This window comes from Colletotrichum acutatum, assembly GCF_030867785.1.
Source record: "Colletotrichum acutatum strain CBS 112980 chromosome Unknown BDZ83scaffold_126, whole genome shotgun sequence".
NCBI classification, from domain to species: Eukaryota; Fungi; Ascomycota; class Sordariomycetes; order Glomerellales; family Glomerellaceae; genus Colletotrichum; species Colletotrichum acutatum.
The window spans coordinates 1-117,569 of NW_026849120.1; the positions used below are offsets into that span (position 1 = coordinate 1).

General features: G+C 53.9%; 37 protein-coding genes across 37 annotated transcripts; 21 read left to right on the forward strand and 16 right to left on the reverse strand.

Moving 5' to 3' along the window:
* Positions 1-1,437: 1,437 nt before the first annotated feature.
* Positions 1,438-1,935, forward strand: BDZ83DRAFT_588367 (DinB family protein; the record flags this gene model as incomplete). Its single annotated transcript, XM_060506131.1, has 1 exon — positions 1,438-1,935. The coding sequence occupies one exon, from the start codon at positions 1,438-1,440 to the stop codon at positions 1,933-1,935; it is 498 nt and encodes a 165-aa protein (XP_060360125.1).
* Positions 1,936-2,217: 282 nt separating this feature from the next.
* On the reverse strand, positions 2,218-2,987 carry BDZ83DRAFT_60883 (uncharacterized protein). The gene has a single exon (XM_060507497.1). The coding sequence runs from the start codon at positions 2,844-2,846 to the stop codon at positions 2,445-2,447; it is 402 nt and encodes a 133-aa protein (XP_060360126.1). The 5' UTR covers positions 2,847-2,987; the 3' UTR covers positions 2,218-2,444.
* Positions 2,988-3,916: 929 nt separating this feature from the next.
* On the forward strand, positions 3,917-4,458 carry BDZ83DRAFT_636108 (uncharacterized protein). Its single transcript, XM_060509230.1, has one exon. It carries the CDS (start codon positions 4,064-4,066, stop codon positions 4,427-4,429), a length of 366 nt encoding a protein of 121 aa, XP_060360127.1. The 5' UTR covers positions 3,917-4,063; the 3' UTR covers positions 4,430-4,458.
* Positions 4,459-5,206: 748 nt separating this feature from the next.
* Positions 5,207-6,524, reverse strand: BDZ83DRAFT_588398 (branched-chain amino acid aminotransferase; the record flags this gene model as incomplete). The annotated part of the gene is made up of 2 exons (XM_060506136.1): positions 5,207-5,380; positions 5,436-6,524. The coding sequence occupies 2 exons, from the start codon at positions 6,522-6,524 to the stop codon at positions 5,207-5,209; spliced, it is 1,263 nt and encodes a 420-aa protein (XP_060360128.1).
* A 3,709-nt stretch (positions 6,525-10,233) lies between these two features.
* Positions 10,234-11,771, reverse strand: BDZ83DRAFT_756398 (cytidylyltransferase; the record flags this gene model as incomplete). Its single annotated transcript, XM_060514736.1, has 4 exons — positions 10,234-10,587; positions 10,670-11,453; positions 11,503-11,620; positions 11,672-11,771. The coding sequence occupies 4 exons, from the start codon at positions 11,769-11,771 to the stop codon at positions 10,234-10,236; spliced, it is 1,356 nt and encodes a 451-aa protein (XP_060360129.1).
* Positions 11,772-13,009: 1,238 nt separating this feature from the next.
* Positions 13,010-14,237, forward strand: BDZ83DRAFT_756399 (phosphoglycerate mutase; the record flags this gene model as incomplete). Its single annotated transcript, XM_060514737.1, has 3 exons — positions 13,010-13,162; positions 13,225-13,449; positions 13,512-14,237. 3 exons carry the CDS (start codon positions 13,010-13,012, stop codon positions 14,235-14,237), a joined length of 1,104 nt encoding a protein of 367 aa, XP_060360130.1.
* A 4,128-nt stretch (positions 14,238-18,365) lies between these two features.
* Positions 18,366-19,346, forward strand: BDZ83DRAFT_588377 (uncharacterized protein; the record flags this gene model as incomplete). The annotated part of the gene is made up of 2 exons (XM_060506133.1): positions 18,366-18,544; positions 18,602-19,346. 2 exons carry the CDS (start codon positions 18,366-18,368, stop codon positions 19,344-19,346), a joined length of 924 nt encoding a protein of 307 aa, XP_060360131.1.
* Positions 19,347-20,675: 1,329 nt separating this feature from the next.
* On the forward strand, positions 20,676-22,415 carry BDZ83DRAFT_680754 (WD domain-containing protein). The gene is made up of 3 exons (XM_060511206.1): positions 20,676-21,144; positions 21,207-21,658; positions 21,723-22,415. The coding sequence occupies exons 1-3, from the start codon at positions 20,878-20,880 to the stop codon at positions 22,078-22,080; spliced, it is 1,077 nt and encodes a 358-aa protein (XP_060360132.1). The 5' UTR covers positions 20,676-20,877; the 3' UTR covers positions 22,081-22,415.
* On the reverse strand, positions 22,397-23,636 carry BDZ83DRAFT_61015 (uncharacterized protein). The gene is made up of 2 exons (XM_060507575.1): positions 23,299-23,636; positions 22,397-23,189 (listed from the first exon to the last, which is right to left on the reverse strand). The coding sequence occupies exons 1-2, from the start codon at positions 23,467-23,469 to the stop codon at positions 22,695-22,697; spliced, it is 666 nt and encodes a 221-aa protein (XP_060360133.1). The 5' UTR covers positions 23,470-23,636; the 3' UTR covers positions 22,397-22,694.
* A 549-nt stretch (positions 23,637-24,185) lies between these two features.
* BDZ83DRAFT_655924 (uncharacterized protein) lies at positions 24,186-25,921 on the forward strand (the record flags this gene model as incomplete). Its single annotated transcript, XM_060510830.1, has 5 exons — positions 24,186-24,254; positions 24,599-24,632; positions 24,910-25,331; positions 25,600-25,670; positions 25,786-25,921. The coding sequence occupies 5 exons, from the start codon at positions 24,186-24,188 to the stop codon at positions 25,919-25,921; spliced, it is 732 nt and encodes a 243-aa protein (XP_060360134.1).
* Positions 25,922-30,113: 4,192 nt separating this feature from the next.
* BDZ83DRAFT_588375 (PfkB family carbohydrate kinase) lies at positions 30,114-31,410 on the forward strand (the record flags this gene model as incomplete). Its single annotated transcript, XM_060506132.1, has 3 exons — positions 30,114-30,261; positions 30,380-30,574; positions 30,635-31,410. 3 exons carry the CDS (start codon positions 30,114-30,116, stop codon positions 31,408-31,410), a joined length of 1,119 nt encoding a protein of 372 aa, XP_060360135.1.
* A 167-nt stretch (positions 31,411-31,577) lies between these two features.
* Positions 31,578-32,799, reverse strand: BDZ83DRAFT_588413 (homoserine kinase; the record flags this gene model as incomplete). The annotated part of the gene is made up of 3 exons (XM_060506137.1): positions 31,578-31,928; positions 31,999-32,297; positions 32,370-32,799. 3 exons carry the CDS (start codon positions 32,797-32,799, stop codon positions 31,578-31,580), a joined length of 1,080 nt encoding a protein of 359 aa, XP_060360136.1.
* Positions 32,800-35,946: 3,147 nt separating this feature from the next.
* Positions 35,947-36,423, forward strand: BDZ83DRAFT_723117 (EC5 protein; the record flags this gene model as incomplete). Its single annotated transcript, XM_060512526.1, has 2 exons — positions 35,947-36,177; positions 36,238-36,423. The coding sequence occupies 2 exons, from the start codon at positions 35,947-35,949 to the stop codon at positions 36,421-36,423; spliced, it is 417 nt and encodes a 138-aa protein (XP_060360137.1).
* Positions 36,424-38,073: 1,650 nt separating this feature from the next.
* On the forward strand, positions 38,074-42,288 carry BDZ83DRAFT_636142 (armadillo-type protein). The gene is made up of 3 exons (XM_060509231.1): positions 38,074-38,490; positions 38,704-41,002; positions 41,198-42,288. The coding sequence occupies exons 1-3, from the start codon at positions 38,445-38,447 to the stop codon at positions 42,069-42,071; spliced, it is 3,219 nt and encodes a 1,072-aa protein (XP_060360138.1). The 5' UTR covers positions 38,074-38,444; the 3' UTR covers positions 42,072-42,288.
* Positions 42,289-45,605, reverse strand: BDZ83DRAFT_636146 (uncharacterized protein). The gene is made up of 5 exons (XM_060509232.1): positions 45,224-45,605; positions 44,641-44,753; positions 43,642-44,580; positions 43,245-43,569; positions 42,289-43,179 (listed from the first exon to the last, which is right to left on the reverse strand). The coding sequence occupies exons 1-5, from the start codon at positions 45,446-45,448 to the stop codon at positions 42,553-42,555; spliced, it is 2,229 nt and encodes a 742-aa protein (XP_060360139.1). The 5' UTR covers positions 45,449-45,605; the 3' UTR covers positions 42,289-42,552.
* Positions 45,606-45,782: 177 nt separating this feature from the next.
* Positions 45,783-46,984, forward strand: BDZ83DRAFT_680772 (uncharacterized protein). Its single transcript, XM_060511207.1, has 2 exons — positions 45,783-46,555; positions 46,637-46,984. Exons 1-2 carry the CDS (start codon positions 45,996-45,998, stop codon positions 46,926-46,928), a joined length of 852 nt encoding a protein of 283 aa, XP_060360140.1. The 5' UTR covers positions 45,783-45,995; the 3' UTR covers positions 46,929-46,984.
* A 449-nt stretch (positions 46,985-47,433) lies between these two features.
* On the forward strand, positions 47,434-47,974 carry BDZ83DRAFT_655931 (uncharacterized protein; the record flags this gene model as incomplete). Its single annotated transcript, XM_060510831.1, has 2 exons — positions 47,434-47,640; positions 47,693-47,974. 2 exons carry the CDS (start codon positions 47,434-47,436, stop codon positions 47,972-47,974), a joined length of 489 nt encoding a protein of 162 aa, XP_060360141.1.
* Positions 47,975-49,602: 1,628 nt separating this feature from the next.
* BDZ83DRAFT_655932 (uncharacterized protein) lies at positions 49,603-50,457 on the forward strand (the record flags this gene model as incomplete). Its single annotated transcript, XM_060510832.1, has 1 exon — positions 49,603-50,457. The coding sequence occupies one exon, from the start codon at positions 49,603-49,605 to the stop codon at positions 50,455-50,457; it is 855 nt and encodes a 284-aa protein (XP_060360142.1).
* Positions 50,458-50,698: 241 nt separating this feature from the next.
* On the reverse strand, positions 50,699-52,581 carry BDZ83DRAFT_655933 (alpha amylase; the record flags this gene model as incomplete). The annotated part of the gene is made up of 2 exons (XM_060510833.1): positions 50,699-50,730; positions 50,973-52,581. 2 exons carry the CDS (start codon positions 52,579-52,581, stop codon positions 50,699-50,701), a joined length of 1,641 nt encoding a protein of 546 aa, XP_060360143.1.
* A 2,642-nt stretch (positions 52,582-55,223) lies between these two features.
* Positions 55,224-57,102, forward strand: BDZ83DRAFT_756411 (sugar porter family MFS transporter; the record flags this gene model as incomplete). Its single annotated transcript, XM_060514739.1, has 4 exons — positions 55,224-55,770; positions 55,825-55,928; positions 55,994-56,130; positions 56,214-57,102. The coding sequence occupies 4 exons, from the start codon at positions 55,224-55,226 to the stop codon at positions 57,100-57,102; spliced, it is 1,677 nt and encodes a 558-aa protein (XP_060360144.1).
* A 229-nt stretch (positions 57,103-57,331) lies between these two features.
* Positions 57,332-58,954, reverse strand: BDZ83DRAFT_756412 (uncharacterized protein; the record flags this gene model as incomplete). The annotated part of the gene is made up of 1 exon (XM_060514740.1): positions 57,332-58,954. One exon carries the CDS (start codon positions 58,952-58,954, stop codon positions 57,332-57,334), a length of 1,623 nt encoding a protein of 540 aa, XP_060360145.1.
* A 437-nt stretch (positions 58,955-59,391) lies between these two features.
* BDZ83DRAFT_636152 (uncharacterized protein) lies at positions 59,392-60,702 on the reverse strand. Its single transcript, XM_060509233.1, has one exon. The coding sequence runs from the start codon at positions 60,506-60,508 to the stop codon at positions 59,609-59,611; it is 900 nt and encodes a 299-aa protein (XP_060360146.1). The 5' UTR covers positions 60,509-60,702; the 3' UTR covers positions 59,392-59,608.
* A 401-nt stretch (positions 60,703-61,103) lies between these two features.
* On the reverse strand, positions 61,104-62,112 carry BDZ83DRAFT_588354 (uncharacterized protein; the record flags this gene model as incomplete). Its single annotated transcript, XM_060506129.1, has 2 exons — positions 61,104-61,895; positions 61,951-62,112. 2 exons carry the CDS (start codon positions 62,110-62,112, stop codon positions 61,104-61,106), a joined length of 954 nt encoding a protein of 317 aa, XP_060360147.1.
* Positions 62,113-64,801: 2,689 nt separating this feature from the next.
* Positions 64,802-65,632, forward strand: BDZ83DRAFT_636157 (uncharacterized protein). The gene has a single exon (XM_060509234.1). It carries the CDS (start codon positions 64,943-64,945, stop codon positions 65,327-65,329), a length of 387 nt encoding a protein of 128 aa, XP_060360148.1. The 5' UTR covers positions 64,802-64,942; the 3' UTR covers positions 65,330-65,632.
* Positions 65,633-65,663: 31 nt separating this feature from the next.
* BDZ83DRAFT_636158 (uncharacterized protein) lies at positions 65,664-66,455 on the reverse strand. Its single transcript, XM_060509235.1, has one exon. The coding sequence runs from the start codon at positions 66,179-66,181 to the stop codon at positions 65,972-65,974; it is 210 nt and encodes a 69-aa protein (XP_060360149.1). The 5' UTR covers positions 66,182-66,455; the 3' UTR covers positions 65,664-65,971.
* Positions 66,456-69,522: 3,067 nt separating this feature from the next.
* On the reverse strand, positions 69,523-70,820 carry BDZ83DRAFT_756415 (uncharacterized protein; the record flags this gene model as incomplete). Its single annotated transcript, XM_060514741.1, has 3 exons — positions 69,523-69,861; positions 69,913-70,482; positions 70,551-70,820. 3 exons carry the CDS (start codon positions 70,818-70,820, stop codon positions 69,523-69,525), a joined length of 1,179 nt encoding a protein of 392 aa, XP_060360150.1.
* An 853-nt stretch (positions 70,821-71,673) lies between these two features.
* On the reverse strand, positions 71,674-73,818 carry BDZ83DRAFT_636164 (nucleotidyl transferase). Its single transcript, XM_060509236.1, has 3 exons — positions 73,532-73,818; positions 72,125-73,363; positions 71,674-72,072 (listed from the first exon to the last, which is right to left on the reverse strand). The coding sequence occupies exons 1-3, from the start codon at positions 73,595-73,597 to the stop codon at positions 72,046-72,048; spliced, it is 1,332 nt and encodes a 443-aa protein (XP_060360151.1). The 5' UTR covers positions 73,598-73,818; the 3' UTR covers positions 71,674-72,045.
* A 1,522-nt stretch (positions 73,819-75,340) lies between these two features.
* On the forward strand, positions 75,341-78,312 carry BDZ83DRAFT_756417 (dynamin family protein; the record flags this gene model as incomplete). The annotated part of the gene is made up of 3 exons (XM_060514742.1): positions 75,341-75,527; positions 75,591-76,833; positions 76,893-78,312. 3 exons carry the CDS (start codon positions 75,341-75,343, stop codon positions 78,310-78,312), a joined length of 2,850 nt encoding a protein of 949 aa, XP_060360152.1.
* Positions 78,313-82,369: 4,057 nt separating this feature from the next.
* Positions 82,370-84,873, forward strand: BDZ83DRAFT_680792 (general substrate transporter). The gene is made up of 4 exons (XM_060511208.1): positions 82,370-83,112; positions 83,174-83,286; positions 83,368-84,188; positions 84,246-84,873. Exons 1-4 carry the CDS (start codon positions 82,707-82,709, stop codon positions 84,514-84,516), a joined length of 1,611 nt encoding a protein of 536 aa, XP_060360153.1. The 5' UTR covers positions 82,370-82,706; the 3' UTR covers positions 84,517-84,873.
* Positions 84,874-86,099: 1,226 nt separating this feature from the next.
* BDZ83DRAFT_756420 (endosomal peripheral membrane protein) lies at positions 86,100-91,584 on the reverse strand (the record flags this gene model as incomplete). Its single annotated transcript, XM_060514743.1, has 6 exons — positions 86,100-88,202; positions 88,251-90,752; positions 90,802-90,890; positions 90,941-91,321; positions 91,384-91,450; positions 91,507-91,584. The coding sequence occupies 6 exons, from the start codon at positions 91,582-91,584 to the stop codon at positions 86,100-86,102; spliced, it is 5,220 nt and encodes a 1,739-aa protein (XP_060360154.1).
* A 691-nt stretch (positions 91,585-92,275) lies between these two features.
* On the forward strand, positions 92,276-92,927 carry BDZ83DRAFT_588388 (ubiquitin-conjugating enzyme; the record flags this gene model as incomplete). Its single annotated transcript, XM_060506135.1, has 4 exons — positions 92,276-92,348; positions 92,433-92,512; positions 92,581-92,786; positions 92,867-92,927. 4 exons carry the CDS (start codon positions 92,276-92,278, stop codon positions 92,925-92,927), a joined length of 420 nt encoding a protein of 139 aa, XP_060360155.1.
* An 858-nt stretch (positions 92,928-93,785) lies between these two features.
* On the forward strand, positions 93,786-95,017 carry BDZ83DRAFT_588363 (SPFH domain/Band 7 family protein; the record flags this gene model as incomplete). Its single annotated transcript, XM_060506130.1, has 2 exons — positions 93,786-94,198; positions 94,258-95,017. The coding sequence occupies 2 exons, from the start codon at positions 93,786-93,788 to the stop codon at positions 95,015-95,017; spliced, it is 1,173 nt and encodes a 390-aa protein (XP_060360156.1).
* Positions 95,018-104,662: 9,645 nt separating this feature from the next.
* BDZ83DRAFT_588379 (uncharacterized protein) lies at positions 104,663-107,458 on the forward strand (the record flags this gene model as incomplete). The annotated part of the gene is made up of 1 exon (XM_060506134.1): positions 104,663-107,458. One exon carries the CDS (start codon positions 104,663-104,665, stop codon positions 107,456-107,458), a length of 2,796 nt encoding a protein of 931 aa, XP_060360157.1.
* A 1,432-nt stretch (positions 107,459-108,890) lies between these two features.
* Positions 108,891-111,540, forward strand: BDZ83DRAFT_61584 (glycosyl hydrolase family 3 N terminal domain-containing protein). Its single transcript, XM_060507924.1, has 2 exons — positions 108,891-109,455; positions 109,517-111,540. Exons 1-2 carry the CDS (start codon positions 108,928-108,930, stop codon positions 111,395-111,397), a joined length of 2,409 nt encoding a protein of 802 aa, XP_060360158.1. The 5' UTR covers positions 108,891-108,927; the 3' UTR covers positions 111,398-111,540.
* A 398-nt stretch (positions 111,541-111,938) lies between these two features.
* Positions 111,939-112,378, reverse strand: BDZ83DRAFT_756425 (uncharacterized protein; the record flags this gene model as incomplete). The annotated part of the gene is made up of 2 exons (XM_060514744.1): positions 111,939-112,045; positions 112,114-112,378. 2 exons carry the CDS (start codon positions 112,376-112,378, stop codon positions 111,939-111,941), a joined length of 372 nt encoding a protein of 123 aa, XP_060360159.1.
* Positions 112,379-113,505: 1,127 nt separating this feature from the next.
* BDZ83DRAFT_762616 (regulator of chromosome condensation 1/beta-lactamase-inhibitor protein II) lies at positions 113,506-114,922 on the forward strand (the record flags this gene model as incomplete). The annotated part of the gene is made up of 2 exons (XM_060515207.1): positions 113,506-113,988; positions 114,044-114,922. 2 exons carry the CDS (start codon positions 113,506-113,508, stop codon positions 114,920-114,922), a joined length of 1,362 nt encoding a protein of 453 aa, XP_060360160.1.
* Positions 114,719-117,014, reverse strand: BDZ83DRAFT_61594 (fungal-specific transcription factor domain-containing protein). Its single transcript, XM_060507934.1, has 3 exons — positions 116,248-117,014; positions 115,735-116,179; positions 114,719-115,668 (listed from the first exon to the last, which is right to left on the reverse strand). Exons 1-3 carry the CDS (start codon positions 116,720-116,722, stop codon positions 114,960-114,962), a joined length of 1,629 nt encoding a protein of 542 aa, XP_060360161.1. The 5' UTR covers positions 116,723-117,014; the 3' UTR covers positions 114,719-114,959.
* Between the last annotated feature and the right edge of the window lie 555 nt (positions 117,015-117,569).

Below are 117,569 nucleotides of genomic sequence, written 5' to 3' on the forward strand. Positions count from 1 at the left end.
CTTTTGGCTCTATCAAGCGCCCTGGTTATGGCTTTCCTATTGACCTCGGGGTCGAATAAATCGTCAAGAATCGAGTATCCTTCAACTCCAGTGTAGGAAATGCCAATCACCTGAACTTTACTACGGTTTAATATGTCGACCTTGAATCCGTTGTACAACGGCTGTGGAATCAATATAGCATCTCCTTCATCGCAGAAAGTCCAAGCCAGCGCATCAATAGCACTAGCCAGGCCTGGGGTGATGAGAATGTTACCAATACCAAGAGATTTTTGTGGCTTGAATTCGTCGGTTAAAAAGTTCGCGGCTGCAAGACGTAGGCGATGCGATCCTCGTGGTCCAGTACTATAGGTCAAGTGATTCACTGGAAGAACGGTGACCTACACATTTCGATCTCAGAGATGAATCATCTTGGCAAGGTTCAGGTTTTACCTCTTGTTTAATGAAATTTCCGATCTCATCGTGCATCAGACTATTCTCAGCTAGGCGGAGGATGACACTACGAGTGTAAGTTATGAAGAATGGAGTGCGATCATGGGTAACTTGCGTCCCATTGGGGTTATCTGGAGTCCACGGATTGCCCATGGACTTCTCTCGGGGGCCCCAAACATCGCGTAAAACCAAGCCTTCAGCGCCGCGTGCAGAGATGTGATGTTCTGCCGCCGTCGCCGTGATTTTGTCAGAATCTTCGATTGAACTCATGATTCATGGGCTGTTAAACCAGCATTCGTTAGTATGCAGTTCAAAAACTGTATGTACCGTCTCACTCGTCTGAAACTATCAAGCTAGATTCTATCCCTGGGCCTAGAAGGGGTCATGTGCCGTGTCACTTACGTTGAGTTGCTTCTAAAATGGAGGGCTAAACTCTAAGGTTGATCGAGTCCTGAACGTACCGATCGTTCGATAAAAGTGAAGCCGATGATTCACAAGTCATCCCGCTTTAAGTACCTCATGAACGAGTTGGCCGGCGGCTGCCGAGGCGTAACAAGCCACCATAGTCAAGCCGCCGGCCCATTCAGCGGACAGATTTGGAATGGAACCGACCAACCCATTGAAAGTCTCCTCGCCGCCGGCACATGGGTGATTTCCACGTCATGCTTCGCAGTCCATCCACGTAAAGTTTACATTTAGGCGCCATATCTTTTTACGTCATTAGAAGAGCAAGTCTGACAAAGCAAACAAGAGTGAGCAGGTGAAAGCTGGAAAGTGAGCAAAATTCCTAGACTCCCTCCCACCGGGCCCATGCGTTCAAGGCAATCCAATTTGTATCGTTCACAATTTATCGGCTGGGTCAAATACTTTCATGAGGTCGGTCTAGCACTATAAAGCTACACCGCCCCGCCTCCCTACAGGCAAGTTAAGATCACATCATCTACCACCAACAGTCAACTTGTTCCCTGCCAACCTCGCTGCAAATCTCGCAGCAGACCAACGCGCAAAATGCTCACGAAGGAGACGGCTGTTATGCTTGCCAAGTATAATAACTGGGCCGACCAAGTACTTTTCGCAGCGATCCAAAAACAGCTGCCGCCTGGGGCGGTCTACCAGCCGCGCACAACTCTCTTCAAGTCCATGATGGGCACACTCAACCATAATCATCAGGTCGACCTGATCTGGCGTGCGCATCTACTCGAAGAGGACCACGGCTTCTCGACCCGCCGTGATCTGTTATACCCCAAATTTGACGAGTTGGTCGAAAAGCAGTTGGAGGTCAACCAGTGGTACATCGATTGGGCGAGCAGGCAAGATGGGGAAAGCTTCAGCAAGCGATCCAAGTTCAACTACGTCAACGGCACACCTGCAGAGATGACCTTGGGTGGTATGTTTCTGCATATTATCAACCATAAGACCTACCATCGAGGTTGGGTTAGTGAGATGTTCTTTGAACACAGCACCAATCCGCCCGAGACCGATCTCTGTGTTTACTTGTGCCAATAATGGCATGGATCTGGACTCTGGGCTACTATGTCCTGGGCACGTCAGCGGGCCGGAATGCTTCTACCGAAAATCTGGAAAATTCAATGAATAACGATTCGTTTAGCACGGAAATGTTAGTATAAACCTGACGGTAGAAGAGAAGGTGAAATTGATGACGGTCAACCCAGACCATTTTGAATGGAGGGAAAGCTGCTATTGTGTCCAATCGTATTGGGGCTTTTACAAGATGACTGCACGTGTTATCAGTGAGAAATCCAGGATGAGTGCATTTCATATGTTCGTAATTGGCGATTTATATAAGCAACTGCCGGTCGCACCTAAGTGGGCGCCGGGTAAGTACGCACCGGAAGACCCGCTCTGATCGGCCGGTATTGAAACCAAGTGGACCAACCTCCCGGATAGCAAAACTTTCTAGTCCCAACTCACAACACCGTTCCAGCCCCTCTACCATCGCTGCAGCTAGGTTCAAACGAGAAAGACAGCAATACTGCATGAGAACGACCCTCTCATCACCCCCACATGTTCTGAATCCCCGAACAAAAGTCATCCGGGACCCTACACTGCGGCGCCCCCGCCCCCGGCGCCGAAAAGCACTTGTGGCCCCCGCTCTCGAGCTGGATACACACGTGGCCCACGGGCGTGGCGTTGGGAAAAGTCTGCCGCAGGAAGCAGTCCGGCTGAAGTTTGACCTGCGTGCCTTTATCACGCGAGAACCACTGCCAGGATTCGCATGTCCCCGAGAACCTGAAGCCGGTGATGGCGTCGTCTGTGGGACCGTTCTCGACACAGTTTTGGGCTTGGGCGCGGCCGGCGGCTAAGAGAGTGGTTGAGAGGATCGAAGGGAGACGCATCTGGGAGGGTGGGATGTCAGTCGATGGATTCGAAGTGGCATAGGGCTCAAGACTTACCATGAGAGAAGAGCAGTCTGTGGATGAGTAACGATTGTTGCCGTATAAGTGCTGGGAAGGAGTTGATCGTGAAGGAGACTGATAGCAAGAATTTGGAAGGAAGTGAAAAGAGTGACTATTCCGCGGAAATTGGAGCGGGGGGGGGGAGGGGGGTGCGCAATGACTGGCAAAAGTGAGAGCTACGAGTCTTGATAAGTATCCCTCTCAAACATTCCATTCAAACTGATTCAGTCTCTTCAATGAGAGCGTTCCGTACCTCTATACGTGTATGAGCTGACCGCAATGATTAAGTCAATTTTTGATCAGTGATGGACATATAGAGTTATAGACTTCTAAGGCTTGAATTAACCTGATGGAAATGAGCACTATGGTTGTTCTGATTGATAGGAATAGAAGCACTTGTTTAGAGTTGTCTTGGCTCAATCGAAAACGATGATGATCTTTCCTCCGTCGTGAGTCGTGAATGACGAGTGATGTGAGAAAGTGTAAGGTACTTTAGCTACACACTTGGCATAAGCTTAGTCAAACTGTTGGTCCTCCGACATCCCCTGTCAAACCTCTCGGTTCTCGGAGTCATGGGACGAACACTGACACAAGCGACATGTGCTTCAACCCGAGTGCTTGGAAACTGCAAGTCAAGGCAAAGTCCAAAGTCTGGTACATATATTCCGCCTAATCATTTGTGGTTTTATGCCCGACGTTCTTTGGTCCCCGCGATTCACAATAAGTGGAATGAAATGATGATATTTCTACATAGGTTGATCTTCGTGCATATGCATCTATCTGAACTCGCCAGCGTTCTTGGCAGAGTCCGGACGCTCCGAATATCTCGCACAGCCTAAGAGATCACGTTTGAGGGCAATTTTCAGCGGATATAGTAGTCAACCTCTTAGAGTTCTATATTTGCAATGAAATGTGAGTCAGCCTGAACAGTTGATACTATATTCAAAGCATAGTTGATTGAGGTCATTCGAGAGGATGAAGATCACTTCATGTAAGAAGACATAATGATTATTAGTATCTGTTTTCCAGATTTCATCATGTTTGCTATCCGCCTTCAGCTCCTTGTTGAATCTCTTCAAAAACCTTGGTCTTAGTCACGCGCTCAGAAATCAACCCCAGCCATTCTGTACTTGCAAAACACCTCGCATCACTCACTACATCAAGCGACCCAGTCAAGCCGTCACACTCACTCCTTTGAAGACAAAAAGCAACAAACAATGAAGAGCCAACACATCGCCTTACCGGGCCTCCAAGCCGCAGCCCTCGCCTTCCTTGGCGCCCGCAGCGCCTCAGCAGCAGCAGCAGCAGCAGCAGCAGCAAAAGTCTTTTGCGCCGGCGCCAACAATAAGGTCGTCGCCGACACCAACTGCGCCATCAGCCAGGCGCCAGCCCCAAACACCTTCATGTTCAACAGCAAAGCGGAACACCCCGTCGGGAGCACTGTCGACGAGAGCAAGGTCGACCTGTATGATGCCGCCGACATGATTGGGCGCCAGAACGCGCGGTTCCCGCCGGATTACGAGATGGAGACGGAAAGTTTTGGAAAGAGGCAGGAGTGTGCTGGTGGAAATAGGGGAGGTTGAGAAGTTGGGGAAGAAAAGGGAGATGGGAATGATGGAAGATGCAAGTTGCAAGTTGTGTTCTTCAGGCTCGGAGGAACCCTGGATATGTTTTAGACTTATTTTACGTTCTTGAGCGAGACTCAGAGCAGCTGATGGTTGTTAATGGTTGTGCATCTTCCGACATGAACTCAAGCAATATAGTTACATACAGCCTCAAATTATAGGACTACGAGGCTGGGCAAACAATACAGTATGCTGGGCCCCAAACGTTGCGACGCATTTTCCAAAAGAAATCGCCATCATAGAGAAGGAGAATTTGCTAAGCTAGTGAAAGGCGGCTTCGTGGTTGCGCTTATGATTCTCTCGTACATGTAGTGTTCAATCACCATTGGGGCGGCAATGTATTGGGAAAGTTGAGAAGTATGAGTGATGAAGCCTTCGTGCGAGCCCAGATTGAATGTTATCCAAGTAAAACCAGAACACTCATCAAAACGAGACTTCGGCACCTCGTCAGCAAGAAAACGCGAGAGCGTCTCCAATGATCATATTAATGATGTGAATTTTGATGCCAAGGTAGTAAGAGGTACTCTAATTTTACCAGCTCATACACCACCTCTGGTACTTGTAAAAACCCCAATGCAAACGCCGATTTTTGGTGTGCAAAATGCCATACAACGCCCCAGCCATGACTGAATCTCATAACCCAAACCTCGATCGTTATCAGACCAAGGCCGATGCCGTTTCCTTGCCGGTGTTTCTCATCTCTTTTCTTCCTCTTCTTGGTCTAAGCAGATCCGTCTACTGCTCCTCCTGGACGACAACGCCCCACTCATGCTGCTCGCCACCGTACATGATGTCCTTCATCCAATTCTTGATCTGGAGAGTGTACTCGCCACCGACGCCTTCGCCGCCCATGCCCATGTTGACGTCCTTGCCACGGTGGTGGATCAGAGAGATGGGGCAGATGAAGAACTGAGATATGGTTAGTAAGTCGTTTGGACGAGAAAATGCACTGGTCAAAACTTACAGCAGTACCAGCGGCAAAGGACTCGACAATGCGGCCCTCCTCGTGAGCCTGGATGACCTCATCGATAGTGTACCTGCGCTCAACAATGTCGACGCTGTCGCCAAGGCGCTCGCGGGCGAGCTGGAGGACACTGCGTCTCGTGACACCGTCGAGAATCAATCTGTCGTCAAGGGGCGCGGTAATAATCTCCGTCCTGCCAGTCTCCTTGTTCTTCCACACAACGAAGAAGTTGCTGGCACCGGCCTCGGTGCAGTATTGCTCCTGTCCGTACAGCCAGAGAATCTGACCGAAACCACGGCTGCGAGCCTCGACGGTAGCCAGCAGAGACGGGCCGTAATTGGCACCGACCTTGGCGTAGCCGAATCCACCAACCCAGGCGCGAACCATATCCTCGGGACTCGTGTGGAGCTTCATACCGCCGACGGGAGAGTCCATGACGGGCATGTAGGTGCAGATAATGTAGAGCATGGCCTCGGAAGGTGCCTGAACGCCGAGCTGGGGCTGGGTTCCGATCATGGTAGGACGGAGGTAGAGGAAAGATCCAGGGCGCTCGCGGGGCAGCCACTTGGGGCCGTCAACGGCCATGAGGGCGATGATGAGCTTCTCGAGTTCGGCGGGAGGGAAGGAGGGCAGGGCAATGCGGGTGGAAGACATGAGCATACGCTCGCAGTTGCGGTCGGGGCGGAACAGGCGAAGCTTGCCGTCGAATCCGCGGAAGACCTTGAGACCCTCGAAGCATTCGGTGGCGTAGTGCAGGACGGAGGCAGTCGGCATGAGGGAGATGGGGCCGTAGGGCTTCAGCTCCGGGGTAGACCAGCCAGTGCCGACCTTCCAGGTGGCAGCGACCATGTGGTCGGTGGCGATGGTCTCGGAGCCAGCATTGGCGGAGGCAGGATCGGGGACGGCGCGCGGGTTCTGTGTACGGGTGTAAATGAGCTTGGAGGCGTCGAGCTCCTGGTAGGCGGGCTTGGTGCCGTTGGAAGCCTTGCCATTGGGAATGGCCTCGAGCTTGTGCTCAATGGCGGAGGAAGTCAGGTCGATGTCCTGGTTGCCATGGTGCAGACCGGGGGATATGGTGCCGGGAGCCATTGCGATTGTTGATGTGAGTCTGATTCGTGTGAGAGACGGTGTGGTGAATATATAAAGAATCTCGGAATTGGCGGGGTCGAGGGGTCGATTTGCCGTTGCTTGAACGAAGTAACAGGTAGCACTGGTTAGAGGAAACACACAAGCAATATGTGTGTATGTGAGAGGATAGACACAAGGAGGAAGAGATTTGGCTTAAGATGGAGAAGGAAGAGAACAAAGCCACGGGGTCAAGTTGTAGGAGTGACGGCAAGAGCTTAAGTAGGACGGGTTTGTCACAGTTTGGCTTGGCTTAAGGTTCTAGTGACAGATGGAGCAGGTGACTCAAGGGCCAATGCAGAGGGGCAGCGGGTCCGGTCTTGGAAAGGGCGTTTTCAGATAACAGGGAACATCATGGAGAATTTGACCTGTGCAGTGCATGGAGCATGGATGTGGATGGGGTGGGAAGGGTAAAGGGAGGACGATACCTCGCAGAGTACCTGAAGGTGTGTGATGTAAGGCAAGGTAGTACGAATACATACACACGGAAAGAAAAGAGGAACAAGCAAACCCGTCCGTCTGAAGTGGTTGCTGGGTACGGATACTCCGTGTGGTTGGCTCCATGGGTGGTTGGCAGAGGGCACGAAGTAGACCAGATGCGTGTAAGAAAAGAGACCAGCAGACGCCAACGGTTCAGAAATTGCTCCATGCCCTAGTCAAGTCATGGATGGATCATGGATGGATGGTGGACCACGGGAAGATGGTTGACTGGAACTTTCAAGCCAAGACAGCCGATATGCTGCATGGCTTTTTGTCGTTGGTATGCCGTCGCTTGCCCGGGGGATCCACATGCGGAAAGGTCGCCAGATGGAGGCAACGCCGTAAGCCCCTTGAGGTTCCCCTTCCGCCATTGTCTTGTTGTGATGTACCATACGGAGTACAGGATAGCAATTCTGGACTCTGGAGAGCGTTATGCCGGTGTTCAACGTCGAGGGATGGCAATGCCGAGCCCGAGTACTTTTTTTTTTTCTTCGATGGAGTGGAGCCGGGCCGGGACCCACCAGCGCGTGAGCAAATGTGAAGCGTCGGTGGCAGCGATTTGAACTTTGGGGGATCCGGGATGGGATGGGCCTGTTTCTCTCACATCTCATCTCATCTCTCGCTTTTCCAACATTTGCCAGTGCGTCGGGCGATGATCGAATCGAAGCCCGTCCTTTGATCGAGGAAGGATTGTCTTGCTGCTCGAGTCCCCACACAGACATGCCGTTCTTCAGAGATAAGCCAGTTGCCAGACTACCAATCCGAGTCTGAGGATGGCCAAAAAGAAGGAAAAAAAGACGAGTGAAAGAAAATTCGGATCCCACAGTTATCCGCTAGAGCCGGGGCCATCCCACCTCGAGATGGCTACAGATAATCCTGCCGTGACTGCGCAGCGTCTGAAGACCAGCAAAGATGCGACTTGTTGCAAGGGACATGATCAGAAAAGATTCTGTGACGAAACAAGAGGTCAAGCCGCGGCCGCCCATTCGTCGGGTGATGGTTTTTTAGTCAATGGCGCGTCAGGTACATGCCGTCGTACACCGCAACGCAATGCAGCAAGTAGCAGCAGCAGTAGCAGCGCCGGTCCAAGGTGTCGCAGGGAACTGCCTGACGGGAGGGAATGCTGTACGAGAAGGCGATGCACCCCCAGTTTGTCCCACCACAAGCCGTCGGCCGGGCACGGCTCCAGTCGGTCGACGTCCTTGTGCCCCATTGCGGCTTTGGTGCGCGCGGTCCGAAGCCGAACGGTGTTGCACCCCCAAGGTCATTGGTAGTGTAGTGTATGTACCGTGGGTGCGTGGCTTCAGCATCGGACTTGGAGTTCGGCTAGTGTAGATGTTGTTTTTGATGTCTCATTCCGACCTTGCTCGAACGCAGCAAACGATGACTCCGAATAGATTGGCTGCCCGATAAGCATCATTCCGGGTGCAGCGATCCGCAAGTTGTCATGTTCAGGGGATGAACATGGGCGAGGTCCGACATCGCAATGATCAAGCGCGCCCTACTTGTCCAGTCCGCACTTTTTGCCCTTTTTGCCCTTTGGGTCGACAACTATTGACATGGCCAGACAGGGTTTTGATGCGGCCGATCGAGTCAATTGAGGTCATCCCCGGTGATGATGGCGTCGTCTTTCCGGGCGGATGAGTCGTAAGTGCACACTTATTGCCTCGCGACCTCGCGATTCGCGAACATGACGGAATAGAAAGTGCGGAATTCATCGTCAAGTTCGTTGCCAAGATGTCAAGGTCGGTGTTGTTGAGATGCGTGCAGCTGAGGTACTTTACTGATGTACCTTACCTCACTTACTTGCCGTGGAGGAAGGCGTCAGGTAGTCAACCAAAGAGCGGAATTGGAAGCAAGTGTTATCGCTATCTGGTTCTTCCTTCCATGTCAATTGTCCCTTCCATTCTCGGTTTCCCATGTTACCCCTCCCGATGATAGCCGAGTGTAGGCGATGACGTGGGGAAACAAGTCCGAGCAACCACAATGGAAGGCACCACCACCTGCCTCCCTTCCTTCCCTTCTCTTTCTGTCCCAATGGTCAGGGAGGTAGCAACCCCCCGTGCTCCCCGCCTCGTGCCTCCCCCTCCATCGTTTAAATCTCTTCAACAGATCCAATCCGAATTTCCTTCTCGAACATTGGATCGTATCGGTTCGGTTGGGTTGGCGGAGGCGAGATCCCTCAAGGTGCCGAGTGTAACCATTGGCGTAGGTGCTGCGTCTACTGGCACTGGACATCTTCTCTCACACGATGCACCACCAATGCGCACCTCCTGCATCCAAATGCACACTTCTAGGTAGGCTGGTTGCCGGAGGCCCGGATCTTCTTCCACGGTTCCCTTCACATCACACACTTTCCATCTTCTCCCCGGTCAGCTCGGAGAGACAATGGGGATCATCTTACCTACATATGACGAGATGGATGCCCAGATCTGGCAGCTGCTTATCCCCAACCGATTTCTAATCCAATACAAAACATCAAAGTACCTCACCTTACCGTTACGAACCTCAACTTGCCCGGTCTGCTCTCGACAAGTGCAGAGGCAACAACACAAACAGCCCAAACGTCTCAGCCCTGCAACGCAACCTGGACGGACATCTGCGTTTGAACCAACAAGACGGGCGCAGACGCCCGGTTCACTGACCTTTGGTCACTTGACCTGCAAATCGCGGGGTACCTTGCCTACACTCTTCCTAGGTACGTGGCTTGGCACCGGTCGTGTCTCGTCTCTTCACCTTAGATCGCGGCGCCAATCTTTTCGTTCGCACTTGTTGGCATAGTGTGTGTGTGTCTATCTGGGCTACGGTATCTCATTCACACAGAGGCGGTCTGGAAAGTACTCTGAAAAAGACGCTGTTTATCCTTCTGAGACAACCCTCACGCACACGCAGACTCACCTACACATACTCAACCGAGACATCCCAAGCAATGGCACGCGGAAACTAGCAGACGCGTCGAGGCAAGTATACTAAAGTAACATTCTACTGTTTGTGGTTTCCAGTACGTTCTCCAGGTATCATTTCGTAGTTCCCTTTCTTCAGTCCGTGGCCTGTTGAAGGCCAATCCATTCTGCCCTTCAACCTAAAGAATGCTGCTACTTGAGGTATCCAAATGTAAACATGCTGCCGGCCTCATAATGGTGCTCCTTTCCAGAGATTCCAACGATGCATGCACACAAACACACACACAATCTCACTGACGCGCCCTATCCGCCTCCCGCGCCGCCTGCTCCTCCTCGAGAATCTCCCTCCCGCGCGCCGCAGACTCCCCCTCGGCCTTGATGCCCTTCTTGCGCTGCCGCTCCTCGTACATGTCGCGGCTCCTCATGATGCGCTGCACAATCGTCCCCGCGTTGACGCTCGCAAACTCGTGCTCCCCCACGGCCCGCATGATGCCCATCTCCTTGGGCGCCGTGTACGGGTCGTACGTCAGCGGCATGAAGGCCGTGGGACCGTGGTACACGGCGTCCGGCGTGCCCCACGGCAGCGACGTGAGGTAGGCCTTTGTCGGGGCGAAGGGGGCGCCGAATACGACGGCGTCGACGTACTGTTCCACCCCCATTTGTTAGCAATTCGTTCCTTGAATAGTCATACTCGAAGCCGTTACTAATGGCTGTTGAAAGACTTACCCGACACTGTAGCACGCAGAGACCGCGCTCATAAATGTTCATGATGGGGTAGTTGATGCCCTTCCAGTGGTTAATCTCCTCGTCAGAGTGAATGCCCGCCACGACGTACGCAGGCGGGTAATCGCCGCCCTTGCTGACGCGCTCGTTGACGGCCTGCTCGGTATACCACCCCTCCCCGCGCGCCAGCTCCTCCTCGGCCTCGACCACCCGGCGGAGGAACTCAATGTGCCCGCTGGAAAACAAATCGAAGCCGCCGTCGACGTAAACGACGCGCTGGCCGATTCGCGGTCCCTTGCCCGGCAAGAACCGCGAAAACACGCCCTTCTCCTCGACCGTGGCCTCGGCTTTTGCCTCCCCCGAAGCAGCCCAGAACCACACCTCGACACCGGGGTTCTTCCCCGTCTCGTCGGTAGCATACAGCTTCATCCGCTCCGTCAGGGCCTGCGCCTCGGCCTTGACCTCGTCCCGGGACGCAGCACCCTGGCCCTGGCCCTCATCGCCAGACAAGAGATTCTCCAGGGATTTGATAAAGTGCGTCTTTGTGCAGAGGAGCATGCGGCCGACGAGGTCGGTGGTGGAGATGCTGGGCGTGCGCTTGACGACCTTGAAGCGGCCGGCCTCCTTGACGAAGCGGTAGCAGTCGTAGCCGTCGGCGTCCGAAGTGATGTCGTCGCCGTGAACGACGTACTTGCAGCCGTAGTGGCTGATCCAGTCGAGCTGCGTCACGTAGGGGGCCTGGCCGACGGATTTTGTGACCCAGCGGCAGGCGTCCACGGCAGCGAGACTTTTGTGAATGTTAGTCAAGTGCTTTGAATTGGAGTAGAGAGATATACCGCTCTTGGAGGGTCATGACTGTTGGGCCCTTGTTCTCGAGGATGGACTCATCGGAGTGAACGCCGATGTAGAGTTCGCTGCCTAGTTGGCGGGCTTGCACGATGGCTCCAGCATGGCCTGTGATGATCAGTCCTTGCAGCTATGAGGCATTGGTGACAGTACGCTTACCGTGGTGGAAAAAGTCGAAGCAGCCATCGATCCAGATGCGCTCCTCCAGAATCTCAGGGGCTGGCTCGCCGGGTGGGTATTCAGGGTCGGAGTTGACCATGATGGTTTATGATGTGGTAGATTGATGAGGAAGGATCTAGTTTGTAAGAAGCTATCAAGAATTCCCGAGTCCTTAATACTGCTAGGTAATGAATGCACAAAAAGGGCTTGTGATAATGACCTGCTGGTGTTGCGTCAACAAAGTTTCACCGACTGGATGAATTTCACATGAGGTTTGATTGAGCCTTGAAGGGACGGCATGTCAATGGCTCAGGTCGCGATGTCCCGCTCCCGTAGCGGCGCCGCATGATTGGCGAGGTTCCAGCGCCACTGCGATAGCCGAGACCCACCAGAGCTTTCCAGCGGCCGGACCGGCCACGTAACGGCGCTCACGGGGCCTTTTCCTGGTGAATCAGGTCCTAGGTTCACTGTAAGCTCCCCGCCAGCCTTCCAGGTTCACATGTTTGGCTGTCAAGTCGCCCGCTGTCATTCATCCCGTCCCAACGGTTCTTCCCCTGTTCCCATCTACGTACCTGCCTAGTAGCACCAACAAAAACATCAGATGGACGGATTGGCACGTGTTTTTGACAAACGTTTCGATAAACGCTTCTGCCGCAGCATTTGATGGCTTATTGTCGTGGAGCCTCCTTTCATTCAATGGATTCCTGCCCCATATCTACAAAGAACCATCTTCTAGGGACCTTGATCATGCGACAATGCGCAAGAAATGCGCCCCAGAAGCTATGGCTGGGGATGGCAGGGTGTCTACCAAGACCTGACCACTCTGGCTGATAACTCTGGCTGGCCCAGCCATCTACCAATACCGGCAATATCCCATGGATGAGCCTCATTTAAATCTCTGTTGCCTCCATCAAAGTTGATAAAATCACCCAGGAACAAGAACAAAAACGTGGTAGGGTCTCATCCGCTGCCAGGGACCCAGACCATCAAAAGGCGCCCACGTGCAACAAGTAATCCATCCATTGGTCACCGCCAGGGATCACCATCTTTGACCACCCGCAACTTTCCAGTCCCCCGGATGCCAATTTTCTTCGGACGACATCTCGAATCTGAGCCTGACGAGTCACCGGCACTCCATCTAGGCAATCTGCCCCGGCACGGCGCGTCAATGGTTCATGAAGAAATGACTGGGGTCTTGGAGCGGGGATCGTCGGTCTACTCCATCTCGGTGCTATTTATCCAGAGCTCTCTCCCTCCCCGCATGCGACTCTGTGATGTAGCTCTCCTCCCCAGCTCCCAGCCCTCTTGCGCATTTTCTCGACAACCGCCTCCGGCAAGATGAAGGGTCTCGTGCTGTCTTCCGTCCTCGCTCTCGCGCCTCTCGCGCTCGCCGCCTGGCCAGAGGCAGAGGGAAAGGATATCAGGTACACGTCTGTTCCTGGGTACTTTTTGCAGGACGACAACAGTACTGATCCGACCGGCTTCGACTATGTACGTTTTGCCGGCCCTGCCAAACAGTGAGATGGGAGCTCTTACTAACAAACTTGCCATAGGCGTCGGCCAACTTTGGTCTCATCAACCGGACGTACCCAACGGACAAGCACTTCGACCCCGAGGGCGTCAAGACCCAGTGGCAGCGTTTCGACCACTGGGTTCAGTATCTGAACTCTGGCTGCCGCAAGAGCGACAGCGTCCAGTACAAGCTGCTGTTCATGGGCCGCCATGGTGAGGGCTGGCACAATGCCGCCGAGTCATTCTACGGCACCCCCGCCTGGAACGTGAGGACATAACCTCAACGCCATCGAGAACAGCAAGGCAACCGCAGCTAACATGACGACAGTGCTACTGGGCCGAACAAGACGGCAACGCCACCGCCCGCTGGGCCGATCCCCTCTTGACCCCGGCCGGTGAAAATGAAGCCCTCAAGGCAAACGCCTACTTCAAGGACCGCTACGCGACCCAGAAGATGCCCTACTTCGAGTCCTATTACACCAGCCCCCTGATCCGCTGCGGCTACACCGCCAACATCACCTTTGGCGACATCCCCATCCCCGCGGACGAGCACCCCTTCGTCCCCGTCGTCAAGGAAGGTTTCCGCGAGGGCATGACGGTACACACCTGCAACTGGCGCTCCAACAAGACCTACATCGCCTCGACCTTCCCTTCTTTCGAATTCGAGCCTGGCTTCGCAGAATACGATCCCCTCTGGCGCCGCAACGAGAGCGAGACGAGCGACGCCCAGGACGCGCGATCGAAAGCCGTGCTGGACGACGTCTTCCGCGCCGACGACAAGACGTGGTTGAGCATCACGAGCCACTCGGGCGAGATCACGAAGCTTCTAAAGGCGTTGAATCACCGTGCGTTCCGGTTGTCTACAGGCCAGATTATCCCCGTGTTTGTGAAAGCCGAGGTCGTGGAGCCGGTGCCGGTGCCGACGTTTACGGCGCATGAGCCGTATTCGACGTGTACGAGCCCGCCTGTGACGAGTATTGCTGGCCAGGGGTGTGTTTGTGCGACGACGGCTTCGTCGGCGTTGATCCCGGCGGCTACGCTTATGACGGCGTGAGGTTTCACGGGGAGGCTTTGTCTCGTGGTAGTTACGAAACATAGAACCTGGCGGTCGTAATGTAATGACGATTGTGAATAATAGAGAACGTGACGAGTTCATTCGAATGCGCCTCGGGGGAGCTAACGCCAGGTTTCCCATCTGAAGCAGGCTTGTGATAGCGTAGAATCATATTCGAAGCAGCCGCCAACTGTTCTTTTTCATCCAGAGCGGACGAACCCACGGTTGAGGTTTGCGGGAGCGCATGGTGCGGGAAAGCGGCTGATCGACGTTGAGCTCATCCTTTTCTTCCGTCTCATCTAACCCGGGCTGCGGGTACAAACCCTGTATCAGTGTGTGATCAGTACTCCCTAGCGTGGCTATCTCGGAGTGTAACATTACTCCTTCTTGAACGAAGAAGATGGCGTTTTTCCCTGACTTGGGTAGCTGAGGTAGCTATTCGGATAACAAGCCCAGTCGCGTGGGTGAAATGGTGCGGGTGGTGGGATTCAAGGGTGGAATGTTCCTTGGCCGAGAGTCCGTTCACCACGTGGGACTCGAGCTTCTGGAATGTTTCAGGGTCTACGCGGGGAGACCAAGCTGCCTAGGTATGGGATTGAGACTGAGAGGGAGGCACAGAGGCTTCCGGGAGGAGGAAGAGGAGGAGGAGGATCAAGTGAGGGTATGTGCTGTGTTGTGTGTGTGCCGTGCTCTTGTTGTCAACCTTGCGCTTTGGGCGCTGCGCGGTGGTAGACTCTGGTATTTAGAACAACGGCTCGGTGTCTGTGGGCGCTCGGGAGCAGATGATCTGCTTGACCCCAAGGAGATTGGCCAATGGTTCACAATGTCATGCTCAATGTTTAGTATGTAGCAATTGCTATTGCTGATGATGGATGTTGTTGTTATCGATGCCCACTGGTGTTGTTGATAGTGGAGAGGTGGGCAAGGGGGTTGAAGAGAGAGGGGAAGAAGTTTCACGATGGAATCAGACTTATTTAGCACCTCGGTGAAGGAGCGGCGGGAACTGGAGCAGAACCACCAGGACAGGAAAGCTTCCATGCTTTTGTGGTTAGCATGGCTGAGGAATAATTCGGATAGCTGACCCTAGAACATTTCCCGTGTAGCCATTCAGCCAATGGATGAGGTGGCTGAGATGGCTCTACGGGCCCTTTTTCCGAAGCCATTTCGTTGTCGAATATCTATGTCTCAAAGTTGGAGGGTGGCTTGCAGATACTTTTACTCCGGTGTGCAACTCGGACGTGATGATGGGGTATCAAGTTAAGCTGCGAGTTGCTTGCTGTTTGAATCCTGTCGGAGGCGCATTCTTTGCAGGTGTATGGTCCTTTTATGAAGCTGAATGTCGAGGTAGAAGCTGCATTCGCATCTATCAATGCCTTCCTTTCCAAGATGTTCGGAATACTGCTTGAGAAAACACCGTACAGGCAAACACGAGATAACCCGACAGAAGATTACCAGTCTATCTAAAGACCACGAACGGTGATCAGCATACGGTAACAATCACAGGGATAAACGCAGCTTGGACACAGAGCTGGTGTGTTGAAAATTGTTAGTAGATCACTGATCAGTCCCTGGACGGCGGTAGGACCTTCAATCCTCCAGGTTTCTGTAGTGGCACCAGCTATTTGTATCTTCTTACCATGTTTGGGATTATTTTCTGCCCAAGTTCATTCCAGACACAACTCTTTTTTTAATTCACTCATGTCATGATTTTTGTTGGATTTCGCGTACTCTTTTTTAGCCTTTTTCTAAACCTCCGAACCCCGCCAAAAACAGGTCTCAGAAAGCACCCGACCGCCAAGTTACCCTCCCCAGTCCCAAGCACCAGCGATATCTTGGTTTAGGTGCTTTGGTGGTGCCCTGAGATCGTCGGCTACACAAAGAAAGGAGCCACAGCTGCGAACGGACGGAGCAGCATTTTCCGCGGATAATCGCTACTACGAGTTCGCATACGTCAGGTGGATTGTTTGTTTCTGTCTGTACGAATAGCTCTGTGCTACATGAACCATCCCCTCACCTAACCCACACCGGCAAGGAGACAATTCCCTACATGTTCTCTGAGAGGGGTTGTAGAGAAGAGAACAAAACACGCACGACATCCCATTTCCCTGGACACTTTTTCCCTTGCTCACTACTCCGTACCTTACTCCGTACTCACAGCTTTTGCGACTTTGCTTGGAAAATCAAACCCCCCGTCCGTCTCCGAACATCATCCTGGACCTTTTTGACATCCACTTTCCCACTCCGAAGCAGCATCAAAACAAAAACAAATACAACAAACCCATAATAAAATCAATACGTCCCGGATAACCTGACGATCCTCTCTCTTCCTCTCTCTCTCTGCCCGTCCCACCAATCTGTATCACTCACCGTCGCGAACCCCCGTCCAACATCAAGCACACACCAAAGACTGAAGCAACATCAACTCAAATTCCCCGTCTCCAAATCGAAACCCGCCCGCGACGCAACGTCCTTTACACTTTGGAACCAAGCAACCTCCAAGCTCCGCGTTTCTCCAGTCTTCATTAAACTCAACCTGCAGGCTGACGACTAGCCCCAATCTGTCCGAATCGCATTCTGCGTCAAGTGCCGCAACCCAGGGGCCTTGAGCTAATCTTAACCTGCGGTTCCTACAGGCTGCGTGTGCCATTCGTCTAGGTATCCTGCCTAGTACCTAGGTATTGGAAGGGGAGTGAGATCAACAAGATCCCGTCGGCGTCCAGTGAACCGGTCCTATTTCCGCCTTGCAGCACCACCATCAGCAGCACACCACCACATCTGCTTAGCAGCAAACCCGTGGGCCGTGGCAAAGGGGGGAAAAGTGGTCTCGTGGCCTGCGATCGACCAACCGGAGACTTGAGACTGGGCAGACGAAAGCCCATAAGCTGCTGCAAAAGCAAGTCATAGTGTCAAGCAAGGGGTGGGCAATTGAGCAAGTTCGCGCATCTGGTCCAACGAGGATTCAAGCGAAGCAGCACGACACAACCACCAACCACCAACCACCAACCACGCAAACCAAGCACCTACGCACCCAAACCAAGTCAACTTTGTATTCGTACCTTACCTTAGGCAAGGGGAGGGCAGCAGTAACTCCATTGTATCCATCCTTGGCTTGCAGACTTTATTCAGCAAAGTACCGTACCGTACCGTACCGTACCTTACCTTACTTGCGCAAGGTACCCGAGAGAGAGAGAGCAAAGCAAGGCAAACAATTCGTTCAGCTGCACTCGACACACCAACGCAGGTACGCCCACACTTCATATCCCTCATCGGCATCTACCACTCTATTCGGTCTTGGATCACCGCACCCACGCACATCGCAACGCAGCTGTCGCAGCCGCACGCCGCACGCCGCACGCCTCGGGATCCAATACCACCTCGAACCTGGCCTGACCACGCGCGAAACCACCCTCGCCGATCGATTCGGCCCCTCGTCCGCCCTCCTTCGCCGGAATCCTGAACCTGGTCCCTGACACCCCTTCCCCTTCCACGCCCTCCTTCTGCTTACCTACGGGAAACTCTTCCACCTCCCTGGCGCGAACCACACCGTCATCCCCCGTCATCCCGCCCGCTCTCCGTTCCCGTCCCCGTCCAGCCCATCCTCTCACACCTCGCTCCCACTCCCGCTACCACTCCTAGGCCCAGGCTCAGCCTCCAAGCCCCCCCCTCCAACTCAAAGACATGCAGCGATCCGGACCAACTCCCACGACCGCCAATGCGCCGTTCTTCTCCTCCTCCTTCTTCTCCTCTTCTTCCTCAAAATCCCGTCCCGGCACATCCTCAGGCGAACCACCAGAAAAGTCCCAGTCCCAACCACCACCGCAGCCGTCCCCCTTCTTTCCGCCGCCCCTCCAACCGCAGTCCTCCGGCCCCAACGTCCTCCTCAAGGACCGCAAGAACTCCTTTGGCCGCAAGACCTCCTTCAGCTCGCCCAACAAGTCCTCCTCCTTGTCTTCCTCCTCCTCCAAGCGCCGCGCCAACAGCTCCAGCTCCGGCGGAGGAGGCAATGTCGTAGTCACCGACCGCAACGTCCCGCCCGCACTCCCCGACTTCGCCCTCGCCGCCGCAGCAAAGATCACCCGCGACGCAGACAACATCCAGAGTCCCGCCTCCGCCGACAGCTTCTCCAGGATGCTGAGCCGTACCCAGACCGGCTCGACGAGCCTGGCGCCCAGCGACCGCCTACAACCACCGCCCACGTCCGCGACACATCCCAACATGTGGCAGTCGAGCGAGTCTGTCGTGTTGCACATGCAGATGCAGGAGATTGCGAACAAGAGGATATCAACGTTGGACTATTTACGGAAAGCGTATGTGCTACCCCTCTCTCTACTTGGGTTACCAATGTCCTAACTATGATTCAACAGACACGAAGGCCGAGTATACTGGTTCAACACAATCCTCTTCGACAAGCCCGACCTCGCCCGCATGCCCTCCTTTGAATCGCGCAAGCTCGCCCGCCGCGCGACAAACTACCTCCTCCTCGGCCTCTCCCTCCCCACAATTGTCGACCTCTACGCAAACACCCCTATCGAGTTCCTCCGCAGCCTCAACAACCTCCTCCAAGAATTCGAGTCCTTCCAACAACTCCACAGCGAAGGCGGCACCTCCACCTCCTCCCTCTCCCGCGCCCGCCTCCCCTCCATGTTCCGCCGCCAGGGCGGCAAATCACGGCGCAGCGCCAGCGGCGCAAACGACATCGGATACCCCCTCGACTCGGACTCGGCGAGCGGCGGAAGCTACGGCGGCATCGGGGGCTCGTCGAGCGCGAGCGCGAGCGTAATGTCCTTTGCGTCGAGCGATAACGATCTGTTGCCGGGCGAGGTGTACACGCACCTGCTCACGCCGTCGCTGCCGTTCGAGCCGGATTTCTACGAGACGTTTGCGACGCTGTGCGAGGTGCTGATCGACGTCTACACGAAGGTGCTGAGCCTGGTGCCCACGCCGCGGGAGACGACGGCGCCCGTGGCGGAGCTGTTTGCCAAGGCGGACGCCAAAGTGCGCAAGATTATCGTGCAGGGCGTCGTCAAGGAGTTTGAGGACAGCAGCAGGTCGCACATCAAGACGGAGGTGGCCAATATCGGCAAGGTTGTGCTCGGTGGGCTCATGTGATGGATGGAACGTATACGGATTATATGGGACCCATGTCTGGAATGATTTGCATTGTTTTGTCTACGGAGTTCTTTCTTTCTTTGGCGCACCCCTTACGGATGATGGATGGTTCATGTTTGAAACGTGAAAGAGATTTTCGGCGCAGGGCACGTTATGACGAGGCTTTGAGATATACCATATTCATGTTTGTTTCTATTCTTCTTTATATATATATATATCTATCTATCTCTGACCTGAGCCATGGGAGAGAAAACATGTCTCAACCTTGATGTCCATTGATAATTGAATATAATTGATTAAAAAAAAAGTTCCAAATGTTCATCAGATACCATAACGCATGTTTTGTCGCTCACATTGGCGGACCCTAAGGCCTCTCACCGTCAGTGCTTGACTCTATAGGTAATCATCATCGAACTGGAAGTGTATCTGTCTCCCAACATCCCCTCGTTGAATCCAGGGCATCATAGACGGGTGAGACTTCCCACGAAGTCCAGAGTGTAGGTGTCTAGCCCCTTTGCGGACCAACAAAGGAAGATTGGGGACGAAACCCTCAAGAGCAAAACCCAAAAGGTTTGGTTTGAACCCCCCTCGCACCAAGAATAAGCCCCATCGAGTAACACGCCCAAACCTCAGTAAAGAGGCTGTGGACGGGCAATCGCATACCTATCGATCTCGACGAAAGACCCTCCGACGAACCCTTGAATTCGCCCGGCAAGCGAAACCCTCCCAACGGCCACCCCGTCATCAAAAGCTCCCTAACCCAAGATCCCCAACTCGCAACTCCCCAGGCGCGGACTCATATCTTCATCCAAAGGGTCCTGGAAAGCGAAAGCAGGGTCTCGAAGGGTAAAGAAGACCGACGATGTAGCGACGGGGCGGGGTGTGAAAGAGCCCATTGTGTCCGGACGCAGGTCTTGGAGGTCAGCCGCTGTGCTTCTATGGCGGCGCGTTTCCGCGGCGTTTTGGCTTCCCCTGTGACAGAGAAGTAACGTGTGTCCGGGGACTTTCTCCCAAAGCTTTCGAATTTGAGACTCCTGTGAGGGAATCTCCGTTTGTGAGCTTCGATGGCGATTTGTCGGACGAGGGGGGTTGAAGAGAAGAAGAAGAGAAGAAAGCAGACGCGAAGCTTGCAGTCTTTTTTATAAAGAAAAAAAAAGTTTCGGAGCTGTAAGGTGGGGCTCGTGTTGTGGCTGTTGCGTTGTGGAGACCTCTCTCTCTGCCTGCCTATTAGCTGAGGTGTGGCTCAAGCGCAGGGACGTCAGGCACCCAGCCTTGTGGCTTTTTGGGCCAATGGAAGGTGGCCATCACTTTTCGCATCGCGACTGCCTTCGTGCCTGGACTGGGAAGCTTCACTCGGACAATTTCCAATAGCTATTTGAAGCTTCAGCAGCCCGCGTCTGTAGCCAACAATTCTCCTCAACAGATATACTGATTGACAGGACAACGCGTGTTTCGCTTTCGAACGACACTCTTCTTACCGCCCACACAAAACCACCACTGCACGTAGCTCGATCGACAACACACCGACAACATGTCCGGCCTGTTTGGCGCCGCATCGTCGGCCTCGTCGAGCAACACGGTCGGCGATCTCAAGCAGGACGTCGCCCTCAACAACCCTCCCGAAGACAGCATTTCCGATCTCGCCTTCTCTCCCGCTCAGAACCAGACCAGCGACTTCCTGGCAGTCTCCAGTTGGGACAAGAAGGTCAGAATATACGAGATTGCACCCAACGGGCAGAGCGAAGGGCGGCACGCCTACGAACACGATGGTCCAGTCTTGGGCTGCGATTGGTCCAAGGTATTATATCTCCGACTCTACATACATATGTAATGAACTCTGGCTAACATTCTTCCAACAAGGACGGCACAAAAGTTCTCTCCGGCGGCGCCGACAAGGCCGTCAAGCTCTGCGATCTGGGCTCCCAGCAGACGATCAAGATTGGCGAGCACGACCAGCCCGTCAAGTCGGTCCGCTTCTTCGAGTCGTCCGGCACCCCGATGGCCGTGTCGGGCTCCTGGGACAAGACGGTCAAGTACTGGGACATGCGTTCGCCGACACCCGCGGCATCGCTGGCCTGCCAGGAACGCGTATACACGATCGACGTGCGAAACGACCTCCTCGTCATAGGAACCGCCGACCGGTACATCAACGTGGTGGACCTCAAGAACCCGACAAAATTTTACAAGACTCTGCAGAGCCCACTCAAGTGGCAGACGAGGGTCGTCAGCTGCTTCGCGGACGCCGCTGGCTTTGCCATTGGTAGTATCGAGGGACGTTGCGCGATTCAGTATGTCGAGGACAAGGATGCTACGTAAGTTTTGATCTCTGGAAAGATGCGAACGAAGTACAGCAGGCGGCTAACACTGCACAAACAGATCCAACTTCTCCTTCAAGTGCCACCGAGACCCTCCCGCCAACAACGTCACCAACGTCTATGCCGTCAACGACATCTCCTTCCACCCCGTTCACGGCACCTTCAGCACGGCCGGCTCTGACGGTACCTTCCACTTCTGGGATAAGGACGCCAAGCACCGTCTCAAGGGCTACCCGCAGGTCGGCGGCAGCATCACGGCCACCACCTTCAACAAGACCGGATCCATCTTCGCGTACGGTATCAGTTATGACTGGGCTAAGGGCTTCCAGCACAACACGCAGGCGTACCCCAACAAGGTCATGTTGCACCCCGTTCAAGCGGATGAGTGCAAGCCTCGCCCGACTATGAAGAAGCGGTAAATGTAGGAAGGGGTCCATTGGTTGGACGAGTTGGATTCACACCCGGATGAGTGGGGTGGGCGGCGTGCGCAAGGTAATTGAGCACAGGACGTAGGGGACAGACGACAAGTAGATGTTATTGCGCCAGGATGGATACCTGTGTAATGTACGAGGAGGGTCCATGAATTCGGGGTTTTCAGTCACTGAGGTGCAAGCAAATGTTAAGGATCGCGAATCATCGCCGCGAAAAGGAGTGTACGGTACCGGACGATACCAAATTGGCAATCAAAAGTTTTAAGAATCATGTCACATTCTCTTTGCAAGTAGATTGTGAGACTTGAAGTTTGGGCTGGATTTGCTCAAGCAAGATCCAAATTTGAGCCATTGAATTTTTTGAAATGCTAGTCGTACCCGATTGTGAATGTCAAGTTGGTGTTCTTACCAACTGAATCGCAATTAAAACCATGTAAACCAACGATAAATGAAAAAAAGAATTGTCTCGACTGCTTCCAAAGCTAGTCCACATACTACATGACGTTGAAAGTAACATCATCCGCTTTGCTGCTTTAGTCACACATCATAACAATCATCCCAACCCTTGCGTCGGAGCACACAGCGTTTCTAATCTTCTTCTCTTAGAAAGCAGGCTTCTGCGACGACCCAACAACGTTATCAACAAGACCCTTCCACAAATCTCTCAAACCGGGCTGATGCGCCTCCGTCTCGGCGGCAGCCTCGCTGTCGTGAGCCCACTTCAGCTCCACGCCGTCCACGCCGAAGCCCTCAACCTCCGTCAAAGCGGCGGCGGTGGTGACGTTTTCGGGGTGTGCGGCAATGATTGAGATCTCAGGCTTGCTGAGCGGGAGAGCGTCCGCGGCGGAGGCGGGGGTCTGCTCGTAGAGAGATTGGTGTTTTGTGGTGAAGGAGTCTGGGAGGAGGGGCATGCGCATGCCTGCGAACTCGTTTCTAGGGACGGGGTCGTAGGAGATGGGGAGGATTGTGAAGTCCATTCCGCCGGCGTTGGTAGAGGATGATGCGCCGGAGGAGAAGGTTTGCATTTGGCGGACGGAGGGGGAGGTCCGGGTTGGTTGGGGGGTTGGGCGGTGGGTTGTGCTTAGGGTGCGGGCGGACTGTGGTGGTGTTGTGTTAGTTGGGGTTTCTTGTTTCAATAGTAGAGCTTTTTGGTGAGGAGAACGCTGCGCGGGGGAAGTGAGGGGACGCATAGAGAGAGAAACATACTTCGTGCTCGCGGGTGCTCCGGTTTTGGAGGAGCTCTGCGTATTTCGGCATCAGGACGGCGCCGTGGTTGACGTTGTAGTGGGACTCGAGGAGGCCGCTGGATCGGCGGGCCGTGGCGGCGGAGTTGATGGAGCGGGTGAGCTTTGCGACGGGGGCAGTGATGCGCGACATGTTGGCGGTTGGGGGGTTGGGGGTTTTGAAGAGATTCCGATGAGTTGGTGGTTGTTTTTGGGGTTAAAGTGCCGACCAGGCTTATAGTTCTGATAGCTGGTTGAAAGAGGTTGGTGACGATGTCTTGAGACTCAGATATGAGGTGAGAGTGAGAGGTTGCTTCAGGCTTGCTGAGTGCGAGTGGCGGAGTAGATGCGTTTGTACGGACGGACGGCAGATATAGTAGACTTGGTGGACGGTTGGATGGAAGGGAATCAAGAGAAGATGGAGGGGGAGTTGCACGGCAGATATACAAACGCACGGAAGGAGGGAAGGGCGGGAGAGAGATCAGAGATCAGAGACAACGAGACAGAGCTTCACTCACACACACCTCACACCTCACACACACACATACGCGCGCTATCTTACCACACGAGCATTCACACACACATGCACACCTCCATGCACACAGGGCGTAGATACACACCCTCTCCTCTCTGTCTGACGACCCCCGGAACAGGAACTGGAACACTGAGAACTGGAACGGGGACTTGGCCAGGGTGGGCCGGCGAATAAGTTCGGACAGGTTTGGATTGGGGAGAGGGTAGGGGCATGGATGGGATGAGATGCGACGGGGTGAGCGGTGGGATGAGATTGAGACAGACACACAGAGAGAGAGAGAGAGAGAGAAGGGGAGGGCGGTCCCAGGTCTGGTCTGGGTTCGGGGATGGGATGGGATGAGAACGGCGGTTGCGGTTGTGCTGATGGACGTGGTGACTGTGTGGTACGGTGACAGAGTAGGCAAGGTAAACGGGAAGAGTTGCATCCTATCTGAACCTACTTTACGAGGGAATCAGAAAAGAAAGGTACTTGCGTTGCTTAGAGACGTGGAATCGGGGTCAAAGTACAGGTCGCGCCCGTTGTCCGTGTAAGAGGTACGAAGGAGATGGATGTACCCGGAGGTCCGGTGAACGGCGGAGGGCAGCCTGCATGGCATGGCATGGCCTTTGGCCTTTGGCGGAGGGTGAGAGCCGGGTGCCGGGAGTGGGTGAGGTACCCTTGCCAGCAGGCACTTGGTATCCGTTTCCGCATACTTTCTGGGCTTGACTTTGTTAGTATAGCTAATGAGTATAGCGCTATTGATCTGTAGAGCTTAGTTGAGCCTGTAAGCTGCCAATGTTGTGGTAAGAGTATACTGCCGTCAGAGTGAGAGTGAGTTGAGTGAGTGAGATGGCCCCCCTGGTAATTGTTGAGGAGGGATCCAATCAGATCAGCAGGGGCCCCAGGGAGAACAAGTCATGGTTATTTTGGTTGGTTGAGTGGGGGAGAGAGACGCACCTCAATGTATGTGTCGGCATTCTGCCTCATGGGTGGGAACGCTATTCATGCCACCACGCATGCACATAAGGCGAGTCTTGTTTAGTCTGTTCCCCGCGGATGCAGTTGGTCTTGTCCTTCTAGTTTCCAGAGGAGCCGACGAACTCTACAGTGAGCTACGAGTCGCGAGGCAAGATCACGTAGACTACGAAGTTACATGGGCAAGTCCATCGTCAGACTGGCTGTACGTAGCTTGGTGGGCATTGCGGATGAGCACCCGTAGTGGCGACCCTATTTTCCAACTATTATACAACAGAAATCCAAGCAAGAGTCGGGGAGCACTCAGCAGTCTGGGCACCAGACCGCCCCGATCTGCGCGCGGAGCGCCGCGTGAGCTGACGACGGGAGGGGAATGGCGCGGGTGTGGCATGTATTTCCTGCCAACCTACCCCAACTCCCCTCAGAGCTCTCAGGGATTTTGTAAACTGCAGTTGCTGTTACCGTCACCGCTCCTGGATCTGGGATCTACTGGCGCTGGATTCGGGTTCTGCGTTATTGTGGTGGTGGTGTGTGGAACGATACTTACCTTACAGCGACCTCCCGCGGAGTCGGACACAGATTCTAACCGTGCCAATCGTGCCAATCTAGTACCGTTCTGTGGAGAATGGAACGGCTGCTGTTTGCAGATTCACTATGACAGTGGGCCCAGTACTCTATCTAAACTTGGCAGGAAACGAGGCGCTGGAGACAAGAGAGACATATCCATCGATGCGCAGAGAAGAGAGAGAGAGAGAGAGCAAGGATAGGGCACGTGTATGGGATGAGCACGTCCAGGCAAAGGAAGACTCTATCCGTGGAGCCTGGACTGGGTTCGGTGGTTCACTTGGTTTCTTCGAGGTGGTCGGGTACTGCGATGAAGCAGCTTCGTGACCCTGCCAAGGCGGGCACCGGACGGGAGGTAAGCAGTAAGGTAGGAGTAGGCGAGCGAGGATGGTGCTTTGGGAGACTGGGTTGCCATAGCGCTTCTGTCCTTGGAGAGGAGGGTGGAAGATTGAGCGAGAACGGCCGAGCCTATTCCGCCAACCCCAACCCAGAAACCTATCAAATTGGCTGTTGGTGTCACTGTGCAGTGGTTTGCTTGGTTGTTCGAGTCTAAAGTAGTGCCTACTGCGAACTGGCTTTCGGGTGTCAGATTGTCATAGTTTCAATCGTGATGCCAAGTTCGATGATCGAAGAGACGAGTGAGTCGTGGTGGTGTGAAGGCGAGGATGGTGATGGAGGGGGGATGACGAGCGGTTCCCTCCAAGACGTTGACAGTGAAGATGGAAGAAACGGCGTTGGTCGAGCAGACGAAGCAGACTCAGAGGCAACGGCGATAGCTTGATGTCAGACAGACGCGTTCCAACGTCCCCATGGCTCTTGGGGTGTTCCCGGTGATACCGATAAGGAACGGGCTGGGTGTTGTTAGACACGCCCTCCTCAACAGAAATAGAGACATCCATAACCCTTCCAAGCCTGGCTGGTCCCTGGACAGATTGTCACAGTGGCAGAGCGGGAAACCCAGATCCCAAGATGGGATCTCAAGGGCCCGTCGCATGATAGAGTCCTCTGGACGCGCCAGTCAACACCTACGGATACCGGTCGCTGACCAATGCTACGGGAGTTTAGGCACTGTTACGTGTCGGGCTCCACGACTCGGTGTCGATGTTTGTGATGATTTTCAGGGACGGCATTAACTTGAGAATATGGCTATGCATGAATGCAGATCGCGCGGCGCCTTCCGTATTCATCGAAAGGTCAGGTATCCATCAAAATGCTTGTTGAGCTGAGCTGGCATGGCTGGCTCACAGGCTGTGCACTGGGGAAGCGTCCATGACTCCTTGTCGAGTGTCGACTACAGTTTCCACTTGAAAATCAAGAGAAGCTTGGCTACGACAAGATTGACTGGCACTGACAGCGCGTGTTGACTTCGCCTTGACAGTTTCTAGGTCCCTGCTTGGTGCTTGGAGGGGGAACTCGAGGCGAGCAGGAACAAGGAGACAGAAACGGGGGACAGGCAAAAAAAACCTAAGGACAGGGAATTTTGGAAGGGAAACCAAAAGCTTCGAGACGTTGAGGAGCTTGGGCCAGCTGCGGGTCCCCGGTACATGCACGCCGGCTTCCCGTCCCTTTGCCCCCACTCACACCACGCTACGTACCAGTGCTTACTGAAGGTGCCTTAGTAAAGGTACGAGGATACTTCTCTCTCCGACAATCCTCTCGGTCAACAGCCTAAGCAATGGAGGAAGCCTCCAACATGGCCATTTGAACGGAGTACAACACTCAGCAGCCAACTCACACTTCGCTCTCACACCCGCGCACCAGAAACCACAGACGCACCACTGACGCTCGCCATTGCTACACCTTGCTCTGGCGGGTCAGGGCCCACTGGACGAACCGTCAGACTCGCTCAGGGCTAAGGCACGGCTGGTCTGCCACTTGAAGATTTGTTGACCGAGACGCGCATTGGCGTCCTTTTTTCATAGTCTCCATCCTCGCTATGATTCTCTCTCTTCAGCAACGGCTGGCTTGGCCATCGTAGCGCTTCTCGTTCCTGTTTTCCTCGTCCGTTCTTGGTTTCTCTCGTCGAGCTTTCGTCCTGGACTCTTGACTCTTTGGATCGCAGAGTTCTCCTTTCGCCGTGGTCGCCCTGGGATTGTCCCAAAGAAGCGTCGTAACATAGGTACCGCCCTGCCCTGCCCTGTCACGCCTGCCAACCAAGACATGCTGGGGCTAGTTAGCGTAGGTATTCCCCTGCCGCTGGGGGACCTGCAACCCCATGATCGTCCTTGTCGGCTGGGCATGCCTGGATGGGGTTATCTCGCTCGACATCACTGGCCAGCCGCCCACGGCCAAATGGCGGACAGGGCGAACCGTTGAGTCTTGACTCTGGGCTCTTGGACTAACCCTCCGAAGATCGCACTGAGCCAAGGCCAGTCTATTTGCCTACCAATATGGTGGAAATTGCACCTGGGACAGTGCATCAAGGTATAAACAAGTTGACGCGCAAATACACAGGGGGAAGCTACACACTACCACGATACGCTGGTGGTTGGTTGGCAAGCTAGGAACTCGAAGCTCAGGGGAGCTCCATAGCTTCTTGGGCTCACCGCTTGGGGTTCAGATCCACCGTCCCGGGGGTGTTTGTGCCGCTGCCGCAGGTCGAATTACTCACTGAATTGGCGTCAGTATGATTGGCCACAGAAGACGGACGATCGGCGCATGGCCAGATCGTTGGGAAACCTTGCCAGAATCCCATGTCTGTCTCGAAATGTCCACCGTCACAGACGGCGACGCACGACAGTTGTACGGCAATCGTTCTCCGACTTGAGAATGTTTGACGGTGCAGATTGCCAGGTTCTGCGGGTAAGCAAAATGGCGCATCTTGGATCGGTCTTGTGCGCCTCTACGCGCCTCTACTCGGTGCGAACGGCACCTTCAAAATCATTCCTCTCTCGCCCGCGTATAGTTCACTGCCAATCCTTGAAGCTTATGCAGGGTGTGGCAAGCCATACTTCAGACGGCGTCTCAATCTGTTGTTCGCTGTCCGAACTAGGCCTCCGAACAACTCGGCGATATTCACCCCTCCTGACTCCCATGAAGTCATGAACAAGACTCCATCGATACGACAAGAACCTGATTCATGAAGAATCTTCGAAAATGGATCCTTGATGACGACGGCAAGGAGAAGCGCCGAAGAAGGAGGCCTGGAATCCCGAACGTTCTGATACTTGCGCCCATGCAAGCGGACTGATTAAACCCGAGAAGAAGAGGTCGGAGAGCGAGGTATCTATCGCCGAACATCAGACCAACCCGTCGCCGTGAGGGTCGTTCGGATAATTCTTTAATGGCTGGAACCACCAAAAAGACACACGAATCAGGGCCGAGTCTGTGCGAGGGAAGAGTTCTGAGAGGAACCACTGGCCCGGTACCTCGATCAAGGTAAGGCCCTGGAGTCTGTTCTTTCTGGCGTGTGTCTGGTAATTCTGGTTCGACTCTTGTTATTCCCCAGCGCCGGTATTTTTAGTAGCCTATGGCGTCTCGGACGGGGCGACGGCCGTGCGACGACGTCTGCCGCTCTCGTGTATGAAGTTTGATTCTTGGACCCAGGTTGGTTATGCTGGGAGGACTGACAGGATGCTTCTGCTCGGCTTCTTTGACAAATTTGTACCTTGAACGAAGAACCATACTGTGGAAATCCATTATCGGGAATCCCTTGGAGAGCTCCCTCATGACAATTGGATGAAGGCGAGTGGCTTGACTGATACACGCCTCATCTGCATCCGGCCACGCCGCGGATCTCTCACGTAGTGACCTTGATTGGCGTCTACATGTGGCGCGGTATCGATGGCCTCGCTCTACTTTTTTGCCTTTTCGAATGCCTACTTCATGTGTAAGTACGCATATGTTCCATGCAAATGCAAATGCAACGCTGTCTGAAAAGGTAGGTATGTATGCGCGCCGACAACTGAGATATCAACACGCACAGATAAGGGATCGTAAAAAAGAAAGCATGCCGCCGAGCCTGACTTATTCGAGATTGGTGATCAGGATCGCGTGATTGGCATCCAGGCACTCGGGAGTTACCTACCCTACTCCTAACATATCTGAGCCTCACATGTTGGAACATTGAGTGAGGCGAATGAGGTGCGGGCGATTTCACACTCACCGCTCATTCCAATTCTGTCCCCAATCCGCGAATCCGAGGTGCCATCTTCACCCAGTACCCAGTCACATCTCATGATCTCAGACACGCAGATTGTCAGGGTGAATTCTACGTTTCGGGGCGGTCGCGGCGAGGATACCGGACGCGGGAGCTTGTCTAAGATTAGAGATTGTCTCTGGCACGCGGTGGCCGCGGCCAACGATACATCGTTAAAGCCGCTGTGGCGTTGATTGTCTACGAGCTGTGATAATGGCGTTTGAAACATAGAGCGACGGGCTGGTGTGGCAGATGTCATCTATTCGAGATCCGCGGATGGGCAGAGAGACGGGCCGGGCCTGGGAGATGGATGGACATCGTCGTAACAACCTTTTTGGCGTGGGCCTCCCCCATACCTTGCCTACCTATCCGTATTCTCCAGCCCTTCCTAGGGAGCGCAGCTCGGAATTACGAAGATCCAATCATTTCGCCTCACCCCACCCACGTGTTTGGCCGCGTTGCGGGCGGGCTGGCGAAAAGGTCTCAAACGGGGGCGGGTGTGGTGTGTCTCTCTCAACAAGACCTCAAACTTCTGCCATCTCATTCCGGGGGCGTGATAAGTCTACGGAGTACAGGGGGAAACATGCATAAACGCGAACAGCCAATCATGGTGTCTGAAACGGCGGGCGGTCCGGAGCCGGGGATGGGGTCGCCGGCTCCGGCTTTTATTTCGCTCGGCATGGTTGTCATTGATGAGCTCCGCTTCCCGGACGGGAGAATTCTTTGTGATGTTCCTGGCGGTTCTGGGTTTTATGGTAAGTGAAGCTGTGAAAGTCGAGTTCGAGGTTTCATCTATTGCTGTCTTTTTCTTATCATGTTGTTCTCTTGGAAAGGATCTCGAAAAAGTGAGACCCGGCGTCTGACACTTGACAGGCACCCTCGGCGCACGTCTTGCCGTCCCGGAAAATGAGTCTGCGACCGTGTGCTGTGTCATCACTGCTGGGTCTGACTTCCCGACTGCTGTGAGGCAGCAGATCGAGGGATGGGGTGTTACCGTTCACTATGATGAGACGCCGAATAGACTGTCTACGAGAGGTCTTTTGGAATATGAGAATGATGCGTTTGGAAGTGAGTTCGCAGTATCTCCGGTTGTATGAAACAAGTATCCAGATTAACATCGACTCGCAGAAAAGACATTTCGATATACCGTGCCACCTTTGCACCCTGATCTGGCCCGGCTTCCTGAACCTCTTCTTCGGTCCTCGGTGGTTCACACCCTAGCGACGCCAGAAGATCTTGAGCGCCATATGGAAGTTCTTACGAGCCCCCACGGTGAAACGGAGAACTCAAATTCCTTGATCGCATGGGAAGCCTCACCTATCAACATTCACAACCGCGAAGCCGAGCACTTAAGAGCCCTCCACCTTTCAGATATCTGTTCACCAAACGACCATGAACTCCTGCGTATGAAGGACATACACGAGGGCCCTGGGATACCCTATAACAGAGAACTGATCGAATACCATGCCACCAACCTCTCCAGTGGTATCAAGGCATCGGGGCATTCTGCATTGCTCGAGGAAGTGGGGGACAGACCGCGGGCCACGGTCATCAGGTGCGGCGAACAGGGCTGTCTCACGATCCCCCGGGGCGGCAACCCGATATGGCTTCCCCCTTTCTATGACCATGGCTCTTCGAAAGTCCTAGATCCGACAGGCGCCGGGAATGCGTTCCTCGGAGCGTTTGCGGTTACTTTCGAGAGGACGGATGACGCGGTGCTCGCGTCCGCGTATGGATCTGTAGCGGCTAGTTTCGTTATCGAGCAGATTGGTCCGCCGCGGAGGGAGGTCATCGACGGCAGAGAGTGCTGGAATGGGGAGGCGTTTGAGGACAGGTTGAGACAGTATCAGGAAAAGGTCGCGACGTGGCCGACCGATGTAGGACCGCAGAGCAAGCAGACATAGAACCACAGTATGGTCGTAGAACGGATCGAGAGCTCCTGGTGGTCAACTGGGTATCATAACGAGATTCTAAATTTCCCGACCTCTAAATGCTTGATAACACTGCCACTCGCCCAAATCGGTATTCTATATTTTCAATCTTTTTTCTTTCGCCAGCTCATCCTCGCCTCTCACCGGATAACCTGCGTTCCCTCAGCGGGCTCCAGAATCTTCCACTCGCAGCCGACGTTCTTATCGGCGTTGTTCTCCCTGAGGATCTTGATAATCTTATTGGCAATCTCCTCAAAGTTGCTCGTGGCGAGCGCGAGGATGGTGGGACCCGCGCCGGAGAGGCAGACGCCGAGGAAGCCCGGCTGCGTGCTGGGGGACATGCCCTCGACGATCTGGCTCAGGCCCGGGATGAGGGTCTGGCGGTAGGGCTGGTGGATCTTGTCTTGCATTGCCAGGTGGATGAGTTCCGGGTCTGGGGGGGAGGTACCCAGGGCTACGGGGAGGAGAGCTATTCTCTGCATGTTGAAGGTCTGTGATTTGAGTTAGTCGATGACGGGATAAAAGGCTTGGGGAAGACTGAGCGGTTTAGGAGGCACTTACAACATCGGGGCGGGTATAGTGAGGTGGCAGTACTTCACGGGCGAGGTGAGTGGGAACCTGGAAGTCGGGGATGATGGCGATGGCCTTGATCTCCTTGGCCCAGGGGAACTTGATGTGGTGTCCGATGCCGTGAGGCGGCTCCGGCGGGGTCTCGCCCGTGTCGACGCCGCCTGCCGGGGCGGGCAGGACTTCGCTGAGGGGGATCTCGATGCGCTGGACGTCTTCGGGCTTCAGGGGACGGAGGTAGGTGCCGACGAAGCCGCCGTACAGCGAGGCGCCGACGTTGTCGGGGTGTCTCTCTGGTTTGCTTGTGAGTAATACTGCACTGGGGATGTTGGGGGTACCAACACTAAAGACAGGGAATAACTCACCAATCATCAGACAGAAGTCGAATAGTCTGTCCAAGCTGAGGTGATCCAGGTGTCCGACCTCCTTTCCGAGCATGACGCCGGCAACGACGGCGGAACCGGAGCTACCGAGGCCGCGGCCGAGGGGGATGGGGTTCTTGATGTGGACATGGGTCTCGACGGGGAACATGCGCTGGCCGTGGCAGCGCAGGACGTAGAGGGCGACGCGGGTGATGAGGTTGACGGAAGGGTCGAGGCTGATGTCGGAGGAGCCCTCGCCTTGGCCCTCGTAGGTGAGGCGGCAGTTGAGGGGTTCCGAGGAGGACGTGTTTGAGTGGTCGACGGTGACATGCAGCTCGAGGTAGACGGAGAGGGCGAGGCCGATGACGTCGAAGCCAGGGCCGATGTTGGCCGAGGACGAGGGCGTCTTGATCACGAATATCTCTTTGGTCATGGTGGGCGAGGCTGGCGGACGGTGTAAGTTGGTTGGATGAGGGAAGGGGTGAGTGTGTGGGCTGAGGATTTGAGATGAGGTGAGGGGTTCAGATCGACTCGGTGAGGCGGGGTTGAAGCTTCACAGCAATCGATTGTCGTCCCAATGAAGGTTATGGAAGGGATCTGAGATACCTTCTGGTGGCTTTTACGTGAGATGAGGATGAATTCTCGCGCAGAAAATTGAAAATGAGTGTGAGTCTATCTCAGTGTCGCTTGAAATGGCGTCGTTCGTGACTCAAAAAAATTGGCGTCGCCCGATGACCGGAGCGTCTCAGCGGCCCGGCGCTGCTTCCTGGTGGGGTGAAGCCCTACAGTGTACACAGGTACGTCCCCCTCGAGTGCGGGGTGTCCCTCCGGGCCGCCTTTGGCCAATGAAGCCGCTACAACTAAGAAGTGCCTTCCAATGCACGGTCAGCTCTCAGCGCAGTGTCACAGTGTCTTATCGCCCTGCTCCAAGGCTGAAGATCCTCCACCCAGCGCACCTCACCTCACTGAAATGAGGTGACCGTACCTGAAGCTCTATCTTATCTTATCGCGTAGCCTCTTCCTTCTCATCCAATTTCCTTTGACTTTCTCTGCCCGGAGCCTCTTGCCAATGACAACTGCATCTTTCAACTACATATCATGCCTCATCGCGGGGTCAGGCTGTGTGACATACTGCTCACTGCTCTCAGCTTTCAACTGACTTCCAGAAGCTGGCGGCATCTGTTGCCTTTTAACTTCTCGACTTACCAACACAACCAGCCTCGTCAACAAACTGCCAAGAGTTCCACACTCGGTCAAGATGCTCGTCTGATGATAGCAATACCCCAGGCGGACCACAGAAGTGTAAATCTCTTGAGGAGCTCCTCGTGATCTATCACAGCGATTTAGATATCATTCTCTGAGAAAAGTTGGGACGTCATCCGTATTAATCTATTCTCTTCCCCGGCTTTATATTAGCCCATCCCCATACTCCACCTCGTATCGCCGTCTTGCTACGAGCAACTCCCCTTCGGGTAGTCCCCGAGACTGCAGACAGCCGAGTCAGTAGCCTGGCTGGGCATCTTTCTCCCAATACTCGAAATGATCGTGGCTCTCTTCACGAGAATCCGCCTTAAGCACGAAATGTACTTCCGAAGGACTCGATACCAGAAGGGTCCTCACAGTGACGACCATTCACCGCCTCCCTCGTCGAAGATCTATCGGAAACTCCCAAAAGCAAGCGGAGATCAGGACAAGAGCTCGTGTTCTGCCGAGCCAACCGCATACTCCACCGCCCATCGCAAATGCTAGTCAATCGCATCGGAAAGCTCCATTCTGGAGTTGTGGAGCTACGGATGGAGATTCACTTTTTGTGCAGATGCCACAAGCGTTGTGGCCATGACCAACATCTATTCTCAGCTCAAAGACGATCACTTAGAAGAGCATCACGAGAAAAGGGCGGCGAAGCTCGGATACACCGGACACACCGCGGACGGCGAAACAGCGACTAACACAGCGATCGGCCCATTTGTCGCAGACGAGTGAGACTGCGCGTGCTGATCCGCGCTTGCGCGCTTGTAACGTTGCTCGACGCCGCGGATGGTCAGCGTGAAGCGCTCCTTATGCCAATAAACGGAAGGCGAATGACGGCTAAGGGCTACCAAGCTGCCCACTGCTTCGCCATCATTAGCGAGCTACGATTTGTTAGACTCAGCGCCGGTGCTCACTGGCGTTGGGATCTCTCCTCTTCATACTGTGCTCGTGGCTGCGGTAAGTAGGTCTGACTTTTGGGGCTCATCTGAACGTGGGATGGCGCCCGCCACAGCCGTAAGCCCATGACGCTCGACGTTTGCATCGCATAACGCCAGCCCCAATCCTCCGAGGATGCATGCCCCGACCACTCGGATTCGGAATATTCATGTCAAGTCTTTTTTTTCCTCTACCTGTACGACGAGGGAACAGTAAGGTCGCAGCGGGCAGTGGACGCATGCGTTGGCGAAGAAACCCTTTCTGGCGACCAGAAGCAACACGAGAAAAAAAAGAGCCACCTGACGTTACGTCCCGCCGGCATTGTGTGGGGAAGACCAAGAGATCAACACCTGTTGGCGGGAAAGTCGCCCGACGCACAAATGAGCCAAGTTCTACATGTTGAATCGAGGAGACTCCTCTGCGACGGCCCAAACAAGTTGAGAACGACGTCAAAAACGAACAAAATTCTTGGTTCCCAAGAGCATACGTTGAGTTGTGATAGTCATATTCGGAATCAGTCTATTTCTCCCTTCTCAAGCGGCTGGGAGGAAATAGAGGCTGGCAAACCGGGGCAAAGAAGCGGAACCAGGGAATGCTAAACCCGAATAACCTTAGCGGTGTTCAATTGCTAAAAACAGCCCAGGATGACAGCCCTGTCGCATGCACCGGTCAACTACACACCGTCGCCGGTCCGTTGCAGCAGCAGCCAATTCGAGGCATCGCGTGTTTGCTCCCGCCCCATGCCATGAGCGTGAGCCCCCCAACGGCGCTGGGAAATCGGGGCTAGTGAATACGAGAATAATCCTCGCCTCCTTCTAGTGGCCCTTTCCCCACGTCAATAAACCAGATCTGTGATCGGCAGTGCAGGTGGTGCTTTTTTGTGTAGACTACTATGCAGTACGGAGTAACTCTCTCTTCCCTTGCTTCCCGTTAACTGCGCCGCTCAATACGAATTGTAGGAACCCTGGGGAAGGCTTGACCCCCTCCGGCAGTCATCCCATACGATGTGACATGTAGTATGGAGTCCTCGCCAAGCTGGCCAAGGGTCCTGTTGCCGGCAATGTCACGACATGACGCTATTGCCGGAGAGACCGCAACGTCATGGTTGTCTTTTACCCGCCTTCTTGCTATGTGTGTCGTTGGAGACCATGATCCGCTTCGGTTCGGGTCTGGTGATGGAGCCCAAGGTAGTGAAGAGGCTGATCATTGTTAGGGATGGGCTGAGATCGAGGCTGTATAAGAAGAGACCAGAGACTCGCCTCATCCGATTTACTTCCCACTCATCCTCATCAGCTTCTATACCAGCTTCTACAACTACTACAATCTCACAACTCCAAAAACAAGCTTCCAAAACTCCATCTGCACCACCACCACCACCACCACCACCTTCAAAATGCAGTTCTCCAACCTCGTCACCATCCTCTCCTCCGTCGCCGCCGCGGCCGCCGTCTCCGTCTCCTACGACACCGGCTACGATGACGGCTCCCGCTCCCTGACCGCCGTTTCCTGCTCCGACGGCGCCAACGGCCTCATCACCAAGTACGGATGGCAGAACCAGGGCCAGGTCGCAAAGTTCCCCTACATCGGTGGCGCTGACGCTATTGCCGGCTGGAACTCCCCCAGCGTAAGTTTTGCTCTTCACACCTCATCTCTTCGCCAACACTCGTTAACACACAAACGATAGTGCGGCACCTGCTGGCAACTCACCTACAACGGCAAGAGCATCAACGTTCTCGCCATCGACCACGCCGGCTCCGGCTTCAACCTTGCTCTCGGCGCCATGAACGACCTTACCAACGGTCAGGCTGCTCAGCTTGGTCGCATCGATGCCCAGGCTACCCAGGTCGGCCTCAATGCCTGCGGTCTGTAGATTACGACAACAATGACGAACCAATGTGTTTTTAACGACAAGAACGGCATATTAATCAGCATCAAATAACTGGAGGGTGTTCGATTGGGAGAACACCCGACATTGCATGGAACCGGCGCTATTCAATCCTTTGGCATATGCATATCACGATACATTCCTTACATAGAAGCATAATCAATCATAATGAGACGGGGCTAGCTGCCACTGTCTATCTGCATTAAATTAGTTTTCCAGCGTCTCGGGTGACTTAATCTTGTTTGGTAATGGTAGGGTTACCGTGAATCTTTAGGTATTTAACCATCTTGATTTTGGTCTTTCCATAGCGAGCTTTTCTCACACTTTTCAAGCCCACACTAGACATGGTCTGGCACTTGGTCATGGGTTGTAACAATGGTCATAGCCGAAGTCGCGGCTTTATATGGGGCGTTTGCTGCATTGAAAGTCCATTGGTCTGATTTGCGTGGCACAGAACCTCTGCCGTACGATTAACCGACTTTGACGGGTAGCCTATCCGCTGGGAGTATATTTGAACTTATATAATTTCATTGACACAGTGGGAGTAGGGTATCCACTGATGCAGTGTATCTATACTATGTTAAGCTGACAGAGTAAGGCTTTCCGTCCGAGCAATCGGTGACGAGACAAATATAAAAACCAAATACCTAGGTACTTCACTATACTGAGAGGCATGTGAAACCCAGCCTCATCAGCCTTGTCTCGCAACGCATTACACAGGCCTGGAGCAGCTCATTGCAGCTGACGAGAAAAAGAAAATGGATCTACGTGAGGGCAGATGGAGTTATTCCATATCGAATTAGAGCGTGGCGTCACTGCAGCCGCGGCACCCGCCCGATGTTCAGCCGGAACCGGCCGAAGTATGGAGAAACCAAAGCCGGGTCCGTGTCGGGTAAAGTGGAGCTAATAGTCCGGTGATTTGAAAGTGTCGGTGAAGAAGCTCGGCATGGCATGGCTCGAAACGAGACCGAGCCCACAATTTATGCGGCATCTTGTTGAAAATTCTTCTCGCAAAACCAATCCCAAATGGAGGCCTCTGCTCATTTACCTTAGTATGAGGTACGTGAAGCTGCACTTGGGGGAAGCCATGCTGGTAGCTGCAGAGGGCATGAGGATGGACTCCTCCCGTAGGACCATAGACTTGACAACAGCAAGACATCAGGACTCGGTTACACCCTGTTTGGGGTTTCAGAATTCAGACAAATACTTCCAAGGGGGGCAAATATATATTCCATTAGTTGCAACGTTGATTGACTGCAGTTGAACACCTAAAACTAGCAAGGTGAGCAAGCACCAAGGAGTGTGATCTGGATGAGCCGCGCCTGTCTTATTGCCTATTATGGTTTAGCAAGCTCATTGTATTACCCAAGACAGATTGACCAGGCATTCTGAAGACAAATTCATAGGTGCCGACATGGATGATGGAGGTGAACAATGCAAGTGAAGATTCGAGAGTCAAAGAGCACGTGAATGGAGGGGCAGAACGGGTACGTACCGAGAAGCATGTTGTCGTTACGCATATTCTGCAGGCGCGTAGGAAAAGTTGAGGAGGGGTACCTGGGCTTGACCCCGCCTTGCATCAATTTTTTTTTTTCCTTCAGGCTTCGATGCCTTCTACCCCTCCTTATCTTATCAGTGGTGGCGGGGCTCATCTCGAAATTTTCACGCTGGTCCCCTAAAATTTTGTGTGGTGCAAGTCCGCGGTTGCCTCCAAAGCTGTCATTTGGCTGGTGGTTTTATTATTTTCTCATTATTTTTATTTTATATTTTTTTCGTCGTTGCGGCGTGTCATAGGTGGTTCGGGCATCAACAAAACAACTGGCCGACACACCCCGTCCTGGTCCTTCTGTGCTTGGATAAAAAATTCAGTTGCGCCGGGCCTTTACTTCCCCTTCCTCTCCCCTTCTCACCTCCCTCTCTCTTTCTTCCCTTCTTCTTCCCCTCCTCGTCTTCTCCTTCTTTTGCGCATAGTTGTGAGGACGACGAGACTCCAACAGAACCTCAAGATGGACAAAGGAAACTTGGTCCAGCTGCTCCAAGCGAGCCAGATTCGTAAGTTACCTTACTCAACTCCCCTTCGCTTTCTCCATCGCCCTGTGCCACCCCGGCCGCAAACCTGGTCGAGCCCGTCTGCCTCATTTCGTCGCCCTCGCTTATTTTGCCTCGTGCTTTTTTCGCCTATAAATTTTGCTTTTTTTAATCCGATCCATCACATCTAATTTTCCGCGAAATCTGTCTTGCTAATCTCTTCTTTGCTCTCTCCAGCCGACACTGAGAAGGTCAAGGCCGTCACGGCCGAGCTCCAGAAGAACTACTACTCCAAGCCCGAGTCTCTTCTGCTTCTCATCGAGATTACCGTCTCCCACGATGACGCCGCCATCCGACAGCTGGCCTCCGTCCAGGCTCTGCGCCTGACCCCCAGACACTGGACCAAGATTGACGCCTCCCAGCGCGAGGCTGCCAAGAAGCACATTCTGGACAGCATTCTGAGCGATCAGTCTGCTCCCTCTCGTCACTCCAAGTCGCGCCTTCTCGCTGGAGCTATTGGTCTCGACCTTGAGGATGGCGACGGCCAGGACTTCGTTCGCGGCCTGTTGTCTCTCAACGTTGCCGACAACGTCGCCCACCGCGAGGTTGGCTCCTACATCCTCTTCGCTCTGCTCGACAACGACCCCACCCACTTCACGGAGCAAGCCCAGCAGCTTCTGGGCCTGGTCCAGAAGACCATCGTCGACCCCGCGAGCGCCGATGTCCGTCTGAACTCTGTCAGATCTATCGGCGCTCTTCTGATGATCATCGACCCCGAGGAGGATACCCAGAGCGTTCAGCTCGTCCAGCAGCTCGTCCAGCCCATGGTTGAGATCCTCAAGAACGCCATCTCTGAGGGCAACGACGACTACTACCGTGATGTCTTCGAGGTCTTCCAGTCTTTCCTGGCTTTCGACTCCGCTTTCTTGGGTCCCCACCTTAAGGACCTCATCCACTTCATGCTCGAGCTCGCTATCAACAACGAAGTCGAGGAGGAGGCTCGCTCGCAATCTCTCGCTTTCCTCAGCCAGTGCGCTCGCTACCGCCGCATGAAGATCCAGGGCATGAAGGACATGGGTGCCCTTCTCATGGTCAAGAGCATGCAGATTGTCACCGAGATCGAGACTGACGATGATGATGACGAGAACTCTCCGGCCAGAACTGCCCTGGCTCTCATCGATCAGCTGGCCAACGACCTGCCCCCTCGCCAGGTCATTGTACCTCTGCTGGAGCAGTTCCCCCAGTTCGCCCAGAACCCCAACCCTGGCCACCGCAAGTCCGCCATGCTCTCTCTCGGCACCGCTTCCGAGGGCGCACCCGACTTCGTCGCCACCCAGATTCAGCCTCTCCTGCCCATCGTTCTCACTTTGCTGAACGACCAGGACGTCTCCGTCCGCCACGCTGCTCTCGTCGGCCTCATCCACCTCGCCGACGAGATGGCTGATGAGCTCGCCCCCAAGCACCGCGAGCTTATCGGTGCCCTGCTCACCAACCTCGAGGCCGTCGTTGGCTCAACCGATAGCCAGAGTGTCAGAGTCATCCGTGCTGTCTGCGGTGCGCTTGACTCCCTCATTGGTGAGGGCCTTGAGGATGACCTCATTAAGGAGTTTGGCCCTAAGCTCATTGTCCCCATGGGCAAGCTTCTCCACCACGAGGATTTCTCCGTCAAGGGTGGTGCTGCCGGCGCCATTGGCGCCATTGCTGCCGCTCTTGGTCGCGAGGAGTTCAAGCCCTACTTCGCTGAGGTCATGGGCGCCCTTGGCCAGTACGTTGCCATCAAGGACGGCGAGGAGGCTTTGAACCTCCGCTCGGCCGTCTGCGACTCCATGGGCCGCATTGCCGACGCTGTTGGCGCCCAAGAGTTCCAGCCCTACGTCATGGACCTCATGAAGGCCAGCGAGGAGGCTCTCAGCCTCGACAACGCTCGCCTCAAGGAGACTAGCTTCATCCTTTGGGCTTCCTTGTCCAAGGTCTACGGCAACGACTTCTCCCACTTCCTTCCCGGCGTCTTCAAGGGTCTCTTTGACTGCCTTGAGCTCGAGGAGGAATCTCTCTCAATCCCTGGCCTTACCGAGGAGGACATCCCCGAGGGTCTGCTGATCTCCAACGGCAAGAAGCTTAACCTGAAGGCTGCTGCTGATGACGATGAGGAGGATATGGACGAGGATGCCGACTGGGAGGATCTTGAAGACTTTGCCGGTGTCACCGCCGTCGCTCTTGAGCAAGAGATCGCGCTCGAGGTTCTTGGCGATGTCATCACCCACTCTTGCGATGGTGCTGCCATTGAGAAGTACCTTGCCGATGCCATGGGCAAGGTTTCTCCCCTTGCGCAGCACCCCTACGAGGGAGCCCGCAAGGCTGCCATTTCTACCCTCTGGCGCGCCTACGCCCGCGTCTGGCAACTCTACGAGGAATCGACCGGCGCCAAGTGGGAGGCTGGCTACCCCCCCAAGCAGAACCCCGGCCAGGTCATCAACGATCTCGGCCAGTCTGTTGTTGAGGCTACTCTCAGTGTCTGGGAGGAGGACAGCGAACGGTATGCACCCCATCGTCTCTACTTTACTTCCCCGTTCCCCCGCCCTAAAGGATGAGTAACTCTCGTTATACCCAGCTCACTCAGACGCACAAAGTGCGGTTGCTGAGAACACGATTGATCACGTCTGATTCATTGGGCATCTTCATCATTTTCATGGCCAGCATTTAATCGAGCATTTTGCTGACGTTTCAATAGTTCTGTCATCACTGAGATCAACCGTAACATCGCCGCCACCCTCAAGTCATGCGGTCCCGCCATCCTTACACACAACGAGCTGCTCAAGAGCAGCTTGACTATCCTCGGCTGTCTCATCACTCGCTCGCATCCCTGCCAGATGGATCTCGGTGAGGAGGAGGAGGAGGAGGCTGCCGAGGGCTCCTCTGAGTTCGACTGGCTCGTCATTGACACCGCCCTCGACGTCATTCTTGGCCTCGCCACTGTCCTCGGCAGTGACTTCGCCGAGATGTGGAGGGTTTACCAGCAGCCCATCCTCAAGTTCGCCAGCTCCCAGGAGTCTCTCGAGCGTTCCACTGCCGTTGGCGTCATTGCTGAGGCTGTCAAGTACATGGGCCAGGCCGTCACCGAGTTCACCGACTCTCTGCTGCCCGTCTTGACCCACCGCCTGACCGACCCCGACTCCCTTGCCAAGTCCAACGCCGCCTACGCCATGGGCCAGCTCATCTTTAACTCCCAGGCCACCGACAAGACCATCTCCCAGTACCCCACCGTCCTGGAGAAGCTTGAGCCCCTCCTTCAGATCAAGGAGTCTCGCATGGTTGACAACGTCTCCGGCTGCATTTCCCGCATGATCATCCGCAACCCCAACCCCGAGTTCGTCGCTCGTGTTCTGCCCGCCCTCGTCGATGCTCTTCCCCTCCAGGAAGACTACGAGGAGAACGCCCCCATCTACCAGGCCCTCTACAACCTGTATGACGCCCAGAACCCGACTGTCGCCAGCCTCACCCCCAAGATCCTGCCCGTTCTGCAGGCTGTCCTCAGCCCGCCTGAGGAGCAGTTGGAGCCCGAGACCCGCCAGTTGTGCCAGAAGCTTGCTCAGGCCCTTCACTAAACATGTGATGGCGCGAGTAAGCATTGGAGGAGGGTATTGAAGCAGGAACTATTGTGTTGCCCCCTTAGGGGTTGTTAATGAGTGATGAGTGGATGAGACACCCCCATTTCCTACAAAGTCTGTAGATAGGTTCATAGATTGCCAGGGTTAGATTTCCTGGATGATTCCCAAAATGCTCTATCAACGTTTCGTATGTTCAAACTATAGGTTCTTCTTCGTCATCGATGGTGACTGTGATAACAATCAATGCCCTGACTACAAGAACGGCATCCCAATCATATTCTTCAACAGCTTTGCCGAAGCATACGTGCGGAAAACGGAAAGAGTCGCAGGCTACATATGGCATTGAATCTTACAGAAGTAGGAACAGATATACAGGAGTTTAACAGTGGCGGATCATACACTCCTCACATAATCTCTCTAGGCAGCAATGCCGCCAGACCTGAGTCTACGCTTCAGCCTCTACATCGAGATACTTCTCTCATCCGTAGACCTCATCCAAGGCTCCAGAGATGACCTCGCAAATACGGTGGCGGACGTACGGACGGTTGGACACGTCCATCAAGTCTTCGTACTCCATGAGCGGCAACAGTCTCCACGGAGCGATGCACTGGTACCCGCCGTCCATCCTCGCCATCTTGGCAAACACCGATGCCATGCCCTCGACCCGCTTCAGGTGTTCCGGTTTGCGAATCCGGCCCCGGATATCCTGATGTCGCGAGAAGTCAATGATGCGCGCAGCGAGCGCCGCGCCAATCGCGGTCGCGAGTGAGGTCCCTGATGCAGGAGGACCACTCGTGGCTCTGATGTCTTGTCCCAAGATCGCAAAGCTGTTGCGAGCACCTGGTAATGGCGAAGGATTGAAGGCTGGGAGGCTCCTGGCGTTGCCGTCTGTAGAGAACATGCAGAATGTCTTCTCGGAGCGGTAGAGGCGACCTGGGAACGTGATGTTTGAGAGGTTTCCATGGTTTGCGGCGGCGGCGAAGATGAGCACGTGGGCTGCGTTTGCTTCCTCGATTGCCCTTAACATGTCTTCGTTTTCGCATTCAAAGCCGGATGGCATGACGATGACGTCGACTTTCCAAACTTCTCGAGCATGGCGAATGGCCTGGTCTCACATTAGATGACAATTTCAAGAGAGGCTGTCGTACTGGGAGCAGGAATGTGGTTTACCTTGGCCATGATACTTGCGGTATTATCGTTTGCATGACCTTCTTCAAAAACACGGCCGACAAAAACCTGGGCTTCCAGGTGAACCCTCTGCAGCAATGAGAATGCATAGGTTCCATGCCCGGTACTGTCAAAGGGCTTGACATTCCGATAGTCCACAAAGTCTCGGAAATCAACGATAGACGACGAGTATCGTTTATCGATTCCGGTGTCCAGGATAGCTATCCTGGCAGGTGCGTATGAAGCGTCGCGTAGGCTTGGAGAAAGACGAGTGACGATCTTCAGTCTCTCAAGCCTGTTAAACCATTTGTCAGATGTAGGGGCGGAACTGCGATTGATGTTAGCTTGAGCCTTATTGAATCCTAAACGATCGACGAAGACTTGACAAGAGTGAACAAACCTAGCCTCTGCTTCGCAAACTGAACCCTTTGCTGGCAACATCATCATATTCCGGTCTCGGTTGCCCGCACTGATCGCGAAACGCTGGAGCTCGGTAATCAAGGGCATCGTAGCCCCTTCTGACTGCACGCGGATAGGTCGGACGGCCGACTTTTCAAAGTCACCCCAAGCCGTCTCGAACAACTTCTTCAGTGGCGCAACGACGTGGCGATGAATGGCATCGCGGATTTGCCCTGGATGTTCCGCGATGCTTCTGAACGGATGCGCAGTCAAGCAATTTCTGATGAGCTCCTTCAATAGTTCGAATGTTTCCTTCTCCTCCCATAGGTCTGACGTCTTGAAGATTTCCATGGCGATAATGTGAGTTGCATTGACTGTGAGGTTGCCGTCAGCGTCGTAACACTCGGGTCGATTTTGACAGTGATCTTCAATCTTGAGACCCAGCTCGACTTCCAACATCATGATCCCAAGCTCCAGGACCTTGGGCAAAGGGTGGTATCGGAACCTCATCTTGTCCTCGGACAAAGATTCAGGTTCATCGAAGTGAGCCGACAGAAATGGCTCGTCGACGTATACTGCTTTGGCCGTGTTGCCACGACGTTCCAGCATGAAATGGATAGTGTCCTTGTTCCATTCCCTACGCATCCAAATTGAATCGTAAAACTGCCACACAGCGTTGGCCAGACCGTAAGCTATTGTAAGTCTTTGCTTTCGCGTGAGCTGTTCACCGAGTATTTCGGAAAGTTTGATACTTGAAGTTTGTGGACAGAAGAATCGTGATAACGGTGCCCACTGTTGGACGACCAAGCTGTCGCCCTGATTGACTAGTTGCAGCTGAGCTTGCTGCCGGTGCGATATCGTATCACAAAAGTTCTCTTTCGAGAGAATCTGACAATTTGAGTTCGGTATGGGCTCTGGAACCCCTGAGACGGTGTTAAGCCTAGAGTCAAACATTGTCAGCAAAGCCCAATGACTGTCGCCAATGATGGAATGGATTTACCTCTTCTTAGAGATGCAGATCTTTGTGTCTTGCCAATGACTTGCTTCGCTACCATGGTGTTCATGGGGCCGACCATGAGGGTGATCAGGAAAAAAGACGTTGAAAGTAACGTCCTCAGGTGTCCTTTCATCCCTTCCGAACCCTCTCAGTCTCAGACTCACACCAATGGCCGTCTCTTCGTCTCTGCGTTGACAAATAGAATTTATCGCAAGCACTCTGTGCAACTCAGCAAGGTGATACTGATAGTCCCCTATTTCTGATTCTTGGATGCTTGTCTGGGCAAAGTCGGCCAGCTTCGGTTGTTCGATGGAGAGCTCCATCTTGGGTCTCTTGGACAATAGTTCGAGCGACTCTACCAGTTGTAGACGGAGCTTTGAGGTGTTTGGACTTGAAGCAAATGCCCTCATCAGATCGTTGCCCATCTCAGGATGTTGAACGAAGTCTGACAGTCGAGGAAACCACCCCAAATCATATGTAATGGGGCCAAGAGATCCAAGGTGTTTACCGGGAGGGCCTGGCCACTGCAAGAGTATGAGACAACTTGACAAAACCTAGCGAAGATTCCAAAGTTCCAAGTGCTTACCTGGAGCAGATTTTCGAAAAGAATCAATAAACGGAGAATTTCTCTCTGCGAAGTATCTGTATCGGAGGCCTCTGACAAGTCTTCCAGCCACTGCATGATGCCTGCCAGATTCGTGCGAAGGAGACTGAAAAACTGCACGTTCTGCCTGCCTTGGAGCAGCTCGTCCACGACTTTGTAGAACAAGTTGGTCGCTTTGAGCGAAAAGGGGAGCATGCCTTCTTTCATGGCTAAAATACGAGTTCTCAAATGTTTTTGAAAAGTAATCAATGGTAAAATCTGTTCAGAAAAATCAACTCAAACTCGAGTTGGAGATCATATAAGTAGACGATGTGGGCGCTAAGAATCTGTTGGACCGAAACGAGCCTGCGACGTGATCTTGGCATCGAAAGCAAGTTGAACTGGGATTGCGATAACACTGAGGGGCAATGCACATCGGATCCACTGGTTCGTGAGAGCCAGTTGGTCAACTAAGTGGTCTTTTTCTAAGCGCTGTCTTTCTAAGCGCCCAACTGCCTTCCTAGGCGCTCACTTTCTAAGCGCTGTTGTTGGAACACAAATAGCAACAATTTCGGTGATCGACTAGGTAGTCTTCGGAGTATGGTTCACACAATTCCGCTCCAACAGAAAGGCAAACCTGGAAACTCAGAGGTCACAATTTTCTGACCATCAAACGACTGATTCGAAATATAAATTGAAGCAGCAACACCTTGAGCGGTCACATTCGAATTGTCTCCAGATTCATACTTCTTTCTTTGCCTTCATATTTGCAACAATGAGCGAAAAATGTTGGTTCACTTTGCGACAGACGCACTATCCGGCGCCTATGGTATTGGAAGACGAAACCGGAGTCACCGGGTTGGTCAAGGGGCCTTGGTGCTGCGGTGAGATCATACCTGATTTGGCGCATCTTGACAACATCATCAACTATCGGGGGCCAACAAAGTTCCCGGTGGATATGCCCATCTACCATAAAAAGTCCGAGGACGTACCCTGGGGGCTTACTTCAGGACCTTTGATCAACCAATCCGGACACAATAATGCACCTTTCACGGCTACGGCTGGCACTACAGCAACTATCAGCGCCGACATTGCATCTCAGGAAACTGTCACTTACCATGACAAGTTTGAGGCGCTCGATACTTACACGATCGAAGTAACGCCGGCATATATTCAGGACTGCATTGCCACCAAAGAGGTGTTGGATCACATACGTCTACACAGTAGAATGGGATCATGGTCTATGCTCATGATCACTGGCATTGCTGTTGCTCGCGGTGCGCGAATCTTCCGATCGGAAAGGCAGAGGCCTTGGGCCCATGGAGGCTTCAGAGCGTAAGACAGCCAACTAGCAATCCCCATTATCTTTCAAGGAGATCGCTGTACTTGTTCACATCAAGACTGACTTCTCAATAGTGGTCTCTCTAGGCTGGCAAGTGTTGACGCAATGATAGAGGGTTTGTCAGAAGAAAGCATCACAATGGCATCATCCCGGTGTTCCGACTTCGTCTGCGCGTTGCGATTTACCAGGATACATAAGGGTCTTTTGGATAAAACATGGCACTACGAGACCTACTTGAAAGGGGCAACGTACGGCTTGGATTCTGGAGCTCAGGTTGCCGAAACGAGGGAAATTCTGCGCAAAAGAGTGGTTGCAAACAAATGGATGGTCCCGTCTGGCGATGGTAATGAGATCTTTGTACATTAGAACGTCTTGAGTATTTTGATTGTTATGCATCCTTTTATTCCTTACTAAAATTCCAGAATCTGCGTTCCCACGGATTGCGTTGAAGGAAGGTAAGTGAGCCTGGATCGACTGGTGATGCCGCAAAATAAGAGGTGATTTAAATCAAGAAAGTCGAAGAACAAATATACCCTGTCCATGAGTGTAGGGAAAGATGCCGGCTTTTGGCTCATAGACAAAACCAAGCTTGCACGAGGCAGACATCTAGACCGAAACCTGCTTTCTTTGTGCTCTCTTTTTCCAGACACTTTCTGCCTTTCATGTTTCTCTACAGCAAACTCCCCTCGTTGGCGTTGCTGCCCCTATGGAAACTCAACAAAGCCGCTTCCCTAGTTTCTTGTTCACTTATGACCCAAGGTGAAAGTACTTGAAGATCTCTTATTCACATAATTTCTATGTTGAGAAAAAGTCCATGTCGCATCGCAATCCACTTGTCTTATGAGTTAACACCAATCATTTGCATCCTAACATGGAAGCCCCTACCATTCTCCACCGTATTCCAGACTACAAAGCTGCTTTTGGCAGGCCCATCGTCAGTCCAGGATCTGCTTCCGCTCCAGCATGGATGGAAGACCGTCAGGCCGACTTCAACATCTGGGCGGCTAGCTTCAACATAAGAAGCAGCAGTGAATCGTCACTGGATCATCGCGTGAGAGATAAAAATAATGCGAGTAAAGTAATATGCCGACACCTCGAGGGCTTGCTGGAGGCTTTGAAGAAGATTCTAGAAATTGGTTAGTGCTCTGCTCAAAATCTTCGTTGCCATGCTGAATCTCAAACTGGTGTATCAAGGGTTTATCGAGGTTGAGAATCAAGAAGTCTCAGTACGCAAGCCGAATTATCCAGATATCCGAGAGGACAGCGGATCAGAAGCTTCGGATTCAGAGGTGACTACGTCTAGTGAACCGGCTGAAGATGACAGCTTAGAGACTCTTTATGAGGAACAGAAATGTTACATTCATAAGATTCTTAAACTACTCCAAAGAGATTCTATAGCAACTCGAAAATGAAGGACTAAGGATCAGTGCGCAGCCCAACGGGAGTAGTCTCGAAGACTTCCTATTACATGAAGTTACCGATTTTCGGATTTCCTAAGGTCGGCGAGTCAATTCAAATTATGAAAATCTCATGGGTGGATTAATAGGTTGAATTCGCAATGCGAAACTTATAGCAAAACTTGAGCTTCATCAGTGCAATATTTCGCGCTGTGTAACCGTTTATTCTACAACGGCAGCGAATGCAATAAGTAAGGAGGTTCATTTCAAAGCTCCAAAAACCCCACGTGTTTTTGAGAGTTTATTGAGTGTTGTATACAACCGGTTATTGAATATTATACTCGAATCTCATTGGATATGTTGGTTGCCTAATGTCGAGAAGGGCGAGCTGTGATATTCGTTGCATCGTGGCGACAGAATCTTCTGTTCAAGTACTACTTGTGGGTCCAACGGAATCTGACATGGAGATTGAAACATTGATTGATTGTAAAAGTCGTCAGCAGCACGAATCTATGGATATCAAGACTCAAACTATCATCGCCTTTGTCGTTTCTAAATCCAAACTGAGGATAGCAAAGGATTGGACATGGCCACTGGATTAAAGGTTTATACGACCAGGACACGGAACTTTTGAAAGAGGTCCATGCTCCCCGAGTCCAGTCTTCGAATGACCTAGGAGAAAGCACCTTCATATCCTCCCAGTAACTTCATCGCGATTAGGCACTGGACGAGGTAGATTAGTCGTACTCTCCTTGTAGATGCTACGCAGCGTACTTTTGCTAATCTGGAAAACATTTTCTCTTGATGTTTGTTGAGTTTTATCAACCTCCACCAATGAGTTTGTAGTTTCACTTCAGTTTATTCTTTTCTTGCTTCTTGCAAACAGCCATGTCGACCTCTCCAATATCAAGTCGAAGCTGCTGATGGTAGAAGTGTCATAGGCGTTCATGCTAACTAAGCGAGGCATGCTGCCTTTCAGGGAAGTAAGACAGCTTGTCTCACGCCTCGGCAGTTGATCTTGGAGGACGCATAGGAAACCCTTGTTCTTGGCATCTCTCTTTCCTACGTGTACCTTATTTAGCTAATCATATAGGTTTTTCTTTCTTGATTCTGCCAACTCCATGTTTTGATATCGATTCTCGTTCTTCTGCATGCGGAAGATAGGCGCAACGCTAAAGATACGAGTAAAAACAAAGCAGATCCCCAGTTCGTTACCGACGGATATCTTCATGTGAAGCAGTTCCAGCCAGCATATCTGATCAAGCCTCGTGGTGTTAGCTTCGTAATTTCTGGATCATTGATCTGCAACCTTTGGATGTTCGGTATGTGTTGGCAGAGCTTTAGCTCCCGGGTCACATGCGGTTGGGATGTCATTGATTCCAGCGTATCGCATGGAATGCTATCGGGCTTCAGCCGCACTGATTGCAGTATGATGTATCACTGCGACGAAAATCCCAAGGATACATCAAGTCCTCGTCTGGTTTAGAATGAAACATAACACTCTATCGGTGTAGAGCGAAGGGAAGGAGGGCGCCTCAGACAATGTGCTTAAATACCAGAAAGCACCAGGCCGAAAAGAACTAGTTAGCTAACAGACAGACTCGACGTTACTTCCCAAGATACTCCATTCGTCCGAATCCAACATGGACTTCGTGCAGAACCCAACATACCTCCTCGCCCCCCAATGGACCTTCCGCCCAGGGGGCCCCATCGCCATCGGCAACATCATCGCCGACCCGTTCAAACCGCACATAGTCTGCAGCTACGCAGACGCCAGCAGCAACGCCTACGCCACCGACATGGCAGGCGAGCGCAACTGGCGCATGTCGCAGGAAACAGCCCGCCGCTTCGACGTCAGCATGTGGAGCGTCTTCCTCGAGAAGATCCAGCTCAAGATCGGCGCCAGCCGCAGCAACGTCAGGCACGGCGAATACACCATGGACGTGTTGGAGACGACGTACCTCCTGCGCCACCCTTCGCACGAGGAGATCCACGAGCGGTGCAACAGTCCCGCGGTGAAACCGTTGATGAATATGGAGAGGATTAAGGCGAAGCCGGTGTACATGATCACGGGACTCAAGATCGCCAAGGGGTTTGCTGTGAAGCAGAACAGCAGCTCGGACAAGGCGGCGCATGCTCAGGCCGGAGCGGAAGTGTCGCCTGGGGTCAGTGTTGGGGCGGAGGTGAGCGGTTCCAAGAGCCAAAGGGAACATCATGGGTTCGAGGCGATGCAGGATATCATATTTGGTTATCAGTTATTGAAGATTGAGCCCAAAGGATGGGGCAAGAGGAAGCAACTCCATTACGGCGAGTTTATGAAACGTAAGAAGAGCGGCATTAAAGACCCGGAGTCGGTTGACGGCGAAGCGAGCTTGCCGGCTGCAGGAGAATTTCAAGAGATGGGTACAGATATCCAGTCCGTCACGCTGGATGATGGAGACGCGGGACATGGGGCCATTGTTTTCCAAGCTCCAGATGAAGAGGAAGCTTCAGAGTAGTTTCAGTATTTGCTGTTCTACTTTAACTACTTTGCTTCCCGTCTGGATGTAAGCGCCGGATGTCGTTCAATTATTGGTTCCAATTAAGGGTACTTAATGTAACTATGGAATGCCATGAGAGTTTCTGCTACCTCCCAGACCTTGGTCGTCATTTGTTGAAACGAGAAAATGTTTTAAGCGACAGAACGTTGAGGACACAGGATCTAGGAATTCGTCTAGATAGATATGAACATCAATATCATTAGAAACCCTCTTCACTTCCGCGCCCAACCTCTATCAAGCATCATGGTATTCATCATCTAACACTCAAAAATTGGTATAAATCCTCGCCTCCCACCCCTTCAACAGAGGCGCAACCCCCTTCACCAACTCCCCACCCTCCCTCGTCCCAACCAACAACCGCACCTCAGGCGCCTCACACCCAAGCAAAGCGGCCACATCCCCAGCACTCTCCCCGTCCTCTTTCGAAAAGTTCATCACCACAAGCGCCTTCCTCTTCCACCCGCCTTCCTTACCATTCACCGGTGCAGGACTCTCCTTGAGTATAACCCACGTCCTCTCGTTGTCCGGATCAATCAAACGATGCGATCCAAAGACGAACACATCGCGGTGCTGCTTCCTCAGCTTCAGCACCCTTTTGTAAAACGACAGGATGGAGTCCGGGTCGTCACGCTGTTTCGCGGCATTAATGGACTTGTACTCGTCATGCACCCTCATCCACGGCTTCGCGCCCTCCTTCGTGAACCCGGCATTCGGGCTATCATCCCACTGGAACGGTATCCGCGAGTGATCCCTCGCCAAGATGCGCAAGCCATGCATCGTCTTCTCGATCCGCTCCGCATCCCCAGACTCCAACGCCTCCGAGTAGAAATTACTGCTCTCGATATCCTTGTACTCTTCTATCCCCCAGCTGGCCGGCATATTCGTCATACCAATCTCCTGGCCCTGGTACAGAAACAGCGTCCCAGACATAGTCGCCTGCCACAGCGCAATCGTCTTGGCCGAAGCAAGCCACAACTCGGGCGTCGAATCGTCACCGAACCTCGACACCGCGCGACCGTTATCGTGGTTCTCGCAAAACGCCGTCGCCCACGCGTCGGTCCCCTCGATGAAGGACTGCCACGTCTCCGTGTACTTTTTCAACGTCGACAGCGGGAACGGCTGATAGATATACTTTGCGCCGAACCCGTTCCCGTTCCCCAGCCGAATCACGGAGAACTCAAACACCATGTCCAGTTCTTTAGCCGCGGCCGAGACGTAAGGTATCACCTGCGACGGGTGCGGCGTCAGGGATAGCTCGCCGACGGACACGGCATTATACGGCGCCAGGGCTTTACGATTCATCTCGCGGATGTACTCGTGGATGCGGGGGCCATTACACCACATCTCGGGCGCGGGCTGGTGCGGCGACGTCGGGTCGGTGACGGGGGCGTCGACGTAGTCTGTGCGCTTGGAGTACTTGTTCACGGTATCGATGCGGAACCCGTCGACGCCGCGTTCGAGCCAGAAGCGCATCGTGTCCTCGTAGATGGCCTCGCGGCAGGCCTCGTTGTCCCAATTCAGATCGGGCTGGTCGGGGGCGTACAGGTGGAGGTAGTACTCCTGGGAGTGCTCGTCCCAGGTCCACGTCGGGCCTGCGAAGTACCCGCGCCAGTTTGTCGGCGGGTGCCGCACGCCGTTGGCGTCGTAGCGCGCGGGCTTCCAGATGTACCAGTCGCGTTTGGGGTTCTCCTTGGAGGAGCGGGATTGCTTGAACCAGGCGTGCTCGACAGAGGTGTGGTTGACGACGAGGTCGAGAATGACCTTCATGCCGCGCTTGTGGCACTCGTCTAGCAGGGTATCGACGTCGTCGACGGTGCCGTAGGGTGCGTAGATCTTTTGGTAGTCGGAGACGTCGTAGCCCATGTCGGCTTGGGGGCTCTCGAAGATGGGGGAGACCCAGACGACGTCGACGCCGAGCTCGTGGAGGTAGTCGACCTCGGCAATGAGGCCGGGAAGATCTCCCCAACCGTCGCCATCTGAGTCCTTGAAGCTGGCGGGGTAGACTTGGTAGAAGGTTGCGTCCTTCCACCAGGGCTGCTTGCCTACCCAGCGGTTTTCATCGTCCCAGACGAGAGATCCCATGGTGAAGGAGGGGTTCGTTGGGGAGGTATCAAGCCACGCTGTAATGAGGGTGGGTTGTCGTCAACCGGGTAGGTGGAAGTAGACGAGTGGCAGAGAGGGACAGACAGACGGCGGGAGAAGGAGAAGGGACGAGCAGGAGAGGAAGAGGTCGGGTTGAGAGTCGAGTGTGGGAGAGATCCGAGGTCAATGGACAGAGGTCAGGACGCGCCGGGAACGATTCGCATTTTGACCACGCGGCGAATGGGCTGCATGGGAATTGGAACGGCGGCGATCAGCGGTCGGGGCAGAAAAATGGCGTGGCGACATGACATGCAGCGGAGAGAAGAGCGATGATGGGCGTGGGGGGAGTATGCGTAGCGGGTATTCGTGCGAAGGGAAATGGACTCGGGAGTAGAGTTGTGGTTATCGTGGTCGTGTGTGGGTTGAGTGGTTCATTTCGGGCGAGGGTTTCTGCTTCGACAGACGACGGGGAAGGGGGAGGGGGGAGGGGATGAATGTGGTGCCGGCGGAATCAGTCCGTAGAAGGGCCGTGGGGAGAAAAGGATGCATCGCGTGAAGTGTGACGGGGTGAGAATTCAAAGAGAGTGCGTTTGTCTGTGGAGATGCCGATGGGAGAAGTGCCTTATTCCCCGCCTTTTCTTGGTTAACTAATTGCTGAGTACTCGTAGCTGCGTCTCTCTCACTCACACTCTCACAGGTTCGCATCAAAGTATCCATACGCAGCAAGGTACGGCAAGGTACGGTAAGGTAAGGTAAGGTATGCAACGTGTGGTCGCAGGAGACAGGTTTCCCCTCACTCCGCATTGCTTCCGCCCGCTCTCGAGGTGCCAAGGTGGATACGAAGCATCCGTAAGTGCGCAGTACTCCGTGGAATTGTTGAAGAAGCGGAGATATGCGGGATTGTCTTGCGCTCAATTTTCATATGGTTTTTCTGCTCATCGTTAGCCTTTGATTAGCGCTCCGGCGGCTTGGGAAACAAAGTGCTTAGACTCCGCATCCGCCGCACATGGAGATTATGATTTATCGGATGATGATGCATTTCAGATGTACTGTGACACAAGATGCAAAAATGATGAAGGAGGAGAAATCTTCAACGGGCGGAGACTCCGCCTTCCCTGTCGACCTCAAAGAGTGGAGACCACTCGGACCCGGAGATGCTCCGCTAGACTCCGCACCTCCCTCCGACCCCCCTGTCTCCCGCGGGAGCCACAAACGTCATGCCTTCCCACCAATCAGACCTCGCCTCAGTCAAGACTCTGGAAGAAAAAAGTGGTGATGAGCTTCAGGGCCGTCCAACAAAGTCTGGAGAACTGGGCTGGATCATGGATGGTTGGGTTGGTCTCAATCCCGAATCTGGGGAAAGACCACGCCCCGGGCCTGGCTGACGGTGGCTACGCCGCACACGCGCATGGAGCTCGGCTCGGGACACGGTGAGGCGCTCAATCTAGTTTCGACCTCGTGAGATGCCATGGCCCATGATGCGAATAGCGTCAACCCATCATCCCGATCCCTACTTTTCCTATTCTTCCCCCTAACCCGTACGGACTCTCCGTACACGAGAACTGTCGCTGGCGGAGTCTCCTGTCGACACCTCGTGCCACCATCTCCAGAATGACCAGAATGGATTCTAGCTGCCCCTTGGCTCGAGTCGAGAACGCCATCACCAGACCTGTAGAAGGCCTAGTGAAGCCCTTTTTTCTCCGTCAATCCATAGCTTGGGATTCCATCTCCATGCTTGTCTCCAGGTTCTCGAAGCACCAGCCGGGAAACCCTCCAAAATGAGATTCAAGAGACCAATCCCGTTGCTCCATGTCATCCCCACAACCATTTCTCTCACAGGCTCACCTAGACTGAGGTGACAGACTCACCCTCCGCTTCTCCACAAATTGCCCATGGAGTTGGGAAAAACAACATGATTCGACAGCCCTTCCCCTCCTCCCCCTAACCACCAAAGAGTCACCACCGACCACCCTCCACCATACCGAGGACCGGGGAGGGGATGGCTCACCACCAGAATCGGATGGCTTGGCAGAGCAACAGCAACAAACCACCCCATGTCAACCGAGACTGACATACTTTCAGCATGCTGCAAAATCCTTCCCTCACCTCACCACAATGACCACACACGAAAATCAACGTAATCACGCCAAACCCATCTTGTCCAGGACCCCCTCCCCTCTCCCCGAACTTATTCCCCAAGGGGAACCGCAACTAATTACTGTGGTGGAGCGCACGGTTCAAGCGTAGGGCGTCTTGTCACTTAACTTTTAGCTCTGATTTTTATTTTATTTTCCAACCTCTCACCTCACCCTTTTTCTTACTACTGCGTACATTGCTCACTGCTGCGCTACAAACACTTTCTAATGTTACTTTGACTACGACCCTTCTTGTTGTAACAGAAGCTGTCAAATTGATTCGGGTTCTTCCACCCTTGGAGGGATATAAGACGCCCCGAATGCCCTCCTCAACTTAATTCATCTCCCTCCTTCAGGCGCCCCCGACTTTCTCGCATCCCCGAGTCTCAACCGCCTCCTTCATCTCTTCCTCATCATCACCTCATACATCTCATCCAATCTTTCATCCGTTATATCACCAGCATCATAAAACTTGATACCCCCGTACATATAATCCTCAACTTCAAAATGGCCGACCCAAAGGTCTCCTCCCCCGTCCAAGAGGACAAGGAAACAGGCATCCACCACCACACCTCAATCACAGACGACGCCAACATCGCAACCCAAAATGACCACAAGTCCGCGCACCCAGAAGACCTCGCCGCGGAAGCAGCCCAAGCCGCCTCCGCAGAACACAAAATGTCCCTCCTCGAAGCCATCCGCACCTACCCAAAAGCAATCGGCTGGTCCGTCCTCCTCTCCTCCACCCTCATCATGGAAGGCTACGACCTCGCCCTCCTCAGCAACCTCTACTCCTCGGCCGTCTTCCAGCGAAAGTACGGCACCTTTGTCGAGGCCCAGAACAAGTACGTCATCTCCGCCGCCTGGCAGTCCGGTCTCAGCAACGGCGCCCGCGCGGGCGAGATCTTTGGGCTTGTTATCGCGGGCTGGACGGCGGATCGGTACGGGTACCGGGTTACGACCATGGGGTTCTTGGTGTTGATGATTGCATTTATTTTTGTGCTGTTTTTTGCGCCGAATGTCCAGATTTTGGTGCTTGGGGAGGTTCTCTGCGGTATCCCCTGACTCCCAACCTGGCTGCGAGTATCTTTATTCTGACGTCTTGCAGGAATCCCCTGGGGTGCTTTCCAGAGTGTCACGCCAGCATACGCCTCCGAGGTCGCTCCCGTCGTTCTCAGGCCGTATCTCACCACCTTCATCAACATGTGCTGGGTAAGCCACGCTTCACAATGACGAGAGGGCAAACTATAGAACGTCGCAAACTAACAAGCTCTCAGGTCATTGGCCAATTCTTCTCCGCGGCCGTCAACAAGGGCTCGTACCACCACCAGGACGAATGGGCCTACAGAATCCCCTTTGGAGTCCAATGGGTCTGGCCCATCCCCATCCTCATCGGCCTCTTCTTCGCCCCTGAGTAAGTTCAACCTCAGATCACATACTTATTTTTTCTTCTTCCCAAGAAGCCATTCTCTTCTGTGCTTTGACTGACAACAGCAGATCCCCCTGGTGGTACGTCCGCCACAACGACAAACCAGCCGCCAAACGCGCCCTCCTCCGCCTCACCTCCCGCAACCAGCCAAACTTCAACCCAGACGAGACAATCGCCATGATAGAACATACCAACGAGCTCGAAAAGCGCGCAAAGGAAGGCGTGACCTACGCAGACTGCTTCAAGGGCGTCGACCTCCGCCGCACCGAAATCGTCGTCGGCATCTGGCTCGTCCAGACCCTCGGCGGCCAGAACCTCATGGGCTACTTTGCCTACTTCCTAACGCAAGCCGGCATGGACCCAGGGAACTCTTTCTCCCTATCAATGGGCCAGTACGCCCTCGGCATGGTCGGCACCGCGGGCTCCTGGTTCCTCATGTCCCGCATCGGCCGGCGCACAATCCACTTCTCGGGCCTCTGCGCGCAATTCTGCCTGCTACTGATCGTGGGCTGCCTGTCCTTCTCCAACAGCAACGCCTCCGTCTGGGCCATCGGCGCCATGCTCATCGTCTTCACGTTCGTCTACGACTTCACCGTCGGACCCGTAACCTACTCCCTCGTCTCGGAGCTCTCGTCCACGCGCCTGAAGAACAAGACCATCGTCCTCGCGCGCGCGGGCTACAACGCCAGCAACATTTTTGTCAACGTCATGACGAATTACCAGCTCTCGTCGACGGCGTGGAACTGGGGCGCGCGCACCGCGCTGTTTTGGGCGGGCACGTGTTTGCTCTCGTCCGTGTGGGTGTATTTCCGCGTGCCGGAGCCCAAGGGCAGGACGTACGCCGAACTGGACCTGTTGTTTGAGCACAAGGTTTCAGCGAGGAAGTTTGCGGGAACGAAGATTGATCCGTACTCGCATGAGCTCAACAGCGAGAAGAAGTTGGCCGAGGAGCATTAGGTCCTGGCTTTGCCACGCCTGTGACGGGACAAACACGAAAGGGTGTGTCGAGGAACGGGTCTTGACAATGTTTGTTGGATACCCCTATAGTTGGAGTTATTGTACCACTAGATACACTACTAGCGTAATCTTATGCATAATGAACAGATCTCGACCTCACTCCGTCATCTCTGAACCCGCGTTCCTTTCTCCTCTCCATTGCTATAGAATCATGGTATCAAAACGTATCTTACGTCGGCCGACGCGCCAACGTCCCCGCAATCGCCATACTCGGCACAGCCTGCTGAATATGCTTCTCCAACAAGTCATCGTAAATCGAATTCCCCCCGGGCAACCTCGTAATGAGCCGCCGCATATACTCCAAATCATCCTCCGGCCCGCTCCCCGTCCCGCCCATTCTGCCGCCCCTCGGACTCGACGGCTTCGTAATCGGCACCCTCGCAAGCACGTCCACCGCCGCGCTCGCGATATCAAACAACTTCTCCGTCAACCCGACCCCGTGCACCTTGATACTATCCACAGGTAAATCCCGCGTCGAGAGCACAAGGTCCTTGGCCACCTCGAGAGGGTAGTGATACGTCATGCTCGGCGAGTGAACAGACTCTTCAGCAAGGTACCCGAACCGCAAACGCAGCTGCCAGAGTATAATCCGCAACCACAGCTGCGTCACCCTCAAATTCGCCTTTTGCGTATCCTTGAGGTCCGAAGTCGACCGCAGCGCCGCGTTCACCGCCGTCTCGATATACGTCAACGCCGCGTTCGACGGCGGCGTCGCCACCTTTTCCATATTCAACAGCGCGATAAACGACGTATCCAGCGGACTAAACAGCGCAGCCAAACTCCAGAACCCCGAAAGGCTCGGATCGTCGGCGCCCAGGGTCGGCGACTCGGCCGTGATCTGCAGCGTCACGGGCCGCCGGTACCGGATCCCGTGCGACCGCTCCGACACCAATAGAACCCAAAACAACCGATCCGCCAGCACCGCCGCCGCCGGACTCGCCGACGCCTCGGGCGTATTCATCCGCAGCAGCAGGAACAACGTCGTTGCCTCTCTCAGGAACAAGAAAGCCTGGCTATGGTGGAAGAGCGCAGAGTGGCACGCATACAGGAAAAACGTGAGCAGACACTGCTCAAACGTGGGATTCGACCGCCTCGCGAAGTTCCGATGCGCCGCGAGCGCCTCCTCAAACAACATCCGCCCATGCAGCGCATTCTTCTCCGGAATCAAGCCCTGAATCCACAGACTCTCCGGCTCCTCCACCTGAAGCAGCACCAGCGCGCACACGGCCGTCAGGAGACAATGCGCCTCCATCCCGACTTCACTCGGCCCGGCAACGACCTTCATCTGCGCAACGTACTCGGGCGTCAAGATCGGGATGGTAGGGTGCAACCGCGCGAAAAACCGATCAACGCAGTAATCCATCACCCGCGCCGGCAACAGGTCCGCCATGCGCTGGACGGCTTCGCGGGGAACGTGCCCGAAGGCCTGGGAGCCGTCCGAGACCCAAGCGAGGGAGACGGGACCCGGGAGGCCGAGGCACTGGTCGCCTAGGCCGGCGTCGACGCAGCGCTTGCAGGGGCGGTATTCGTTGCATGCGCGGCGGAGGTTTTTGCAGCGGGCGCAGGCGCGGGAGACTTGGGCTCTTTTGGGGCGGGAGCCGCCGGATGATGAGGATTTGCGGCCGCTGCCGGGTGCGCCGTCTCCTCCGGGTCCTCCTCCATTGTAGCCACCGCCGGAAGAGGATTCTTGGGCGTCCTCGCTGTGATCGTGGCGTTTGCCGAGGTGAGAGCTGCTGGCTGGGGATATGGTGGAGGGACTAGCTGCTGGGGGGGACACCATCGTCTTTTCCATTGCGAAGCCTCATGGTGTACCAGGTCGTTCTTGGGCGCGCGGATGAGAGTGAGATGCGCGTATAGTCAGGCGTCTGAAGTGTTGTTGTGTTGTTTTGGGTTTTGGTGTCCACCGTGGATGAGAGAGATTGGACGTGAGTGAGTGTGACCACACCCACGCAATGGAAATGAGTGACGGGAGTTGGAGGAGGCCCACGCGTGCCGAGAAAAAGACTGGACGCAGTAGGGTAGGTAGGTACCTTGGGAGAAATGTCCCCATTCTGCCCGGTGCCGGTGCGCGCAGTGACTAAGTCCATTTCCCCAGTGAGTCACGTGTTACCCCGCTAACCCCCGTCCTGCGTCCTGGGGGAACATTCAGGCGCTATAATTGGTACGTTTGGTGATGGGACGATGGGCCATGGAACGCTGTATAGCCGCTCCAGAAGGATTCGTCCATCACCAATGCAATGCAACTGTGCAACAACACGCCAGACAGCCAGAGCAATATCCCGTTGACCATGATGCAAACACTCATTATAGTATCCCTGACCACAGGACTGAGCGGCCGTTGATCTGTAGATCTTTCAAGTAACCCGTGTCTAAAAACCCAACACCCAACGCCCTCGCTATGCACCCCAGACATGCTGTATTGCCCAGTCCCCACCAAAGAAAATCTTCACTTTTGTCGCATGTTCTTGGGCTTGCGCTTCTTAAACACCACCGCCGGCGCCGCGGCCTCCGTGGTCTCCGCAGCCTCATCCTCCTTCTTGACACCATCCTCTCCCAAGGCCGGCACGTCCAGACCCTTGCTGCTAGCCTCATCCTCCGTCGGCTCACTCTTCACAGCCGGCTCATCAGACGTAACCCCCGTCGCAACCTCCCCTTCACCCTCCTGCTTCACCTCAGTCTTGGCATCCACCTCATCCTTCTCCTCCTTCTCCTCCTTCTTGACAGGCCTCATCAGCGTATTCCCACTCAGCAACGCATCAAGATCCTCGTCATCAGCCGGCATCGTCCTCGTACTCCCCCACTTCTTAGGCCTCTTAAACAACCCCCTCACAGCCTCCTCCTCCTCCCTCTCCTCCTCCGTCTGCTCCCGCTTCCTCACCCCAATAGCCTTGGCCTCAACAGGCTTCTCCCTCTCCCGCGCCGCCGCCTCGTCGTCGACAACCTTTGTCGTAGTGACCGTCCACTCCCCCGCCATCGCCATATCGCCCCGGAACTCCGTCGGTATCGACACGCCCATCTCGGCGAGCTGTTCCATCTGCTGTTTGCGCTGCGCCTCCGCCGACGGCGGCGCGCCGCTGCTGCTCGAACCGCCGGGTCTCGAAAATGATGATGACGAAGATGGTGTTCCAGAAGATATCCCCTTCAACCTCTCCACCTCGCGCTTCGCCCTGTCCTTTTCGCGCTCTTCTTGCTCATGGCCGCGGTGGAGATCGCGCAGGAACCGTTTGAGCGCGCCCTGGTGCTTGCCCGTCGCCTCGTGGTTCTGTCGCTCGAGCTTTGTGTCGCGGACAAAGATGCTGCAGTGCTTGCACCAGTATTTTGGCGTCGATTTCCAGTATTCTGACATGGCTGTATGTGTGCGTTTCGTGCGTTCCAGGTGTGTCCGTGTACTTTTTCAGGTAGAGGTAAGGTAGAGAGAGATGTGGTCGAAAGAAGTGACAGGGATTTTCGTGTGTTGTCAGAGAGAAAGAAGGTTGGCCGAGACGTCACTGCAGGATGCGCGAATGGCCAAAATTTGGAGGTTCGCGATGCGCTGGGGCCCGTGCAGCTCTTATCTTATCTCCAGCCACATCCCAGCAGGTGAATTGTCACTCCCTAAATTCGCAGCGACATCGGACGCTAATTTACCAATTGCAAAGAAAATGGCTTTGGGGTAATACGTGTCACTGATCAAGAAGGAAGGTCGAATTTTTGTATGAACATGTGTTGGTATTGTTCTAGTGGCCGGTCCCAGGGACGTATCACAGTCCCTTCCAACTACCTAGCTACCTGTTTGCGTGCTTGCAAACCTGTCCATCCTGTGCTCTTGTACAAAGTCCGTTTCCTGGTCATCATCATGGAATTAAAATGCCGATTTCTTGGCAGGGTATTGAGAAGCAAAAATGCCAATTAAGCCTTTGTGAACCAATTCAAGTCCACTCACACGTTCCGAGTCAAGCGACTTAGATAAGGCAAACGACTGCCATCAAAGTGGCAACGAGAGCGACGAACGAGGCCGGAGCCAGGTTCTGGCCAGCAGCAACGGGAGGAGCCGCCGGGGTGGTCGTGGTCGCAGGCGTGGTCGCAGTGGTGCCAGGAGTGGTCACGACCGCCGTGCTGTTGACGGGGGTGGAGGGAACCGACGGAACCGGCACGGGCACCTGGGAGGTGGGGACCGGCGGGACGACGGGCGCGGTGGTCGCAGGAGGAGCCACGGGGGTTCCCGGGGGAGTGTAAGGGGGCTGGCTAGCGGGGGCAGAGGGCGTCACAGTGACAGGCGGGAGCTCGCCGCAAGGGGTGGTGTGGCCCTGAACTTGGCCATCTCCAATCTGGCAGAGAGGGACGGGGATCGTGGTCGGGACAACCTGGGGCTGTCCGTCGCCGATGACCGTGACGACAGTGGTGACGACCATGGTGGTACCAACAACCTGTCCGCCAGAGGGGACGGGAGAATCGGCGCCGCAAGGGAGAGCCGAGAGGTGGATGGGCGAACACTGCTCAGCCCAGTGACGGTCGTACAAGTTGTAGAAGTCGCCGGACAAGCATCTGTAGAAGGTGGTGGAGCCTCCAAGGGCAAGGGAGCCGTTAGAGCAGACGGAGAAGCCAGAAGTGTAAATGGCGCCGGCTTGAGCGGGACCGTCAAACTGGAACTGGTAGTTGGCGACGATAGAGCCAGTGCGGCCCTGAGAATCGGTGAGGACACCGTCCTTGAGGGTGAGGTCCAAAGAACCAGTTCCGGTGCAGGAGCCGCGCTTCTGTTACATTTGTAAGTTTGAAATATCATCATCATCGGACACTGATGAGGCTTACATCAAGGCTTCGCTTGCCAAGCCCCACAACGGTAAGACCGAAGTTGCCAGTGTAGCTCGTAGAGCAGCCAGCGGGGGGGTTCTCAGATGGCTTGAGAGCTGCCTGCGGCATGGCCACGGCCAAAGTAGCCAAGGCGGCGGGGAGAATGGCGAAGGAGCGCATCTTGTTGGCTAGAAAATTTTGAATTAGCCAGGTTCTTTCATGTGTTTTCACTCAAGTCGAGAATCATGAGTTTTATATAATGTGCCGATCCGGCTGAGAGGCAGGCAAGATCGTGGAGGACCAGCGAGATCATGAAGCACAAACCACTTCACGAGTCACCGGATAGCTCAGGAGGGACAGGAAATTCGACGGGAACTCTGACTGGACTCGGAAAACAAACGATGAAAATACCCGGGCCAGCAAGCGCGGATAAAATCACAATTTGATGCCACAAGCCCATAACGTTGCCGGTGGTGGAAGAGGGAGGATGACCGATGTAGCAGGCTCATGGATCGTCAAAAGCCAATGAATCCGCGAGACGCGCTCGATGGTGAGAATCGGAGTCCATCTCGCTAGTGTCAAAAAGTCGTAATAGAGATCAGCTTACCTGAGTTCAAGTTCCTGTGGTTCCAAGGGAGGCGGTGAAGGTTGCTGTGGAAGGTAGCTTGCTGGCAAAGCAGTGTAGCTCAAGTGTTATGTCGATGTGGTGGTGAGAAGAATTTCCAACAACCAAGTTGAATTATTTTTGCCCAAAGGTGAGGTGGTGAAGGGTAGTCCAGCAAAAGCTCCTGACCCGCTTTGTCCAACAATGTCCTCGTTCAAGAATCACACAAAAAGGCGGGTACTGCCTGTATTGGTGCCTCGTGGAAGCACGGGAAGCGTGAGATCGGAAGAGAACCGAGGAAGGAAGAGAGCTTTGTTTTCGAGTGGTACCTCTGGCACAATGTTGTGTGAGGTGATGGTTGTCTGTTGGTCCTTTGCCGTTGCCACGCGGGATGCGTATGAGTGAGTGTCGAAGGGTCGGTAGAAGAAATAAGGTGTTGGAATAGGTTCAGTGAAATAAACGTGGCAGGCTTCCTTGGTGGAGGGCAACCCTATGAGCGAGAGTATGGGCAGGGATGGCGAAGGTGAGCTGAAGAGAGGGAGACCGAGGAGGAGGGAGGGTTGGGGTCCGGTGGTTCATATACAAAGAGAGGGAGGGTAGGCTTGTGAGTAAGGCCTGGTGGGTAGGCTGGTAGGGTAGGAAGATAAGCTTCAGCCGTGGGTATTGCGCGTCTTTGACATCCAGAATGTGGATTTGATGGAGCAAATACCTTGAGCTAAGGAACTTGCAGTAGTGTGTGTATACGTGGTGTAAGTAGCCATGTGTGCTTGTGAAGGTTGGTATTAGTTGTGATCTGATATGCAGAGGCATGCGGCTACTTGCAAACAGCACTTGGAACAAAGCAAATCTGCATGTACATTCCAGGCTGATTACGCTGTACATCAGACCAACAACAACATCACAGCCACCTCATCCACACTTCCACTACATAGCAGCAGTTGAATATTGATTTGCGAGTGTGGATGGGTGGGTGGATGACTGATGGTTGTTGATGTGAACATAGTGGCCCAGGGGTGGTTGGGGAGGTCGCCTCTGGTAGCAGGGCTGGGCTGGAGACACACCTCAACCAGGACCAGGGTCAGTGCCACGAGCTCAATTGCACTGTCCCGATGCAAAGCCCGTGGATGATTTTGCCGGGCCTGGTGATGTCAGAGATAGAACACAGCTTTCCCTCGCCGAGTCATGGTCAAAGTGATGTGTTTTCCCCCAAAGCAGAGCGATTCGGACGAACCGGGCACGCAAAACAGAGGGGGCTGCTTGCTTTGCTATTTTTGCAACTACTCTATCCTGTACTCGGGGCAACCAAATATGTGATTCGACGAGGCAACAACGAGGGGCCTGGCCTGTAAGACGTCGTAAACAGCAGAATAATTGATGATTGAGAAACCGAGGATAGAGTGCTGGATTGACTGCGGCCACCGGCCTGTCTTGTGCTGAGACATAAGGCTTGCGCAGCCAACCGCTTGGGGGAGATTTACTAGAAGCTGGAGGACCTGTCTCGAATGCGGTGTGGCTTCTGCTGATCAGGTACCACGGTCGAAATAACCAATGAGTGCTGGTGAGGAGCGAAATGCGTGGAATGTTGGACTTGTCGGGCTTGTTTAGTGAGATGCTTGGGCTCCAGGAGCAGATGGCGATTCTGCGTGGTTTGTGCACATGAGAATGGCATCGGTCGATTTTCAGCGGTGCTGGGCACACGGCGGCGGGGACGGGGAGGTCGGCACTGCACTGTGTTCCTGGCCTTGGCCTGTTCTTTAGGCTGTCTTGACTTGCCGTGCCGTGGTGCTAGATGTGGACCTCGACGTGCGGTGAGGGGTCGTCGGAAGAGGGGGTGAGCCGGGGTGTGCCCCGATCGATTACCGAGAGGGGGTTGGTGAGGCGGAGGTCTTGTTGACGTGGAAGTCGGGATTGGTGGAAGACGTGGATAGGTGGTGCGGCATCCACAGATCCAGTGAGCTCGCGAGACATGGTGATTTCTCCCCGTTGAGCACTTGAGCATGGAGAATCAGACATGATTGGCGGCTCCGAGGATGGGAATGCGTCCCTGGCCTGGGAAAAGGAAAAGGGGCCATGCGTTCCTCAGGCGCAGATTGGCTGCTGCGAACAGTTCGACAGATGCAGAGATGTCTTGATCCCTTGCCTTGGACTGGAGCCTCCTCGTCGTTAGTCGACGGACAAGAATCCAGAACAGTGTCACTCTGGTACACTTTTTCTCCGTTTCTTTTTGGCGCTTGTTTGGTGCAGAACACCAAGAAAGAAGTTGGTGTCGTCAAGAGGGGAAAGATCTTCCAGGAAGTTCGTTGTCTGGGTAAACGTGTGGTGCTGTCAGCCCAATCCCAACCAGCAAGAGCGTATATTGTGTATCCGTATCCTATCCGGACATGTGTGCGTGTGTACTTCGGACGGATGAAGAAGACCAAGTCGCCGTGGTCGTTCATCTCCATGCTTCCAAGTCGATATTGGTGCACCGTAGTACTCTGTCTCTCATCCATACCAGCCACAGCCCTGATCCAGATCCCTTCATCTCGACAGCGTGCGACCTCATCCGACCTTCTTCTCCGGCGGCATAAATTTGCCGAAAACAGGAATCCTGAGTTTGACTCTGGGGAATCTAATGTCATTTGGTCAATCCCCCGTTGTTGCGTTTCAGCCGACCCGGTCGCCATGATATCATGGCACGAACATCGGCGAATATCATCATCTGTTAAGACCTGCAGCAGTCCTATCACCGCGTCGTCACCGGGTCGGAGTGGGTGGACCGGAGACCTTGGATGTCGGCTCGAGGGGGTTTGAGGTTTTTCCTGGCCTTTCCGTCCATCCTCCGCTGGTTGAAAACGACCGAAAAAGGAAGCCCCCCAGCGACTATCCCACCCATCTTTTCCCTTGTGGCGTCTTGGAGACCCACGGCACCCGCAGCCAAGCGCCGCTCTACAGGGGACGGCGTGCCCTGTCGCATGCGCTGTACCCGTCAAGCAGCTCGCTACGCACGCCAAGGCTAGGCGCCCTGCATTAGCACCGCCCGCCAGTGTCAGAGCCTGCGTCGATCCGCCCACCCCCAACTCAGTGACACCTGTTGACTGGTCTGGCTTTAGGCCGTGCGGCCGAATCTAGGCCATCATGTGGGTGAGAATAGCACAAGAGGCCAGTCAGTTGGTGGTGTGCCCTGGTGGGTGGTGGAGAGAGAAGAGCCTGAGAGCCTGAGAGGTACTCGAAGCCAGCGCGAGTTCTTTGTTCGGTCCGGGATTCTCAGGCCAGCAACATTCCTCCTTACCCCTCCCTCCAACGGTGCCATTCGATGCTCCAAGGCCGGAAACTGTCTCCGGAATGACGGACTTCAGCGCTACTCAGCTTTGGTCTAGGTAGCATGTGCTCTAGCCTCAATGCTTCTGGTTGCTATCGGAGCTCGCGGTTGGGGCGACGGGCGGGAGCTGCCCGCTAGAGACAAGGCCACACAGTCTTAGGGTTGGGCATGCAGGGGACAGGGGGAAAAGCTTGCGAGGCCTCTGGGCCTGCTCGAATTCGTGCTGTGAGTTCGATTGTTGTTTGGCCTGGCTTGAGAGACATCGAAACGGAAAAATCTGAAGCAAGGGAGAGTGTTGGGACTGCGAAGAGATTTGACGGTAGAATGAGGATGTACAAAACCATTGCCACTGTTCAATTGCAATGATTCAGGTCAATGTCCTTTTCCACGAACACAATGTCAAGAGGGATGCCGACTCAGCTGAAGCATGCTGGCACCCGTATCCCTCGCCCGTCGATCTTGGTATGGCAAATTTTCAAATCTGGCTGCAATAGAATGGCAGTTGTCGCCGCCGCCCTTCGGTGGCTCACGGTACCGAATCGTGGCTTGCGTTGCCTTGGCTGGCCCCCTTGTGTAGCACAGAAGCAACAGGTAGATTGTGCCGGGGAGATGATAGCATCACTTGATGCCGGGATGCCGGGATGCATTGAGTAAGTTACGTGCGACGACCGTCTTGTTTTCGCTTGCTTGCTGCTAGCCGCGCCAGGCTAGATGCGCGTCTCCGCGTGTAGGACTGGCTTGGCCGCGAACGTTGATGTCGGCGTCCGATGCGGACTTTGAGTTTCTTTGTGCTGTCGGGTGGCTTCAGGCCTACCTTAGCAAGTCGACGGACAGCGACAGACGTCGAAAGCCGTCTCTCGACCGGGTTGGTGAGTGCCGCTACTAGTTGTTGCTGGGCTGCCCCTCGTTCGCAGAGCAGATGGTGCGGTTTTTTCTACTGCCATCCCCTCCGTTGCCAGGGACCCTAGTGTAAAGTGTTGAGCTGACTGACGTTTGCTGAGCTGATGAACATCGGATTGTTGGAAGAATCAAGTTTGTCTGCAGTCACGAGTGAATTGGGACGAATCTGTGCATGCACGCGGCTGAATTTGACTTCTCAGTCCGATTACTCTTGCCTTGGAAGGTTCCGCCTCGAGGGTTGGGAGAAAAGGCATGAGCGTCCAGGTGCAGCAGTGCACCTCCCCCCCCCCCTCTGCGGAGGAAAAGAATTCCCCGGCGAAATGCCAGGGGCGGATAGCTGAGAGACCCACTGCGGCACTGCGGCTCCCAATCGGCGGCCTTGGCCCACCAGAGTGGATGGCTTGGCATGGCAACCTCCGACTTCACCTCAATATCGTCAACCTCGAGTCCTCGGCCAACAATTTCCATGCTGGTATACTTGGACAGGATATGAAGGTAATTCTATAAGCACTATCTATCGGTTTTCATGCGCACAGTGAAAACATCAGTTATACAGCGGAACAGGATGTTGAACTCGTTGCCTGGTAAACAAACCACGAGGGAACTAGTATTTGACCCCAGCTTACCTTAGTCAAAGTCAACCTTGTCGGGATGAGAACTGGTAACCTCTCAATTGTGATATTTTACACAGATTGGACGTATTTCTAAACATCTCAATCAAAATCCCCAATGGCGATGTGTTTTCCTGTCGAGGTTGTCAGTTCCCAGGCCGTGTCACCATCAAGGAGAATAAGTCAGAGTCGGCGAAAGCCTATGGCAGCCACATTGCCGATTTCTGGGCTTGTTTCGATCCCAGTGCATTACAACGATAGAGTACCATAATGAAGAACAGCCTGTCAAATGGGAATGGGATTCTGGCCATTCTTACCAATCCTCTGCCACGGATTCCATATACACATGGAATTGAAGGCACGGTGGCGCCTGAGCTACTCGAGAGGCGACTCCACAGCATGGCATACTGAACAGATTGGTAAATTAAATTTCAATGGAAATAGTATTACTTCGTGACTACCGGCCACGGTGAGATGGTAAGGTGGAGTATTCTCACGGGGAAGCTACTTGGTTGGGATTGAGGGCGGGCTGGTTAGTTGCAGGGTGGGATGCCTGGGACACCGGCAAGACCGACCGATAGATCTGTAGGTGATCAAGTGTGTAAATATCTCATCAAGAACCGGACCGTATGGTCGAGGGGCGAAAGCCGTGAAGTGCTGACTGGACAGTGATGCTCCTGTTCCTTTCAGGACTCCGGCGTTCAATCCTCGATCGGTCCACTCCTTTTTGAGTTTTTTCGAATCTTCAAATTGACCACCACTGGACCTCATAGGGAATCGACTGTCTCTATTTTGCCACAACAGATACCGGGTCATATGGTCGAGGGGCGAAGGCCGTGAAGTGCTGACTGGGGCAGTGATGCTCCTGTCCCTTTCAGGAATCCTGCCTTCAATCCCTGGTCGGTCCATTCTTTTTTTGTTTTTTTCTCAATATGACTTTTTATTTTGCTCCCCTTGCCTCCCATGTTTACATGCCTACAAGTCAGGCGGCTTCTTGCCCGGAATGTAAGTCCGCTGTAAGAAGGCTACAGTATTGATCTCTGCATTGATCTGCCCAAACCCATTCAGTCACCCACAGGTTGGCTCCATACCTCTTTCGTTTGTCTTTCCTTCTGCTGATATCGTTGAAGACGAAGCTTTATTTTATAGCAGAATTCTCCGTGATAGACTGACGATTTTGAGGGCGGCGTGGTATATTGGCCTCCTTTCGCCCGATTGATGTCTTAATCATCAATCTTCCTACTTGCACCTTCCTAAATTTCAAGAAGACTGTGCTTCCTCTACTGAATGACAAGTGCAGCATAGGTCAGGGCTAAGGAGAGAAAATACCGCTACATTGTGCCATGTCACTGGTCTCCTAACTTGACAATCCGTCTTCCTGGTCATCTGCTTCGATGGTGAGGGTCTTTTCAGCTCTCTATCTATACAAGATATTGGGGAGGGGGGGTTCTTGTCTTCGCTAATCACCACAGTGTACTTGTTTCCGTACAAAGGTACATGCCTGGCCTTGATTTACTCAAGCTGTCTTGCGATTTGAGGTCTTCTGCTGGTTCTTTCCATTCCCAAGCCTCGTAAGGGATACCCTAGCCTGCAGAATAGAAGTGGCGCCTACTACCACGTGCCCATGGTATGAGAGAATGCCAACCTACGCCAAATTCGAGTATGAGATAGAGATTCGACGATGATAATTGCCAAACCCATGACCACCAAAGAGAGTCACGAAGACCTCGCTGTTCCATGTAGCACTGAGAAGGAACTCATTCTTCGACGACTTTTCTTGTGGCATTCAGAAAGACTAAGAGGGTGACGTTCCACAACCCATTACCCGTCCACCCATAATCCGTCTCTAACCATCCGTCGTCCGTTGTCCGCAGTCCATTATCCGTTCTTCATTATCATCTGGTAGGCGCTTCTATCCCGTCGAGCGCTACTCCATCGTGCGTTATCCCATCTTGCTCATCCCAATTCGTGACCAGGAGTTGCTAAGCGAAGCCATCTCTCCTGCCTCCAAATATTCAGTCCGAGAGAGACGTGGCTTCTGATAACATTCAGGGCCGCGAGGCCGAGAGGGTAGTATTTGATCCCGGGGCAACTGTCAGATAATATAATTGTTAGCGTCAAGCTACCGGAAACAGAGCAATGGATGAAACAAGGCATAAAATAAATTTCGTACCTCAAATGTGCACCTCCTCGAAACCCCACTGCTCCCACTGCTCATCGTCAACGGCCAGCGGATCTTGAACGTGACCGCCGCCGGCGAGAACGAGCAGACGAATCCACTCACTCGCCAGCTGAACACTGTCAGCTCCGTTGGCAGGCATCTCCAGCTTGCCGCCGTACCATCCACGGATCAAGCGTCCTCCGGCTCCCTGAATCGCCGCTTCGGTATTGTCACGAATAGACTGGCGGAAGGCAAAGAGGCTGGAGAGGCTTGCCCTGATCTGAGGGCTGTTCTTGATGTGGTTGTAGCGGGCGATAGGGTCGAAAATGATCAGCTCAAGGCCGTCGGCGTACTTGTGAAGTACAATGGCGAAGCCGAGACGAGGGCAGAGCGAAGACTAGACACCCTGCTGCGTGTCGGTGCCAGAGACCTCGTCGGCAGAAGGGATCGCGCCCCAAGTACGGCCAAACCAAGGAGTGGCGAGAGCAATAGAGATAGCCTTTCCATGCTGGAAGATTTTGACGGCTTGAACCAAGGCATTCTCAATGCTGAAGTAGTAAAGAGATTGTCCGTCTGAGGGGATTGCCCACTGGCGACGCTCCATCTGACTCTTGAAGTTGGCGATGGGGGTCAGAATCAAGTTCCAGGTGCTATCGGGCTGGTAGTTGGAAAGCGCGAGAGAGCAGAGATAGGCACGAGTGTCAAGAGGCAGGGTAGCCTTGTTGGGAGTTGCAGGTAGGGCGCCGGGAGTTTGGGGCGTCTTGCCGAAGAGGACGCCTCGAAGCTCCGGTGTGGCGATGAGGGCAAGTTCATGCGGATCGAAGTGAGCAGGAGGCCAGGACTTGTTCTCCGCGGGTCGGGCGACGCTGGCGCTCTGGAACTGAGCCGTGAGGGCGCCCATCTCGTTGGGGCGGGCCGTGAGGGACAAAGCCTGAAGGGGCGGAAGAGTCGCAATTGTGTCCTTGACTGAAATCTAAGCGTCTACAGCCATGGTGAGATCGGTCTTGAGCCGTTCGCCGGGTCGCCGCGACGGGCACGCACGTAAACTTCTTCGATATCCTTGAGTGCGTCGCCACTGAGTTCGCCTCTGGTCTTGAGCTCAGTCGCAACGGTCGCGTAGAACGCAGAATGACCACGTAGGGCTCCGTAGAGGTCGGCTCTAGCAGCGAGAGTGTGGAAAATTCCCAGAAGGCAGACTTCGGCCTCTCTGGTCATGGCGATCATGTCGTTGACATTGCTGTTCGCCCAGGTCCAATCACTTCCGAAGAATGCCGCTAAGACGACATGGACGGTCTCTCTGTCGGGGAACATCGGGCCAGGAGGGAAGTTGAAGCCTCTCTGTATGAGGATCTTCTTGGATCCTTTCTCGTTGCCCGTGATGGCACGCTTGGATGTTGCTTTTGCCTGGCTTGGTATTTTGCCAACGCCGGAACCTCGAGACGAGAGAATTCAACGAGTATGTGGATGGGATGAGTGAAGAAAGCAAGGCAAGGAAGGAGGCGAGGAAAGTTGATGGATTGAGAAAGGGGAGTGGTTAAGGTAAGGTAGCAGGTAGGTGAGGTAGTGAATGAAGTACCGGGGGGAATTATTGTAAGATATGAGGAAAGGTGGGGACGTCAAAAGGTGAGGTGAGGTATTCTGTCGGAGGAAGGAGCGAGGGTATCGAGCATCGACGTACCTTCCTTTTCACACAAGACCAATTCTCAGCATTTCTTGACGGTCATCCAACGGGAGATTATGCATCAGGTCTCGAAACTAAGGCTCCTTGAAAAGGGAAGGAGCACCCATGACTGAGCGTCTTATGTTTAAAGGAGGCGATTTGCAACCTTATATCAGGGATCTGTTCAACCTATCAAATAAGTTACATGAAATATGACTGGCCATCCGAGCTTAAGATGACGTGATTTAGACCTTGTCTCCATATGACATACGGCCGTGAATAGATAAACGAAACAAAAAAAGGCCACCAGATTAGCACTGAGATACTCGTCATCTCATCATGGCTATAAATCTATAAAAGTGAAAAAAAGGGGACCAACCGAGGATTGAAAGCAGGAGTCCTGAAAGGGACAGGAGCATCACTGCCCCAGTCAGCACTTCACGGCCTTTGCCCCTCGACCATACGGCCCAGTATTAGTTGTTGAGAATTGGACATGATTCATTCCTTATGAAGGTTGAGGACGGTGAATGTGGAAGCTTTACCTGAGGCATCCTGTGCGGCACTGTCTTGAGGCATCGTAGGAACCCGGTTGGGTGAATCACTCATTCATTACCTCAGTCAAGCCATTGGATCCAACAGGGTACCCAACTGGTTGTTGCTACGTTCTCTAGATTCATCACACTGTACCTTAAGGTAGAGAACCTGAGTGGCAGTTTGAAATGCTCTGAATTGCTGAATTCGACTTGTGCTTTTTGTGACCAAAGACGCATGCATCTATGAAGAGTGATGGAGCTCTATCTGACCCCAATGCAAATCCTTTCTTCATTACGTCGTCCGTTATCCCCACCACATCCAACGTATCCCAAATCTGCCAATTTACATAATGACCTCGTTTGAAACATCCTATGAGATTGTCAGTAACATGAAAGACTGATAGCAGTGGGGGCAGACTCACTCTCTTCAACTCCTTGAAGGGAAGGCACACGCAGTTTTGGACCCGGACCTCATCACCGACACCGCAGTCCTTGCCGAGAATGGTAATGCTCTGGACCTTGACGCCGTTCTTGATGATGCTCGTCGTGTGGCTGCCTACGGGGGTGGGGGTACCCTCAACACGGGCCCAAGCACCGACGCGGCTGCCCCAGCCGATGATAGAGTACAGGACGCAAGAGTCGTGCTTGATCTCAGAGTCCTCGAGGACGACGGACTCCTTGATGCGGGCACCGGGGCCGACGTGGACGCGGGGTCCGATGGAGACGTTGGGGCCCAGCTTGGCGGTGGGGTCGACGGTGGCAGTAGGGTGAATGAAGACGGGAGGGATGATGTTAGAGCTGGGCTGGGCAAGCTCCTTGGAGCCGTTCTGCCAGGCCTTCTGCAGGTAGAGGGCGTTGGCGGGGACGGCTGAACCAGCCGTCTTGATCTGACGCCAGAAGTCCTTGGTCTCGTACACGAAGAAGTGCTTGGTGTCGGCGAGGTCACCGAGGATATCCTGCTCGAGGCGGATGACCTCGTTCTTGCGCTCCTCATCGTCGTCGGTGATGATGAAGCTGTTCTCGAGATTCTCGGAGCTCGGGTAGGAGACGAGGCGCGAAGGACGGTCGGTACGGCGCTTGATGGCGGTCTTGATGGAGGGGAAGATGGCGTCGGTGGAGAAGAGGTAGACACCGCAGTTGATCAGGTTGCTGATTTGCGACTCGGGCTTCTCGACGTAGTGAAGGACACGGCGGGTGTGGGCGTCGCTGACGATGCAACCGAAGTTGGTGGCGGCTTCGTTAGAGACGCGCGTACCCAGAATGACAGCCTCGGCGTTCTTGTCGTGGAAGAGCTGGAGCATCTCGGGGAGTGGGAAGGAGCAGCAGACGTCGGCGTTCAGGACGAAGAGGCGCTCGGGGTGACCTTTGAGGATAGCATCGCGGAAGTGGTAGAGACCGCCTGCAGTGCCGAGGGCCTCATATTCGCGTAGGTACTTGATGGAGAGGTTGGGGAACTCGTGGGAGGCGTCCTTGATGAAGTCGCGGAAGACGGACTCGTCGTAGTAGCCGATGATGAGGACCTCGGTGATCTCCTTGCCGGGGACTCGCTCAATGGCAGCCAAGTTGTGCCAGATGATGGGGTGACCAGCGACTTCGAAGAGGGGCTTGGGGACGTCGAGGGAAAGAGGACGGAATCGAGTTCCTCTGGAGGGGCCTCCGACCTGAAGATTTAAAGGTTCTGGTTAGCTTGGGACCGTTTGCAGAGGACAATGAGCTTTGACGAGCTTTGTGAGGGAGGGGGAGAAGCAAGGCGGGGTTTTGATATTTTGGGGATGCACGCGCCGCACAATAAAGCGACGCGCAAAACACCATAAAGCAGATGGTCTTACCAGAATGACGGCCTTGGTGGCACCCTCTCTGGGTGCCTTTCCACGGTAGGGGACTTGCAGCGACATGGTTCGAGTGGGATGGGTATCTCAGGTTGTGGTGGTGAGAAAGGGAAGGGAAAAAAGGCTTAGATAGCAGTCGAGAGACCCGGTACAAAGTCAGGTCGGGTAGCTGAGGTGCGGAATTGAAGACGCTACTTGCAACGTCACCGCTTCGTGAGTTTTAGAAGGGGGTCCCCCTGAGAAAGTGTTCACTCAACCTTGTGAGGTCCCAAGAATAAATTCAGAACAGGCAATGCATGTGTTGGCAGGGGTCTATCGATAGGAGGAGGGTCATCAGGTGGCTCGTGTCGTTTCTAAGGTAGATGTGGCTATTCTATGGGGGACTTCTTGGTGTTATTGAGAGACTTTGTGAGGCACCTATTTTGCCCGGGTAGAGGTGTACCTGTTTACTGCTCAGGACCCTTTGCGGGGTGGACTGGATTCCCTTGCGTGGCAGGAAGGAGCCTCCCGCCAGGTTCCATTGTCTCCAAGCTATCGATAAGCAATAGTTCATGGTGAGCGAGGTGGCCCAGGAACACATGCGACAAACTCAACGTCTCATTCGTGTCCCTTTGAGAAGCCAAACATTTCTTTTTTGTCTACAAATCCTTCAAGCCAGATACCTGAAAGTGCTTGCAATGGACAATTCCAGAAGATAAGGCAGGCAGTATCTGCAAGAACAGACCAGGAGTTGAAAGACTGTTATAGATGGTTCACCTGCAACTCTCAGATGCCATGGCATGACACGGCAATCATGGCATGTAAGACAGCATCGGCAGCCGATTGGGATGGAATTCAAAATCATGTAAGAGGTCGCAGGTACCTTGCAGGAAGCATCCCCAATTGACAATCATGAAATCAATTTACGCGTCGGTATCTGAGCGTGTCGAGGACGTGTAAAGCAGGCAGCACACGCGACAATGTGGTGCCTGAATGGTGAGCAGTGACTTGGTTGACCAGGTGAAGATGCACTCATCTTGGGCGAAATCTGGTAGGCCGCTGTGCATCTGGGACAGCTCAAGTAAGTACCAAGTCGCGTCTCTCTACCTTCGCAGGGGATCGCCGAGGCCAAGCTCCACTGCCAGCCATTCTCTTCGAATCTTGCGCCCCTGAGGTCCATGACATCCCTGCCTGCTGGGAGACCGAACGATGCACCTCGTGCGCTCCAGTTCCCAATAATCCACGATAGTGGCTACCTGGCCCTACGAGCAACATGGTGAGATATCGCCAGCATCACGTCGATGGAAATATTGGAAAATGATAACATACTCTTTCTATATGCTAGAGACACTATGGAGAGACTTAAAATCAGCTACATGGCCTTTTAGAGTGTAGACAAAAGACGCACTGTTGCACCTTTCCATGTACCTTCTAACACTAACAACCACTTTAACGAGAGCTCCAGGAGAGCGGGACATGTGGTTGCTCAGGTCACCCAAACGAGGAAAGAGCTCTTAAAGCTCTGTAGCTCCCCAGAGCTCCTCCCCTTCCTTCACCTGCCTGATATCCAGCTTCAGCTTCATCACCTCACCTCACATTACCTTACAATTTTACTTCAGGTCTCACCTCTTTCTCTTACTTCCCACTCGCTTCCCTCAGTCACTCATTTTTTGTGCTGCCTAGAGCTGGGTTGGGTCGTCAATTGTCCCTTCGCCGTTCTTTGAGGTACCTCTCCACCTGGGGATATATTCCTCATCGACCCTCTACTTTGCCTTCAGAATCTTTCCTCTTCTCAATCCTCTCATCCGCTTTCCTCTTACCTCACCCAAAATGACAAAGGCAAGAGCGTCGAGAGGTCATACCGTCAAGCCCGAGCCTGGCAATCATCAGAATACTTCTCCCACACCTTCCCTCACCAACACTTACAACGGCTCCCCAGAGGCCAACAGAAACCAATCCCGTTCTTACCATGCTGGGCCTGCGGATGTCAATCAATCATTCTTGAGATCGGACGCCCGTAAGTTACTATTCCTCTCATACTTACCAGGCTTCTCAAATTCGATGTCTAATCATCGTACAGCCACGCCTTCTATCGCTCCTCACGGCGCTTACACTGCCCCCCAAACTGTCCGCAGTGCGCTTACAAACCCAACGTTTGACGAGAGTGAGCCGGTCCTGCTCCAGGTCAGGAACAGAGATATGGATCCGCCCGCGATCCCCATGCAGAACGACTCATTTCTCGATGGTTCCTTCCGGGACATCGGCGCCAAGGTGAAGATTTTCAACGATACTCTCGGTGAACTACAGCAGCTTGGCGTCTCCCACGATGTCGCACTGCCTCAGCTCGTCCTGGTCGGCGATCAGTCTGCCGGAAAATCGAGCTTGATGTCTGGTCTTGCCGGACTCAACCTCCCTCGCAGCGAGGGCGTCTGTACTCGTTGCCCTGTCCATATTCGCGTTTCCCGGAGTGGCCCTCGCGACCGTGGCGGTCCTCAGTGGTCCTGCCGCGTCTCTCTCCAGCAGGATTACGCCTTCCGGCCTCCTAACCACTTCCTCACAAAGGCCGACGTCACCCCGGAGAACCCGTTTCCGCCGTGGGTGAAGCAGGCACGAGTGGTCAAGGAGTTTATGACAATCTATGATCAGTCGGACATTGACACTGTCCTGAAATGGGCTCAAATTGCCATTCTCAACCATGATCAGAACCACGAGCTGTACGTTCCCGGATCAGGCGCCATCACTAAGCAGTCTTTGTTGGACGACGAGGCCGAGAGAACTCTCGCCAAATTCAGTCCCAACACGGTCGCCTTGGAGATCAAAGGCCCGGACCTGCCTGATCTATCTTTCTACGACATGCCTGGCATTTTCCGCAACGCGGCTCGCGAGGAAGATGAGTACCTCGTGTCGGTGGTGGAGAACCTGGCACGCGAGTATATCTCGCACTCTGAAGCCCTCATCATCTGGGCTGTGCCAATGAATGTCGACCCTGAGACCTCCTCGACTCTGTCAATCATTCGTGTCCTTCAAGCTCAGCAACGGACAATCGGAGTCATGACAAAGGCTGATCTTCTTCCTGAGGGTAACAATACTCAATGGCTTTCGATGTTGCGCGGAGAGGCGCACAAGATCGGACACGAGTTCTTCATAACGTCCAGGCCGTCGAATCAGAAGCTCGACGAGCAGCAGAGATGGGAGGAGGGATTCTTTCATCAAGATGCTAGTGAACGCTGGCCAGAGGAGTTCCATCCATTCCGCGAGCGATGTGGCGTGGAGAAACTCAAGATCGCTCTTTCCGAGAAGTTGGGCAAGGAATTCGCCAAGAAGTAAGTTTTCTGCTCCACTTGTCCATCCTGATATTTCGAAAATATACTGACGTTTTCAGCTTGCCTTCAATCAAGAACAAGGTCCAGACGAGACTGAGTGAGATCGAAGCCGAGCTCAGCACACTCCCCGAATTGCCCAACAATGTGGAACTGGAGGTTCGAAAGAGCTTGATGGCGTTCTCCTCCACTGTCAAGGAAACTCTTCGTGGCAGAAAGTTTTCCTCTAACTATGGATCTCTTTCGGACAGCTTCCGCGACTGCATACTTCAGATGAAGCCTAAGTTCATACTCAAGGACAAGTCCGACATTCCCGTTCTCGAAATCTCTGATGATGACGATGACAGCTCATCTGTCACCCCTTCGAACAGAAAGCGTGGTGGCTACGGTCAACATCATTCAGCTGCCAAGCGAGCCCGGCCAACACCCGTCAATGGTGGTAACTCCTTCTCGGCTGCCATCAAGACAGAAGACAGCGTTCCGGCGCCATCGACACCCTCTCGCCGAGGTCCACCCCAGCCAATGCCTCTGGCCCCACCGTTCCAACGGTACGCTAATTATGGCGCTGGATTTCGGACACTGGCGCAGATTCGCGAGGACATCAAGGCCAAGACCAAGGCAGGCATGCCTAGTATTGTGCCTGACGAGGTTTATGAAGATCTATGCAAGCAAGCCGTAAAGGCCTGGAACCAGCCCATGGAAACCTTCCTGCAAGAGACTATGAATGTTCTTCAACGAATCGTCGACTACGCCCTGAGCCAGGCTTTTGGTTCCCTGATGAAGCGATTGATCTTCAAGAAGTCTACCAACCTCATGAACGAATTCCTAAGAGAGCGTCGCAGCGAGGCCATGTCTTTTCTCAAGGATATCTACGACATGGAGACGTTCCAACTCTTCACGGTCAACCAGAAGGCTTTCCAGGATTATGAACGCTCCGAGAGTCGGGTACTTACGCGTTACCGCCACGTTATGCGCTGGCAGGCATTCTCGGGAGATTCCTACGAGTTCCATGATTGGGATCACATGACTCCAGAGCAGCGCATGAACGAGGAGCGGAAGCATAACGTCGAACTTGGGAAGATGGGCCCAGACACCTTTGATAAGGAACTCAGAGTGGCTGCCTACGTCCGAGGTTACTACATGTTGTCCGCTCTCCGCTTCGCCGACACGGTCTGTCTGTCGGTTACGTCCCGCATGATGCCGAAGATTGTCCAGGATCTCGACTTCTTCCTCGAAAACAACCTCGGTCTCATCGGTCGTCATGACGAGACTGTATTTGCCCGCCTGATGGAAGAGGATGAAGCGACCGCGCGCAAGAGGGAGCGACTGAAGAACGAGCTGGAGAAATTTAAGAAGGCTCTCGACTCGATCACGACAAACGAGTTGGAGGGCGCCTTTGGGTCGTCTTCGCAGGGAAGAGACGCATTCGAGGCGTACGGCGAGTCTTTCGCCGAGACCATGGATCTGGACGGAGGATGTTGAGCCATCAAGCACGTCTTTCTGGGGTGATCGTGATGGTTGCCAGCTCGCAGCGTGCTTGGAATTTGAGCCTCGAGTCGACTACAATGCCAAGGGAGTCGATGGTGGCCGGTTTTTCCAATGTTTGACCGTGGCAATCGGGTCCGATCTTGTGGACAGAGAGTTCATGTTGCTGATTGGCACAGCCGGGATAGGCCATTTGGCGTGAGGTAATGGAGTTTGGGATACCTAAGGAAGGCCACAGGATTGTTTGTTTTTTGCCAGTCGGAAGGCATATTCGCAGAAGATACCACTATTGCACGTAGTTAGCTAGCTCAGAGAATGGACACCGAGATGTATCAACAACATTGGGCCGTATGTGATTGGGGAAGAGTTTAGACAACGACTTGCTGATGGATGGCCCGTTTTACACGAAGGAATTCTCACATGTGTGCCGACAAGGCTGTCCCTAACCATCGGAATTACGGCTCATAGAGATCTAAAGAAAGAAGAGCCAAGCCGTGATGGAGAGAAGCGCGCGGCGACGAAGATCAGGTAAGAAGCAAAAATCGCTCAAGGAACTAGAGGCTAAGGCGTGCTACTAACGGATGGGAAAGCGAGAACTTCTTTCCATTTCTTGGCTATAGCCAGAAGGCCCGGAATTCAGCTGAATGGACTGTGGCCATTGGAATATTGCCAAATCCAAATCTTCCCATCCTCTTCGAACCAATCTCAACTTGCCGTCTGCATCCCTCCACACACCCACGACTACGACAATCCTTCCGCTGCGTTGGCTCCGTCCACAGCCTCAAACACCGCGTTCCCCCTTTCTCCGTACTGACAGTCCCTGGGGTAGACTCCAACGCATCGACTTTACCCGGCGTTGTTGGCCTCCCGTGGACCTGGGCCGACTAAACAGGCGCCGCTTTTCATTTCGCCTAGGACTTCGGCCAACCGCTTCACGACCCTCGCCGTCGGCTAAAATGCAGAATGTACAGATTTGGGGTCCCTCATCATGCAACCGCTTCTCGCATCCACTCCTCAGAAAGAGGGTGCGGCGAGGCAAGGCAAGGCAGCAGACTTCCATTTCAATGGTGCCTCCATCGAAGTCGCCGGCTACCGGAATGCCCACGCAAAAAACAACCGCGCATTAGAGTCACAGACTCGCGCTAGGCAATTCCAGTCCGGCGGCATGGTCCCAGCAACCGTTCAGCCTAGTGCTGTGGACCTGAGCTTAGAGTCCGGGGAGAGTGTCAGTCGCAGTGGGCTTCCCCGGATTCGGAAGCATCGTGTCATGCTTCCGACTGCCATCGTCGGTGGGTCATGAGACACTGTCAAGCTTGGACAGGACATGCTGGGACTAATATTCATTCGATGACAGGACGACCCTCGATACCGATCTGCAAAACTCCACAGTGTTGACTGACGAGGGCGCGCACCAACGCTAAGTGTTTTTGTCGAGCAACTGGCAAGCGAGTTTGGGATTGATTCGCGCTTCGCGAAGCTTACGAAGCCAAGTCAAGCGAGCCGCGCAGATCACGGACTGTTGGAGATCAACTGCAGATTGTTGCCAACTTGACCGTCACAAGCATTCGGCGCGCCTTGAGCAGTTTCAAGCCGCGATCATTGGAAGCCGAAGTAACGCAAGTCCTATCAAACCGGGCAAACAGACCACCAATCCTCCTCTATGTTCACCGTCTATCCAATTGGCGTACAAGAATCAAAAGGTGTTGATATACAAGGTCCGGAGGAGAAAATCCAAGACGTCAGCAGTAAGTGGTCTGCTGATTTTTATCTTCTTGCTTAGATCACTCCAGATCCCACCCGGTAGCGCAGCTCCCATTTCTTGGGTCCAATGTCGGCTTGGAGACTCGTTCAAGACAACAAACTCTCTAAGAATACGGCTTACGACCGTCTCAGGAGCATTAGAAACCTGGGCAGGCTAGCCTCAATGGGTATCGATGTACCTGTCAGATACCGGCCCTGACTTCCGAGGAGGCGCTTCTTTCAACCACTTGCGCTACTGATGGCGCTCCCACTTTTCTCCATAGAGATATAGGTTGTATGATCACGCGAGGAGAAATGGCGTCGGCATACCGTCCTGCGCCAATCGTCCAAAATTGTATGTGTTGATATTTCAATCGCTCTTGATGAGAGGTCTGGCTAACATTGACGCAAAGGAGCAGGCCTGCACTACATGAAGTGTCGCTGCGATCTACAGAGGGAATCACGCACCCGAAACCTTGCTCCTCCAAGGCATCAGGATCAGGGGAAGGAAGTTTGTCGGGTCTCCTCATACAAACTACCGTAAGAATCTAACACGCTATGCATAACGATCAATCTAGAGCCCTCTAGGTGTTGAGCAAACATATTCATCATCTAGGCCGCAACAGGGTCTTATTAGCCCAACGGTCGATGGCTGGTAAGCCAACACATGCGTCCAAAACAGAAGAAATAGTCCACTCGAAGGCAGTTTCCTAGAGAACTAGCAATCACTATTGAGTTGAAACTGTTCAACATTGACATTCACTGATTGAAAGCCTCCATCGAACGAGGGCCATCACCCAATTCGCTTCGCTAAAGGCATCCTGTGCCTCACGCCTGCATGATCAGTCTTAAACGAGTCCAATTGACACCCTTCGCCCACCACCACCAGTTGCAACTGCTAGTATCCTATCTATTACTCACGGCTTAAGTCAAGCAGCGGGCTGAAGTAGGTAGAGCTTTTCCCAGTCTCCGCACTTCCTACACCACCACACCCTCAGCACCTAGACCCATCTCGCCCTGCGATCGGTCTTTGCCTTCAACAGTTCCCTTCACGTTGTCGACCAATGATAGGGACATGGTTAATATCATCCGTCTTTTGCCGGACATTCATCCAGACGGCCCTTCTCATGAAGCCACATGTACTGTACCCCAGTCAGCTTGACACCTGAACCGCCTCTCGCCCGGGCCGGACAGGGCTCTTTATTCGAATTCTGGTACGCTAGTTCCTCGCACCTTAAGTATTGTTCTCCTTGATCTGAGTGGTTCATTCTTTCTCATGATAGTAGAAGCTTACTCACGCCAGGCATAACCAACCTGAGGGACGTCGAGCTACGAGGTCAATGTTGCCACCAAATCAGCGTCAAGTGATACATATGGACACACAATATCCCGGGCGCCAGACTATGAAGTTCGAAGCATCATAGACTGCAAAACCTGCTTACGGAAGAGTTTTCAACGAGCCCCAGAAGACAGGGTGCAAATAACCACCAACCGGCTGATGGAAGCTCTGGCTGGCCAGCTGGCGTGCTTCATTGCTGTGGTGGCATTACCAGTCTGTTGGAATCCAACTAGTAATTGTCACTTTGGTGGGCGTTTTGAACCAATTCCAACTGCAGTCTCTGCAGACAAGGTGCAGTCTCAATAATCGGCTGGAGGTCTAGCTTCGAGGGATGAGCCGGCGGACCGGAGATGCCTGGTACAGGCCCAGGAAAGCTGCACCCATCCTCGTGAGAGTACGATCTAGAGGTCCCTAATACCAACAGGTCACGGAATGCAACTCCAGAATGTTTTTTTTGGCAATACACGGCACAAGTACCATCATGGCTCTTGTTCCCTCCTTTCCCAGAGCAGCCCATGGGGAAGCCTCCCGATACCCCTGTTCGTCGAGTCGGAGTGTCACGTAAACGGCACGGAGATGAGTCTTTTGAAAAACCATTTTGCATGCAAGAAACAGTTGGCTAGCTCGCCTGGCACATGAATGTGGTGTCGAATATCTATTCCCCAATGCAACCAGGCCCGAGCCACGAATCACAAGACAGCAGACCCTGGAATCCAAGTAGATGCTTACCCCAGCACCAGGTGGTGTGTTTCTGTGCCGCACAAAACCATACCACTGAGGCCTGTTTGGGTCTGTATCGAGCAACCTGAGATTTGCTTGAGCTTTCCCGAGAGGCCAGGCAGAGATGCACCACCGCGCCCGTTCACATAGTCGAGACCCCAGACCAAGATTTGGTCGAACTATTCATGACTTTTGGAGAAGGGCCGCCCACGCCAATCATCCAACCCATCTTTACCCGCGTGCCGCCAATTCGTGCCGTCGCCGCCGCACACCCCTGCTCCTTATGCATCCCCGCCTCCCCCAGACGCTTCCTTCACGGGGGTGGGCACGTCCGAATGGGGGTGAACAAATTAGCTCCGGGGTCAGCAGCCGTGCAGATCGAGAGAATTGCAATGCTTCCACCCTAGTTGAGGAAAACCCGGGGTCAGAAAGTGAGGAAACATATATAAGTCCTCTACCCTGACCTTCTCGTTCACAGACCGTTTCCCTCTTCACCCGCGAGTCGGCCAGTCAACTTCTATACCCTCTCTTATCACTCTCTTTAGAAATTCTATCAGTGTTTTAGGGAAGTAACCCATAAAACACTGCCACGATGGTGAAGAAGGCCGTCATGTCCCGGCAAGTGGCCGACAACGTCGGCATCGCCCAGGCCGAGGCCCCGCGATTCGAAAAGGTGTACTGGCTGAGAGAGCCCCATCTTCGCAAGCTCTACTTCTCTACCATCTTCCTCATGGTCGCCTCAGCCACCACCGGCTACGATGGTATGCTCGTCAACACTTCTCAGCAGATGTCGCGATGGAAGGACTACTTTGGCGACGGCGTCTCCGACAACAACAAGCTCGGTATCCTCATCAACATGTTCAACATTGGTTCCATTGTTTCATACTTCATCACACCTTACGTGGCAGACAACTTCGGACGTAAGATTGCCATTGTCAGCGGCTGTTGCTTTATGATCGTCGGCGGCGCCGTCACGGCCTTCTGCAACGGCTGGGGAAGTACGTCAAAATCTCCTGCTCTTGCTAATTGATTGGAAGACTAGACTAACTTTCATTCTAGTGTACATCGGCGGACGATTCATTCTGGGTTTCGGTAACTCACTTGCTCAGATGGCGTCCCCCTTGCTGTTGACCGAGATCTGCCACCCTCAACACCGTGGTCCCGTCACTGCTGTAGGTTTCCTCTCTAACCTGTCCCCAAACACCAGACATGAACGCTGCGAAGTGGAAGCGCGGGCTGACTTGAGCCGACAGATTTACAACTGTCTTTGGAACCTGGGGGCCCTGATCGTCGCCTCCATTGGCTGGGGAACCTCATATGTCAACAACGACTGGTGCTGGCGATCCATCACCTTCATCCAGATTGTCCCCTCCGTCATCCAGCTTATCGGTATCTGGTGGGTTCCCGAGTCTCCGCGTTACCTCATTAACAAGGACCGCTCTGAGGAAGCTCTCGCCGTCTTGGCCAAGCACCATGCTGGCGGCGACTTGAACAATGCCACCGTTCAGTTCGAGTTCCGCGAGATGAAGGAGACCATCTTGATGGAGAGGAACGCCGATAAGACGACTAGCTATGTCGACTTTCTCAAGACCAAGGGAAACCGCTGGCGTCTCGCAATTATCATTTCTCTCGGTATCATCTCCCAGTACTCTGGAAACGCCCTCTTCTCCAACTACATGGACGCCATCTACGAGGGTGCCGGCATCACCGAGCAGAACCAGAAGCTCGCCATCTCGACCGGAAAGTCCATCCTCGATCTCTCATGCTCCATCGGTGCCGCCTTGACCGTCGACTACTTTGGACGTCGCCCCCTATTCCTGACTGCCATCAGCGGTATGGTCGCCTCGTTCGTCTGCTGGACCATCACCGGTGCCGTTTTCGAGAACTCCGGCAACACTAACCAGGGCTCTGGCTACGCTCAGCTCGTCTTCATCTGGATCTTTGGTATCTTCTACGACATTGGCTTCTCCGGTCTGCTCATTGCCTACGGTCTTGAGGTCCTGCCTTTCCACCTCCGTGCCAAGGGCATGATGATTATGAACATTACCGTGCAGGCCATCCTCGCCATTGGAAAGTACGTCGCACCCATCCCCCATGTGTATTGACTGACTTCAGCTAACCACATCATCAGCCAAACCAACAAGGTCGCATGGGACAAGCTGCCCAACCACTGGAACTTTATGTTGTTCTACACCCTCTGGGACTTCTGCGAGCTTGTTTTCGTCTACTTCTTCTACGTCGAGACTAAGGGCCCCACCTTGGAGGAGATTTCCAAGATCTTTGACGGCGACGACGCTGTCGCGCACGTCGACCTCACACAGGTCGAGAAGGAAATTGATGCCAACATCCACGAGGAGGATATCAATACCCGCGCTGCGCACAGCGAGAAGACGGCTGCCTGAAATGTTCGATCTCTTGCGCAGTGACCGATGGGAAATGGAAGAAAATCGAAGAAAAAAACATGCGTCCTTTTGTATTGCCGTTTGGATGGTTCTAGCAGGGCTAGGTGGTGGCTGTAATACGGGTCCAGCATCGGCTAGGTTCAGACCTTGGGGTCGTTCGCGATACCAGAGGTGTCGCGACACAAGACACTCGTATGTTCCGCTACGGGCGCCGGGTGCCTTGTCGAGCGATGCCTTATCAATTACTCTCGTTAGTTACAAAATAGGCTATATACAACCTGCAGTGGGCTCCTTCATGGAGTCTCTGCGGTAATCTGAAGCCATCACCAACTTGGAGTTCTTCCCCTTGCCGTGACCAATTGCCAATGTCTGTCCAAAGAAAACAAAGAAAGAAAAAGAAGCCAATTTATTCTCAAGCTTTTACTATGGTCTTGGCTCCGTCCCTCGGAGACTAAACCCTATAGTCCCCCGGATTTCCTAATGGAGCTTGGGAAAGCGCTAGTGCCGGCATCCACAGGCACGAGGTCTTTGGGTACGAGAGGGGAATTGGTGGGAATTTTTTGGTGAGACAATGAGAGGAAGCAGGCTGTTGTTTGTCCTGCAGGCATCGTTTACTTGGCGTTAGAGGTAGACAGGCAGTCACGGAGGGAATGGGGGGAGTGGGGGGAGTGGGGAGAGAGGACGGGCCGTGGAACCGGTGGGATTCCACCCCTCGTATGCGGGGGAGGAGCAAACGGTATGGGATGCCTATTCGGTTTTGAAAATATGGCTTTCTAGGGTCAAACTGATTTTGTTTGCTTCCTTTTGTCCCTTTTTAGTTGGGATTGGTTTGTGTGTATGATGGATGCAACCCAGGGGACGCTGACTGAATAGTCAGTCCATGCATGTCTTGAGTCGATGGTGTAAAGCTCAATGGCTACTATGAACCCTTCGTTTCCAGATACTAGCTACATCAGTGTCAGCGAAACAGTATGGGGCCATAGCAGATTCGATGAGTGGATGATCGATGGCCTGACAATGCCACCTAGATGCAATTTACTGCCTTTGGGGTGAAATATAAACAGACTGGGATGAGAGATGCACTGGTAAGGGGCGCCGGAGGAAGAGCCGTCCCTAATTGTAGGTATTGCTTATGGTTTTGCTTATTCCCTTTCTTTCCTCGTACGGCTTACTGGCTGCCTGCACGCGTGCATAGTATCCGTGTTACCTCTGGCAATGGCACGCTCATCAGGAGCGCGACTAATCTTCTGATTTTTCATACGGGGGTTACGGATCTTTTGCTTCGGCTGTTTATAGCATTTGTTGCGAGGTTGTCCTCAAACCACAGCCCGACGGTGCGTAGCGTACCGAGTAGCCTTTGTAGATTGGCATTTGGAAAAAAAAAAAACGATGGTGATATTGGACTACATTGTTGACACTGAGTTGACGAGTGATGATAATGCTCTATGAACCGCTAAAGCACAGAATTCCACTAATATCCCCTGGTGCAATAACAATCTACAACTTGCTGACCATGTCTGTCTAAATGGTAAAGTAGGTAATGATACATTGAGACCAGAGCAGTTGCGTATAAACAACCCCTATCAGACACCCAGCTCGCCACCAACAACCTCGAGAGCCTCTACGCAAAGTTTCAACACCGCCTCATCTCCAGAAGAGCCCGCTACCTGCACAGCACTGACGAGGAGGGGATATAGTCGCAGCAGATGTTTCCTTCCCTCGCTCTCGACGTTAGGCGTGCTGGGAATTGCGTCCGACTCAGACGTCAAGTCGACCAGCTGCCGGAGCACGCGCAGCAGCTCCTTTCGCTGCGAAAGCGGCTGCGGCATGCGGCCGCGCAGGGGCTGGTCGGCAATGTACGTCCGGACGGTCAGCGCCGCACGGAGGATGAGAAAGGGCGCGACGGTGCGCGCGATGCGGATGTGCAGGGCCTGCGGCGCCTCCGAGAGGTGTGAGGTCGCGGAGCGCGGGGGTGGGAACGCGGGCGTGGGCGGTTGCACGACGATGCGCAGGCTCGAGACGTCGTACGTTGAGACGAGGGAGAAGAGCTCGTCCACGCAGACGTAGGCCATGCGATCGCGGCGGGTCGGGAGCGGGTCGACGGTACGGCCGGTCCGTTTCTTGTAGAGCGATGCGAGGCCGTTGGCGCCGTCGCTGCTGGAGCCGAAGAGGAGGGAGGACTCGGTCGGCGAGGGGTCGTGGATGATGGAGGTCCGGAAAAGGCTTTCGGCATAGGCTTTGCGGGTCTTATCTGGGATCGCCTCGGCTCCTAAGGATGGGATGATGAGTTCGCGGAGTTTGTGGAATGATGCAATGTCGAAGGACTCGTCGTCCGAGAGGTCTGCTGATGATGGCGCTGCATTGGTGTCCGCGCTTACGATACCGTCGGCGATTCCGACAATCATTTGCCACATGTCCTGAAGTGTCGAGCGGGGGATTTCGAGGGCACGGATCTGTGGCAGCGTGGCTTCCAAGATGGCGAGAATCGAGTTTGTCGCGAGACGCCATGGCTGGGCTGACTTGGTCACAATTGGGAAGCCGTACTTGAGGACAACGGGCTTGGACAGCGCCGAGAGAGCCGAGGAGAAGGCCTGACTAGCGTAAATATCTACGTCGGATGCGTTGCGTAGGATAAGAGTTTGCAGAATGGACATGCTGGCTTTCGACATGGCCACGTATGTTCTCCGCTGCGTCGCGCTCTGCGCCTTGAGTGCTTCGTCGCTGAAGGCCAGGCGGACGAACTCCGCCACCTGGGAGATCATAGCCGAGGGCACCCCAGACAGGTCTGTTCGCACCATCTTGATGGCTTCCATGACCTGGTTCTGCAGTGGCGTGACATACTCAATGTCGTTCACGTAGGCTCCCACCGTGGCTTGTTGCAGGGCCTCGCGGAAGAGGGTCAACATTTGGCGGACCCGATCCACTGTCAGGTCTTGCTGGACGAGTTGGTATACATCGTGGAATGCCGCAACGTAGGCAATCAAGCAATTTTGGTTGTCTGCCTCCTTGCCATCCTCTTCGTCTAGGGAGACGGGCGTGCCCCGAGACCACAGCTCCCATGCCGCGTTGACAGTGTCTGTGTCAAAAATTGGTCTGCCGGGATCGTAATCGAGCTTGATCACCTTGCCGAGCGCTTTGTACGTGGCCGTGTTGATTGTGAGCACCTTGAAATCGAGTAGAGTAGCAAAGTGGCCAAGAAGCTCTTGCCACAGGGCATTGAATGAGGAATGCGTGGATAGGGTCTCCATGTAGGTCGTAAGGAGCTCGGAAATACCGGTCAACACAACGGATGCTGTCTCGTGCCACTCTTTGCGGTCTTGCAGGGTGGTACTGTCGGTTGCGGTGGCTTGAAGCTCTTCCTCTATCGACGAAAGAAGCTTGAAAACCACAGACTTGACGCAGGTGGACCATGCCTCTGGGCTCAACTTATCACCATACGCATCAAATATTCTCAACAAGGTTTGAATCGCGCTATTGCGTAGCTCGAGTCGTCCATCGGCTGTCACCGTCGTGAGTCTCAACAGTAACAGCATCCAAAGGGCGGCGTCTGAAGCGATGTGTTCCGAATTCGCAGCCAAGACTGCCAGATCAGATATACTTGAGCCCTGCATCAGGTCGGCAGTGATAGGCAGGGTCTCAGTCTTGCCGGAAAGGAAATCTGACAGAACCCAGAAAAACGTGACAGTCTACAAAGTTTTAGCTTGGCCCGAACGACGTGACGCTTTGCAACGTACCGTTAATGCAATGTTGAGGTCATCATCTTGTGAGCAAAATTTGTAAAGGGTATCAACAAGGATGAGAAAGCAGGAATTCGGCAAAGACGCTAGGAAGTCGGAGCAGATGAGTTGAAGAGAATTGAAAGAAGACCGGACAAGCTTCGCTGATCTGGTCATGAGAACGTTCGTCTGGGAGCCCCGACGTTCTCCAGGGGCGAACTTTTTGTTGATGAAGATGGAGCCGATAATTTCAAAGGCAATCTCCCATCCGCTAACGAGTGTCTCGCCGCAGTTTTCAAGTAGGTTCTTCAGTCCTTCCAGAACAACCTTGTGGATTTCGACGTCAGTGCTATGACTGGCGACGGTGACCTCCCTATCTTCTTGCTGCAGAGGCAAGAGTGCATCGCGGAGAGCCTCGAGGAGAAGCAACTGAATCTGACCGCATTGCTCACGCTCCATCGTGGCCGCAATATTGGCTGCATCAAGAGCCAGTCTGACCAAAATTTCTGCCGCTCGCAGTCTTACGGAAGCGTTCATTGACGCCGCGTTGATGATGTGAATCAATTCGGAAGTCAGGGGCGTCCATCCGGATATGTCTGGTGAGTAAGAAAGCAAGCGATCGATGTTGATCGTGGCAATGTCCCCCAGCTTAGCCAGGGCGAAGTGGTCTTCCTGATTCGGTCCCGCGGCGGCTGCTGTAGAGACACTGAGGACCCGACGGTGTTGGCCTGCTTGCGACGGCTTCATGCCTCCTGATGTAGGCGACTTTGGTTGCGCTGCAGTCTCTGTCTTTGGCTTCTCATCCTTTGCTCTCTCCAAGAGGTCGCATACCGCCTCAACGACTTGTGCAAAGGCGTCGTTGGGAAAGTCAATAGTGCTTTCGATCAGACGAGATGCCGCCGTCTCAACGGCGCGAACTTCGCTGCTAAAGTTGGAGAGTAGTGCATTTGCCTCACCCTCTGCATGCTGATCCGTTCCCTTCGTTGCGAGTGGCGTTCGGCCAGGAGTCTTACTCGTGGAGAATAGTACGAAATCGGCTTGCTGTAAGGTTTCTAGGATGATACGCCAGGAGGAACCGAGAGTCGGGCCAAGGGCAATGCCAAGGTTGAGGAGCGCTCGCAGGCATAGCAGATTACGGGTGTTGAGCGTCATCTGGGTCCCCTCGAGGCCCTGCTGTCGACCTCTGTCAACGACGGGAGAGGCTTGGGTGACGAGACTATCGACACTTAGTAGCCCTCTTGCGTTGCTCAGAATGCTGTTGGGTGCTTCTGTGGTCGGTGTGGGTGTTGTTGGTCGAGCTGGTCCGGCATTCAGGCACGCCGTGAACACATTCGGCGGTACTGCCGCCTTGCCCAGCGTCGTTAAGAATGCGTCCCTCGGAGTAGACAGCTGGAGCAAGCCGGCGACGTGCGCGAACTTTTGGAATGCCCTCACTAGACTGTGGTAGTACTCCGAGTCCATAGCAGCATAGAGAAACGTAGAACAGGTAGCGAGGATGGCAGGCCAGCACTCTTCAATTATGGCAGCGCAAATTTTGACTTCTTTGTGCATTGGATGATCCTCCAAAGCAAGAGGGTTGAGCGGGACGGGGTTCTTCTTGAATGATGCCGCTCGTTCCAACGCAGCCCGTGACCCGTCTGTATCATCTTGTGCAGGCGCTGGTGAGTCCCGACCAATTTCCTGCTTCCCGCTCTTCTTGCGATTGCGGCTATCCCCGGGGACGGTAAGGGGAAGGATGAACTTGGCAAGGCCTTCCGAGAGCGACCCTATGCAAGACAAAGTCAAGCTGTAGATGTAAGAATCCGGAACAGATGGTGCCTCGGTCTTGTCGAGCTGGTCAATGCAAGGGACCCGGACGCTACTCCACTGCGTGCTAATGCCCACGTTGGATCCGTCCGCGCTGACGGAGCCGCTGATAATACCCGTGACACCGCTGGCTTCGAGCATGGCTTGATCGGTTGATGATGCGATGCTGGCATATGGGTTCATAACCGGAATCGTTGACTGATGTCCAAGACCAATGACGGATGGCTTCTCGGTGCTAAGCCGCACAAAGGTAGCGGTCAAATGTTTGAGAACATCCTTCTCGCCTTCCTTGGCGTCGTAGTTGACGAAGATCCGTCGAATCAAGGCATGCTCTGAGAAGATACCTCGGAAAACCTCTAAACACAGTGCTCTCTTCCATGTCGCCGTGTCCTGGTCCAGCAGATGCGTCAGGATATCAAGTGCGTCTCCGCTTTCGGTTGGGAGAATGTTGATGTGGCGTCGTAGGAGAGTGTACAGGATTCGGACCAGTCTGACCGACGTGGCAAAGTTGGGCTTCCCTTTCAGTGCACTAGTGATGAAGGGCATGACCCGAATTTGTAGGATGTGTGCTTGCTCTTTATGGGTCGAGAAGACGGCGGCGTGGTTGGTAAGAACAGACTCTATCAGCTCCAATCCGAATGTTTGTGGCAGACCGGAGAATCTCAGGTACTCGGGGCGCTGGTTCTCCGTCATGAGGCATAGGTCGTTGAATATCTGAGCAGATGTAAGTGACAGAATTTTATAGTTTGAAGGCGCGGCATACCCTGTACGCATCCAACGCCGCTGCGCGCAGTTCGACTGTGCCATCACCGGAGGGCGCCTCGCCCGCGGGAGGGCCACTTGCAGCCGTTTCTACGCATGGTTAGCAGAGGTATTTGATGGAAGACTGATGGAACCCTGACTATCTTCAGCAACGACCTTGTCAAAAACAGATACGACGAGCTGTTGCAAGGTTGCCGCGGAGGTGTTGTTGACAATAGCATTCTTGCTGGACTGCAGTATAAAGCAAGTGTTTAAAGCGGTGATGAGAAGGTCGCCTTTGAGATCAGTGGCATAATTCTGCAGTAATGACGGCAAAGCCTGAAGGATCTTGAGTTGAACATCGAGACCAGCCGAGGTTGCCTCTCTCAGAGCTTCGAGGACCTGGTTCAACTTCCCCCTTGGAAGAGCACGGGCGACGATGAGCCTTTGGAGGCATACAATGGCGATTCCAGTAAACTTTGCATTCTTGGTGCCACATGCAATGATGAAGGGATTCACAAAGTTGGGTCTCTGGGCAAGCTCTGTGTCGAGAGGTCAGTCATGGATCCATGGCTAGGAGGGATCGACAGGGGGGGATACACACCGTTGGCAGCTTGAGCTTCGTTAGCTCCTCTGAGCGCTTTGAGTTCCTCGAGAGACTTTTCGGCAGCCTGATTCAGATGGCATTAGCATTGAGTCCTTTTTAGTTGGAGAATCAAGTGCACACCTGACGGAGGTCATTGTGTTTCCGCTTGCTCTCTTGGATGAGGTTGGTTAGCTCCGTGGCCAGGAGCTGCGTAGTCATTCTGTCACAGGTGGCCTCTCCGGCAGTCCATCATCGATCTTTGACCGAGCTCCGTGGAAAGGAGAAACAAACACAAACGGAACGAGCTGTGAAACGAGTTTAAGGCCGTGTCTTGTCGAATTTGTCGAGTTGGTTACGAGTTGATAGGGATGAACAGGGCAAGTTCAGGCAAAGTAGGGAGCTCCCGTTTGGACAGCTGCGACTGCTCTCTGCGACTAGCAGCTCATCCACAGCTCCCGATTGAGGTGAGCTGTCCACCTTGAAAGATGACTAAGGCATATCGCATAAAGGTATCCACACCGCTTTACTGGCAGAACGCCCAAAACGGTTCACCGCCTTTACTGCCCCGCGCTGCCTTCCGTTGTGCGCATTGGGCTGAGCTGCCAGACAGTGACACTTGCACCGTCTCTCCAGCGCCTTCAGGCACGAGCCAGCCTGACTACACTGGCGGCCTTCTGTAAGGTGCCAACTGCGAGCCGCCATTGGGTCCACCAGATGTTCCCCTAGGTACCTACCCAGCTACTTCACGTTTAGGTAAGAAACTAAGATCCGGGCCGCATTGCAGTCCCCGTCGGCCTTCCTCCCACTTCGTAACCCCTCCAACTTTGAACATCTACACTGCCGTATCTACCAGTCGCCCTTTCACAACCACACCGACCCCAAGTCTCTCGATACCCACGCACGACTCAATATGGGCGCAAAAGTTCCACGCAACTTCCGCCTCCTTGAGGAACTTGAGAAGGGCGAGAAGGGCCTCGGAGCAGGTACTAGAGCCCCTCCCCTCTGATGCAACACCAAGCAATCTGCCCCGCGCATCTCGCTTTTCTGACTGACTCCTTCCATTGCAGAGGCTTGCTCCTACGGTCTGAACGATGCCGAAGACCTCTTGATGTCCGACTGGAACGGAACCATTCTCGGCCCCCCTCACGTTAGTACCTCCTTTGTGCTTGCCGGCCCCCATCGAGGTGTTGCGCATCACTGACCGGTCCTTTGTAGAGCGTCCACGAGAACAGAATCTACTCCCTCAAGATGCACTGCGGCCCCAACTATCCTGACGAGCCTCCCACGATACAATTTGTGAGCCAGGTCAACCTGCCCTGCGTCAACTCCCGCAATGGCGTTGTCGACCCCAGACAGCTTCCTTGCTTGGCCAACTGGAAGAGAGACAACACCATGGAGACCATTCTCATTGAGCTTAGAAGGTAAGTTGGGGAGATGTATTCGGGCGCAGGCTCAAGTGTTGCAAGCCCTCATAAGGCGTGGCTAACGTACGTTCCTCCAGGTACATGGCGGCTCCTGCGAACAAGAAGATCCCCCAGCCTCCCGAAGGTTCTACATACTAGGAGCTCCCTATGTGCATGATTCCCCACGATTTGCGAAAGAGGGTTTGGCTGGGTAGGTCGGGCTGATTATCGGTACACATGGCATGGGTAGTATGGCTCAATGATTATGACTTTCTTCACACCCAAGGTTCTCTCCGCCCATTATGCTGTGCCGTGAAGGAAGGCTGTGTGTCTCTGTGCTTTCAGAGTCTGCACAGAGTGAGATGGAAGAGGATACCATCAACAGCATGCACCTCTGCGGGTGCGAGACTCGAATCCACATTGGGCACAACTCTCCAGGCTACCTCTGCTGATTTCACACCGGCTTGTTATCATCTGAGAATAATCACAGTCTTTCAGATGAGAACTCAACTAGGTGTTGGACCATGTTACAGTAGTAAGGTGATGTGGTTGGATCCTACGATCTATCATCGTGGTGACTGCTATGATGCTGAATGTTTTGAGATCCAAGTTTCATGACTAGCAATATCAATAAGGTTCCGATCCAATGCAAGAATCAGAGGATCCGGGCTTCATATCCGTTGCGAACAGATGTGCCGTCTGGTCTCCAAGCTGACAACGAAAGTCCTCGTGTCTAGGATGGATCCTGGATGCCCATAGCACCACGGAACGGGAGCATCAGAGCCCGGTGGGCCTCGGCCGATGCCGTCGGCTAATCATCGGTAAGGTACCTAGGCAGAGGCAGCTGCAGCTTCCGTCATCCATGGGATTTTTTTGCCCCGGTCAAACGACGGAGACCCACAGATCCTCTTTGGCCTTAGCTGATGACCCGCGAGAGAGCTGTTCTGGAGCTCGCAACCTCGATTTGATCCACGCATCTTCTCGATCTACGTCAATGCAGCAGCAGCAATAACAGACATGGCTTCGGCGGTAACCAAAGCCGCACTCTCCGCGCCGCTGAGACGGGCTCTCGTCCAGTCCCAGTCGCGCGGCTTCCAGACCACCACAAAGAGTCTGCTCCCGTCAGCATTCGGCTCCAGCTCCAGCATCCCGCCCTCTTACTTCCAGAGGTCATCGCTCCCCGCCAATACCGTCATCCGCTTCGTTCCGCAACAGACAGCATGGATCGTTGAGCGCATGGGAAAGTTCAACCGCATCCTCGAACCCGGTCTGGCTATCCTCGTCCCCTTTATCGACCGCATCTCCTACGTCAAGTCGCTCAAGGAAAACGCCCTCGAGATCCCCAGCCAGAGCGCCATCACCGCCGACAACGTCACCCTCGAACTCGATGGTGTCCTCTACACCCGCGTCTTTGACGCCTACAAGGCCAGGTTTGTCGGCACGTCCCCTCGACGGTACCGTGGTAGCATACTAACAATATTCCCCCAAGCTACGGAGTCGAAGATGCCGAATACGCCATCTCCCAGTTGGCGCAAACCACGATGCGATCCGAAATCGGCCAGCTGACCCTCGACCACGTCCTCAAGGAGCGCGCCGCCCTCAACACAAACATCACCGCCGCCATCAACGAAGCCGCCCAGGCCTGGGGCGTCACCTGCCTCCGTTACGAGATCCGAGACATCCACGCCCCCGCCGGCGTCGTCGAAGCCATGCACCGCCAGGTGACCGCCGAGCGCTCGAAGCGCGCCGAGATCCTCGACTCCGAGGGTCAGAGGCAATCGGCCATCAACATCGCCGAGGGTAAGAAGCAGAGCGTCATTCTGGCGTCCGAGGCCTTGCGCGCCGAGCAGATCAACAGGGCGTCTGGTGAGGCCGAGGCTATCCTCATGAAGGCCAAGGCTACCGCCGCCGGTATCGAGGCCGTCTCCAAGAGCATTGCCGACGGCGAGGATGCGGCACAGGGCGCCATCAGCCTGTCTGTTGCCGAGAAGTACGTTGACGCGTTTGGCAAGCTGGCCAAGGAGAGCACGGCTGTCGTCGTCCCCGGAAACGTGGGAGATATCTCCAGCATGATTGCCACCGGCCTGAGCGTGTACGGCAAGGTTGGCCAGGCGCAAGCCAGGACGATGGCGAAGCAGCTTGTCGGCAACGAGGCGGCGGAGAAGTCTGACGAGGGAGCGTCTGGGGAACCCAAGCAGCTGAAGGATTCGGTGCTCGAGAGCTTTGACCAAGCGGCAGGACAGAAATGATTACTTTGAAAGTACGGAGCCGGCGTTGATGGACAGACACACACACAAGATATGAGAATCGCCGGGTGTCACATTATGTACTAGTACTACCCACTCAACCAAAAGACGGGCGAGGAAAATGCCCATGCATATCATAGGTTAAAATTGACTTCATCAAATATCCCTTTGGCATAGCTCTTGCCTGATATCCGAGTCCCGTACAAGCCTAGCATCTGTGTACTAGCACGCTTCCCAGGAATTTTCCAAATCTCACCGTTCCCGCATATTCCGCCATCTGAATACACGGGAAGCCCTCATATACCCCTCCAAGTCCATTCCCGTCACCAGCCAGAAGGCGCCCGTCTAGGTCGACGGGTCTGGTCAAACTGGCTGGGTGGTGGAGTGGTTCGAGGTCAATAATCAATATATTCGCCCACAGCCTTACTCGACGACAGGCTCCGAGTTCGATTCCCAGCATGAGCACCAAGAGATGTAGCCAAACCAGTGGTGAACTCTTTTTTCCTTTTCCTTTTCAGGATGAATATGAATAAGGGGGGGGCGGGGGGCGTTTTCAGACCTTCTTCAACTTCTCTTAACTAGGTACCTCGTGATGATGTAAACTTGCAGCTTAGGAACGTGAGAGGCCCTACCTCATGCTACCTTATTTATAAGGTAGTCTATCGGAACAGGTAGATCGTTTTGAGGAGAATTTGATACCACTCGAATTAGACCTCTCATCTGCGCTAAATATTCCCGGTCATTGCTCGAGACTCGCAGTATCGTGAAAGGTGATGGTTCTATGACCTCGGCAGATTCTTAAACCCATAGTCCATCAAAGTCATAGATTATGTAAGCCTGAGTTATTTCCGTATCTCGCCGTATGGGACGTTGCGAGGTCTCCTCCTCACTAAGGTAGTTGAGTTCGAAAGGGCTTCACTTTTTTAAGCCGACACTGACAATACTATGTACATGCTCTGCGTGATAGTCTGGCCTCGATATTGATCTTAAGTCTATTGTCAGTGGGCAGCATCGAATTCTCTGGTTAAACGTTACAGCGGGCTGGCACATCTCTAGCCATGTGAGAACTCAGAAGGAAGCTGGGCGAGGAATTGAACCGACTTCAAGGATGATTATCAAGTATATTGTCACACTATGGTTGAAGAATCATTGGTGTTCACTCTGACAGCCGAACAGAGTAGTGGGCCTGACGGCGTCACGTTTTGAGGAAGTACTAAATACCTCTACATGCCCAGATATTTATAAGTGTAATTAATAAGTGTATTTATGTGTATCTTAGCCCTTTGGGAGCATGATGCTGTTCGTGATAATACACAAGCAGCTACCAATGTCCTGACACAGAAAGCTGCATCTTAGCCTTTTCAAGTTGATTTTAGACTCTCATGGGCCTCGCATCCTCCTCCTCTAAGATAAACATCCGTTCCTTGGGTAGATACTTACATTGGGTGGACACTCGTGCTCATGAGACAACTTGGAGCTGCCACTCATCTCACTTATATCATAGCTTCGAAGTCTGATGAAGAGCTTGCTTGTGGCCCAACTCATAGCATAAGTATTCGCTTCATATGTGTGCCACACATGAAAGTGCCCGTTCACAGAGAAAAGCCGAATAATGGATTAATTCAATCGAGAGCGCACATGTCTTTATAAGGTATGGGATGGATGCTCGGTGTAATGAACACTCTGCGGGAATGCTTAGAGGCTTCGCAAAGGATTTGATTAAGCTTCGAAGAAAGCTGTCGTAATATCCAACACACGCATTGATACACACCTGTATTTTTACTGTGAGATTTGCAGTAAGTTGAGCGCAGACATCCTTGTGTCATTGATATACTTAAGACTTACACAGCATATAAGACGGCTGGAAGGCGAGCGAAGAGGCAGCAACGCGTCTGCGCCTGTTTCCTCTCAAGGAACTTAAAGGAAACAGGAGCAATCACGCAATTTGCGTATCGAACACGCAGCAACATGCACAGCGGACCTTGGTGTTAGAGACAGACGCGCATATCCCCTCTGATATGATGCCTGCCAACAAGATGCACGAGAGTGACCTTGCATGGTACAGGATACAGGACGCAAACCGCATATCCAATTTAGCCGGACAGACACCGAATCCTCCAGATCAAAAGAAGAAAGGAAGAAGGAAAAGAAGAAACACTCTACAACATCGGCAGTCGAAAAGTCGCCTCTCGCACGGCCAACTTTACCCCGCGAAGAACTTTTTTTTCTCCCTCACGATAGTCTCTACCCCGCCAACTGGAACACCGGCGGCGGGTCCTATCCAGCACGACGCTCAGAGTTTTCTGCAAGCTCGATCTTCGCAAGATGCAAGCAAGTGGGCAAAGAAGGGCCGGCCGCCGGCCGGGTGGTCGTGCAGGCCTTGTCCCCTCCGACTCGCTTTTGGCTGCTGCTTTTGGCTGCTACTCTTGGCTTTTCTCTTTGAGGTTTGAGTGGAAGCCCCCAGGGGCCAAAGGCAAAGGGTGAGGGGGGGTCATGCCGGAAAGCGGGCGACGTCGTATCAGCATCGGCGAGATCTCCCGCGGTCGAATTCACGAGTGCGGTCTCGTGCCAGGGGCTGCGAAGGGCGATGGATGATGTCGTATCTATTCTACGGATACAAACAGGCGGGCTTTAGACCTTTGGCAAGTTCGGCTTCTGCGCCTTCGCTGACCTCACCAAGCTGACTGGAGCTTTACCGAACAACACCGTGGTGCAATTTGCCTGGCGCCTTGGTGCGGCACAGCACCGCAGGCTGCCGCTCTTCTTGCTCAGCTGTTAGCCTGTTTCGAGATGTCAGCTCTGCATGATGGGACTTCTGAGGTTTGGCGGGCGCGGCCCGCTCAAACTTTGGGAGGGATTTGCCGTGGTAGGGTTTGCGAAACTTCGACAACGCGGCCGAAGCAACCGGGGACGGGCAGCAATGAACATGTTTGGCCATGGGCCGTGGGAAAGGGGAGGGGGCATACCCAACTCGGACTCTCTCTCACCCAGGCCTTTGTCGGTGGGGTTTTTGGCCCTCGTTACCGTCCGGGACATCGACCGACGGAGGCGGCCGGATCAGGGTTCATGATGAGCGAGGAGGGCTGGTTCTGACTGATCAAGGCCGTTTGACTGTCAGGTCCACCGCCCAGGAAGAGTTGCTGTAACATCAGGATCCCATCTCCGGCTTCGCGAAGCGGGTCGAGGAAGGAGGAGGAGAAGGATTCGAATATGAAGTCAACAAGCGGCTTGCGCAACTGGTGGACCGAGCTCCGATGATCAACCCGGCAAGGGTTTGAGCTTTTGGGGGCCTTGAAGGCACATGGGGCGGTTATCTCAACCTTCTTTGCTTTTTACTTCCTCTCGCAGAGATGGGCACATGCACATTTTGGGGAATGTATCATGGGAGGGGGGAGGATCACCATCTGGCATCGGGGCGGGGACTGTCAGAGAAGAAGGACGTCGGCCCTTCATGCCTAATAAAGCATGCCGATTTCGCGGCGAGATATGTCTGATCTACATTCGAGCAGCCAGGTTTCAACGGGCAACAGTCTGACAGACAGAGCTGGCGTCCAATAGAGATGGGCAAGGCCTGTGAACAGTTGCAATGCTCTATCGTCCCATCAGGCTTGAAGCAGCGCATATCAAAATTTGCCTTTTGAGAATCGTAAAACAGCGATGGACCTTCGTGTCTCCTGAAAAAGGCCAAACCGCCCCCCTGGTCGTTTGGTTCCGGAGCTTCGACATTCCAAGCTGGAAAGCTCTGACCGTGAGTCCACTTCTCATGCCGAACTTGGATGGTGACGGGGACGTTTGTAGCATAGATATTAGGGAAAAAACAGACGAGCGAAGCAGGGTGACGAAACGACCTCGTAGGCACGGTGGCACGCAAAGTCACGATGGGATGGAATTGGGGCTGATGGTAACCGCCTCATCCACAGCAGATCTTGGTTAGCCTTACTCTGCAGCGGGGCTGGGATCTTGGATGGATGGATCGCCGACTTTCCTCTTCTGAAAAATCGTTGCGACGTTCGAGGGGGTGTGAACCGTGAGGGGGTGCTTTTGCTAGCGTAGCCAGCTTGGCAGCTGGGCTTTGCTGCTCTGCTTGGATTAAAGTGCAGGGCAATGTTGCAATCCCAATATGGATGCGAGAGCATCCGTGCTGCAATGACGGGCCAGAGCTGCAAACTACAGTGCCTATTTCCAAGTTTAAAACGAGCTTTCGTCCGAAGGATGATGTGGTGGTGGTGTTGAGCGAGTCAACCCGCTGAGTCGAACTGGCAATCCGGTCCGAACTCTACTCTGCAAACTCTGCAGGTTTACTAGAGCGATCAGTGACGAGCCGTGTCCGTGTGTCCCATCATGGCGTTTGCTCGAGTGGAAAGTGTTTTTCTGCGGATGTGCCATGGATCTTCCCCGAAGAGGGTGCTGGCTTCGATTCTGTCTGACCCTCTGATGTCAAAGGCCTTGCCTGGTCGCTGATCTGGATCAGCAAGTTGAATTAGACTTCGCAGCAGCAGCGTGCCGTGTACCGTCTTCGCACCTCATCTTGTGAGACATTGCGGCGCCAGATGTCATGCGTGCCATGTTCAGGCTCCGACGATAGACGCCAATCTATCGATCAAGGGTTCACCCGATTGAGGCGGGAGAGAGAGGCCTGGTCGAAGAACCCGACTTAGACACAGTCACTGCATCTGTACCAAAGTTTCTATCTTGGGGGAACCGGTGGGATGGTCCTCGCTTGGGCCATTGGAGTTGGGACCGTCGAATTCCAGTTTATCTATGTTGAGAACATGTTCCGGCGCATTGTAGCGATGACACGGGTGAGCGACAGCTTCGGCGCCAACTCATCCGATGTTTAGTCTCGACAGCGACGGTAAGCGTTTGGGGGGGCTCGAGTCCGACCCGGCCCAGTATCGGGGTGTCCTCGACTCTTCGGTCACCACAGGTGAGACTGAGAGAGAGGATACCTCAGCTCACTCTGTCAGAGCGGACCTGTCAGCTTGTTTGCTTGTCAAACCTGGGCTTGGCTTGCCTTTGCCTGGCGTGCTTGGAACGTTTCTTTTTGGGAGGTGCTTGGTGGATACGGTAACTGGCGATGCTGCTATTGACAGGGCCGGTCTTTAATCATGTGGTCAACTTACCCCGGCCTCTGACCGCGGGCCCCTTTCGATCGTTAATCTCACCGATGATAGGCAATCGACTCAAGCGAAATATGGTCAATGGGTTCCCCTGGTTTTCAGCCCATGAGACCAAATTCACCAAGACACCATTGGCAATCCTTGAGTGGGATCTGACCTGTATCCGTACTGATACTCGTACCATCGTACGAATACAGAATGTCAAGTTTGCTCTGTGGTTGCGGGTGACAGGTGCATGAACCACGGGCTCCCGTCTCTGGCATCGGATCGCTGCCCCCTTTGTTTTTACACTATCCATACACAGAATACGCATAATTTGACATCTGTGGACTATTGAACTGGGAACTGAACGGCGCTGTTGCACGTCCCCACGGGTCCCCTAGGAAAGGATTCGTAGTGTAAATGCGTTTGACGGCTGAGGCGCTTTGGCTTCAAACATTGTATTCGGAAAGTCAGACACGAGTCCACAGCAGATATGACTGCGTGTACAAATGTGTTTCTGGGTGAAAAAAAAAAAAAGGTTACGTTTGTCAAAGGTTCCCTGTGCAAGTGGAAGCGAACCTAGCACGCTGGGTTAGCCCTCGCTGTGCAGCTCGTGATGGACGTGTACACGGACGCCAAGTTTCGACCGGATACATCATTGAACATGGAATGGCAGGCTTCGGAAGTGGAGTTTGGCTTCGCCGCTTGCGTGCAGCGCCGCCGTGCTACCGTGAACATGTCGGCACAAGGTCAATCCCACCCTGCTCTACGGGAATCCATTCGTGCCGTACTGGTAAACCTCGTTGGAGTGGGTGAAGCCAAGCTGTCACTGCCTTGAGGCTTGTGTTGGAGCGGCATCGATTCGTCGATGATCTATCCGTTCTGGGCAACTGGGCTTTTGCACCTGATGGAAATATTGTTTGCGCGTTTCTGCGCCTAGACTGTAGAGGTAGTATTGAGTAAGTTGTAAAGTCCTCGGTCTCCTAGCCATACTCTTGTGAAGATGTAAAGTGATTCACAGGCCTCGCGGCTTTTCGCAGACCCCTCAAGGACCTCAACAAATATGGATGGAAAGATAACTTCCCGTGCCTACGACATCGTCGTCGTCGTAGACAGAGGGTCTGTGAGTCGCGGACCTTACTGCCGTGATGTCCGTGACCGTCCTAAGGCAAGTGATGGACCTGTCGAGAGCGGCGCCTAGCCCGATGAAGTTCGTCCCTCATCCAAAAAAGAGGCTCGTTCGCGAAGGGGACCCGACGATATGGACCAGCCCACATGGGAACGCTCACAAGTCTGGACGAAACTAATGCTCTCGCCACCGCAAAAAGCAAATCCTTCGTTCCAACTTCCCGCAGGACAGACTCAAGGACCGCTTCTCATCTTGCTTCCTTCTCTCCTTTGCTTTGGTGCTCTCACTGTCCTCCATGTCCCTCTCATTCTACCCTAAACAGCGTCATCTTCAAAGGCTCAGTCGATACGAGTCAGGGAAGTAGCAGTCAAGGTCTCTCTGCTGCATCTCATGCGTCGCAAAATAAAGTCGCAACATCGACTGAGTCGGTCTTAGATTGCTTGCTTTTGCCGCCTGCAGAGTCTGATGAGAACAGACGTCGGAAACGCTCGACCTCTTCCACGTTGCCTTTTCGCCCTGGTGGGCATGTACTCCGTAGGCATTGGCCGCGTCCTTGTCTCCGTCTTGAACGTGCTAGGCTCAAGCAGGTACGAATGGTGCTTGCTCATTGATAAGATTGACTCCTTTTTGCAAGCATCTCAGCCACGCCGTCCCCATCCCCAGGCCATGTCGAAGTGGCAGAGCAGCACGACAGCTCGAACAACGACTTCTGAAAGTGGGTGGTGGGCACGTAAGTAGCCCACAGTCCCAGTGGTCTAGCCTGCCCCTCTCTCTGGGAAAAAGAAAAAAGGATATTCCAGAATACGTGGAGCATTTCGTAAGGCCCGGAACATGGGCCCAGGTTCAGTCAGGGGCGGTCCTTTTGACCACCGCATATGGATGGGCCGCCCGTCTATCTGCTGGGTTCGGAAACGGCGGGATCGTGAATTGACACCGATATTTGCGAACCCAAGGAGCCAGCGGGCTGAAATTCTGAGTTGGCAAAGCATGAGCGGGCGGCGGGTGGTGCCATGGTGCGGAACGACGCCAGCCAGACCCCATACCCTATGGGCAGAAAGGCGTTTGCATGGCACAACAAGCTTGCGTCTATGCTACGTTGTTGCCAACACTGTGATGATCCATTGTCCTGCGGCCTGCCAGCTCAACTATCAGCAGCCTCCTAATAACCAGTGGGCCTCTGGATGTTGGCTGTCGCCGCTGTCCCGCACCAGGCCGTTTCGAGACATGTCGCCCACTATACGTCCAATTCTGCTGCTTCGAGAAGAACTAATGGTGATAGGTCATCCGCATACTGGGGAATTCTGAGACAAGACCAGCACAGAAGCGGATGAGCGAAGTCCCCCGTGATCCATTGGATAATGGCCCTCATAACGGCCAGAGGCGGTGTCTTTCTGTGGACTGAGACTTCTGAGTAGCAACTCAGTATTGGTGCTGTAAGGCTCATAGTCATAGGTACGAGTGCATCTTGTGGAGAGGCAACAAGGCTAAGCGTATGACGGTTGATCGGGACACGAATCGCTACTGAAGCTATTGCCAACAAGTGCCGTTACTACGATGACCGGCGTGTGCAGATTTGCAACCCAGAGCTGAACTTTGCAAATTGAATGCGGCGTACGGTCCACGGATAGACAGAGGCCCAAAGCGCTCATCGACCGACCTTTCAGACGTCGATGAGGATGGATTTATGGAATAATGGCTGTTGAGCCTTGGGGTCCAGGATTTTTCTGCTGAATGGCTTCGCTGATCATCCCCGATGAGACTGTGGGAAGTATGCCCACCGCCCGTAATGGGCAAAGACTCCTCCACACTTCTTCAGGGGCCCCGGCGATGCCCTGCAGAGATCATTCATTGGAAACCTGGGAGGGCATTCACGAGTCCCTCGGTTGGCGACTGGGGGGCAGAAGACTCAGGGAGGGGGGCGCGGTTTCGCGCATCCACGAGCCATTCAGCCCCCTGCTTGACCTCCGCTGTCAAATTGATTAAAAGAATATTGGGCGGTGATTGCGAGTGTCATCGCTGTCGTCTTCACGCTCTCGTCATCCATCCGTTTGTTGTATTGAGCAGCTGCCCTGTGCTTCCCGCGTCTTGTCCGTCCTGTTTCCGTTCCTCTTTGCCAGCTGATCCCCTTGGGTCTATGGGCTGAGGGTTGCAACCACTGCCAGTGGTGAATCCTTAGGAGCCAGTCCGTAGTCGACTATTTGTGTACGTATAGGTATAGGCATTTCCTCCTTTGCAATATCAAAATCATGGTTCAGGGGTGTGTTTCCGCCGGCCGACAACCCCTGCCTTAGCCCCGGGTGTCGTTGTGCAGCTCGGGAGGGGACCAAGAAAGTGCCAGGCCGAGGGCCGGTCATTAGAGCCAGCACGAGGAGGCACGGGTGCTTGAAGGAGAGAGACGATTCTGGCGTTCGCGGTCTGTCCGACGTGCTCTTCTGCATTCCCACCGTCTCGTGTGGCTTGCAAGGATTGCGTGCGGTGGACCGCCACCATCCATGCAGAATCTGGACGGCTTCCCACCCTAATCACCTGCAAGTCAGGCAGTCCCCAGCCAAGGAGGGGAGATGTATCGAGGCGAAAAAAGGTGGATGACTTTAGAGTAAAGGGTAAGAGGGTGCGGTATGTAAGGTTCAGGTGGCCATCCAAGAGGCCGTCACGCACGTCAAAATGCCTTGGTGCTGGGTGTGAAATTTCCAAGTTCCATTTCCCTTTTCCCCCAAATATCATAATCGCTGTTCCCTCCCAACACCCACACTTTCCGAGGAAAAGGGAAGGGCCCTGAATTTGTTTTCTTTCGAGTCCTTACTCTTTTCCGCCTCATAGGTCTCATGTTCGACACGTGGAGGAACAGCCCGTTCGAAGAATTAGCTTGAAAGCCGAGAGAGCCCGTCTGGCCCGGACCGATCTGGAAATTGTGCCGGTGGAGACGCAAACAGGAGTTTGGCTTATTACCCCCCTTGGTCCTGAGTGCCTTCGTATGACAGCCATCGTCTCATTTCTTTGTGTCGCCGTCGGAGTGGGAGGACCGCTCGGGAGGAACCTGCTCAGCTGTGCCACCGAACCTTTACCACGAACGAAAGAAACCAACAAGAAGCTAAGCAGCAAATTGTCATCTGTGGGACAGGAAACATTGAGCAGCAATATTAAAATCGCATGGAGAATTGTCGACCTGCTGGCTCACCAAAACCGCATGCATCGATAGCGCGGGTTGTCAACCTGCTTTGACAAGGTACTTCCCTCCACATCCAAATCCACGAAGCTCTGCCATATGAAAATCCGCCTGGCCAAATCTACGAACCAAAGCAGCCTTTCTACCTAATGCTCTTTGCTGCTCTTGGCAAGAAGAGGCTTTCGCGAGAAGGAAAAGAAGACCTGGGCTGACCAGAACGACAGAGGTCGCCGCCGCGCCGGTTCGTCGAGATGGGGCGAACCTCTAAATTCACATTCCCCGTCCCCGGGAGGAAACAGAAACCGCCGTTTGGCCCGATTGTGTCAGGGCCCATGTCGAAAGCGCAAAAGATTCTAGGAACCGCCGAGATCAACATCGACGCTCCGCGACAATGGGATTCCGCCTCCAACTCCGGCATCAGCGTATGCGTATCCGAAAGCACGGCGACTTATAACCCGAGCGAGAGAAGCCGAGGAGTGATGCGCCATGAAGAGGAGGGCAGTTACGCAGGGAATAATCGCAGTAGGAACAACAACGCGAACGCGCAATGGGAACAGGAGTCCGAGATCGTGCCGGCTTTCTTGACAAACCGATTCGCGCAGCTGAATACCGAAGGCAGTCAGCGAGAGTTTACTACCGAGACATCAAGCCTCGCTCGACGTGGCTCAAACTCGACCATCACCTCGTGGTACGACAAAACGAAGATGCCGCTCTCGATATCGCAGCAGACATCCTCCTCCGCCATGGCAAAGGGCCTGCCGCAGAAGGCCAACGCCGTCCTCGATATCGAAGGCCAGTCATCGACCAATGTGCCAGCACCGTTGAACCTGAAAGCCAAGAAGAGGCCGAGCCGACTAGATCTTGGGCCATTGTTGTCTCGGGCTAAGCACAACAGCCTAAAGGGCAAATCCGACTCTCAGCGAGCGAGCTCCGTACGTGGAAACGAATACACCAACCGATCGCCCTCGCTCGCCTCGGTCACCTCACCCAAGAGCACACCACCGCCGATCCAGCAAAGAATCGAGAGGAAACTAACGAGAAAGAGCACGTACGACAGCCTCAACTCGACCGGAAGCCGGCCGAGAACTGGTTCCAGCAGCCGCAGAGGCGCCAACGACATCAGCACGTTGCCCAACCTATATGAGCATTACGAGCAAATGTCATTTGACTCAGTCCTGGGACATGACGGTCCTTTGGCTGCTGCATCAACTCACTCTCTGAATAGTGTCGCTCACACACCACTAAGATCGCCGTCCACCACAGACCAGCAAAGGAGGAACTTCTCGAGGCCTCCCCTGAGACACGACGGGACGACGTCAACATACCAACCTCAATTCGGACCGTTACCAGAGTCTACTGCCGCATCAACCGGCCACCAACAGACGCAGCCCGATCGCGATTGCGCATCTAGCGTTTCAAGCCGCTACACCAAGACGTCAAAGGCCTCCAAACGAACAAGCCAGAGTCTAAATGGTTCTGATCTGATGGAGAAGAGTGTGTTGTCGTTGTCCTCAGACTCGGAAGACGACTTCTTCCCCGACTCCGTGTCGAAGTTCACCGGGGGTTCTCGCAGCAGTGATGCGGGCAGCTTGGCTCCTTCATCGCTAAGATCGACACACTCTCGAGATGCCCCGTCATTAGGACAAGGCTCGAGGAAGTCTGTCAAACATGCCAGCTTTGCCCCGACCAACACATATCTCACCATCCCTAGCAAATCTCCGCCGAGCAAACCACCCAGCGTCAACGCACGCATGAGTTCTTTACCTTCAACTACATATCGGCCCCCGCCGGCTGCGTCAAACCGGTCATCACAATACTCGACCATGTCAACATCAACAACTGACTCTTTGAACAACTCCCTCACCAACTCAGTGAACAGCCGACAAAGTCGCGCGAGTTACGGTGTTCAGGAGGCGCGCGTAATTGCCGTACTTCCCCCGCAAGAATCACACCCAACTCCGGATCGTATGATGAGCAACCCACCCCAGCGCATGCTGTCCACAAAGTCTTCATCTGTCCATTCGGTCGACCAGCCAACGCCGCCCACGAGCCCAACATCAGTGGAGTCCTTCATGAGTTCCGGCGGTGGCGCCGCAGCGGATGTCAACAACACCGCAGACTCTCGCTTCATGGCTGTAACCCGACAGGAAGAAATGCTGCTCGCGGCTCTCCGAATGAAGCGCGCTCGCATGCGCGAATCGATCCTGGCCGAATACGAAGACGAGTCGAGAAGTTCTTCCTCCTTCCATCAGCGCAACTCGTCGCAGGGCACCATTACCGAAATGGACTGGCCAGAACCCCCGCAGACCCTCCGCCACCAGACATCGGCAACCTCGAACAGCACCATCAAGGCCGGATCGCGCGCCTCTGACAGTCGTCCGGCATCTTTAGTCAGAGGCCGGAGCCATCAACGCAGCAACTCCCGCCATCTTGACTTTCCCGCGCCCTCGTCGCAGCCGGCATCCGGCGCATCCTCGAGGACAGGCAGCCTGCGCAAGATGAGACCGGTCCAAGAGACGACACAGCCGAGCGAATCCTCCAAGCAGGAGCGGATTCTGCTGTACTTGGACAGGCCGGTGGGTAACGTCAACTCAATGGACTTTGCGGAGCCGAGCCCAGACCTGAGCGACTTTATGGACTTCGACAACGTCAGCGAGGAAGATGAGGAGTTCACGAGCGGCATGTCCATGTTTCGGAACCGGGACCACCACCGCATCACCATGGGTGCCGTGGGCAACAAGGGCCGGGGACGGATGCTGATGACGGGCGAGAGGGTCCGCCACGAGTCTTCGCCGCTGAGACCGAGGGGGGAAGACGACGATTTCGGAAGCCGGAGCGCGAGCACGAAGAGGGCGCCTACCACCGAAATTGTTGAGAGCGACAGCGACGTCGAGCCGATGTTTGGGATCCCGAGACCGGATTCGCCCGTGTCGCCTGAGGGTACCCTGGGTCTTCCTCACCAGGGGCTGTCCAAGAAGAAGGCTGTCCGGCTCAGCGCGGTCGGCAACGCGGGGGTTGAAGCCGGCTGGTGGGGCGACGACGGTTGATCTGTTTTGAAGCCTGTTTATGAGGAAATTTTCTCCGAAATAAGGAGGGTCTTCTTTGTTTTTCTCTCGTCGTGTGGGAACGATTTCTGATAAATCTTCTTCATGATACCCCTGCACATGAACAAAACGTCTCTTTTCTTTTCTCTTTGTCGATAACAAGATCCTCTTGCTGTACAAAAGATTCTCTCAACGGATATAACCAAGACGCGAGGTGTTATTGGGGCACAAGGGACGGCGGGATGGGATAATTGTGATTCGGAACTCTGGATGAAGCGGGAGGCCAGGGGGCATCTTTTGCATGAGCCATTTGCATTTTTTTTTTTGATTTATTTGTTCTTTTTGACCCTCGATGTAGGGGCTACTCGGCATTACGCCCAGTCGAAACCATTTCTATTGAATGTAATACTATTACACGGTACTTTTGGATGGGAGGGAGGAGCGGTGTAATGTGAGCATCAAACAACTACGGGAGATGCGAAGGCCTTCAAGAAGGGGATCGCTGACTGAGAGGAATGCAGCAGAGTGTTGCGAGAGCCACAGTCCACGTCGTTGATGGGATAGACCATCACGCGACGACTGAGCACATAGTCATTTGATGACGAAATTACCTTAACCTCAAAGTTGTCTGCCTTCTCTCATACCAAAGCCAATGCCATACCCTCTTGCATACTTGATTGACATGCCCGTGACAAGCGCTCAAGTCTTGCCACCTACATAATCATGACCTTGCTTGTGAGATTATCTTTTCGTTAGTATCGGTGAGACTTTGACAGGTATCGAAGGAGCATATCGATTAGAGGATGCTCGTCATATGGGATGTCAGTATCACTCAAAAAATCACGACGTTTGGTCACGGCGGTTTGAACCCAAGGATATGTTTTAGCCAGTGACGGTCGCAATATGAACAAACTCGATTAAATGCGAAAAAAATGAGTTCACCCCCCGGTGGGGGCTACATCTCTGGTGCTCATGCTGGGCATCGAACTCGAACTCGTAGCCTGTCGTCGAGTAGGCTGTGGGCGTAATTGATTGTTGACCTTGAACCACTCCGCCACCCAGCCAGTTTGACCTGACCAACCGACCTAGGAAGGCGCCTGCTGTGCTGGTGACACGATTGGGCTTAGGCGGGTGTATGAGGGCATTCCCTCGTGGTGTATTGTGCTGGACCGGATGAATATACCCACGTACACATAATCCGTGGTCCTCGGGTATCAACATGCCACCAATCCATTCCCTCTACTTATCGCTCTCATCGCTCTTGACTTCCATCCTAGCTCGAGAATGCCGCTCGATGAAATGCTCAATGAGCTTAGATAAAGTAGGATGATCTCAACAAGGGGTTGATAATATGATACGGTCAGAGCGGTATGCCCCGCATCCGACGCGGGGTAGAGATAGCAGCGATCAGATCTGCAAGGGAGTCTGAAACTCATCCTTCTCCCATGTAAACACCATGTGTAGCTCATACGATGTATAAACTCATCAGAAATCATCTCCTTCTTCTCCCCGGGACCATCCTGGCAGCCGGGTCGGGACCTTCAGATCAGCAAAAGCCACTTACATCCCGGACCTGTCTCACCCCACTGCCCGCGTCGGACCCCCGATCCGGCGCAAGCAACTTCCCGGATTGCACCCGAGACCCCCTCTGCTCCATCAAGGTGTGCGACGAGTCCCTCTCCGCGAACCAACGCGCCAAGGCGCTGGTAGCCGAACTCACGATATGGGAGAAGCTGGATAACCTCGTCAACGAGGCGCCCGGCGTCCCGCGGCTGGGGATCCCGCCGTATGAATGGTGGTCCGAGGGCCTTCACGGCGTCGCTTCATCGCCGGGCACTAAGTTCGCAAAGAGCGGGAATTTCAGCTACGCGACGTCATTCCCGCAGCCGATTGTAATTGGTTCGGCCTTTAATGATGAGCTGGTGGAGGCCATCGGGGCCGTGGTCAGCAAAGAGGCGAGGGCATTTAGCAATGATGGCAGATCCGGACTTGACCTCTACGTGAGTGAAGACTGAGATGAGAGACATCTCTCTCTAAATCAGATGTTGACGGAGCCTTCAGTCCCCAAACATCAACGCCTTCAAAGACCCCCGCTGGGGACGCGGCCAGGAAACACCCGGCGAAGACCCCTTTCACCTCCAAAACTACGTTGCGGCAATGCTCACAGGCCTCGAAGGATCCTCCGACCCATCCAACAAGAACCTCATCGCGACATGCAAACACTACGCAGCCAACGACTTTGAGCATTACAACGGCGTCGACCGCGCCGGCTTCAACGCAATCATCACGACCCAGGATCTTTCAGAGTACTACCTCCCGCCCTTCAAGACGTGCGCCGTCGAGAAGAACGTAGGCTCCTTCATGTGCAGCTACAACGGCATCAACGGCACCCCGTTATGCGCCAACGCGTACCTCCTGGAAGATATCCTGCGCGGCCACTGGCGATGGAACGGTGAGGGTCAATACGTCTCCACGGACTGCGACTGCGTCGCGCTCATGGTCTCGTACCACCACTACGCGCCAGACCTCGGACACGCTGCCGCGTGGTCGATGAAGGCCGGCACGGATCTGGAGTGCAACGCCTTCCCCGGCTCCGAGGCCCTGCAGCTGGCGTGGAACCAGTCCCTCATCTCTGAGGAGGAGGTCGATCGCTCGCTGACGAGGATGTACACGGCGCTCATCTCCGTCGGCCAGTTCGACGCTGCGCGAGAGCAGCCGTTGCGGTCGCTGCTGTGGCGAGACGTCGATACGGAGGAGGCGCGGGAGCTCGCTTACAGGGCGGCTGTCGAGGGCTCGGTGCTCCTCAAGAATGATGGGATCTTGCCTCTGTCCGCAGATTCGGGCAAGAAGTTTGCGCTGGTTGGGCCTTGGGCTAAAGCTACGACACAGATGCAGGGTAATTACTACGGTCCGGCGCCGTACTTGGTCTCCCCGTACCAGGCTGCTCAAGACCTCGGGCTAGACTTCACGTATACCCTGGGCTCCATGATCAACGCCTCGGACGACTCACTTTCCGACGCACTCAAATCAGCCAAGGAAGCCGACGTGGTCATCTTCGCGGGTGGCGTCGACAACACCCTGGAAGCCGAGACACTCGACCGCAAGACCCTGGCTTGGCCTGAATCTCAGCTCGAACTTCTCCGCGCTCTCGCCGAGTTCGGCAAGCCCGTCATCGTGCTTCAATTCGGCGGCGGGCAGGTGGACGATACGGAGCTCCTAGCCAGCGATTCCATCAGCGCGATTCTCTGGGGTGGGTATCCAGGCCAATCTGGGGGCAAGGCTATCTTCGACTTACTCTTTGGGCGCGAAGCGCCGTCTGGGAGGTTATCCGTCACGCAGTACCCGGCGATCTACAACGAAGCGGTCCCGTCGACGGATATGAATCTCCGACCGGTACCGGGTAACTCGGGCCTTGGGCGAACGTATATGTGGTATCTCGGCGAGACGCCCTTGCCGTACGGCTTCGGTCTGCACTACACGACCTTTGACGTCAAACTTAAAGCACTACAGGAGCCTGCTATTACCACAACTAACCAGCTCACACTTTTGGAAGATAGCGGGGCCGCGTCTGGTGTACCATCATGGCAAAAGACCTTGGAGAGGCCGATGCTGACTATTGCCGTGACGGTCACCAATATTGGGGAAGTTGCCTCAGACTATGTGGCACTGCTGTTTCTCAAATCAGATGTCGGTCCCCAACCCAGGCCGCTCAAGACTCTCGCGGGATATACTCGCTTCAGAAGTATTCAACCCGGCCAGGCAGCCGTGAAGGAGGTTGTCGTCACCGTGGAACGTCTGGTACGGGTCGATGAGCTGGGGAATCGGGTGCTGCATCCCGGGTCGTACGAGGTGTTTGTGGATCTAGATAAGAAAGCGGTGCACAAGTTCCACGTGGGTGGCCCGGCGGTAGTTGTTGAGGAGTTTCCACAGCCGAGAGCATAGAAGTGTTGGTATTGCGAACAAAGCGAAAGTAGATGGTCACGCTTTGAAAAGTGGTCTGGAAGGTTCTGGAGGGAAGATGGTTAATAGATCCTGCCGCCGAGATTCATCTACCAGTAGCTGTTTTCACCTCATGCGTGTGGTGCAACCGCAGCTATAGACCTTCAAGAAGAAAATGAAGCCCGCGATTTAGTGACTTGCAGCAGCTGGACAGAACCATACTCTGATTGTTTGAGCAGTCGACACAGGCGAGGAATTGTTTGTTTTTGATATTCCAAGAGTCTATTGTACTGTTCATTAGGTGGCCAAGCAACTCTCCCACAAGGCAAGTCAGCCCGTAGTCTAAAGTTGTTTACCCAGATCAGCCTTCAACCTCGCGGTGACCATTTTGCGCCCTTCCAGAACGCCGTCATGAGCGTCTCGATGTGAGGCCCCCCCTTTGCGCGAAACCAACTCCGGGCTCGAGGTAGGGAGTTGCCCCTGCATATCTGCCGAATTTGACCTAATTGTTCGATGCTATGCCATGCTACGTAGTCCTCGTCCCTCAGTTGCCATCCAAGCGACGACCAATGTAGGAATGAACATCAGGCACGCAAACATTCGACACATTCGTCGCCAGGTTCTGACACTCGGCATCCGTGTACAACTCGACTATCCCATAAGTCAGTAAAACCTCCGAACCAATTTGTACCCAAAAAGACACAACAGGAAAAACTCACAGCTAAAAACAGGCGTAAGACCGCTCGCCGAGAACTTCTTATACGTAGAATTATCAATCCCAACCGGAATCCGGTGGCACGCGCCGACGTAGTCGGGAGGGATCGCCATGGCCTGTCCGCGCAGCGTACCCGTCTCCATCTGCAGCGGGTTTCCTGTGCAATCGGAGGCGGCGTCGTAGAACATTTTGATGGTGCCCATGATTGGTGTCGCGGTCGCGGTGGTCGCGAGGGTTGCGAGGGCGGCGGTGAGGGTCGTGAGCTGCATTTTTGGTGTCGTGGGTAGGTACTTGGTGTTGGCAAAAAGATCGCAGGTCTAGGTTGGAGGAAAGGGTATTCTCAAGTATTTAAGTCAGTTTATGCGGTGAGGTCACATACTGGGGTTGTCATTGTTGTTGTGGAACTCCTTTACTATATTGATATACGATTTCTACGGGGATGGGGGGATACTTGGCGGGCTTGGTTCCCTCCAAGCCTCCATTGATCTACAGAAAAGGTTCGCTCAAGGCTCGTATTTTTCCAGTGTTTATTTTCGTTCATGCAAACCGGGAAGAAATGCTCCACCGGCCGGCCCTCCCGTTCATCCAGTCAATTGGCGAGCAAGGATGGCACTGGGCGAAAGCGACGATGGTTTCCAAGAATAAGGTTTTCGGTAGTGACCGAGACCGACTTTTGCGGCTCTTGGAGAGATTCTCTGGGAGTTGAACCGTTTGGATATGTCCTGCGAAAAGCTTCAAGATCATGAGAGGAAATGATTGATCGATTGTTTTCTTGAGCAAGACCGAGCTCCTGCCGGACTACTTCAGCGTAAACATCTCGTGCCTCTTTGAGAGGAAGCATTCAGGACTGGCGCTCCAATGCCAAGCAACAAGGCAGTTTCCCTACTCTCCAGCCTCAACTTCACACTTAGCGACGTCCAATAAACTCACCATTGACTCCACGCTTATCAATACATGCGAACTATCATTTCAACTGACTAATCCATCCCAATTGCAGAGGATTCATCCTCTGCCTGCACGACAACTTGAGGAATCAACAATCATTGGCCAATGGCTCCAGGCACCACCAGGCACCAGCTGCGCCTTGAAGGTGCAGAATGCTTTGTGACTAAGCGGGATGAGGTAAGCCAACTGACCTCTTGGGTACGGTGGTCCAAGCGTCTTGACTCTGAATTGCCATACAAGAAGAGGTCTAACGAAGCTCAAGAATCGACGACGGGGAAATCAAGTACTACTTCATTGTTATTCCTCTGAAGTGTGTAGCTGAATTGGAGCGTATCCGGAGAGTCTTCGAATCCAGAAAGCAAGATTTCCGTTCCTCGAGTGACACAACAGCAGTCATCCCGAAGCTAGTTCAACTCCACCAAAGCAGCTTTTGACTTATACAACAACACCAATGCCGTCAACGACAGTCGCACAGAATGCTCGCGCAGCCAACAACCGACGTCAAACGCAGGACAACGATCACCGAAGACTCGAGAGACCGACACGAATCCTCGACATCAAAGTATGGGGAAGCGGCGAAAATTGCGAACTAGGCCTCGGCCCGCGCATCACGCAGGCACCGAGACCTCATGCGCAGAAATCTCTCCTCCCCTACGACGTTGTCCAGATCTCTGCCGGCGGCATGCATAGCGCCGCGTTGACCAGCCACGGCGAGATACTGACGTGGGGTGTCAACGACGACGGGGCACTGGGCCGTGTGAAAACTCCAGATGCACCTGAGGAGGGTCCCCGAGACTTGCTGGACCCGTTTGAGAGTACACCTGGGCTAGTGCGTTTTGAACATGAGGTCGATGTCGTCCAGGTTGCGACGACAAATAGCGCATGCTTTGCCCTCACTTCTGAAGGAACTGTATACGGCTGGGGTAGTTTTGCTGTAAGTCCATCATCTTCTGTTCCTAGGTCCACGACCCCTGACTAACACCTCTCAGGGAGGAGACGGCAACTTTGGCTTCCTTTACGATAAACCGCCAAAAACCACTGAGCCCCTGCCTGTGCATATTCCCGGCCTGAATAGCATCGCGGAGCTAGCGGGTGGCGCGAACCACGTCCTTGCTCTCACCCAAGACGGCGACGTCTTTGCCTGGGGCTCTGGCGAACAAAATGAATTAGGCAGACGACTCCTCGCCCGCCGTCGCTTCGAGAGCCTTATTCCCCAGCGCGTAGGCTTGCCTAGACACAAGACAGCCAAGATCTTTGCAGGATCGCACCATAGCTTCGCCATTGACGTCCACGGAAAAGTCTGGGCCTTTGGGCTGAACAACTTTGGCCAGTGCGGCGTCCCGACACGGGAGGACACTGGCTTTACGACAATCATATCTCCAACGGTCGTCAAGAGTCTTGAGGGATACACGATCCACCACATCGCCTGCGGTCTTCACCATTCCATTGCTTGCACCAGCGAAGGAGAAGTCTTGGTTTGGGGTCGGTGCGATGACGGCCAAATGGGTATCCATCTGAACGCCGTTCCCCAGGACAACATCATCTTCGATTCGAGAGGGGAGCCAAGAGTGCTAAACGTCCCGACCGTCGTTCCTGGTATGTTTCTTTCAACTTTGAGCCTAAGCTCCAAAACTGATCACTGCCTTTTAGTACCAAGTGCCGACTTTGTTGCGGCTGGAATCGATAATTGCTTCGCAGTTTCTCGAGGTGGTGACGTGTTTGCTTGGGGGTTCTCAGTCAGCCATAATACCGGACTTGCGACAACTGAAACCGTAAGAGAACCGACAGAGATGCGTCGAAGTAGTCCTCTGACGTTCGTCGATGCGGGCGGCCAGTTTGGTATCTCAGCAGGACCACGCTTGCGTTGAGCTTTCAAAGTACCCTTTTGTCTGTTATTGTGCCCCTTCACACAATGAGGAAGTTGAGGTTCGAAGCCCTTAGCTTTTGAACCCATGTGCGCTCTGTCTGCGTGTCTGGGTCCACAGACTCCTCGAGGTTCCAAATCGTCTGCAAAGTGTCCATGGCGGTCATGATGAAGCCCCAGGGGGTTGCAATCATAAGTCTTTTCAGCCGGTCGAGAATCCATTTTCTTCTTTCCGGATCCGATGTCCCAGCACCAGCAATGAACGTCGGCAAACACGTCGCCTTGAAATTGGGGTCTTCATCGTGGATGCAGGAGAGGTGGTAGAACATCTGGCTGTCTAGCTCATCGCGGTCGACGGGCACCAAGATCGAGGCGGACGGAAGGGCGTGCAGGATGTACAAGCACGCAGCAAGTCGGTGGGCGGAACCGGCATGGATTCGACTTTCTACTGGGATGTGCTTGAAGTAGGAAATGGTACGCGGCTCATAAGCCCAGTCGTGCGTATCAAAAGATAAAGCCTGCTCTAGCAGTTGCGCTGCGGCCTGAGCTATGGATGCTGCGGACTCGAGGTCATCCGTGGGTTGATTTGACAGTTGCGATGCTGCCAAGAGAATTTGCAAAACATCAGGCGGACAGCAGAGGTAGCTGTTGGCAGCAGCTCTGCCAAGAACGGCAGAGGCCTGAGACGCTTGGTAGTACGACTTGGCTGTTGGTGTCTCACGGTTGAAGGCGGAGGCCAATATATAATAGCTGTGGTGGACGTGTGTTAGTTTAGATAATTCATTACCTCGCCCAACATCAGACACATGAACTCACATGAAGCAATCTGACATGACATAATCTCGTAAGGCGACATCTGCGGTGGAGGCGGGGCTCAACAAGGTCATGATGCGGCCCGCGCCTTCGAGATGGGGCTTCCAACCGCCGTGCCCGCTCTCGATCAACTCCACGTTGACGAAGAAGAGTACGGAGGCTAGTACCACGTCCCCGCCGACGCCGCCAATGTCCTGTAGGGCTGAGGAGAGCAGGCGTAGGGCCTTGTGCTTGGCTACTAGGGCATCGGTTAAGGCTTGCCGGGCGTTTAGATCGGACTCTGGATCTGAGGACAAGGCGCGGGACAAATTAGACATGTGGGCTGCGGAGGCGGCGACGATGATGTGCTGCAGCAAGGGGTGTGCTTTTGTCAAGGGGATCAAGGAGCGGAAGGGATTCCTGTCTGGGAGGTCCCAGGAAACGAGATCCCTACAGACGCGGGTGGTGACTGCGGAAGCGACCGAGTTAGCCGTTCTAGCGTCTTCCCGAGAGATTGGATGAGGAGGTGTGAATTACAGTAGGAGAGGTAGTGGCGGTAGTGATGCTCCACGCCCTGGAAGAGAGGATCGACGAGGGTCCAGGGTGCCGACTGGGTCTCGGTGCCGGCGGGCCGGACGGCAGAGACGACGAGCGCGGTGGAGTCGTTCTCGGCAGATTCGGCAGAGGCCGGAGGGTCCTGGGGCTGGGGGCCCGAAGCGGAAGAAGCGGGGGAAGAAGAGGCTGAGGGCTTGAGCTCAAAGGTGGCAGTCCGCGAGGTCGGGACCATAGCGGTGGTGGTATCGGCCGAGAAGGTGATAGAGGTCTTGCCAGCGAGCTTGCCGCGACTGGCGACGCCTTCTGTCCAACGAAAGAGCTTCCCGTAGCCAAGACATTCCTGTCCGCCGACTGTACACTTGTGACAGTGGGGATAGGAGCGGTCACAGCGAAGGCGGCGGCGGCGACAGTTGTGGCATGGCTTCGTCGGGGCGTTGAGCATCTCGATGCGTGACATTGCAGCTGGTTGCGGGTAGCCGCAGGTACAGCTATCAGGGTGCGCGTCAGCGCGAGTGCGAGAGTGGGCGGCCGGCGATGCGGGCGTGCACGCGGTATCCAGACTCTAGATTCTGGAGTGAGGTAATCTCGAGTCTCGGCGGGCGGTGGGTAAGGTTCCCGTCGTCTCCCCAAAGGCCCCAAAGGCGCAGGCTCAATCCAGAAACGGAAGTAAGCTGTCTTTGTGGTAACGATAACGTAAAACGAACAGGGTCAGACAAAGCTTGATTTAGTCAGAAGGCGCTGGACGGGTTGTCGAGGTGGCTCGTGAGAGGATGTTGGCGATGGTTTCTATGGGAAGTGGTGGTTGTGACCGGGTTGCGGTTCGGTTGACGCAGATACTGCCTCAATGGAGAAAAGAAGTGTCAAGACATGCATGACAAGTATGTCCAAGATTGGTAATCTGAGGGGTCCTGTTGTACTGGTAGACGCGGGGATGCCAGATGAACGTCAGAGGGCTCGGTTTGCGCCAGCTTGGAGGGGGAACGAGATCAGATTGGGTGAGGATTAGGAGGGTTGTCAGATAAGGTGACGTTGAGCAACGGTTTCATGCGGAGGATGGAGAGTCCGAGACTCCAGTACTCCAGCCCTGTAGATAGTAGATTGTCGATTGGAAATGATATGGCGGTGTCGCTGTTGCTGCTAGAGGTTGAGGTGACGGGAATCGTGAAGCTTCGATTCGGTGGCCGAAGTCACCGTCACACAGATGCCGTCCGATAAGAACCGATAAGATGGCACACTTGTCCCAATCTGGAAGCCAAGCAACAATTCGTGCATTTCATGTCTCCACAATTTCTTCTCGAAGACGA

Coding starts and splice junctions, on each gene's coding strand:
- BDZ83DRAFT_636142 (XM_060509231.1), top strand. CDS start 38,445: ATGGACAAAGGAAACTTGGTCCAGCTGCTCCAAGCGAGCCAGATTC. Junction 38,491..38,703: donor GCTCCAAGCGAGCCAGATTC/GTAAGTTACCTT, acceptor TGCTCTCTCCAG/CCGACACTGAGAAGGTCAAG. Junction 41,003..41,197: donor TGGGAGGAGGACAGCGAACG/GTATGCACCCCA, acceptor ACGTTTCAATAG/TTCTGTCATCACTGAGATCA.
- BDZ83DRAFT_636146 (XM_060509232.1), bottom strand. CDS start 45,448: ATGAAAGAAGGCATGCTCCCCTTTTCGCTCAAAGCGACCAACTTGTTC. Junction 44,581..44,640: donor ATCTGCATCTCTAAGAAGAG/GTAAATCCATTC, acceptor GTTTGACTCTAG/GCTTAACACCGTCTCAGGGG. Junction 43,570..43,641: donor GTTTGCGAAGCAGAGGCTAG/GTTTGTTCACTC, acceptor CATCAATCGCAG/TTCCGCCCCTACATCTGACA.
- BDZ83DRAFT_680792 (XM_060511208.1), top strand. CDS start 82,707: ATGGTGAAGAAGGCCGTCATGTCCCGGCAAGTGGCCGACAACGTCGGC. Junction 83,113..83,173: donor CTTCTGCAACGGCTGGGGAA/GTACGTCAAAAT, acceptor CTTTCATTCTAG/TGTACATCGGCGGACGATTC. Junction 84,189..84,245: donor GCCATCCTCGCCATTGGAAA/GTACGTCGCACC, acceptor CCACATCATCAG/CCAAACCAACAAGGTCGCAT.
- BDZ83DRAFT_61594 (XM_060507934.1), bottom strand. CDS start 116,722: ATGTCACGCATCGAGATGCTCAACGCCCCGACGAAGCCATGCCACAAC. Junction 116,180..116,247: donor CCGCCACTACCTCTCCTACT/GTAATTCACACC, acceptor TCGCTTCCGCAG/TCACCACCCGCGTCTGTAGG. Junction 115,669..115,734: donor GTCATGTCAGATTGCTTCAT/GTGAGTTCATGT, acceptor CGTCCACCACAG/CTATTATATATTGGCCTCCG.
- BDZ83DRAFT_680754 (XM_060511206.1), top strand. CDS start 20,878: ATGTCCGGCCTGTTTGGCGCCGCATCGTCGGCCTCGTCGAGCAACACG. Junction 21,145..21,206: donor TGGGCTGCGATTGGTCCAAG/GTATTATATCTC, acceptor TCTTCCAACAAG/GACGGCACAAAAGTTCTCTC. Junction 21,659..21,722: donor GTCGAGGACAAGGATGCTAC/GTAAGTTTTGAT, acceptor CTGCACAAACAG/ATCCAACTTCTCCTTCAAGT.
- BDZ83DRAFT_636152 (XM_060509233.1), bottom strand. CDS start 60,508: ATGTCAGAATACTGGAAATCGACGCCAAAATACTGGTGCAAGCACTGC.
- BDZ83DRAFT_636157 (XM_060509234.1), top strand. CDS start 64,943: ATGAAGAAGACCAAGTCGCCGTGGTCGTTCATCTCCATGCTTCCAAGT.
- BDZ83DRAFT_636108 (XM_060509230.1), top strand. CDS start 4,064: ATGAAGAGCCAACACATCGCCTTACCGGGCCTCCAAGCCGCAGCCCTC.
- BDZ83DRAFT_636164 (XM_060509236.1), bottom strand. CDS start 73,597: ATGTCGCTGCAAGTCCCCTACCGTGGAAAGGCACCCAGAGAGGGTGCC. Junction 73,364..73,531: donor CCACCAAGGCCGTCATTCTG/GTAAGACCATCT, acceptor TTAAATCTTCAG/GTCGGAGGCCCCTCCAGAGG. Junction 72,073..72,124: donor CCTTCAAGGAGTTGAAGAGA/GTGAGTCTGCCC, acceptor ACAATCTCATAG/GATGTTTCAAACGAGGTCAT.
- BDZ83DRAFT_61015 (XM_060507575.1), bottom strand. CDS start 23,469: ATGTCGCGCATCACTGCCCCCGTCGCAAAGCTCACCCGCTCCATCAAC. Junction 23,190..23,298: donor GGAGCACCCGCGAGCACGAA/GTATGTTTCTCT, acceptor ACACCACCACAG/TCCGCCCGCACCCTAAGCAC.
- BDZ83DRAFT_60883 (XM_060507497.1), bottom strand. CDS start 2,846: ATGGTAAGTCTTGAGCCCTATGCCACTTCGAATCCATCGACTGACATC.
- BDZ83DRAFT_636158 (XM_060509235.1), bottom strand. CDS start 66,181: ATGGTTTTGTACATCCTCATTCTACCGTCAAATCTCTTCGCAGTCCCA.
- BDZ83DRAFT_680772 (XM_060511207.1), top strand. CDS start 45,996: ATGAGCGAAAAATGTTGGTTCACTTTGCGACAGACGCACTATCCGGCG. Junction 46,556..46,636: donor GCCCATGGAGGCTTCAGAGC/GTAAGACAGCCA, acceptor ACTTCTCAATAG/TGGTCTCTCTAGGCTGGCAA.
- BDZ83DRAFT_61584 (XM_060507924.1), top strand. CDS start 108,928: ATGTATAAACTCATCAGAAATCATCTCCTTCTTCTCCCCGGGACCATC. Junction 109,456..109,516: donor GATCCGGACTTGACCTCTAC/GTGAGTGAAGAC, acceptor CGGAGCCTTCAG/TCCCCAAACATCAACGCCTT.